This window comes from Thalassophryne amazonica, unplaced genomic scaffold (assembly GCF_902500255.1).
Source record: "Thalassophryne amazonica unplaced genomic scaffold, fThaAma1.1, whole genome shotgun sequence".
In the NCBI taxonomy this organism is placed as follows: domain Eukaryota; kingdom Metazoa; phylum Chordata; class Actinopteri; order Batrachoidiformes; family Batrachoididae; genus Thalassophryne; species Thalassophryne amazonica.
The window spans coordinates 550,835-677,802 of record NW_022986242.1 but is presented as its reverse complement, the minus strand read 5'-3'; the positions used below and the strand labels follow the sequence as shown (position 1 = coordinate 677,802).

Below are 126,968 nucleotides of genomic sequence, written 5' to 3'. Positions count from 1 at the left end.
TCAACTTTGGACAAAATCTTATTATATGGCACTGACAAGAACCAAAAAACAGACCAAGAATTACATTTTGAAAGTTTTAATGGCTTGAAAGAGGATGGAAGTTCATATACAAAATTAGTTCTGTAAATATATTCTGTGGAATTATGACCAAAATTAAATGTGTTGGTAGGTCTTGACAGCACAGTGGCTTAGTGGTTGGCACTGTTGCCTCACAGCAAGATCATGGGATCGATTCCCACCTGTGACCTCCCCGTGTTTGCATGGGTTTCCTCCCATATTTAAAGACATGCATGTTAGGTGAACTGGAAACTTTGTAATTGCAAAACAGGTCTTGATCTCAACTGGACTAACCTGGTTAAATAAAAACGTATTGCAAACGGTCTGTGCTGTCTCTCTCATGTTCATTCTTAATCCTGTGCATCCCCATCACCCCAAAAAACAAGCATCACAGCACCTTCAGCTCCACCTTCCTTTTGTTCGTGCCTCCGTCCCTGCACATCTCACAGCTGTCACACTGTCCTTGTACATATCCTGCACCGCATTCACCTACTCAAAATGTATAGATTTTAAGATTGGCCTTCAAAGATTCAATGGGTGTTGATTTCTTGATATCAACCGACAAACTGCTATGTATATATACATACAGGCCTGGGCGATTTGGCCTAAAAAAAAAAAAAACTCAGATTTTTTCAGAAGAAATTCGACTTTTGATTTTTTTCTGACCCCCCCCCACACACACACACACTTTTTTAAAGAAAACATTTAATACAAATGACAGAGATAACTCAAAACAAGTTTTACTTTTATTTTATCAAAAACTTAAAAGTGTTATGTGCAGACGCGAGTTGAGGAGCGGACCAGCGTCTGACTGAACCCAGTGCTAAAATAACCAGAAAGCGGTTTCAAAAACAAAACAAATTTATTTCCCTTCTGTGCAATAATTTGTGTACAACATAAATGTGCGGTTGTCTGGCGAGGTGAAGGACGGCGCGCTCCAAATAGATCAAAGCCCGACGGTTCTGGACCCAGACTCACCGCCGAACACCCCCCAGGTGGATACGACAAACTGACTCTGTGAAGGATGGAAAAGGTGAGGTAAGTCAACAGCTACAACAAATATCCTTCAAAAGCACACACTATCAGCAACACATTCAGGTCTGAATTTAAACTTTATGTAAATGAGCAGCTTCTCACAACAGGTGGAGGATCATCATTTCGTACGCCACGGCAGTGAGAAGCGAGCTGCACAATTCTCATCAATGTTCAAATATACTGCGTAACAAAATACCAAATTACTGTTAACACTTATTCAGACAATCATCACCTCTGATGTGTGCTGACAGCATGTGTCCCTCACCCGTCCTCCTTCACAGGCACGATGTGTCAAACCCTGGCGCGGTCCTCAGCGTCTCACAAACGAACGTCACAAGGTCAAGTTCCCGGCAATTCTGCTCGAATCACTCATGGCTTAAATGCAGAACGCCATCTCATTATCTGCTTCAGCTGAAAGTCTTTAAGTTTACACGTGAGCATCATCCACAGGTGCTGCAAGTCATTAGGCCTGCACGTGAACATCCTCCACAAGTGCAGCCAATAATGCTGATGAGGGTGAAGGACTCTTCTGCCAGCACCTTCTCCACAGACAAAAACCAGTTTGCATACCACCTGGAGAGCAAAGAAAAGAAAACAACACCAAAACATCCAGCCAAACCCCCCAACACACAACAAAAAGTAACCCCTACTTACCTCCTGGAATTGAAGCTCCAACTTTTCTTTTGATTTAAAAAATGCACTTGGATAATTGATTCCACCAGAGTAAGCTGCTTTTTAGCAGGAGTTTGCGCTCTTGTTGCCCTCATAAAGTGTGGCATTTCTCCCACGCAGCTGGATGCCTCTGTTTCAGATGCTGGAATAAGTTTGTTGTGTGGCTGCGTTTTGTTGCAATGAGCTTTCATGGTTCTCCCCACAAATTTTTAGTATAGCGGTGCTGTTAGTACAGTAAATAAAGATAAAAAAAATCACCTAGGTTCAACAAAATTGATACCAAAGCTTTTTCAACTGATTGTGTTAGATAATTAGCTAATTAGCTATACAAGCCAGGATAAAAAAAAATAAAAAAAAATCTACCAAGATCTGCTGGGTGCTAATACCCTAAATTCAAGAAAAACTCAAGATGGCCACCACACCCACAGCCTCCAGCTAAAATTACAATAATGTCCTTCCTTTTCCAGATAGAAAAACAAGTAAGATGTCTATATCTATGTTTTTGATGCCAAGGAATGCATTTCTGATGGTGTCTGTAGCTAAAACTTGATGCATTTTGAGATAATGTAACTTCACTGTTAAACTTGTGAAAGAAATTTGTATATAAACATGAAATATGAACTAAATGCAGTAGTATTTCAAGGAAATGGTACAACTGTATGCAAATACCTATTTATTATCATAACATATATCACTTATTCTAATCTTGAAATATAGCATCAGCTGATATAATTAATGCACATGATAGTTTCAAATAGTGATAAACATTTTTCAAGAATGAAAATTGTACTCTGTAGATTTCATTATATTCAATAGCCCATAATGACCTTATACATTCTTATTTTACTCTGACATTCCATCCAGATACACTAGGACATTACCAACCCTTTGTCTTAAAATATGACACAAATTAAGTTACTGTACCTTGCATAACAATGAACTGAACTGATTCACAAAAATTATGAAGTTGGTGGAACAGGTACATTGAAAAACATTAGGGGAAATCTCACAAGAATAATAGTCTTATAATCTATACATATGTATCTGTATTCAACAGCAGGGGAAATGTCACTAGTAGCCTTATAATCTATACATACGTATCTACATTCAATGGACTAGTGTTGATGTCCATACATATGTATTCTGCATAGGAACTTGTACTCTAGCATTTACACAAATCTAATCGAAGCAGACTGGAAAAGCCTGTAAAGCAAGATGACAATAACATAAATTACACCATACAAGAAACTTTAATGATTGGTTAAAGTAATGTTCAGAAAATCATTTAATTATGAAACATGCATCTCTCAGTGAAGTCCAATCTAATTTTGCTGAGCATCAGCTTCACTAGTAACTGCAGAATTGGTACAGGTGTTGCCCTTGCAGTGGCCACGAGCCAGAGTGCACAGCAGCCCATTCTTTCTGCAGGTGCATGTGTTCTTGTCACACTTGCCCTGGCAGTTACATTTCACCAACTTCAGCAATGAAGCTGGAGCAGCTTCTTTGTGCATCCTCACTGGCTTCAGCTTCTCTGTGTGGCCTCGGTGCAGCTGCCAGCCCCATTTGGTGGGGTCAAGGTTGTTGCCCAGCCAGGCCTGTAACTGGTGATACACGCTGTATGAGTTATACCTGGCTGCATCACAGGGGGGTGGCAGAGATTCTGGAGGAAGGTACACAAATCTGGATGCAACCTTGCTGCTGAACCTGGCTGCTCTCTCAAAATCCAGACTGTTTCCAGGTTGGCATCCATACAGGACTTCTAGGGCAGCCTGACCATGCTTGTTGATATCATCCTGGGACTGGTCTGCCCGCTGGAACACACTGGCATGCTCCATGAGTCGATGGCACTTGCCCATTGCCATGACCTTTCCTATGCCATACGGTCTTGACACGGTATCACAACCTGTAGCAGAGTGTAGGAACAGCAATGATGCCACCAGGTTAGGGTCTAGTTGTTCCTGCATGGCATGGATGTTGATGGTCTTACTTGAGGTGTGCATGAAGATGTCATGATGCCTGGGAGTGAGGTGGTGTAGCAGAAGTACCAGCAGGTCTGTGTCATCTCCAACAATAGCTAGGGATTGATCCACAGAACAGCCCCACAGAACAGACAATGTGTCTTAAAGTCAAAAACACTTTCATCAGATCTTAGGCTTACTCTGGTTGTAGGTGGTCCTGAAGATAAGTGTTTTTGCGCAGTTTGGATAGCTTTGGGATTTGTGTGCCTTCTTCTGCAGGATTTATACACTAGGAAGTTATGTACCGTCACTAAACACAATGTCAGGTGTGTCTAGTTGTCTCTGGTGACTGGCTCTGTTAATTCCTTCACATCCTTTTACAGTCAGCTTGACAAAGTCACTTGATTTGTGAATGTCTATCGATTCTCCACAGATGACACAAGACATCGTTCTTCACTACCCTCCACCACACTCATGCAACATGCACATGCAACCTGCAAACACATAAACATTCAACATTACAATCTTTCAACACTATAGGAAGGCACCACAGCAGTTATATACATCATGTAGTTCACCTGCAAAGAAATATCATTCATACTGCTCTGTGTTAAAATATGCTAATTGTCACAGACTGAGCTGTGACGCTTACGCAGTCAATAGCGGGAGGGGCAGCAATTAGTTGGTAGCTAGCAACTATGCTGCATGGACGTTGACTGTGTTTCACAGGTCATCTAGCTGTATGTATTGTTTTCATTCTCCTGGTTCATTATTTATTGTCAGTAATCATCATTGCCATAAGTTTTATTTAGTATTGTGACTAAGACTGCAGGGAAAGGCCTACCGGCATCTCTTATGTTGCAAAGTGTTTGTTTTCATCGCGTTTTAAAACGTGTATTTTATACCGTTGCTCATTACCAAAGTTTATTTGCTTTGGTGATTTTTAAAACACTGGTAAAACATTTCTGTAATAGTTTAAGCTTACTCACCAGGGTTGTTGGTGTGCGGGTGCTTCCTTGGTTGGGGTAAACTGAGTGAATGGTCCATTCAGTGTAAATACCGGGGTTGAGTGGAGTGAACTATTTTAGACAGGGGTGTTTTATTTGGTTATGTTCATGTTTCATTTTATTATATTTAGAGGGAGTTTTGGTTAAAGGAAATGGTGTTGGGTGTTTATATATTTTGTGAGTATTCCTTTGGGTTGTTATTTTGTGTTTATGTTATTGTTCTTAGTTGATTGATTTATATTGTGAATGGAATTTACCTGTGGGAGGGGCTGTTACTTTTTAAAGGGCTCAGAGCCTCAGTTGAGGGGAGGAGATCGGAGGGGAAGGTTGTGTTTCAGTGAACGTGTATGTAAGTAGTGGTCCAGAGTCTTTGATAGATATAGTCTGGCACTCTTGCTTATTTGTTTTGATGTACATCTTGGGATGCACTGTAAATATCTGCATTTTTGGAAGAAGAAAAAAAATAAAGAAACGTTTTTAGTTGGGCAAACTGTCTCTTGGCCACTCCGTCGCCGGTCATCCTGTTACATGTGGTGTCAGAAGCGTGGGTAGCGGAGTGAGACGGAGAGAAGACCAATTAAAACAGCCGATAAGATGGCTACCAGGAAGAAGGCTACTGAAGGCAAGGAAGATGGAGCAATAGGGGGTGCTATTGAGACGGGAGTGTCTACTCCACAGCTTGCCACAATAGATATAGCCATCGATCGACTTGCCATGATGTTCCAGTCGTTTATGGAAGTGCAGCGTGCCAGAGATGAGCGAATGGAGAGAGATGCATCTGAGCAAGCCCAGGAGGTCAAGGTTCTGACGCATCAGGTGACGCAGCTACAGCTGGACGTGAGGTCAGGCCAATCCACAACCCCGCCACCATCCCTGGATACTTTAACGCCTGAACCACCACCAGTGACCATCGAGGGGCGTTTTCCAAAAATGGCCAAGCTGGAAGAAGCTGATAATATTGAACACTACTTGACTACTTTTGAAAGGCTAGCCATAGTTTGTGGCTGGAGTAGAGCAACCTGGGCCGTGCATCTCATCCCGTTGTTGACGGGGAAGGCCCGCAGTGCTTTCGTTGCTATGAATCCAAATGACACAACCGACTACGATCGCTTGAAGGAGGCAGTGTTGAAGAAATATGAAATCAATACTGAGACGTATCGACAGCAGTTTAGAGCCCTGGACACCAGTCCGACTGAGACGCCACAGGAGCTGTATGTCCGATTGAAGGACCTGTTTTGTAAGTGGATCGGATATGAGAAGAGTAGTAAAGAGAACCTGATGGAGATGCTGGTACTGGAGCAGTATCTACGTGTGTTATATCCGGATGTGAGGACCTGGGTTAGGGAGCGTAACCCGAAGACTGCAGCAGAAGCCGCAGTACTGGTGGAGAGCTATGTGGCTGCGCACAGAGGTCCCCGAGGCTACCGCTATGCTGGGGTGTTGGAGCAGAGCATTAGGAGTAAGTCTGTTGGGAGGGGAGTTGGTTTTGGTACGACTAATAGTCATAACCTTGGTAGAGTCCCGCTACCACCCCCCACGGACCGTGTTAGATCTCAGAACATTTCCTGTTATAATTGTGGCCAGGAAGGTCATAAGAGCCCTGCTTGCCCCCTGAGGAAGTCAAATTACAGCCATTTATGCTATGTTCCCCATCCCACCACTCTTTTAAATACTTGGGAGAATAGAGATCCTGTTACCACCATTGAGTTAAATGGTAAATGTGTTAAAGCATTGGTGGATACGGGATGTTCACAGACACTTGTGCAAGCTGACCTAATCCCCCTAGAGTTCCGCAATGGTAATGGAAAACTGACCATCTCTTGTGTACATGGAGATAAAAGTGAGCATGATACAGCCGATGTGTATGTCAGAGTGCAGGGACAGACATACTTGTTAAGGGTGGGACTGGTGTCTAAGTTGCCATATCCTGTGTTGTTAGGCCAGGATCTTCCAGTGTTACTTGAGTTGGTGAATAGAACTGGTTTGTGTGGTGTTGTAACAAGAGCACAGGCTCGGGAACAGCAAGTAGTGTTGACAGAGTTGCCATATTATGGCGAGGAGGTTCCTGTTGAGTCCACATTGACTAAGCAGCAGAGGTGCGATAGGCGTAGACAGATTGTTGAAGACACTTTGAGTCAAAAAGACGTGCGGATAGAGAATATTGACCCCCCTGAATTGATGGATGGGGATTTTACTGGTAATCTGGCAGAGGAGCAGCGGGCAGACCCTACACTGACACAGAGTTTTAAGAGAGCAGAGGAAGGCGTAGGTTATGTTCCTATGTTAGGTAAGGAGGGCTATACTGTGCAAAATGAGCTGCTGTATAGACAGAGTGAGGATGGACTGCAATTGTTGATCCCGAAGAAGTACCGTAAGCAGGTACTGGAATTGGGTCACACTATACCTTGGGCTGGACACCTGGCCTTTTTGAAAACATTACAGAGAGTAAGCAAACGTTTTTATTGGCCGGGGTTGTTCTCTGATGTTAAAGAATTTTGCAAGTCTTGTCCTCAGTGTCAGTTATCAGGAGGTAAAAACCTTGCCCGTGCTCCATTGATCCCCTTACCTATTATTGATACGCCATTTGAGAGGATAGCTGTTGATGTGGTAGGCCCTCTTGAAAAGAGCAAGTCAGGGAATAGATTCATCCTGGTGATATGTGATTATGCCACAAGATACCCCGAAGCCTTTCCCCTGAGAGATGTTACAGCTAAGCGAGTGGCGACAGCTATGCTGCAGCTCTTCTCTAGAGTAGGGTTACCCCGTGAGGTGCTTACCGATCAGGGCCCCAACTTTATGAGTACAATCCTCAGGCAGGTTTATGATATCCTGGGCATTAGGCGTATCAGAACCACTCCTTACCATCCACAGACCGACGGACTTGTTGAACGGTTCAACCAGACCCTTCTCAGCATGCTTCGGAAGTTCGTGGAAGATTCTGGTAAGGACTGGGACCAGTGGCTACCATACTTGCTCTTTGCTTATAGAGAAGTACCCCAGGCGTCAACAGGATTTTCCCCCTTCGAGCTCCTGTATGCACACCAGGTTCGAGGTCCCCTTGATGTGCTGAAAGAGACTTGGGAGGGTGAGATGTCCGCTGGCACGAATATCATCTCGTATGTGCTGGAGATGAGGGAGAAACTTGCTGCTGCATCTGTTCTGGTACGGGAGAATTTGCAGAAGGCACAAGAGAGACAAAAGGCATGGTACGATCGTTCGGCCAGAACACGCTGTTTTCAGGCTGGTGACAAGGTCCTTTTGCTGCTGCCTAGTTCCGAGAACAAACTGTTGGCGAAGTGGCAGGGGCCATACACTGTTACCAGGAGGATGGGACCGGTGACGTACGAGATTCACATGCCAGATCATCGTAAGAAGCACCAAGTCTATCATGTGAACATGCTGAAGAAGTGGACTGGGCGTCAAGAGCAGCAGCTGGAGGAGTCTGCTCTGTTCATCCGTGCCATTGAGGAAGAGGAGGAGCATAGTGAGCAGTACTTACCGTGCTGGGGCGAAGGCTCTACATTGGATTTGAGCCATTTGCCCGATGACCGTCAGCGGGAGTTGACCGCCATCTTACCCGATGGTCTCTTCATGGAGAGGCCGGGGCGGACGGAGATGGTGGTGCATCGCATAACCTTGAAAGACCAGCGGTCGGTGAGACAGCCATGCTACCGGGTTCCAGAGAGCCTGTTATCCGTGTTGAAGGATGAGTTGGACATGATGCTGGAGTTGGGGGTGATCGAGCCTTCTTCCAGTGAGTGGAGTAGTCCTATCATCTTTGTTCCCAAGAAGGACGGCACTCTGAGGTTTTGCCTGGACTGTAGGAAGGTCAACTCCCAGTCTGAGTTTGATTCTTACCCTATGCCGAGGGTTGATGAATTGGTCGAGCGTCTTGGCAGAGCCAAGTACTTGACCACGATTGACCTATGCAAGGGGTATTGGCAGGTGCCATTGGCTGAGGACAGCAGGAAGCTGACTGCCTTTAGGACACCTTTTGGCCATTACCAATTTACGGTGCTCCCTTTTGGGTTGCATGGAGCGCCTGCAACGTTCCAGAGGTTGATGGACAGGCTTCTCAGGGGGACTGAGGGCTTTGCCGCCGCCTACCTGGATGATATTTGTGTATACAGCTCCACGTGGGAGGAGCATTTGCAACATTTGCAACTGGTCCTCTCCTTGGTGAAGGAGGCGGGCCTGACCATCCATCCTGGAAAGTGTATGCTGGCCAGGGAAGAGACGGCGTATCTTGGTTACATGTTGGGCCGGGGTGTCATTCGGCCTCAAGTTGGGAAAGTTGAGGCCATTAAGGTTGTTGAGCGCCCTACCACCAAGAAGCAAGTGCGCTCCTTTTTGGGCTTGGTTGGGTGGTATAGACGTTTTATACCCAACTTTTCGGAGAGGGCGGTCCCGCTGACTGAGCTCATACGTACTAGCCAGCCTAACAAGGTGGTATGGACTGAAGAGTGTGAGGCGGTGTTTCAGGGTTTGAAGGACTCCTTGTGTAGGGAGCCGGTGCTGCTCAGCCCGGACTTCAGCAAGACTTTCACTGTTCAAACTGATGCCTCAGAGCGGGGCCTTGGTGCGGTGTTGTTGCAGGAGGAAGATGGACATTGGCGACCTGTGGCTTACATCAGCCGCAAACTGTTGCCGCGGGAGTGTAACTACTCCACGGTTGAGAAAGAATGCCTTGCTATTAAGTGGGCATTGGACTCTCTTAAATACTATTTGTTGGGGAGGAAATTTATTTTAGAGACTGACCATAGGGCATTGTCTTGGTTAGGGCGCATGAAGGATACCAACTCCAGGATCACTAGGTGGTTCCTGGCTGTACAGCCATTCGATTTTGAAGTGCGGTACAGGTCGGGGAGGTTGAATACTACTGCAGATTTCCTTTCTAGGGCGTCGTGGTGGCATCCTTAGAAGGGGGGGGGGAAATGTCACAGACTGAGCTGTGACGCTTACGCAGTCAATAGCGGGAGGGGCAGCAATTAGTTGGTAGCTAGCAACTATGCTGCATGGACGTTGACTGTGTTTCACAGGTCATCTAGCTGTATGTATTGTTTTCATTCTCCTGGTTCATTATTTATTGTCAGTAATCATCATTGCCATAAGTTTTATTTAGTATTGTGACTAAGACTGCAGGGAAAGGCCTACCGGCATCTCTTATGTTGCAAAGTGTTTGTTTTCATCGCGTTTTAAAACGTGTATTTTATACCGTTGCTCATTACCAAAGTTTATTTGCTTTGGTGATTTTTAAAACACTGGTAAAACATTTCTGTAATAGTTTAAGCTTACTCACCAGGGTTGTTGGTGTGCGGGTGCTTCCTTGGTTGGGGTAAACTGAGTGAATGGTCCATTCAGTGTAAATACCGGGGTTGAGTGGAGTGAACTATTTTAGACAGGGGTGTTTTATTTGGTTATGTTCATGTTTCATTTTATTATATTTAGAGGGAGTTTTGGTTAAAGGAAATGGTGTTGGGTGTTTATATATTTTGTGAGTATTCCTTTGGGTTGTTATTTTGTGTTTGTTATTGTTCTTAGTTGATTGATTTATATTGTGAATGGAATTTACCTGTGGGAGGGGCTGTTACTTTTTAAAGGGCTCAGAGCCTCAGTTGAGGGGAGGAGATCGGAGGGGAAGGTTGTGTTTCAGTGAACGTGTATGTAAGTAGTGGTCCAGAGTCTTTGATAGATATAGTCTGGCACTCTTGCTTATTTGTTTTGATGTACATCTTGGGATGCACTGTAAATATCTGCATTTTTGGAAGAAGAAAAAAAATAAACGTTTTTAGTTGGGGAAACTGTCTCTTGGCCACTCCGTCGCCAGTCATCCTGTTACACTAATGTCTTCATAAATATTAATAATGGTAAAATATTTGTATCAGAAATGAATTCCTTGTGGCTGGAAATGTAGGTATAGACACTTTATTTAGCCTTCTAGCTCAAATATTACAAAAAATATGACAATTTATCAATCTTGGTACAAGCACTGGTGGCCATCTTGGATTTTTGCAAATTTAGGGTATTAGCACCATGTAGATCTTGGTAGATTTTTTTTTTTTCCTGGTTAGAAGAGCTAACTTTCTGTCAAAATCAGTTGAAAAATCTTTTGTATCAATTTTGCTGAACCTGAGTCATTTACTTACTGGACTATGTTGGCAATTATCACCCGAGGCGGCATGTTGCAAGTCATTTTGTCTGGTTTTAGATACATTGAAAGCAAGAATAATAGACAAAAAATGGCACTTATGTTGTAATGTCAAAGTCCCTTTTTGGATGTTTCTGTCTAAGTTAATAAAATAAATAGCATTGAAAAGTTTAAAAACACATTAATGTTTGATGGACATAACATTTGCTCTCCTCTTCAAAAATGGCACACTGTACGTTTAATCCAGTAAAACAGAGTTTTTCTGTCATGTTGACAGTTTAGTTTTTTCTTTTTAATATTTCTGAGTGGGATTGAACACTTTTTAAAAACAATATAACACAATTGTCTTGTTTGAACAAGAGCTAAATCTGGACTGATTTGATTGTCAAATCAGAATCAAATTTATTGTTGGGAAAGTGTAGTGACACGGACCCACAACAGGGGGCGTAAATGAACGAACAATGGAAGAAGTCAAATTACAACACTTTACTGGTGTGAATGTCACAACCAAACACAGCAGATTCAGAATGTGCAACAGTCAATTAATAAAGGTGTCGTGTGGGCAGGCTCGACGATAGGAGACGCCCGTCTGGAAACGAACCGGAACCACACGATTTCCACCGCCACCTGAACCCGAGGAATACTGGAGCCGCCAAGTCCCGGAGTCCCCAGGTGGCCACCTCTCCGGCGTGTCGGATCTGGTACTGCTGGCAGAAAGCAAAAGACAGTCAAAGGGTGGGTGTGTGAACACCCAGTAACAATGGTGGGAATGCCACCTCCACCTCTCACTCAACACGTTGCAGCGGTCTCAGAGGAAAAGCACAGCCTCCTCAAAACGACCGGTTCTCCTGCAAACACTCACAATCACAGATTTATAAATCTCAAAAAAAGGCTGAGAGTAGTACCTCCAAATGAAGATGATATCTCGGCAGTTTGGTGGAGGTGTCTTCCTGCTTTTATACCAGATGTATGGAGTAGTGACAGCTGTCACCACGGCTTGTTCCTGAGGCGGCAGCGCCCTCTCGTGCCTGAAGCCCGCACTTCAGGCAGGGCGCCTTCTGGTGGTGGGCCAGCAGTACCTCCTCTTCTGGCGGCCCACACAACATTTATTGCAACGTAAGTTCTCACATACAAGTAATTTGATCTGATGTCATTGGTGCATAAACAACAATAATAAAAAGAAAATGAAAAAATACTTCTGCAAGAAGTAAAGAAGTAAATCTGCTCTTTTAAAGATGAAATCAAGGATGAAAAACTCTGAATCAGTTTTTCACACTTTACTGTTTCACCGAGGCTGTGTGCTGAAGATGATCATTGATTAAAATTGCTTCGCTGTTTTGTTTTGAATTTACAGCGTGGAGTGTCTGTTGTTCACACTTTTCCTCCTCTCTGTTCAACAGCCTAGCTGGATTAAAAAAATATAACAGCAGTGCGACGTTGTTCCATTGTCTGGGGAGAACCCTGGCTTTAGACAAACTTTGCAGCATGCAGTCACTTGTTCCATGTCTGTCACAGCAATCCCAAACCACTAACGAAACTCGCTCTTCCTTGGCGGTAGCCATGTTTGTTATTGTGTGAAGAACACGGAATGGGGAGGGGGAAGCTACAGAAAGTCCAGCGGACAAACAAGTGCACCGCCTCGGTCCCACCGAATAATGAAGGCTGAAGAAGGAGCCACACATGGGTGTGGGGTGATTATTCGAAGAATGACCCACGTTTTGATCTATCACATATCCACTATGAAGGTGCCACTACGTGCCTCTCTGTACCCCGCATGTGCCGCGTAGCAGCCTCTAGTGAGCCACGACCGACCTGTCATTACAGCCTCGAATGGCTCACATCAGCCACACTAAGCCACGTAGTGCCATGATAGCGCCATGATAACACAATGTTGGCGCATGTTTATGAGTTTGGTCCAAACCTCCAGCCCTCCCACACCCGGTCCCTTCAAAGTGTGAATTCACCGATTCACAGCAGCATTTAAATATGTCCCTTCTCTTTTTTTTTTAACGCAGTCCAAAAATAGACACTCCAGCACAGTTCCGCAGTTGTGTGCTGTGCGACAGGCTGCTGTCCAGCTGTAATGCACCAGACCAGCTAGACCCGAACCATGGGTTCCTGGAGAGCCGCGTCTGTGCTCCTCGCTGGCTCCGCAGCTCTCTGGCTTTTCTTCTGCACTTTAAACACACAAAACTTTATGTTGGTCTGTTTATTTCTGCAAAATCGCTCTTTTGCGCGCGCACTGCTGTTGTCCTTTCATGGACAGCCGCCTCTGTGCTCTTTCTAAGTGGCTTCCTTTCCATCCATGGCTTGCTGGCTTTATTTTTTCCTTGGCTTTAAACACAATCATTTTTACAATGTGAATCCACTTTTAACTTTATGTTCGTCCGTTTATTTCTGCAAAAGGACACTTTTGCGTGTGGTGCCGTTCTGCATACAGAATGAGGTGGCCGTTTTATTATATACACCTGTGGATCATTTTCAATATATATATATATATATATATATATATATATATATATTTCTTTATTTCTTCCGCAGCTTACAAGTTATCATGATACAACTTTTAACTTTGTGTTATGTCTTCAAAATCGGTCTTTTGCGTGATCTCCACCTGTGTTGCCGCACAGCTCCTGCTCTTAGCTGCTCCACTGGAGTTATTATCTTCCATGGCTTTAAACACACATCCACTTTCACACAGTCACCCAAATTTTAACTTTGTGTTCGTCCAGTATTGACTGAAATATCACTCGTTTGTGAGCTGGCATTCTGCCTAAATGCTTGTTTGAAGCGTGATGATGAGTCACTGCGTCAGTGCGCACACACAGCGGAGCTCATGTGATCCATTAACAAGATATTAAATCAACATACTTTTACATACAACAGACATCAACATACAGACATACGTTTACAGCAAGGAACTGTTTTATCAAGCTATAAAAAACATTAAAAATAATTACCTTAAGCTGTTCAAAATACATTCCACATGGAGCAGGAAAGAGAGGGAAAAAAGCATCCAGATGAAACAGTCCGCTGATTCTAGAAGAGGTGTTTTCAGCATCCAAGCGCACAGAGCAGGTGGAATTGTGTGCGCAAGAGGGGAGCTGTTCCAAAAATAGCCTCTCAGGTCCTGCGAAGGTGCCAGGCACGTGGATAATGGACTTTTTGCAGACTCGTAAGCACCACCCAAATGCCTCTAAGCCATCGCAGTAACCCGAACACAAACTGCACCACGCTGTTGTTGCTAAATTTTGAACATCTTGAAATTAGCGCCACGCTCAGAGAGGAGCCTTGTTAACTGAAGATAATGCCTCTAAGAGCCACTCTGAGCCACTACAACCCCTGGCAAAAATTATGGAATCACTGGCCTCGGAGGATGTTCATTCAGTTGTTTAATTTTGTAGAAAAAAGCAGATCACAGACATGACACAAAACTAAAGTAATTTCAAATGGCAACTTTCTGGCTTTAAGAAACACTATAAGAAATCAGGAAAAAAAAATTGTGGCAGTAATGGTTACTTTTTTAGACCAAGCAGAGGGAAAAAATATGGACTCACTCAATTCTGAGGAAAAAATTATGGAATCATGAAAAACAAAAGAACGCTCCAACAGATCACTAGTATTTTGTTGCACCACCTCTGGCTTTTATAACAGCTTGCAGTCTCTGAGGCATGGACTTAATGAGTGACAAACAGTACTCTTCATCAATCTGGCTCCAACTTTCTCTGATTGCTGTTGCCAGATCAGCTTTGCAGGTTGGAGCCTTGTCATGGACCAATTTCTTCAACTTCCACCAAAGATTTTCAATTGGATTAAGATCCGGACTATTTGCAGGCCATGACATTGACCCTATGTGTCTTTTTGCAAGGAATGTTTTCACAGTTTTTGCTCTATGGCAAGATGCATTATCATCTTGAAAAATTTCATCATCCCCAAACATCCTTTCAATTGATGGGATAAGAAAAGTGTCCAAAATATCAATGTAAACTTATACATTTATTGATGATGTAATGACAGCCATCTCCCCAGTGCCTTTACCTGACATGCAGCCACATATCATCAATGACTGTGGAAATTTACATGTTCTCTTCAGGCAGTCATCTTTATAAATCTCATTGGAACGGCACCAAACAAAAGTTCCAGCATCATCACTTTGCCCAATGCAGATTCGAGATTCATCACTGAATATAACTTTCATCCAGTCATCCACAGTCCACGATTGCTTTTCCTTAGCCCATTGTAACCTTGTTTTTTTCTGTTTAGGTGTTAATTGTTATGTGCAGACGCAGGTTGAGGAGCGGACCAACGTCTGACCGAAACCAGCGCTAAATAACCAGAAAGCGGTTCCACAAACAAAACGATTTTATTTCCCCTCCAGTGCAATAATTAGTGTACAACATAAATATTTGGTTTGTCTGGCGGAGTGAAGGACGGCGCGCTCTCCAGCGCCGAAAAGGATCGAAGCCTCGGCGCTTCTGGACTCAGATTCACCGCCAAACACCCCCCAGGTGGACACGAGAAACTGACTCTGTGAAGGATGGAAAAGGTGAGGTAAGTCAACAGAGCTACAGCAAATATCCTTCAGAGGCACACACTATCAGCAACACATTCAGGTCTGAATTTAAGCTTTATGTAAATGAGCAGCTTCTCACAACAGGTGGAGGATCATCAGTCCGTACGTCACGGCAGTGAGAAGCAAACTGCACAATTCTCATCAATGTTCAAATATACTGCGTAACAGAATGCCAAATTACTATTAACGATCATTCAGACAATAATCACCTCTGATGCGTGCTGACAGCATGTGTCCCTCACCCGTCCTCCTTCACAGGCACGATGTGTCAAACCCTGGTGCGGTCCTCAGCGTCTCACAAACGAACGTCACAAGGTTGAGTTCCCGGCAATTCTGCTTGAACCACTCATGGCTTAAATGCAGAACGCCATCTCATTATCTGCTTCAGCTGAAAGTCTTTAAGTTTGCACGTGAGCATCATCCACAGGTGCTGCAAGTCAGTAGGCCTGCACGTGAACATCCTCCACAGGTGCAGCCAATAATGCTGATGAGGGTGAAGGACTCTTCTGCCAGCACCTTCTCCACAGACAAAACCAGTTTGCATACCACCTGGAGAGCAAAGAAAAGAAAACAACACAAAAACATCCAGCCAAACTCCCCAACACACAACATTAATGATGGCTTTCGTTTAGCTTTTCTGTATGTAAATCCTATTTCCTTTAGGCGGTTTCTTACAGTTCGGTCACAGACGTTGACTCCAGTTTCCTCCCATTCGTTCCTCATTTGTTTTGTTGTGCATTTTCGATTTTTGAGACATATTGCTTTAAGTTTTCTGTCTTGATGCTTTGATGTCTTCCTTGGTCTACCAGTATGTTTGTCTTTAACAACCTTCCCATGTTGTTTGTATTTGGTCCAGAGTTAGGCACAGCTGACTGTGAACAACCAACATCTTTTGCAACATTGCGTGAAGATTTACCCTCTTTTGAGAGTTTGAAACAAAGGAGAGGACTCCTTTGTTTCAATTGACATCTCTCGTGTTGGAGCCATGATTCATGTCAGTCCACTTGGTGCAACAGCTCTCCAAGGTGTGATCACTCCTTTTTAGATGCAGACTAACGAGCAGATCTGATTTGATGCAGGTGTTAGTTTTGGGGATGAAAATTTACAGGGTGATTCCATAATTTTTTCCTCAGAATTGAGTGAGTCCATATTTTTTCCCTCTGCTTGGTCTAAAAAAGTAACTGTTACTGACTGCCACAATTATTTTTCCTGATTTCTTATAGTGTTTCTTAAAGCCAGAAAGTTGCCATTTGAAATGACTTTAGTTTTGTGTCATGTCTGTGATCTGCTTTTTTTTCTACAAAATTAAACAACTGAATGAACATCCTCCGAGGCCGGTGATTCCATAATTATTGCCAGGGGTTGTATACTGCCACGATAGCTCACAAAACAATCTTATCCTTCATTATTCGGTGGGACCGCGGTTTCGGTACCAATATCGATACTGATACTTTTTCAAATTTAAGCTTCATAGATCCAAAGGATCCAAAAGACCTAGGATAGAATTTCGTCAAACATTGTACATGACAACAAAATGCTTTATTATCACAATCAACATTTTGTTTAAAAAAATCACTCAACACAACTTAAAACAAAATATATATATATACTCAACAAAAATATAAACGCAACACTTTTGGTTTTGCTCCCATTTTGTATGAGATGAACTCAAAGATCTAAAACTTTTTCCACATACACAATATCACCATTTCCCTCAAATATTGTTCACAAACCAGTCTAAATCTGTGATAGTGAGCACTTCTCCTTTGCTGAGATAATCCATCCCACCTCACAGGTGTGCCATATCAAGATGCTGATTAGACACCATGATTAGTGCACAGGTGTGCCTTAGACTGCCCACAATAAAAGGCCACTCTGAAAGGTGCAGTTTTGTTTTATTGGGGGGGGGGGGGATACCAGTCAGTATCTGGTGTGACCACCATTTGCCTCATGCAGTGCAACACATCTCCTTCGCATGGAGTTGATCAGGTTGTCAATTGTGGCCTGTGGAATGTTGGTCCACTCCTCTTCAATGGCTGTGTGAAGTTGCGACGACGAACTGGAGTCAGGTCGAGACCCCGATGAGGACGACGAGCATGCAGATGAGCTTCCCTGAGACGGTTTCTGACAGTTTGTGCAGAAATTCTTTGGTTATGCAAACCGATTGTTTCAGCAGCTGTCCGAGTGGCTGGTCTCAGACGATCTTGGAGGTGAACATGCTGGATGTGGAGGTCCTGGGCTGGTGTGGTTACATGTGGTCTGCGGTTGTGAGGCTGGTTGGATGTACTGCCAAATTCTCTGAAACGCCTTTGGAGACGGCTTATGGTAGAGAAATGAACAATCAATACACGAGCAACAGCTCTGGTTGACATTCCTGCTGTCAGCATGCCAATTGCACGCTCCCTCAAATCTTGCGACATCTGTGGCATTGTGCTGTGTGATAAAACTGCACCTTTCAGAGTGGCCTTTTATTGTGGGTAGTCTAAGGCACACCTGTGCACTAATCATGGTGTCTAATCAGCATCTTGATATGGTACACCTGTGAGGTGGGGTGGATTATCTCAGCAAAGGAGAAGTGCTCACTATCACAGATTTAGACTGGTTTGTGAACAATATTTGAGGGAAATGGTGATATTGTGTATGTGGAAAAAGTTTTAGATCTTTGAGTTCATCTCATACAAAATGGGAGCAAAACCAAAAGTGTTGCGTTTATATATATATATATATATATATACACACAAAGATGCCACCGTAAGTGCTGCGAGAACAATGGCATCTGCCATTTACTATCTGATTTTTACTTATCCTCATTGCTGGAACTTAATGAACGAATTTGAAGATTTTTTTTTAAACTTGTATTTTAATTTTTTCATCTATGATCTGTTAATGTATTTACATGCACACGTCTGACATAAATAATTAAATGAATAAATAAAACAGAAAACACCAGCATCTACAACAGCACATAAAGATGCCACAGGAAGTGCTGCGAGAAATACAAAAAACAGCAGCAGCTGCAGCCACAGTCTACAGATGCCAGCATTTTTAGGGCCTGAGTAGGCAACGTCCTACGAGGACCCTATTGTAATTGCGCTGTTTATTATTATTATTATTATTATTATTATTATTATTCTCACTCTTGAAATCGAATTTCAGCCTCTTCCCATGCTCAAAATCTCATCAAACTTTCCAAAGTCGTCCGGCCAGATCCGAAATTCGATATTTTGGGGGCGTCGCACATGGTCGCAGAAATATCGTGAAATAGTGCCCCCTAGAAATTTTCAAAACCCCCTCCGCATTGGGCTTTTTTCGTCGTAGCCTCACGAAATTCGGTACACATATTTACCATGCCAGGGCGCATGAAAAAGTCTCTTACTGTCATGGTGAAATATCGACAGGAAGTCGGCCATGTTGATTTTAAGTTTCGATTTTGAGCAAATTTTTGCCATTTTTGGCCATTTCCACTACTTACATTTGAACAAACTCGTCCTAGGGATTTCATCCGATCGTCTTCAAATGTGGTCAAAGTCATCACAACACAATGGTGATCAAAAGTTATCAAAAGATTCTAATTAAGTCAAAAGGCGTGGCTGCTAGGGGTCGTCAAACTTTGGCGAGCTTTTCGGAGCACGCCATTTCACTTCGAACGGCTGTCACGCCCACATACTTCATCGTAGATCCTTCAAACTTGCTGGACATGATGAGGGCTCCACCCTGAACGTCTACATATCTTACGTTCCCACCTGCGCCATAGCGCCCCCGGTGGTGGCGGGAAATGTCCTATTTTTACTTTAAGAGGTCCTGATGTCACATGCTTAACCCAATCAACTTCATTCCACTTCTAAAACATGCAGAACAAATTGGTGAACGTAGGCGATGAACGCCGTGAAGTTATGAGTAACGGCGTCTGTGTGGCGGCATGCCGAATATTGCCCATTCGCCATGAAATTACGTTCTTCATTTTGACGGCTTTAATTTTGTCACATCATCATGAAAATTGATACACAGGTCGAGCACGACAACCTCTTACAATTCATAGGGGCGTCGCACATGGGTGGGGCAAAATGCCTCAATAGCGCCCCCTTGAAACTTTCAAAAACACCTCCCCATAGGGGTTTTTTTGGAGTAGGAAGATGAAAATTGGTACACGTGTGACTTGCATAGACGTACAAAAAAGTCTCTTGCACCATGGGTCTACTCCAAACAGGAAGTTGGCCATTTTGAATTTTCTTCTCATTTTGGCGTGATTTCCACATGTTGTATTTGAATGAACTCCTCCTAGGGATTTTGTCTAATGCACTTCAAATTTCTTCCACATCACCCACAGACGATACTGACCAAAACTTATTGAAAGCTTTTCTTTATGTCGAAGGGTGTGGCCACTATGGCGCCGCCATTTTGACCCTTCGCCATGGAACATTATACTTAAACAGGTACTGAAGTCACATACTTAACACCATCAACTTCCTTCCACTTCTAAGACATGCAGAACAAGTTGGTGAACATAGGCGATGATCGCTGTGAACCTACGAGTAACGGCTTCTGTGTGGTGGCGTACCGAATATCGCCCCTTCGCCATGAAATTACGTTCTTCCTTTTGACGGCTTTAATTTTGTCACATCATCATGAAAATTGATACACAGGTCAAGCAAGACAACCTCTTACAATTCATAGGGGCCTCGTCCATGGGCGGGGCAAAGTGCCTCAATAGCGCCCCCTTGAAAATTTCAAAAAACCCTCCCCATAGGGGTTTTTTTTGGAGTAGGGAGATGAAAATTGGTACACATGTGTGACTTGCATAGACGTACAAAAAAGTCTCTTGCACCATGAGTCTACTCCAAACAGGAAGTCGGACATTTTGAATTTTCTTCTCATTTTGCAATGATTTCCACATGTTGTATTTGAACGAACTCCTCTTAGGAATTTTGTCCAATGCACTTCAAATTTCTTTGACTACATCCAAAGATGATCCTGACCCAAAGTTATCGAAAGCTTTTCTCTATGTTGAAGGGTGTGGCTGCTATGGTGCCGCCATTTTGACCCTTTGCCATGGAACATCAAGTCATGATAACTCCTTCATGCTTTGCCTGATTGACTTGAAACGTCACATGTATGATGATGGTTTGCCCCTGAACACACCCAGCCCCTCTGTTTGTACACTGAGCGCCCCCTAGTGGATGAACAATCAACATGTCATAACTCCTTGCTGCATTGTGTGATTTGTTTAAAATTTTAACTGTGTGATGACTGGTTGCCCCTGCCCATGCCCACATGTGGTCACAAGGGCACCCACTGGCCTGGGTAGGTGGTTGCGCGGAACGAGGGCCCGTATATGACTGCTTGCAGTCCTAGTTATTATTATTAGGGCCCGAGTAGGCAACGTCCTACAAGGACCCTATTGTAATTGCGCTGTTTATTATTATTATTATTATTTATTAGGGCACGAGTAGGCAACGTCCTACGAGGACCCTATTGTAATTGCGCTATTTATTATTATTATTTATTATGATTATTATTCTCACTCTTGAAATCGAAATTTCGGCCTCTTCCCATGCTCAAAAACTCACCAAACTTTCCAAAGTCGTCCGGCCGGATCTGAAATTTGATATTTTGGGGGCGTCGCACATGGTCGCAGAAAAATCACGGAAATAGCGCCCCCTAGAATTTTCAAAAACCCCTCCGCTTTGGGCTTTTTTCGTCGTAGCCTCACGAAATTCGGTACACATATTTACCATGCCAGGACGCACAAAAAAGTCTCTTACTGTCATGGTGAAATATCGACAGGAAGTCGGCCATTTTGATTTTAAGTTTCGATTTTGAGCAAATTTTTGCCATTTTTGGCCATTTCCACTACTTACATTTGAACAAACCCGTCCTAGGGATTTCACCCGATTGTCTTCAAATTTGGTCAAAATTATCACAACACAATGGTGATCAAAAGTTATCAAAAGATTCTAATTAAGTCAAAAGGCGTGGCTGCTAGGGGTCGTCAAACTTTGGCGAGCTTTTCGGAGCACGCCATTTCACTTCGAACGGCTGTCATGCCCACATACTTCATCGTAGATCCTTCAAACTTGCTGGACATGATGAGGGCTCCGCCCTGAACGTCTACATATCTTACGTTCCCACCTGCGCCATAGCGCCCCCCGGTGGTGGCGGGAAATGTCCTATTTTTACTTTAACAAGTCCTGATGTCACATGCTTAACCCAATGAACTTCATTCCACTTCTAAAACATGCAGAACAAATTGGTGAACGTAGGCGATGAATGGCGTGAAGTTACGAGTAACAGCGTCCGTGTGGCGGCGTGACGAATATTGCCCATTCGCCATGAAATTACGTTCTTCCTTTTGACGGCTTTAATTTTGTCACATCATCATGAAAATTGATACACAGGTCGAGCACGACAACCTCTTACAATTCATAGGGGCGTCGCCCATGGGCGTGGCAAAATGCCTCAATAGCGCCCCCTTGAAACTTTCAAAAACACCTCCCCATAGGGGTTTTTTTGGAGTAGGGAGATGAAAATTGGTACACGTGTGACTTGCATAGATGTACAAAAAAGTCTCTTGCACTATGGGTCTACTCCAAACAGGATGTCGGCCATTTTGAATTTTCTTCTCATTTTGGCGTGATTTCCACATGTTGTATTTGAACGAACTCCTCCTAGGGATTTTGTCCAGTGCACTTCAAATTTCTTCCACATCACCCACAGACGATACTGACCAAAAGTTATCGAAAGCTTCTGTTTATGTCGAAGGGTGTGGCCGCTATGGTGCCGCCATTTTGACCCTTTGCCATGGAACATCAAGTCATGATAACTCCTTCATGCTTTGTCTGATTGACTTGAAACTTCACATGTATGATGACGGTTGGCCCCTGAACACACCCAGCCCCTCTGTTTGTACACTGAGTGTCCCCTAGTGGATGAACAATCAACATGTCATAACTCCTTGATGCATTGTGTGAATTGTTTAAAATTTTAACTGTGTGATGAGTGGTTGCCCCTGCATGCACATGCCCACATGTGGTCACAAGGGCACCCACTGGCCTGGGTAGGCGGTTGTGCGGAACGAGGGTCCGTATATGACTGCTTGCAGTCCTAGTTTAATACTTGTATTTTTATTTTTCATCTCTGGTCTGCTTATGCTTTTACATGTACACATCTGAAATAAATAAATCAACTGCAAACACCAACATCTGCCTCGGCAAGTAAATAAAACACCAGCATGTGCTCTGGCACATAAAGATGCCACCTGGAAGTGCCACAGGAAGTGCTACGAGAAATACAAAAAACAGCAGCATTTGCCGCGACACATACAGATGCCACAGGAAGTGCTGAGACAAGATCCTGCTGCTGCAAAATGCACCTGCCCTTGGTGGGCTGCTGACCAACTTTATGCACATTTCATTTTCCAATGAAAGTCACGTGACCCATACAGGAACTGTTTGGAACTGACACTGACACGCCAAAGTGGCCAAACTGTGTTCATAAGGAAGCGTATCTGTCAATGGGATGCATCTGCCAAAAGAATCTCTGATCTTTTGCAGTGTATCATCAAATTCACCAAACGTCATGGAGCAGCAGCAAACAAAAAGGACAGTTTCCACCGTGTGGGATCATTTTGATGTCATAAAGTGACTCTTAATTTACTATTCATATTATTTTCTGAGGTTAAATGTTGCATTTGTTCAGTAAAACTTTCCTATTTAAACAAAACCACCTCCTCAATGCTGAGACATTATAGGACCAGACATGAGAATGAAGTCCCAGATACACCCAGGATAAACTCAGGTATGCAGCCATCCCACAACTTACTCACAGTTAATTTATTGATAATTAATTCCTATTAATTTATTCTTTACCTCATTTTAAACCATCAAGCTTCCAGGAAGCAGATGCTGGATGAGGCTCTGCTGAGTTTCATGCTGGAGGACTGCCAGCCCCTCAGCACTGTGGAGAGTGAAGGGTTCAGGGAACTGGTTTAGATCCTTCAGCCCTCATATTCAGCATTATTTGTTTGTTGTTGTTGTTTGGAAATCATGTCCTGAAATGCCACATTGTTGTTTTTAGATGACCTTTGGTAACATCTCGGCATCAAAGTGGGCAGGCAGACCAAAGGTGCCACAGCTGATGCCAGCCAGGAGGTGCAGAGGTACCTGGCAGAGGCCAATATTGCCAGGTCCCAGGATCCTCTGAGTTACTGGGACAACCACAAGACAGTATATCCAAACCTCTTCCAGCTGACATTACAGTTTCTCTGCACTCCAGCCTCATCGGTGCCCTGTGAGCAGGTGTTTTCTAAAACTGGAGAAGTTGCATCAAACAAGCGTAACAGACTCAAATTCAAGACTTTAGGAACAACTTCTTTTTTGAATAAAAATTTGTAAAAAAAAAAAAAAAAAAAAATTTAAATCCCAGTCCACAAGCATCATCACTCACAACACGTTCAATTAGATTTTCACATTATGATACATGTTGACATTATTTATTATTATTTAAGATTTTAAATTTAAATGAAGATATGAAATGATACAAAATGGCTTCGATTGAGAGGGGCGTGGAATTGTGAGTGACAGGAGAGCAATCAGTCCTCACATGATGTTGCTTTCAGGAAACGTGGGTACTTTGATAGATAATGACTTTACACTTTCTCTCCACTGTGTTGTCTTGATACCTGTAAATAAAGTGATGCTAAAGATGTCTATTACAAGTAATTCTAGACCACTCTTGGTCATTTTTGATGTTTAAAAACTGTAAAATATGCAAAACTGTAAAGTTTAACACCTATACCTAAAAAAAACCGATGTGTCCCAAATCCACACAAGACCGCGAACGCAGTGCAGCATCGCCGCATGGAAATGAGGCAGGTCGCTCATTTTACAGACTGCAGTGAAGTGTTACGCGCTTTCTAAGTGACACACAGAGAGACCAGGGTCAGCAGACCTGAAGGAAGCTTTAATATGGCCACAACCAAGCAGACCGCCCGGAAATCCAAATCCAAAGCCGCCCGGAAGAGCGCTCCGGCTACCAACGGTGTGAAGAAGCCTCGCCGTTACAGGCCCAGCACTGTGGCACTGAGAGAGATCCACCGCTACCAGAAATCCACCGAGCTGCTGAGCCACAAGCTGCCCTTCCAGCACCTGGTGAGAGAAATCGCTCAGGACTTCAAGACCGACCTCCGCTGTGATGCTCTGCAGGAGGCCGGCGAGGCTGACCTGGTCGGCAGCTTGTGGATCAGCAGCTCGGTGGATCTCTCTCAGTGCCGGTGATCCACTGAACCAACTGCTACACATCGACCACAGGGTTTAAAGCCTCGAGGGTTTAAAGCCTCGTAATAAGCTTTCATTCTCTGTTTTCTTTCACGCGCCAGCCGCGTGTAAATAAACGATGGAGACGGGAGCAAAGTCATTATCTATCAAAGTACCCACATTTCCTGAAAGCAACATCATGTGAGGACCGTTTGCTCTGTTGTTACAATTCCAGACCCCCCTCAATCGAAGCCACGCCCTCCCACGCCAGAACGGGGCCAAAAGTTTGAAACTGCAAAAATAAGATCTGAAAGTGAAAAAAAGATCTGAAGGTGAAAAAAAGAAATATGAATGAAAATAAATTATTTGATCAAAATAATTAGAGCTGAACCAAAAATTTATTTAAACTGAAAAAATATATATTTCACTTATTTTTATTTTAATACTTTTTAAATGATTATAAAATTCAAGAACAAACATTGAATTTTCAGTTTCAAAATTTATTTTTTCAATCTTTTTTATTTTCAGATTACAAAACTTTAATTTTCAGTGTCAAAATTTATTTTTCCAATCTTTTTTTAATTTTCAGATTACAAAACTTTTGGCCTGGATTTAGCTCCATACTCATCGACCCATCACTAGTTTTTGTCTTTAGCCCAGGCAAGACATCAAGTCAGCAGTCTTCCCCATGATAGACTGAGAGAACAGTTAAAGGCCTTTGCAGGTGTTTTGAGTTAATTAGCTGATTAGAGTCTGACACCAGGAGTTTTTAATATTCAACCTTTTCACAATATTCTAATTTGCTGCCAGACGTTCTCAACTCTAAAAATAAAGTCAGCTCACATCCAGAGTCTTTATAAGTCAACAGTGTCACAGTAATGTAAAAAAACAGAATAATCAAACAGTGGGGTGGAGATTGATTATTAAATGTTTTCCACTGAAGCTATAATAGCTATATTGGAGCTATAAATTTTTTTTTTTGGGGGGGGGGTAACTTCTAAATTGTACAATTTCAATCCGTAAAACACAATTAGAAGACAGAATCTTTGTTAAAATTACTTCTTAAAAATAAATGTTACAAAGAAATATAAATCACAATACAGCAATGCAACTTCACAGAAAAAATGGAAATATTTGAAAATTTGAAATTTTCAGACTTTTTAAAATGTATGAAAAATGTCAATATGTTGAGACTAAAGTCAAAAATATTTTTACATTTTGATATCTATAGAAAAATACTTATGAAAAGCCATAATGTAAGAAATGAGGATGCATTGTGAAAATAAAGTCAGTTTTTATTTGTACAGTTTTCAATTTTTCCTCAAAACTTCAAGGAAAAGTCATAAACAACTCAGAATGTATTCAGTAGTCAAATTCTAAATTAATTATTCCAATAAGTCGCCATCTAACGATATTCGGAATTATTAGTTTTAAATTTTAAGTCACTTTTTTTCAAATCCATCTTCTGAGGCCCAAAGCAGTGCGCGTGCACGACGCCTCAACAGCCGGACTCAGATTTTAAACATGGAGTGATCCGTCTGTCCAACAGACGATCTTTGGGTTTCAGGAAACACAGCACGCCCCCTGTTGACAGTTTCCAGCCACTGCACAACAAACAGAACAGCGAATATTACGTCATTCAGAGCAGCTGAGACGATTAACCAACACATAATAAAATAAAATCAGACATTTATCCCAAAACTTGTTCGTCAGTCTTTGCTTGTTTTTTTTTTTTCAAACTTGCCATTAAAAATAAGGTTTTAATTAAATATGAAAAATGACCCCATGGTGCCACAGAGACCTGCCTTATGTGACCAGAGAACTCCAGTAACTTTTTAAAAGCTTTGTTTGAAACAAACTGATTCAGAATCTCATTCACTTTGTTTAACAGAATTTTATCTTTCATCATTAATATCCAGATCATCCTGATCTTGATCAGCTGGAAATTTCATTTGTCATGATAAGAACATCTGAAAGGTTTTCAACCAAATGTTAGTGGACTTGTTTTAGAAAATCTGATGCAGAAAAAAAAAGTTCTCATGGATGAAGACAGTTTATTCCACTTTTTGTGGAGCTAAGATCTTAAAAAAAACATATAGGTGTTAAATCACAGTAAACATTAAAATACAAATCTCTGCCTTTAGAGAAAATCACTGAGCAAATGTCAACAAAGATCAGGGCCGGTATCCACGAAGCAGCCTGAGGCTAAAAATAGCTCAGAGTGACGTTATTCTAAGAAAAATCTCAGAATTCCTCGACTTCTGAGATATTTTTTAGAACTTTCCCTAAGTAAAATGAAAGTTGTCAGCAAAGCACCTTAGGCCTTAAGAGGGCTCCTGAGGTGCCAAACTGGTAAGAGGAGGTAGGAGGAAGCCTAGAGTGTCTTAAACAGAGAAGCTGGTGGAAAAGACAGCGAGATCTTCTCCGTATGTAGGATGACAGTGAGTTAGTAACACACTACTGGCTTGACCTACATAATTATGTTAATGTACTGTCTTAGTGTATCTATAAATTGTTTAGGTTCTTGTTATCATACATATACTGTTAATATTATTGTTTTAATTATCGGTATTATTAATATTGTTATTTTATTATTACTTCTATTTTGTCATTTGATTTTTAAATGGACCACAATGGAAATAAGTGTTTTCACTTTCTTGTGTCATGCATGTATTTTTAACATTTTTACAATTATGTTATGTACTCACAATGAATGTACAAAAACTCACGCATGCCCACACTCTTAATATACCGATATTCGCCATGTGAATGAGGTTCGTTCAACCATTTTCAAGCTGTGTAACAGTTCATTTAATTTTGCTCATTTTCATAATCATTAAGTTATCCTCACGATTACACGTCTTAATGCAGTTCAGGTTATATGATCGGTTGATTTTAATATCCATTCATGACAAGGTGGGCAGAGCGCATTTGGTTTTTATTTCTCCTCCCCTTTCCATGACAACCAATCACAGCTCTTAGAGGACTGCGTCATAGCTAACAGGGTCAACCCCGCCTCCTCACAAAGATAGAAGTTTCTGACGCCTCCTTGCTCAGACTTGCTCTCAGACACCTGTTGGCTCACTCTTAAGCTAAGAGTCCTTGCCAGGAAATTTTACGCTAAGTTAGGAGCTCTTTGACAGGGCTTTGAGATGCTTTGCAGATACAGGCCCTGATCGGGATCTAATTGTGGACTCTGGATTCTTTTCTCACTTTTTTATACGATGATCTGAGATGTTTTAAAATGTAAACTTCAGTTTTTTTCCTATAATTTTTTTCTTCTCTTTCCCTGACTGGAGAAGCAGCAGACATGAGTCTCAGCCGCTGAAGCTCCTTCAGAGCCCTCACGGACATCTTGATGTCTCCCCTCATCATCTTCACACTTTTCACATTTCTTAATAACTGGTTTATCTTTGAGATATTCGAAATATAGTCCAGAATTTTCATCCACTGATGAAATAATGAGGGACACACACCTGGATAATGAGGGACACACACCTGGATCTAACGTCTGATTTGGACATAATTAACCTCAAACTAAAGCCAAGACAACAAACTTAACAGTATTTAAAAACTGATCGTGTCCAAATACATATGGACCGGACTCTGTTGCCTTGCTCCAGGACTCTGTGGTGCTACAGTTTGATAAAGAGCACGGCGGTCACCAAGGCGAAGCCCACCAGCAGTATGGCGACTTTCAGGAGGCGGTTCCGGGCGGTGCTGAGCTCGTGGGGCAGGATCTCCATGAAGGTGATGTAGAGGAAGGTCCCCGTGGCCAGGCCTTCCAGCGTGCAGCGGGCCAGCTGGTGCTGTGGGGACACTTTGGTCAGGCTGACTCCGAGGCCGACGCCCAGCGGGGACATGACAGCGAACAGCAGCATGCAGCCGACCACCACGGCACGCCTCAGGCGGTCCTGAACCAGCTTGAAGGCCAGGCTGAAGGAGACGATGCTCTTATGGATCACCAGCGCCAGGCAGGTCTCTAGAACCTGCTTCCCCTCCTCCTGCAGGCCCATCGCCAAGCCCTCAAACATGGAATGCAGCGAAAGAGAAAAGACCAGGATGAAGGCGCGCAGAGCCGCCTGGGAGCTGAAGTCCACATGGATGTGACCACTGTATGCCTCCTCACACGCGCTGCGGGGGTGATGGAAGCGAGGCCGGCCGCTCTTGTCCACTGCCTGGATGCTGGAGTCTCCCAGGAGCCCCCGTCGCTCCTCCATGAGGACAGAAGGCTGGTCCTTGAAGGTGAGGACCATCTGCTCAAGGACCAGAACTAAGAAGAAGCCCATTGCCACGATGAACTCAGGGAGTGGGAACTGCAACTGCAATAAGAAGAAGAGTAATATTATGATAACAATATTAATAATAATAATAATAAGAATGTGTGTGTGTGTTTTTTTGAATTTCTTAGATGGTTTGTTTTGGTTTATTTTACTGATGCAAATGTTCCCTTTAATCACCTCACAAATAAATTAAATCACGCACCTGAACATGAAACTGCTTAACAAAACCCGACTCATAAAGGTGCTGAAATTCTCACACAGTTCACCAGCGGCCTCAAGTACAAAGGCTGCGGTACGTCCGTCTCCACACCCACGTTCAGATGTATCAAAAGCAAAATGACTGTGGAAATGTGAATGAACATGCAACTGTTTTACCAAGCTATTACAAAATAAATATTACAAATAATGACTTTTTAAACAATTCCAAATGCATTCTCCACCTCATGAAGCACACGAGAGAGAGAGAGAGAGAGAGAGAGAAAAAAGCTGCAGCTGTAGATTACTCTGTGATTCTGGAAGCGATTAGAGGTGTTTTCAACAGCCAAACTCAGATAAAATAATTCCCTACGAAAAAATTATTTTATATACACAGCGTTCAGCGGCACAAAGCACGGCATCCAGCTGGGAACACAGCAGGTGGCATTGGCACAATGAATTGTGCAGCAGTGCGGGGGTTAAATGTGTGCAAGTGTCAAGGCACCTTTACTGGAGTTGTGCGCAGAACTGCAGTCGGCCCAGAGCGCAATACGGCGAGGAGCCAGGGGTTGTCTGTGACCACACAGGTGCTGACCGCGCTAGGGTTCCTGGCAACAGGGGCATTCCAGCGGGAGCTGGCCAATCGGTCAGGAGTGTGCCAGTCAACACTGAGCCGAGGCATGCCAGCTGTGTGAGATGGAATTATCCGACTGACATGCAGGTACATCACATTCCAACATTAAGGTGCATTTTGCAGCGAGAGCCGGTTTCTTTAATGTAATCAGAGCTATTGACTGCGCACATGTTGCTATAAAGGGGCCATCACATGATGGAATGATTTAAAAAGGAAACATTTTATTCCATCAATGTTTAAATCATATGTGGTGCGCAAATGCATTGGGTTGGGAATAGGCTAAAGGTTGGCATAGTGCACTATGGGTGGCTGAGTAAATAGTTTATTTGTGTAACTGTTTCAAATGAAATCCAGCGGTGGAACATTTGGGCATGTACGCATTCAAATATATTTTCTGTTATTACTTTTATTTGTTTATTCCCGCAAAGCAACCACAATTGTGGGCGACGCAAGCCATCCCGCACACAACCTGTTTAGTACTCTGCCCTCCGGGAAGAGGTACAGGAGCCTCCGGTCCCACACCACCAGACTCAAAGAGCTTCATCCACCAGGCTGTGAGATTACTGAACTCTCTCCCCCCAGCTCCATCCAGGCTTTCAAGAAGCTTATATGAGGTCTGTCCAAAAAGTATCGTACCTTTTTATTTTTTTCAAAAACTATATGGATTTGTGTGATTGCATCAGCCAAGCTTGAACCTTTGTGCGCATGCGTGAGTTTTTCCACGCCTGTCGGTTGCGTCATTCGCCTGTGGGCAGGCTTTGAGTGAGCACTGGTCCACCCCTCCCATCGGATTTCTTTTGTCTGAGAACTTGCTGAGAGACTGCCGCTTTGTTCCATGAAATTTTTTTTCAGAAACTGTTAGAGACAGGCAGTTGGAAACCATTCGATATATTCAGTTGGATATCGGTGAAGATTCTGTCGGCGTCACGCGGATTATGGACTGTTAAAACCTTTTTAAAGACGGCCCACAGTGGCGGAGGGCGCGCGGCACGCCGAGCGGCCATTCGACAGGCTGGATCGACCAGATCATTTCTAAACTGAATGCTGTGTTGATCCGGGACATCATGTGACTACCACAGAAATGGCAACAGAGCTGGACATAGCACTTTTGCGGCACATTCCATATAATATCTGTTGCCCATTACCAATGTCCTGCACTGATTCACTTTATCACCACCACACCACTTGCACAGTGTCTTAACAAAAATCTGCTGCTGCTACAAATACTGAATGGTTTGCACTACTGCACTTTCCACTTTACTCTTACCTCAGACACTACACTGTAAATACTAAATACTTGTCCTTATTGCCGAAATGTGTTGTGATCACCGAGGGAAGGTGAGAAACGAAATTTCGATTCCTTGTATGTCTAGTACATGTGAAGAATTGACAATAAAGCCGACTTTGACTTTTGACTTTGTTTCTTAATGGTGAACTAGAGCTGCAGAGCTTCTTAACAGGCCCCAGATTGCCCCCCGTGTCCAGTATTTATCAATAAACACATGCGTAATGTTGTGATGTCACAGTGCACCTATTTTTTTTTTTTTTACTTCATTGTATGTGTGCTGCTCTGAGCCCACAGTTTAGGGCCTCACACAAACACACTCCTTTTTCATTTAATGTTTATTCTATTTGACAGGGTACCAAATAAAAGTATCCCTGCATGTCCCCACTTCATTTCCATCATCTGTAGCTCACACTCAGTATAATTTCTTTTCTTTGTTCATGTGGAATGACTGGACAGAGAGGAATCCCAGGTCCCAGCGCCTATTTAAATACATTTGCATATTTAAATGAGATGTGGAAAGGGAGGAGTTTGGTACATCTGCATGTGTGCTCAATTACACATTGATTGAGATTTACAAAAGGAATGCGTTTTGATCAATGCGTACGCACTTTGAGTTTTTTTGTGCTTACAACAGTTTCTGGGTGTTAGTGTACGCCACATTTCAGTTTGAAATCTATGCAAGTTTATATACGTGAAGCCCCTGATCTGGAGCTAAAGATCAAATTAAAGCTGTCAGGCTGCACTTTGAGCCGTTTCTCAAGGCTGCTTTCAACTTCAGCATGCTATGATAAAAAGATAGATTAAAATTAAATAAAGTGGTACGGTATGAAATAAAACAGAGTTAACTAAAAGAAAATACAAGGAAATAACAGAATGAAATAGGATAAAATGAAATAGAAATGTAAAATGGAATGAAATAACATGGAAACAATAGGAAAATGGAAAGAAATAAAATAAAAAGATAGATATTACAGCATAACTTTGTTTGTAGCATCACTCCAAATGGCAATATTCAGTAATTAAAAAACATAAGATCATTAAATTGTAGGAATGGTAAATGGACTGCATTTATATAGCTTTTATATAGCTTTATATGATTTTCCAGTCAGGCGGGGATTTTGAACCCATGATCTTCTGGACTCAAGCCCAACACCTTAACCACTAGACCATCACCTCCCCTGAAGGATCAAATAATAACATGTACAAATCACTAAATGGCGCAGCATGATTGTGTGTTGCATTTATCCATCAGGTGTGTATGTAGACGTTTTATGATTTGAGACATGAGTCTGCAGCGCCTGGTTCGCCGCCATCTCAGCACCTCAAAACCAACTCTAGAAATACATTTAAAATAAATCAATAGTCCATATATTTATAGGCTCAGTTTTATTTAAAGGTGCTTTTTTATTTTATTCCTTTTTTTTGCAACAGGATGTGCATGAATTAATCAGTCAACGTGTCTTTGTACAGTCAGTGAAGTAAGAGCGCCACCTATCAACAAACACGTTCTTCCAAAGATTTATTCTGATCCACACTAAATCCGCCACACTCCTGATTTCCCTGTAAAGACTCATGTCCTGACAAGTTACTGAAAAGAGTCTCATCATCTAAAACACGTGAGGATTCAGTAAAGACAGAAATGATGATTTTTAAAGTGCAGCTGCAGGATGAGCTGCTGTCACCGTGACAACCAGAAACCTGCAGAGGAGCAAAAACAAGCGGATGTGAAGATTCATCTCAGAGATAAAAACAATGTCACCTCAACTCACTATTTTATTCCAACAGGTAACTGAAAGTATCGATATTTACACAAACAGGTCAGAGGTCAAAGTGCAAAGCAGCTGCTCTGAAGCACCTCTTGCTCAACGGCACATCAGCAGGCTGTAAATACAATAAAGCTGATGTCACACTTGAATGTCAAACTGATAAGCTACAGATGAACGGCCTCAGCGGGTTGACGTACTGCACGTGACCCGCTACAACATAAACACAAACAGTTTTTTTGAACCATGTTTTCCTTAAACTTTGACCAAACTACTCCAAAATTTAATCACCTTTAGTTATTGATCCAGATAATAATCCCACCAAATGTGAAGGAAATCTGTAAAACTGTTGAGTTAGTGAAAGGTGCCCTGACACTTACACGACTTTGATCCGCATACTTGCATGCACGGCATTGTGATGATCCCACCCGCTGCATTCCACTGGCTGCCGTGCATTGTGCGCTGGACGCTGCGTATATAAAATAATTATTTCATAGCAGATGAATCATTTCCTTTCAGAGCTGGCTGTTGAAAACACCTCTAATCGCTTCTGGAATCACAGAGGACCATTTCATCTGTCTCTCTGTCTCTCTCTCTCTCTCAATGAGGTGGAGAACGCATTTGGAATAGTCTAGAAGGTAATTATTTGTCATGTTAATATTGTAAACTATTGTATTGTAATATTTTACAATTGTATTGTAAAATATTGTTTATACTGTAATAGTTTGGTAAAACAGTTGCATGTTCTTTCCTTCTTATTAGCAGCTGTAAAATTATGTTTATGATAGATTTAACGTTTCATTATAGTCGTTTAGATGAGCTGCGCTTAAGCATCAATCGCACTCACATGCAGTGTTTTGGAATTGTTTGCGTAATGTTCACATGCCGTTCACGTAATTAATGCATGATGGAGATTTTGAACATTTAAAAATTTTCTTTGCGCACATGCACAGTTTACATCGGTTTACAACGAGTTTACTCTCCTGCACGGCAGAGTGTGTGCAAGTGTGCGGATCAAAGTCGTGCAAATGTCAGGGCACCTTTGCATGCATGCACACACACACACATCAGTGAAAACAACAACCTTCTATCACTGCTTGGCCGACACGCAGGCTAATAACACAGGGCAGAGTGCAAATATTAGCACTGCTGCCTTGCAGTGAGAAGGTCACAGGTTCAGCTCCAAACCAGTCCTTTCCATGTGGCATTTACACATGTGAATGTGTTAATCTGTTGTAATCATCACCATCCACATACTTCCACACATCTTTTATATGGCCAGGCACATTAAGAAAAATATCCACTCAAGGGCCCTGCAGACATCCTGAAAATTTAAACATGATGACGATTGAATAAGTTCTAACAATGTTTCAACCATAAATGAAACAAAATTAGAGTCAGAGCTGCAGACGGAGGTCATCTCCACAACCACAAAACACTTCATGACAAGATAACAGAAAGAAAACTCATCAAAATAATCATTGATTAACCATCTTCTTCACGTCGTTTGGCTAAACAGGTTCTTGCTTGTACTTTGGCTACACTGCCCCCATGGCTACCGGTGGTATCTCTTCATTTGAAATGCTCAGACACTGCAGACAGAAGGCTCCGCCCACATTCGTGTTTAACTGAACACAAACAAGTGTTTGGAGGAACAGGCTAAAGAGGCTAAACAGGCTAAATATGTTAAAGAGGCTAAACATGCTAAACAGGCTAAATATGCTAAAGAGGCTAAACATGCTAAACAGGCTAAACATGCTAAATATGCTAAAGAGGCTAAACAGGCTAAATATCCTAAAGAGGCTAAACATGCTAAACAGGCTAAATATCCTAAAGAGGCTAAACATGCTAAACAGGCTAAATATGCTAAAGAGGCTAAATAACCTGCAGCCTTATGCCTCAGCCACTAGGGGGCAATGTTGATTTAATATGCTGGTGAAGATTATTTATTTATTGATAGCCCAAATAAGCTAGTTTTGCTAGTTAGCATGTAGCCTGCTCAATTACACAGCCAGCTGACTTTCAGTCAACTTTTAATGTTGGAGAATCCTCATAATCCTGGACATGGGTCCTGATAAATTTAGGTTAAACCGAGTCCAGAAAGTGTGAATGATGAAGTCATCACATAAGGTGTGGGCGTGGCCAGATGAACCCCGGCCACTCAGTATGTCTGTGATGGGTTTGGTGGATCTTACGGTGATTCCAGCGGCACTGCAGGCCTGGCTGATGCCCTGCAGGTAGTCTGGGAGCAGATCTAGCAGGCAGGTGGCCAAAAACACTCCTCCAGTCAAACAGCTGACCAAACCCAGCAACTCTGCAAAACAAAGATGCAGACTCAGCCTCAGGCTGACCTGAGACCAAAGCACAGGTCCTCAAAACAGTCCTGGAGTCCTTACCCGAGTCCACGCTGCACCGCCCTGTCCCCCGCACCACACACAGGGGGATGAAGCCGAACACCAGCGTGATGGACAGCAGCAGAACCACAGCTCCCCGTGTCACCTCCAGAGCCAGGACGTCCGCCGAGTTGATCCGCACCGACTCCCTCCCAGGAGACTGGAGGACAGAGGAAGGGACTCGAGCCAACAAGGCCATGTTAACGCCGGTGTGTGAGCCAGATGGAAGGGGAGGAGCCTTCAGACACCTCCCATGGATCCAACCAGAATCTGTCAAAAACCAAAAACACTCAAGGACTCAGTTTTCTGCTTCAAAATGTCAAATGTCAAAATGCCTGCAGAGGTGGTTCAGGCGCCCGATGAGGCTCCCCGAACCACCTCTGCAGGCCCCTTTCAATGCAAAGAACCAGAGGCTCTACTGGAGCTTCTCACCCTGTCCAGGAGTGCACACGGAGATACCCAATGGAGGAACCTCATCTCTGCCGCATGTAACTGTGATCTTATTCTTTCAGTCATGACCCAAAGGTCATATGTGAGGACAGGAGTGTAAATCCACTGGAACATCTGGCTCAGCTCCTCCTTCAATTTCAATTTATTTAATTTATATAGCACCAAAACACAACGTTGCCTCAAGGTGCTTCACACAAGTAAGGTCTAACCTTACCAACCCCTAGAGCAAGAACACAGGCAACAGTGATTTGTGCTGATGGGTTTTTTTTTTCCTGCATTGCTGCTGTGTAATGCAGCAGCTATGAAGGTTTTTCTATCCCACATTTTTACCTTGTGTGTGCTTTTATATGTGTTCATGTACCGGGCAGGCTTATGTGTGTTATGTGTGTGTTGTCAGTAAAGAGACGGTCATGGTTTGCTCAGCCCTGCTGTTGACCTAGGCAAGGAAGTACATCTGGAGCTGGTCCCCGGGCGCCTAAAGGCGACTTCTGCTCCTAACTGGCAATTAGGATGGGTTAAATGCAGTAGACACATTTCACTGAGCAGGGAACATGTTCCTATGTGCATATGACAATAAAATTCTTTTGAATCCTTTGAAAAAACTCTGATGATTTGAGGAAGAAACCTCAAGCAGACCAGACTCAATTTACAATACAATTTACAAAACAAACATACAGAAAATTGTGCCAGTGCACAGGACGGGAGGGTTGCAGAAACAGACACCACACCATCTCTGGATAGAGCGGCACCTCAAACAGAGAGAAAAAACAGAATCAGATGACAGAAAGACAACAAATACAGTATAATTTGTTAGCATTAAAAGGTCCCTGCCACGCCATGACATTTTTACATATTCTTGAAGAATAAAAAAGGCTTTTTTCACATGTTGTCTTTGTTTTTTTTTGTTTTTTCCATAAAATTACACTGAACAAGGATTTAGACGTTTCGTTACTTATCTGAGAATTTGTATTTACCGCCTCCGAGTTGACCTACTTTTTCGCTGAGACGGATGTGACATCATTCGAGTAAATGTGTTGCAGCGCGGATCTGTTTACCAATATGACAGACACGGACAGCGAAGGCATAGTGCGCGATTATAGCAAAGATTTAAGTGACATATCAGTCAGGTTTTAGAATTCATCATAGTACAGAAACAGCATTAGTGAAGGTTACAAATGATCTTATGGCCTCGGACAGTGGACTCATCTCTGTGCTTGTTCTGTTAGACCTCAGTGCTGCTTTTGATACTGTTGACCATAAAATTTTATTACAGAGATTAGAGCATGTCATAGGTATTAAAGGCACTGCGCTGCGGTGGTTTGAATCATATTTGTCTAATAGATTACAATTTGTTCATGTAAATGGGGAATCTTCTTCACAGACTAAAGTTAATTATGGAGTTCCACAAGGTTCTGTGCTAGGACCAATTTTATTCACTTTATACATGCTTCCCTTAGGCAGTATTATTAGACGGTATTGCTTAAATTTTCATTGTTACGCAGATGATACCCAGCTTTATCTATCCATGAAGCCAGAGGACACACACCAATTAGCTAAACTGCAGGATTGTCTTACAGACATAAAGACATGGATGACCTCTAATTTCCTGCTTTTAAACTCAGATAAAACTGAAGTTATTGTACTTGGCCCCACAAATCTTAGAAACATGGTGTCTAACCAGATCCTTACTCTGGATGGCATTACCCTGACCTCTAGTAATACTGTGAGAAATCTTGGAGTCATTTTTGATCAGGATATGTCATTCAAAGCGCATATTAAACAAATATGTAGGACTGCTTTTTTGCATTTACGCAGTATCTCTAAAATTAGAAAGGTCTTGTCTCAGAGTGATGCTGAAAAACTAATTCATGCATTTATTTCCTCTAGGCTGGACTATTGTAATTCATTATTTTCAGGTTGTCCTAAAAGTTCCCTAAAAAGCCTTCAGTTAATTCAAAATGCTGCAGCTAGAGTACTAACGGGGACTAGAAGGAGAGAGCATATCTCACCCATATTGGCCTCTCTTCATTGGCTTCCTGTTAATTCTAGAATAGACTTTAAAATTCTTCTTCTTACTTATAAGGTTTTGAATAATCAGGTCCCATCTTATCTTAGGGACCTCGTAGTACCATATCACCCCAATAGAGCGCTTCGCTCTCAGACTGCAGGCTTACTTGTAGTTCCTAGGGTTTGTAAGAATAGAATGGGAGGCAGAGCCTTCAGCTTTCAGGCTCCTCTCCTGTGGAACCAGCTCCCAATTCAGATCAGGGAGACAGACACCCTCTCTACTTTTAAGATTAGGCTTAAAACTTTCCTTTTTGCTAAAGCTTATAGTTAGGGCTGGATCAGGTGACCCTGAACCATCCCTTAGTTATGCTGCTATAGACGTAGACTGCTGGGGGGTTCCCATGATGCACTGTTTCTTTCTCTTTTTGCTCTGTATGCACCACTCTGCATTTAATCAATAGTGATCGATCTCTGCTCCCCTCCACAGCATGTCTTTTTCCTGGTTCTCTCCCTCAGCCCTAACCAGTCCCAGCAGAAGACTGCCCCTCCCTGAGCCTGGTTCTGCTGGAGGTTTCTTCCTGTTAAAAGGGAGTTTTTCCTTCCCACTGTAGCCAAGTGCTTGCTCACAGGGGGTCGTTTTGACCGTTGGGGTTTTACATAATTATTGTATGGCCTTGCCTTACAATATAAGGCGCCTTGGGGCAACTGTTTGTTGTGATTTGGCGCTATATAAAAAAAAATTGATTGATTGATATCGATTGTTTTTGAAGAAAATGAGGAAGTTTCTGATGAAGATATTAACGGTGTAAATAATGAGCGGCTCCAAACCGTGTATGTTCCAGCCGAACGCAACAGAAAGAGGATGAAGTGCAGCTGTCAGCTGACAACAACAGCGCTGAGGAGAATGATATAAGCTGCTGAATGGTTTGTTCACTCACCACTTTTTCTTATAAATGATAATTTATTCCTGGCACAGTGTGATTGTGTATGACAAAATTATTTCAGCAGCACAGCGTGCTTAAATTCAGGAATTTGTTCTAAAATCACTGAAAATAAAGTTTCTGTACATTCTGTATATATTTAATCATATATAAGTCAGTTTCTTGTGATTGCTAATTCTTCATTTTTTATTCAAAGCAAATGATTGCAAATCTTTATCTGAAAAGCTGTAGACCCACATGGGATGGGGGGAAAAGATTTCTAAATAAAAGAAAATTTTACTTCTATATCTGTTGTTAGGCATAATATTGTAGAAAAATGTTTATGCTAAATGGAGACTTTTCTGTATAAAATACACATACAGAACATTTGTAATCATAAATTGTATCACATCTAATCTACTTTGAATGAACAGAAGTCTGAACAAAATCGGGCTGTTCAGTTTACATGCATATGTACAACCCCTGGCAAAAATTAAATGACTTTAGTTTTGTGTCATGTCTGTGATCTGCTTTTTTCTACAAAATTAAACAACTGAATGAACATCCTCCGAGGCCGGTGATTCCATAATTTTTGCCAGGGGTTGTATATTTGGAAAACACAAACATGTTGTGTTTTTTGCAGGTGCTTTGCAGGTAAGTTATCTCAATCAATCAATCAATTTTTTTATATAGCGCCAAATCACAACAAACAGTTGCCCCAAGGCGCTTTATATTGTAAGGCAAGGCCATACAATAATTATGTAAAACCCCAACGGTCAAAACGACCCCCTGTGAGCAAGCACTGGCTACAGTGGGAAGGAAAAACTCCCTTTTAACAGGAAGAAACCTCCAGCAGAACCAGGCTCAGGGAGGGGCAGTCTTCTGCTGGGACTGGTTGGGGCTGAGGGAGAGAACCAAGAAAAAGACATGCTGTGGAGGGGAGCAGAGATCGATCACTAATGATTAAATGCAGAGTGGTGCATACAAAGCAAAAAGAGAAAGAAACAGTGCATCATGGGAACCCCCCAGCAGTCTACGTCTATAGCAGCATAACTAAGGGATGGTTCAGGGTCACCCGATCCAGCCCTAACTATAAGCTTTAGCAAAAAGGAAAGTTTTAAGCCTAATCTTAAAAGTAGAGAGGGTGTCTGTCTCCCTGATCTGAACTGGGAGCTGGTTCCACAGGAGAGGAGCCTGAAAGCTGAAGGCTCTGCCTCCCATTCTACTCTTACAAACCCTAGGAACTACAAGTAAGCCTGCAGTCTGAGAGCGAAGCGCTCTATTGGGGTGATATGGTACTACGAGGTCCCTAAGATAAGATGGGACCTGATTATTCAAAACCTTATAAGTAAGAAGAAGAATTTTAAATTCTATTCTAGAATTAACAGGAAGCCAATGAAGAGAGGCCAATATGGGTGAGATATGCTCTCTCCTTCTAGTCCCCGTCAGTACTCTAGCTGCAGCATTTTGAATTAACTGAAGGCTTTTTAGGGAACTTTTAGGACAACCTGATAATGAATTACAATAGTCCAGCCTAGAGGAAATAAATGCATGAATTAATTTTTCAGCATCACTCTGAGACAAGACCTTTCTGATTTTAGAGATATTGCGTAAATGCAAAAAAGCAGTCCTACATATTTGTTTAATATGCGCTTTGAATGACATATCCTGATCAAAAATGACTCCAAGATTTCTCACAGTATTACTAGAGGTCAGGGTAATGCCATCCAGAGTAAGGATCTGGTTAGACACCATGTTTCTAAGATTTGTGGGGCCAAGTACAATAAGTTCAGTTTTATCTGAGTTTAAAAGCAGGAAATTAGAGGTCATCCATGTCTTTATGTCTGTAAGACAATCCTGCAGTTTAGCTAATTGGTGTGTGTCCTCTGGCTTCATGGATAGATAAAGCTGGGTATCATCTGCATAACAATAAAAATTTAAGCAATACCGTCTAATAATACTGCCTAAGGGAAGCATGTATAAAGTGAATAAAATTGGTCCTAGCACAGAACCTTGTGGAACTCCATAATTAACTTTAGTCTGTGAAGAAGATTCCCCATTTACATCTCAGTAACACCTTAACTTTCAAACAGCATTATTTAATGTATATAAGCAATATTTTTATTAATGTTGTTTTAACTTCTGTTTTAGGACTTTGGTGGCAACCCTTCACTTTAATGAAAATGCAGGGAGACAACAAAAGCAGACAAAGCAAGAGAGACCACGGTTCAGAATATACTTTCCTTAGTGGAAAAGAGGAGGATTCACAGTGAGAAAGTTAGGCACAGATCCAACATGTGATATGTGGAAAATGGAAAAAAAAAAAAAAAAAACAGATTTGTATATTTTTATATAGCATGATAAAATTAATAAAAATACAATTTCACATAAGTTTAACATTGTTTCATTCAAATGAGAAGTGTTTTACAATTTGTTAAAAAACATTTTATTCAGTCTATGTGAGTGACAGCAAAAGAGGTTCTTCAGATCTGCAAAACACCAAACCGAGCAGAAATCCCCACCAATGATCCTCCTCCACTGAGCAGCCAACGTGAACGGACAAAGTTGAGGCTGATGCTGCCAAGCGGACCAGGTACCACCGATGAGCCCGACCCCTCACTCCAGAGGAGGAAACTGGAAGCCAGTGTAGTCGGATGATGGTGATGGAAAAGTGCTCCTTATTTTGAATACAACACAAGCTGGTAGTGGCAACTTTCTGTGCCTTCCCAAGTGTCCCCAGCACAACCAAACAAATTGACGATATGCGACATGATACTTTCTGCAACAAAAAATAGCATGGATTTATGTTCAAAACAACAGTTCATTCTTTTTCTATTTGAATATTTTTTACTTTTTACTATAAACCATGTAAATGAAACTTTCTAACTATTTCATGCGCTGACTTGTACTGTGAGCATCATGTAGGCATAATGTGCCACTCTGAGGACATCTGCATCCAAACACACAATTGAGAAACTTGCCAGCTGTGTGACACATTCAGGATTTTCGCCAACACGTTGCATCTCTGTCAGGACTGCAGAAATTTCCCTGCAACAGCGAGACTCGATCACGAGTGTCATTGGCTGACTGTGTTCACATGAGCACCTGAAAAAAAACAGAACATTGACATTTTTGTGTTTTCCAAATATACATATGCATGTAAACTGAACAGCCTGTTTTTTTGTTCAGACTTATGTTCGTTCAAAGTAGATTAGATGTGATACAATTTATGATTACAGATGTTCTGTATGTGTATTTTAGACAGGAAAGTCTCCATTTAGCATAAACATTTTTCTACAATATTATGCCTGGTAACATTTGACAACAGATATACAAGTCAAATTTTCTTTTATTTAGAAATCTTCCCCCCCATCCCATGTGGGCCAGGAATAAATGATCATTTATAAGAAAGTGGTGAGTGAACAAACCATTCAGCATCTTATACGAGGTCTATTAGAAAAGTATCCGACCTTATTATTTTTTTCAAAAACCATATGGATTTGAATCACGTGTGATTGCGTCAGACAAGCTTGAACCCTCGTGCGCATGCGTGAGTTTTTCCACGCCTGTCGGTTGCGTCATTCGCCTGTGAGCAGGCTTTGAGTGAGGAGTGGTCCACCCCTCTTGTCTATTTTTTATAGCCCATAAAATTTTCACCGAAAGCCAGATAAATTTTTCGAATGGTTTCCAGCTGTCAGTCTCTAACAGTTTCCGAAAAAATTCTGATGGGAAAAAAAAGCCCAAATCATTCCGCCATTTCCTGACAATGAAAATCCGCCGTGGGGGCTGGACCACTCCTCACTCAAAGCCTGCTCACAGGCGAATGACGCAACCGACAGGCATGGAAAAACTCACGCATGTGCACGAGGGTTCAAGCTTGTCTGACGCAATCACACGTGATTCAAATCCATATGGTTTTTGAAAAAAATAATAAGGTCGGATACTTTTCTAATAGACCTCATATCGTCCTCCTCAGCGCTGTTATTGTCAGCTGACAGCTGCACTTTATCCTCTTTCTGTCACGTTCGGCTGGAACATACACGGTTTGGAGCAGCTCATTATTTACACCGTTAATATCTTCATCAGAAACTTCCTCATCTTCTTCAAAAACAATCGCTATGTCACTGAAATCTTCGCTATAATCGCGCACTATGCCTTCGCTGTCCATGTCTGCCGTGTTGGTAAACAGAGCGGCGCTGCGAGACATTTACTCAAATGACGTCACATCCGTCGCAGCGAAAAAGTAGGTCAACTCGGAGGCGGTAAATTCAATTTTTCAGATGAGTAACGAAATGTCTAAATCCTTGTTCAGTGTAATTTTATGGTAAAAAAAACAAAGACAACATGTGGAAAAAGCTTTTTTATTCTTCAAGAATATGTAAAAACGTCATGGCGTGGCAGGGACCCTTTAAGCAACAGGAAAACAGAAGAAATACTAAGGTGATCGCCGGCCACGAGCCCTAAGCTTCACTTAAAAGACCCAGACTTTAGATAAAGTTGAGGCCGCGGCACGCTCTGTTTACTAATAAAATGAATTAAAAGGGTAAAAAGCATAGTAACATACTATGCCAGTATGCTAGCTATAACAAAGGGAAAATAAGGGCATCTTAAGTCTGGACTTGAAAGTCTCTACAGAATCTGACTGTTTTATTGACTCAGGGAGATCTTTCCACAGAACAGGGGCACGATAAGAGAAAGCTCTATGACCCACAGACTTTTTACCAATGTCTCACTGGACCAAGAACCATCATTTCAGTCTTATCAGAGTTTAAAAAGCAATCCTCTAAGGATTTTATGTGAATGAGATTACCCGCAGTTATCGGCATGTTTAATTGAGTATCATCAGCATCGCAGTGAAAGGTAAACCCAAAATGCTGTAATATGTGTCCAAGGGGCGCTATATGAAGGGAGAAAAGCAGGGGGCCTAAGATGGACCCCTGTGGAACCCCAAACTTCATGTCACTAAGGTAGTGTTACTGAGGTAGTGTTACTGTACAAAACGCAGTGAGAACGACTGGTCAAGTATGACATCAACCATGCAAGGGCACTCCCAATAATCCCAAAATGATTCTCCAACCTATCAAGTAGAATATGATGATCCACGGAATCAAATGCAACACTGAGATCTAACAGCACCAGAAACGTAACAGTGTCTGAATCCATTGTAAGCAGAAGATCATTCACCACTTTAGTGAGAGCCGTCTCTGTGGAATGATATTTTCTAAAAGCAGACTGCAGTGAGTGAAAGAGATTATTCTCAGTAAGATAGTCCACAAGCTGCCGTGACACCACTTTTTCCAGAATTTTAGAACAAAATGATAGATTTGATATTGGCCGATAGTTTTTCAATACACTCAGGTCAAGATTAGGTTTCTTAAGCAATGGTTTAATCACTGCAGATTTTAAACATTTAGGAACAGATCCAGAGGTTAATGAGAGATTAATAATTTCCAGCATAGTCGGCTCAAGAGTGGGCCACAGGTCCTTAAACAGTTTTGTTGGTATAGGATCAAATAAACAGGTTGTGCTTTTTGTTGACGTTACGAGTTTCGTCAGCATGCCTAGTGAGACACTATCAATTTCTGTAAATCTAGGTAATACATCAGTAATGGCGCCCACCTAAATAGCAGGGTGTAGTGGCTGGGTTAAGGCATGCTGGGATATGTTTAACCTGATGTCTTCTATTTTCTTCTCGAAGTAATCCAAGAAATCTTGTACTGTAAAAGGAGAGTGAACTACAGGTGGTTGTCCATGAATAAATGTTGCCACCGTGTCAAACAAGAACTTTGATTTAGGCTTGTTTTTGTTGATCAAATCAGAGTAGTAAGTCCGCTTTGTAGCCAATAATGCATGCTTATAGTCTAAGATAGCATCACGCCACGCAAGGTGGAATACTTCTAATTTTTAACGACGCCATTTCCGTTTTTTGAGCCTTATGCTTGAGGTTGCGCAAGTAATCACTGAACCAAGGCAACTGTGTTTTTTCTTTTGGGGGGGGGGGGGGCATGGTTTTAATATAAGCAGTGCAATCATGTCGAGTGTAGTTTTGAGCACTGAGTTTAAACTATCCACAACACTGTCTACTGATTGGGTATTTGCCAAACATGAAGCTAAGACATCAGGCAGTTTAGCTTCGAGTTCAGTCATAGTTGAGGAGTTGATGTGTCGTCTCAGTGATAAATAAGGTTGTTGTTCCACTAACCACGGCAGCGAAACTGTAAACCTGATAACTGAGTGATCAGAGACTACCAATGCAAGAGGCATGATGTCAATATTCGTGACAGCAATACCACGTGCAAGAACCAAATCCAGGGTATTTCCACTAATGTGCGTCAAATCCTGAATGCATTGCTGGAATCCTAATACATCCATAATTTCTATAAATGATTTGTAGAGGGGATCAGAAGGCTTATTTATATGAATGTTGAAATCACCAATAATCAAAATGTTATCTGAACTAGTCAAGAAGTTAGATGAATTTGGCGAGTTCTTTAAGAATTCAGAGTATGGGCCAGGGGGACCATATACAGTGACAAATACGGTTGATTTTTATTCTTGTGACCTTGGCAATATGTAGCATTGTGGGCAGAGCAGAGAATTAGATGTTCAAACTAATTATATTTGTGACCCCCAACAGCTAACTAAACCTAGATTTATAAATAAGAGCAACACCCCCACATTGCTTCACATTATATGGGAAGTGACTAAATGTGTATGCCGGTGGGCAGGGCTCATTTAAGGGGAGGACAGCTGTAGGTTTAAGCCAGGTTTCACATAACCCAATCATATCTACGTGATGATCCATATTTAGATCATTAATCAACAGTGATTTTGAGGACAGTGATCTTATGTCAAGACCCAGACCAAGGACCTCAGTGGGGTTGACAGTTGGACTGTTTGGATTTAGGGGTGGTTCCAGAGTAGCATATGTAAGATGCTTGAAAGTTGGTTTAGGTTTGAGACATTCCACGCAGGTTGTAGGTAGCAGACACTAAATATTTGATATTGCTGGAACAGCCAGCTGGCCATCCACAATTTCAACATCATCCAATGTAGTAATGTTATTGGGTAAGTTTGCAAAGCATATCCCTCTATGATTTTTATGGACACATCTGTGGAAACAGGCCACAGTCTCAACTTGACAAATTTCCCTCCCTGCCACATAAACTGCGCGATCACCATAGTGGATTTTCTGCAGTAATTTCCCCACTAAGCTAATGGATTCCACACCCACATTTGTCATAAGCCCTGCAGAGTCTCTAATCACCTGCAAGGCTCTGATCGCTTCCCCCATTTTTTATATGAAATAATGCTGAATTTATGTGGAAATGATTGTTGTACAAAGCTTCAAATATCTGTCGCTGAGATAGATGATGACTGGAGGCAGTCTGAAGCAGAAATGAGGTGATAATCAGAAGATCATTGGTGACGCTCCGAAATTATGCATGCACAGTGAAGTCAGGGGGACCAATTTTTTAGGAGGGACCGTTCGGTCAGTGACAACAGCTATCGATCTCACGCTCCATCTTAATCATGAAAAAGACCTTGAGGTACTTAAACTCCTCCACTTGGGGCAGTAACTCTCACCTGACCCAGAGGGGACAGTGGTCTCGGTCACTGGAGTCATAAAAAGGATTTTCTACAGAACCACAATAATGCTTTTCCTTAATATCGCTATAAAAAATCTCCCTCACCGAGACGCCACTGACCCCACTCTCTAACCCTGACCATGTCCACAGTCCCTAATCCTGACTGAGTCAAAGGACAAAACACCCGAGAATGGACTGAGGCTGACCTCATCATACGCTCATGGACACCACCACGGCAACCAAGACCAAAAGTGGTCTGTGATTGTCCCGGATCCAGACTAAGATCCAGACTAAGATCCAGGCCTTCTAGGGACGTCCTAGACTTGACCATCAGACATGGCTCTGTATTTGGTGATTGAAAGTGTTGAACTTGTAGAGACGTTCATGTCTCTGGGTGCTCGACCTTTGAGATCCAGAGATGCCTGGGAAGAGCTTATATCATGGGGTCAAAGGTCAGAAGTGTTTGGTGATGTTGACCCCTGTGCAGCAGAAAGAAGGTCCAAGTTGTTTGGGTCCTTGTGCTTCTTGTCAGACTTGATTCTAACCAGTGTCTTCAGGTGAGGACTGGATGTCTTTGGTCCCAGGTCTCTGTGGAGGATCTGGGGTCCTGCTGGAATGACTTTATGTCAAATGAAGGGTTACTTAGTGAGACTCAATGATGAGGACCACTGACACTCTGAGGGGAACATCAGCGTCCACTATTTAGTCCATGTGGCGTCTTTCTCTGGACAGGATCCAGCACACAGGTGACTCAGTGTTGAGGACCCCAGAGACACGCCCATGCTTCACCTGGTCAAGGACACTCCCACATATAAGCCTTTTCACACTCTCTCTCACTTCCCGGATCTTGTGCACGAGGTCAAAGAGCAAGAGGTGTAAACTGCAGTCTGGAGGCATCGTGACTGACTGTGTGGGCAGCGAGAACGACAGAGATGTTGATTATTTTTCCTGTTGGAGTGCTGACTCCTTGAAAGATTTTTGTGAAAACGTGTTGTTGGTGTCCAAGGAAGAAAAACTGAAGCTTATGCTGCACACAAACTGAAAATTCAGGTTTTGTCCGACTCGACCCAGACAGAGTCTATTTGTAAACATAGAATCAGCTGATCACTGTTTCACTTTGCAGACCTCTTGTGCACTACGTACGTGTTTCCAAGTGTGTGAAATAAATTATTTGTATTATTTATTAGGTCTATAGGCACATGTGTCTGTGATTTGGATCAATGAATAATGAACACAGGTGGGATAAAACGCACTGATTTGTATCACAACAGAGCAAGGTGACAGATTACGCTGCACATTTAAAATATGCCAATTCCCCTACCTGATATCTGAACTCGAGTCCGGCTGGCTGGATGATAAGAGGCGGTAGGACTCAATGGCACTGCCGCGCATTTAACCGGCGCACTGCTGCACAATTCACTGGGCCAACGCGACCCGCTGGATGCCACACTGTGTGCTGCTGGACGCTGCGTTATATAAAATAATTATTTCATAGTGGATTAATCATTTGCTTTCAGAGATTGGCTGATAAAATCATCTCTAATCGCTCTGGAAACACAGAGGAATTTTCTCCAGCAGTTTAATTTTCTTGTGCGCTTCAAGGGGTTGAGAAAGCGTTTGGGATAATTCATTCATTCATTCATCTTCTGCCTAGTCCAATTAAGGGTGGCGGGGGGCTGGAGCCTATCCCAGCAGCCATAGAGCGCAAGGCAGGGTAGACCCAGGACAGGACGCCAGCCTGTCGTAGGGCCACAAACAGACAAACAAACACAGACACACCCACACACACACCTACGGACAATTTAAAGATACCAATCCACCTAACCCGCATGTCTTTGGATGTGGGAGGAAACCAGGGCACCCGTAGGAAACCCACGCAAACACAGGGAGAACATGCAAACTCCACACAGAAAAGCCACAGGAATTGAACCCACAACCTTCTTGCTGTGAGGCAACAGTGCTAACCACTAAGCCACCGTGCTGGCGTTTGGGATAATCTCAAAGGTAATTATTTATAATATTTATATTTTAATGTCTTGGTAAAACAGTTGTATTTTCACTGCTTCTTATAAGCATCTGTACAATTATGTTTATTATGGATTTAGACAGTTGTTTGACTGACGCCGTCGCTGACCGACCAAGTGTCTGTTTACGTTTTTACACCTCTCGACTTTTGAACCAACCTGGTCGCGCATGCAAATTCCCAGAGTGTGAAAAGGCTTATTGCCTGGCTGCAGCAGATACAGTGAGGAAAATAAGTATTTGCACAACCTGTGATTTTGCAAGTTCTCCCACTTAGAAATCATGGAGGGGTCTGAAATTTTCATCTTAGGTGCATGTCCACTGTGAGAGACATAATCTAAAAAAAAAAAAATCTGGAAATCACAATGTATGATTTTTTTAATAATTTATTTGCATGTTACTGCTGCAAATAAGTATTTCAACACCTGCCAATCAGCAGAAATTCTGGCCCTCAAAGACCTGTTACTCTGCCTGTAAAAAGTCCTCCACTCCACTTATTATTCCAAATTAGAAGCACCTATTCGAGGTCGTTAGCTGCATAAAGACACCTGTCCACCCCACACAATCAGTAAGACTCCAACTACTAACATGGCTAAGACCAAAGAGCTGTCCAAAGACACCAGAGACAAAATTGTAGACCTCCACAAGGCTGGAAAGGGCTACGGGGCAACTGCCAAGCAGCTTGGTGAAAAAACATCAACTGTTGGAGCAATTATTAGAAAATGGAAGAAGCTAAACATGACTGTCAGTCTCCCTCAGACTGGGGCTCCATGCAAGGTCCCACCTCGTGGCATATCAATGATCCTAAGAAAGGTGAAAAATCAGCCCAGAACTGCCCGGGAGGAGCTGGTCAATGACCTGAAGAGAGCTGGCACCACTGTTTCCAAGGTTACTGTGGGTAATACACTAAGACGTCATCGGTTAAAATCATGCATGGCACGGAAGGTTCCCCTGCTTAAATCAGCACACGTCCAGGCCTGTCTTAAGTTCGCCCATGACCATTTGGATGATCCAGAGGAGTCATGGGAGAAAGTTATGTGGTCAGATGAGACCAAAATATAACTTTTTGGTCTTAATTCCACTCGCCGTGTTTGGAGGAAGAAGAATGCTGAGTACCATCCCAAAAACACCGTCCCTACTGTGAGGCATGGGGGTGGAAGCATCATGCTTTGGGGGTGTTTTTCTGCACATGGGACAGGACGACTGCACTGTATTAAGGAGAGGATGACCGGGGCCATGTATTGTGAGATTTTGACAAACAACCTCCTTCCCTCAGTTAGAGCATTGAAGATGGGTCATGGATGGGTCTTCCAACATGACAATGACCAGAAGCACACAGCCAGGATAACCAAGGAGTGGCTCCGTAACAAGCATATCAAGGTTCTGGAGTGGCCTAACCAGTCTCCAGACCTAAACCCAATAGAAAATCTTTGGAGGGGGTTCAAACTCTGTGTTTCTCAGTGACAGCCCAGTAACCTGGCTGATCTAGAGAAGATCTGTGTGGAGGAGTGGACCAAAATCCCTACTGTACCAAATATTAACATTGATTTTCACAGGTGTTGAAATACTTATTTGCAGCAGTAACACACAGTAAAACATCTAAATAGCAACAAATCAAAAGATTATCATCAACATCAAGGAGATGATGGAAAACAAAAAGTCTTTAAAACGGTGTGAAACATATTTCATTTACATTAACATTAAACAAAGAAAAAAAAAGAAGCAATATTTGATACTTTTACTTGAAAAAATGATCAAAACCGTTATGATACAGAAACAGCACATGATTGGAAACTTAGACAAAACTTTGTCCTTCTTGGGTTCTAAATGTTTCTTCCTACCTGCGTTCACATCCACAGCTCAGTGACCTTCAGCAGAATCGCACTGTGTGGGGAAAAAAGCGATTTTATTCGATCTTCAGATCGACATGTTTGTCCGGGAAGTGAACTGACTTCAGTTCCCATCAGCTGATGCCCATTTTTATTCAAGCGTGACACAAAGCAGCACATCCGGTTTCAGAATAAAAGTTCACTGTTCAGAAGCGTGGTTTTCCGAATAAAGTTCCAAATAAAGTTGAAAAATCTGACATAAAAAACATGACATGTAATTAACATTATCATTGTTTATAAATATGCAGCACGAACGTATTAATATAATTTACGACTAGATTTCTTGCACATTCTGTAACACATTTTTTTATTTATTCTAATTTGGTTTAATGGGCATTATACGAGGGCTGTCCGTAAAGTATAGGTCCTTTTTATTTTTTTCAAAAACTATATGGATTTCATTCATATGTTTTTACGTCAGACATGCTTGCACCCTCGTGCGCATGTGTGAGTTTTTCCACGCCTGTCGGTGACGTCATTCGCCTGTGAGCACTCCTTGTGGGAGGAGTCGTCCAGCCCCTCGTCGGAATTTCTTTGTCTGAGAAGTTGCTGAGAGACTGGCGCTTTGTTTCATCAAAAATTTTTCTAAACCTGTGAGACACATCGAAGTGGACATGGTTCGAAAAATTAAGCTGGTTTTCAGTAAAAATTTTAACAGCTGATGAGAGATTTTGAGGTGATTCTGTCGCTTTAAGGACTTTTCACGGTGCGAGACGTCGCGCTGCGCTCTCAGGCAGCGTCATCAGCCTGTTTCAAGCTTAAAACCTCCACATTTCAGGCTCTGTTGATCCAGGACGTCGTGAGAGAACAGAGAAGTTTCAGAAGAAGTCGGTTTCAGCATTTTATCCGGATATTCCACTGTTAAAGGAGATTTTTTTAATGAAAGACGTGCGGACGGGTCCGCGCGTCGGGACGCAGCCGACGCGGCGCAGCGGCACAGAAAAAACACCTCTGTGTTGATAACCATTTGTAAAATCCAGGCGGCTTTTGATGGCTTTCAGTGGAGTGAGTATATGAGAAATTGTTTATCAGCTGGAGATGTTCCAACTTGTCCTTAAGGCTTCCAACAGAGGTGTTTTTCCTGTGGCGGAGCGTCGCGGCGGCTGCGAGCCGACGCTGCAATCCGCCTGCACGTCTTTCATTAAAAAAATCTCCTTTAACAGTGGAATATCCGGATAAAATGCTGAAACCGACTTCTTCTGAAACTTCTCTGTTCTCTCACGACGTCCTGGATCAATAGAGCCTGAAATGTGGAGGTTTTCAGCTTGAAACAGGCTGACGACGGCGGCTGAGAGCGCTGCACGACGTCTCGCACCGTGGGAAGTCCTTAAAGCGACAGTATCACCTCAAAATCTCTCATCAGCTGTTAAAATTTTCACTGAAAACCAGCTTAATTTTTTGACAGTATCACCTCAAAATCTCTCATCAGCTGTTAAAATTTTCACTGAAAACCAGCTTAATTTTTCGAACCATGTCCACTTCGATGTGTCTCACAGGTTTAGAAAAAATTTTGATCAAACAAAGCGCCAGTCTCTCAGCAACTTCTCAGACAAAGGAATTCCGACGAGGGGCTGGACGACTCCTCCCACAAGGAGTGCTCACAGGCGAATGACGTCACCGACAGGCGTGGAAAAACTCACGCATGCGCACGAGGGTTCATGCATGTCTGACGTAAAAACATATGAATGAAATCCATATGTTTTTGAAAAAAATAAAAAGGACCGTTACTTTACGGACAGCCCTCGTATATATGTATATTTTATAAAACAGGATTACATTTTAAGTGCATAGATAATACACATTCCACACATAAATGTAACCAAGGACAGCACACACACACACACACACACACACACACACACACACACACACACACACACACACACACACACACACACACACACACACACACACACACACACACACACACACACACACACATATTTCCACAACATTAAATACAACAATACAAACGGGAATAACCATGAAACAACAACAACAAAAATATCTAGTACTCCAAAATATTACTAGGTCTATAAAAGGAAAATGTATAGACTAAATTTTAATGACATAAATGGTCAGCATTCATTTTTTTTTCATATTTGTTGACTAACCATCGCTTTGCTCCATTTTAAAATTCAAGCTTGTAAAACCACATCTATTTAAGTACATATATTAATTAATGTGCATATGATCATTCATTGTTTTTTCCAGTGATGTATGTAACTTGACGCAGTCTCCTCGGACCTGATCCAGATTCAGATTCTGTTTACACAGAAAATGAACAAGAAAGGAAGAAAGTCCAAGAGAAAAAAAATCCAGAAGGTTAGGTAGGAATAATTCTGTGAAATTCTGAATATTATGCTTTAAAACAGGAAACCGTCTTACTGTGGCTTTGACCTACAGTCTGAACTTAATATAAAGGGGAAAATATAACCTTTTCCCTAAAAACTACACGCACTGAATAATAAACATTAATTTACCGAAAAGATGATCTTGACGTTTTACGCCACACGAAAAAAAAACGGTAGTTTGAATTAACAACGATGCCTACAGGCGGCAGTAAAACATCATGAAGCGACAAGACTGCCGCAAAAGAAACACACGAAGAAGAAGCTGAGTGACGGTCAGCTGGACGACAGAAAAACTGTGAGTTTGACCTTTTTATGGCTGCTTTATTTCTTTATTACGTGTTTGTGGTGAGAAACTCGACTGGAGTCTTTGATACAGGAGGACCAGAGTATGTTCAGCGCCGTTAAACTTTAATCCGGCTCGACCCGGAGCTATCTGTGGACCCGGAGGACCTCAATCTGGACCCCTGATCCGGATCGGTTCTGCGGGCCTGTAGAAGTAAAGCCAGCCGTTCTGTGGACCCGGAGGTGTTTGTTTGTTTAGTCTTTGTTTATGGAGAAAGACCAAAATCTTGCTGAATTTGAAGTTGCAGCAACACTGATACTGAAGACTCACTTTTTGCTGTTTTTTTTTTTTTGCTAACTAATATTTAAAAAAAAATTCTGATTAAAAAGTACAAAACCTCCATCTTTAGGAACTTCTGTGTACACGTACGTGCAGAGCTCACACTCTAACCAGAAGGACAGCCTCTCAACTCCTCTTCACGTAGGTCTTCTGTACGACTGTTTTGGTGCTCATTAAACTGGCCTGCCACTTCCAGAAGTGTACTTGTGTAATCAGAACACACGTCTCAGCTGCTCAGCATCTCTGTAGATCATTTTCTCTTCAGTGGTTTTGGGTTTAATTTGTTTGAAATGCACAAAAGCCGCATACAGCTTTGCACGTCTGGAAATCCTGCAGAATAAGAACAGATGGTCCAAGTCCACTTCTGGAAGATGGGTCATTATGGTATTGTGGAGACTAGAGGTCGACCCATCGTGATCACATTCTGATGCCCTTCTCTTTTTTCATTCACTGAGTTGGTTTGTACATATATTTATCTCTATAATGTATATTGTGTTTATTCTACTTTTGTGTTTTCTGTATTTTGCTTTGTGTATTTTTAAGGATTTTGCGTCTGAGAAACACAAGAATTCCATTGTGCTGTTACTTAAATGCACTTGTGCAAATGGCAGATAAATTTCATTCTATTGTATGAACTTGTGGCTCGTACTGTTGTGTCACGTCCCGGCAGCCCAGCCTTGGGACGTGACACTCGTGATGAGGTCGTGTCTCATTCTGATGTGACTCTCAGCGTGTTTCATGTGGAACGTTGGGAGGAAAAATTCAGCAGACAAACAGAAAAACTGAAAAACACAAACAGCTGGAAGAATATCTTTTTTTAAGCAAATTTTAGATTTTTTTTTTTTTTTTTTGTGAAGAGGTGGTTTGAAACATGGGGCACATCTTGATCTCAAATGGTAGTTGGAGTTTTTCTGGTTTATGGTGTGAGCCGAGTCGATTTGAGCAGCTGCTCCGGTTTGTGCTCAGACTGGTTGCGTTGGTTTGCAGGTGCGGCACCAGGATGTCCTCATCCGAAATCTGACTCTGTTTGCTCTGTGTGTGTGTGTGTGTGTGTGTGTGTGTGTGTGTGTGTGTCAGTCAGTCAGTAATATGACAAATGTGTTTTGTGGCTGAGTGAATTTTTGGTTCACATCACCTTCTGAAGCGTTTTCAGCTATGACAGAAATTTGACCTTTTTGACAAGAGTTATGAATTTTTGAATATTCCTTCAGTGTTAAAGGAGAGGTATTTTAACAATTTTCCAAGATTTTTCCTGACTTTGACCTTGAAAATTGAATCAGTTCTTGCTTATCAGGATATGAATCCTCTGTAAAAACTTCATAATGATATATGAAAAATTGTGAGTTTCAGGCTGTTTGAAAACAAACAAACAAACAAACAAACAGGGGCAAAAACATCAACTTCATTGTCGGAGGTAATGAAGATGACAAAATTTTGGAACTGCTCAGAATCCAGAGATTCAAAATTAAATTTGAAAAATAATTCAGATGGAGAAATTCTTCCAATTGTGTGTGTGTGTGTGTGTGTGTGTGTGTGTGTGTGTGTTGTATATATATATATATATATATATATATATATATATATATATATATATATATATATATATATATATATATATATATATATATATATATATATATATATATATATATATTGGAGTTGATTTCACTTAGCATTTTTCTTGCCCTAAATCACGTCTTCTTCACGATTCACTGTTGTTTGTGTTTTCACAGCTCTGACCTTTGACCCTGACTGTCAGGTCATGGATGCACAGAGCGGGGAGCCGTTTCTTGGCAGCGTGGCGGCGTTGGACAGCTGGACGCTGGATGCTCCGTTCTCCTGCTCTGAGGTGGATTTCAGCTGCTCACAGAAACCGCTACAGGATTGGAGTGTAACAGCGGGCGAGTGTGTGAGTTCTGAGTAAAACCTGCTGTATCTACAGTCACATGAGACTTCCTGCTGTCGTTGGTTACTGTTATCCCAACATCAAATGTAATATATATATATATATATTATATATATATATATGTACAGTATATGTGTGTGTATATTAGGGTGGTCCATAAAAATGGTCAATTTTTTTTTTCTCAAAAAACTTCAAGTCTCACCCTCTAAATTTGTTGTACTTAACATAAAAACACATCATGTACAATTTCATAAAACTCTAATTTTTACTGGTAGCACACAGCCCTTAAAGATTTTGCTCGCAATAACTTTGTCATATAGTATGGTCATTTCCAGATATTTCAAAATTATTTCTGTCAGTTTAATATTGATATGTCAGGACAGAAATTATAGCAATACATTGGAAAATCAAATCTTTTCATATCCCATAAAATAGTTAACACTAAAACATGAATTGTGAGATGCAGTTCTTCTCGTACATGTATCATGCTCCTACAAAACCTACATACTGGGGTAGCGAAGATTTTGTAACAATCAAACATTGTATTTTCATTTTATTGATGAAATAATGTTTAATTATTGATAAATTTAAATAAGTCTATGCTTTATATATTTCCACATATTTTGATCTAGCTCCAAACAGTAATATTCTTTATGCCTTGCAGTACTTAATATTCAAAAATAAATGTATGAATCAGCACAAGAACCACTGATACAGCTGTGTAACATAAAAGAATATCCTTTACATGATAATGATACTTAAGTTGCTTGCATCATGACCAAGACTTGCTGCCATTTCAGTCACAATATAGGTGGCACTTCTGTCTGTCATTTTGGTCCTATCCAATGCTGCTGCAAGTCCTGGTGTTACAACAGCTTTAATTTTACTGGCTTTACATCTTTTAGTTTCACATGGCACTGGCATAACAAATTCTTCATCAGGACTTTCTGCGTTCTCTTCACTCTGGCTGGAGACAGTGTCAGGTAGTGAGACATTAGATCAGTATTTTTCAACCTTTTTTGAGCCGCGGCACCCTTTTTATATTTACAAAATCCTGCGGCACACCACTGTCGTGTCACGTGTCACACACTATTAACTTGACTGTCTCTACACGGTGCGTTAGCACGTTAGCAACACGTGCGGTACAGATATGACGTAACATACTATAGTCATGGAGCTGTATATGAGAACTAGAGAGCGCAGTTCCAGTGCTGCACACTAAACGAAAACGTCCCTTCATGGACAGCGACATGATGCCTCCTAACCGGGCAAAATATTGACGAAGTACCCGGATGTTAATGCATTTTCAATGTGTTAAAATGCCATTTTGTCCTGGATATCGAGCCAGTAAAATTAAATTACATTAAATTATGTCAGGAAAGTATTAAACTTACTCTGACACCCACACATTCACAAATATTAGTGTTGAAAGTTACACAGGTCTGCGCTGTTAAGCTACGCTGCTCGGCTGAGCTGCTGCTGTGTTCAACGCAGCGTGGCTCCTAAAACCATTACAATACATTTATATATATTTACACAATTATCCTTTATTGACCGAGTTTCATTCATGAAGTCAGCGGTGTGTGTGTGCACATCTCTGTGTGTGTGGCAGCGCAGCGCGGGTCATTAATCTCATTATTTTAAGGTGCAAAAAAAAACAAAAAAACTCCCCAGTCTTGTCCAACAATTTTTAGTCACTAACGACAAGAATTTTAACTAGACATTGGTCTAGCAGTGGAAAATATCAACTAGACATAAGTGAAATTAATGATCCGTATCATCGGGTGACACAGGTACGGCAGGAGACATACAGCTGTTTATCATCCAAATAGCACGGACAAAGTGACAAGAAGAACCAAAACCACTTACTTATGGAAGGAAATATTGTCTCCCTTGTTCCTCCGTTTGTGACTTTGCCAACATGCGCAGCTTTCCGGCATATTCCACCTGTTTCTTGATGAGACTAAGTGAACTTCTATGCACACAAATCACTAACTTGCCCGGAATTAAAATGGCGATCACGCCTCCTTGTCGGCACACGGCTCAGCGCTACTGCGCGCTTTGCTGCCATCTACTGGAATAAAAGAGCATTACACCATCTGCCACACTATTATAGCACATACACCCGATAATGGTGATATTTGATAATTGCCCACGGCATCCCTGACGATCGATCACGGCACCCCGGTTGAGAATCACTGCATTAGATGGTCCGGGCTCCTCCAGTTTCTCTTTGTATTTTGCTTCTGCAGCTTTCCTTTTTTCTGCTCTTTGTTCTTTGGCAGTTTGTATTTTATCTATGCCTGCCGTGCATCCTCTTCTACCTTTCTCTCACTGAGCAAGTAGGAACTGTCTGTCATCTTCAAAACGTTTCCTGTAGTTTTTCACCAGGTTTTCACACACTGCAGCAGGGATTTTGGTCCACTCCTCCATACAGATCTTCTCCAAATCTTTCAGGTTTGGAGTTTCAGCTCCCTCCAAAGATTTTTTTATTGAGTTCAGGTCTGGAGACTGGCCAGGCCTCTCCAGGACCTTGAAATGCTTCTTCCGGAGCCCCACCTTAGTTGCCCTGGCTGTGTGTTTGGGGTCATTGTCATGCTGGAAGACCCAGCCATGACCCATCTTCAATGCTCTTACTGAAGGAAGGAGGTTGTTTGCCAAAATCTCGCAATACATGACCCCATCCATCCTCCGTTCAATACGGTGCAGTCATCCTGTCCCCTTTGCAGAAGAGCACCCCCAGAGTATGATGTTTCCACCCCATGCTTCACGGTTGGGATGGTTTTCTTGGGGTTGTTCTCATCCTCTAAACATGGTAAGTGGAGTTGATTCCAAAAAGCTCTATTGTGGTCTCATCTGACCACATGACCTTCTCACATGCCTCCTCTGGATCATCCAGATGGTCACTGATAAACTTCAAACAGGCCTGGACATGTGCTGGCTTGAACAGGGGGACCTTGCTGCCCTGCAGGATTTTAAACCATGACAGCATCATGTGTTACTAATGTAATCTTTGTGACTGTGGTCCCAGCTCTCTTCAGGTCATTGACCAGGTCCTCCTGTGTAGTTCTGAGCTTTCTCAGAATCATCCTTACCCCACAAACTGAGATCTTGCATGGAATCCCAGACCGAGGGAGATTGACAGTCATCTTGTGTTTCTTCCACTTTCTAATAAATTATCATAACAGTTGTTGTCTTCTACCAAGCTGCTTGCCTGTTGTCCTGTAGTCCATCCCAGCCTTGTGCAGATCTACAGTTTTGTCCCTGGTGTCCTTAGACAGCTCTTTGGTTTTGGCTATGGTGGACAGGTTGGAGTGTGACTGACTGTGTGCGAAAAGGTGTCTTTTATACAGGTAACAGGTGCAATTAATACAGGTAAAGAGTGCAGAATAAGAGAGCTTCTTAAAGAAAAATTAACAGGTCTGTGTGAGCCAGAATTCTTGCTGGTTGGTAGGTGTTCAAATACTTAATTGCAGCAGTAACATACAAATAAATTATTTAAAAAAATCATACATTGTGATTTCTGGATTTTTTTTTTTTTAGATTATGTCTCTCACAGTGGACATGCACCTAAGATGAAAATTTCAGACCCCTCCATGATTTCTAAGTGGAAGAACTTGCAAAAACGCAGGGTGTTCAAATACTTATTTTCCTCACTGTATTATCCGGCTTCGCCTCGTTGAATGGTATCTTCCAGCTTTCACATCATGAAATATTCGTACCATTGAACTCATAAACATTCATTATTTGTATATTATGTGCTAAAAACAAAGTACTTGATTGTTTTTAAGTAATTTAAGTCAGTTTTTTTATGCCCCAATTCAGGGGTGTCACACTAACATTTCTCAAAAAAATTCAATCTCTTTCCATCTTTACGTTTCATGAGGCCAAATCTACCAGGCAGGTTTTCATAAACTATGGTGACTTGTCTGGAAAGAAATGTCATGGTGGAGTCTGAGCACTATGTACATCCTGCTGAACTCTAATTTCACTCACTTTGTCTCAGACGCTGAATGACAGCGAATCAGAGGACGTCCTACACGGCGTCAACCCAAACGATGTGTTTCCCAGCGGACTGCCTGCTGACCCCTCATCTGAGAGCGACAGTGGCATCTCTGAGGATCCTGTTGTGGAGAGTCCCATCACTATGGTGACAGCGGTGGGCACGGAGACGGCTCAGCTGACCCCAGCAACTGTCTACCAGGTGGTGTATGACATCAGTGAGTCCGGGCAGCAGCAGAACATGGACGTCATCTCCATTGAGCTAGGTGAGCGTTCACGACACAAAGAAATATTTTTTAAAAAGTAACAGTGAGGCACACTACCAGCCTGATGTGTGGGGGCAGTGTGGAGGCGGCAGTAACAAGATAAAGAAATGACATTTGACCGACTAAAGTTTTGATGATGATTATGCGATAATCACTCACTCATCTTCAACCGCTTACTCCAGCTAAGGGTCACTTGGGGGGGGGGGGGGGGGGGCGGGGGAGTTGGAGCCTATCCCAGCAGTCATAGTGTGTGAGGCGGGGTTCACCCTGGACAGGATGCCAGTCTGTCGCAGTGTCACAGAGTGTAACATTCGGAATTTACAGCAGATCACGGAGCAGGTGATTAGAGACCCTCCAAGGCTTATGACAAATGTGGGTGTGGAATCCGTTAGCTTAGCGGGGAAATTAGTGCAGAAAATCCACTATGGTGATAGTGCAGTTTATCTGCCAGGGAGGGAAATTCAACAAGTTGAGACTGTGCCTGCTTCCGTAGACGTGCCCATAAAAGTCATAGAGGGATATGCTTTGCAAACTTAATACCCATTATTACATTGGATGATATTGAAATTAAGGATGGCTCAGTGATTGTTGTTCCAGTAATATCAAAGATTTCGTGTCTGCTACCTACAATACGTGTGGAATGTCTCAAACCTAAACCTACTTCTAGACATCTTATATATGCTACTCTGGAGCCAGCCCTAAACCCAAACAGTTGAACTATCAACCCCACTGAGGTCCTTAGTCTGAGTCTCATTAACATAAAGATCACTGTCCTCAAAATCATTGTTGATTAATGATCTAATTATTGCTCATCACTTAGATATGATTGGGTTATGTGAAACCTGGCTTAAACCTACAGCTGTCCTCCCCTTAAATGAGATATGCCCACCAGCATATACATTTAGTCACATCCCTCATGATACGAAGTAAGGCGGGGGTGTTGCTCTTATTTATAAATCTAGGTTTAGTTTATTAGCTGTTGGGGGTCACAAATATAACTCGTTTGAGCATCTGATTCTCCGCTCTGCTCAGGATATTACGCATTGCCAGGGTCAGAAGAATAAAAATCAGCCGTATTACTTTGTCACTGTATATAGGCCTCCTGGCCCATATTCTGAATTCTTAGATGAATTTGGTGCATTCATCTCTAATTTGTCAACTCGTGCACATAACATTCTGATCACTGGTGACTTTAACGTTCATATAAATGATCCCCTCTGATCATTTATTTGATCATTTATCCCCTCTGATCTCCTCTGTAATTCATTTATGGAAATTGTGGATGCATTAGGATTTCAGCAATGCATTCATGACTCGACGCACATTAGTGGAAATACCCTGGATTTGGTTCTCGCACGTGGTATTGCTGTCACAAATATTAACATCATGGCTCTTACATCAGTAGTCTCTGATCACTCACTTGTTAAGTTTACAGTTTTGCTGCCGTGTTTTGTGGAACAACAACCTTATATATATCACTACGGTGATGCATCAACTCCTCAATTAAGACTGAACTCGAAGCTAGACTGCCTGATGTCTTAGTTTCACATTTGGCAAATACCCAATCAGGAGACAGTCTTGTGGATAGTTTAAACTCAGTGCTCAAAACTACACTTGTCATGATTGCGCCACCTTTGTTAAAGCTGCACTCCCCCAAAACACAGTCACCTTGGTTCAGTGATTAGCTGCGTGACCTCAAGCATAAGGCCAGAGGTCTAGAACAGAAATGACGTTGTTCAAAATTAGACGTATTCCACCTTGCATGGCGTGATGCTCTCTTAGACTATAAGCATGCATTACTGGCTACAAAGTGGACCTATTACTCTGATTTGAGCAACAAAAAACATGCAGAACTCAAAGTTCTTGTTCAACACGGTGGCAACGCTTATTCAATTTGACAGTATCTCACTAGGCATGCTGACGAAACTTGTAACGTCAACAAAAAGCACAACCTGTTTATTTGATCCTATACCAACAAAACTGTTTAAGGACCTGTGGCCCACTCTTGGGTTGACTGTGCTGGAAATTATTAATCTTTTTTTAACTTCTGGATCTGTTCCTAAATGTTTCAGATCTGCAGTGATTAAACCGCTACTTAAGAAACCTAATCTTGACCCTCGTGTATTGAAAAACTATTGGCCAATATCAAAATGTATCATTTTGCTCTAAAATTCTGGAAAAAGTGGTGTCACGGCAGCTCATAGACTATCTTACTGAGAATAATCCCTTTGAACCACTGCAGTCTGCTTTTAGATAATATCATTCCACAGAGACGGCTCTCACTAAAGTGGTGAATGATCTTCTGGTCACAGTGGATTCGGACACCACTAAGGTTCTGGTGCTGTTAGATCTCAGTGCTGCATTTGATACCGTGGATAACCATATTATCCTCAATAGGCTGGAAAATCATTTTAGGATTACTGGGATTCCCCTTGCATGGTTGACGTCATACTTGACACTTGGAAACATCGCGAGAGGCAGCGAGACGTGATTTTTTTTTTTTTTTTTTTTTGTTCTCTCTCTCTGGGGGTGGGGGGGTGAAGACGGGTGTGTGTGAAGGTGAACGTAATGGCAGAATAAAGGAATTTTCTATGGTACCAGAGACGTTGTGTTTTTGGCATTTACATGGTAGCAGAGGATGGTTACCAATTATAAAATACCGCCAAAGTTTGACGAAGCTCGGCCATACAAGTGCTGGAAAAATGAAGTTAGTATTTGGAGACTTGTCACAGACTTAGACAAGAAGAAGCAGGCACTCACAGTGGCGCTGGGGCTCGAAGGGAGAGCTAGAGAGACTGCCTTGGAAATATCCGCAGCCGACCTGAACAAGGATGATGGTATGGAAATCTTGCTTGCTAAATTGGACGCAGTATTCCTTCGAGAGGAAAAAGACCGTGCTTATGAAGCATACTCTCATTTTGACTCGATAGCCAAAGACGGTGCTTTGTCCATGGCGGACTACATCATAGACTTTGAACAACGTTACAACTGCATGAAAAAGTACAACATGACGCTGCCTGACACTGTGTTGGTGTTTAAACTTCTGGACACAGCTGGTTTCGAGGAAAAGAGCAGGCAGCTGGCACTCACAGCGTGCACCGATCTATCATTTGCATCAGTTAAGTCTGCACTGAAGCGGATTTTCGGAGGCAAAAACAACGGAGTGAGCAGTGGCGGTGAGACTCAAGATGGAGTTTTTTTTCACGGATCAACGACCACCGGGTAAATTCAGACGGAGCAACGGCTCTTCTCAGAGCAGTCAGCGGCACCTGCAGCAGGGCACAAATCCGCTCGACAAATATGGTAAGTGAACAAAATGCGCCATTTGTCAGAGCACATACCATTGGACCAAAGATTGTCCTCACCGACGAAATGAAGTAAAGTTAACAGAAGATGAAAAAGTGGAGGAATGCAATATTACTCTGTTTACCAAAGTTATGACTGACTGAGATCTTCCTAACTGAATCACTGGGATCAGCCATTATTGACACTGCATGCACTCGTACTGTGTGTGGTGAAAAGTGGCTGGATAGTTACGTTAAAGACTTGAGTGAAAATCAAATCAACAAAATGCTGAAAACAGAATCGCCAACCTGTAGACCATTCAGATTTGGAGATGGACAAGTGGTAAACTCCAACAGAAAAGTGAAACTTCCTGCTAAGATTGGTCAAACAAAGTGCCACATTGAAACTGAAGTTGTTTCTGCTGACATTCCCTTGCTGTTGAGCAAAATGTCTCTAAAAAGAGCAGGAACTATTTTAGATATGATATATCTAGATATATATTTTAGATAGAGTTATCATGTTCAAGCAACTAGTGCCTTTGGAGCTCACTAGTTCGGGACACTATTGTGTGGACATTAGAGATGAAGGTCCTCAATTGAGTGGCAATGAAAGTGAAGTTCTTGTTGTCACAACAGAGATGTCAACAGAAGAGAAGCGTAAAGTTCTGCTGAAGCTTCACAAGCAGTTTGGCCACGCCTCTGCAGACCGGCTGCAGCGGCTCATTCACAGCTCTGGAAATACTGACAAAGACTGTCCAGTCATTTTACAGGAGATCATTCATGACTGTGAGATATGTCAGAGGTACAGCAGGACCAAGCCAGCTGTCGGTTTGCCATTGGCCTTGGAGTATAATGAAACGGTGGCAATGGATCTACATGAGTTGGAACCTGGTGTGTGGTACCTGCACATCATCGACCATTTCACACGCTTCAGAGCAGGAAACATTGTCAGGACCAAGAAACCTTCAGAGATTGTCGATTCCTTCATCCATTCATGGATAAGTGTCCACGGTTCACCCAAGCGGTTGTTTACTGACAACGGTGGAGAGTTTAACAATGAGGAAATGCGCGACATGGCAGAAAACTTTAACATTGAGACCAAGACTACAGCAGGATACAGTCCCTGGAGCAATGGGCTGCTGGAGAGACACAACATGACACTAACTGAAATCCTCCTGAAGGTAAAAAAGGAAAATGGGTGCAGTTGGTAAACTGCCCTAGACTGGGCTCTGATGGCCAAAAACAGTATGATCAACGTGCGTGGTTACAGTCCATACCAGCTTGTGTTTGGACACAGTCCTAATCTTCCTTCTGTTTTGGTTGATAAACTACCTGCTTTAGAGGAAACCTCTATGAGTACTAAAGTAGGGCAACATCTAGCAGCTTTACATGCTTCAAGGAGGGCTTTCACAGAGGTGGAACGCTCAGAAAGGATAAGAAGAGCATTGCGTAAACAGCTCAGACCTACAGATGAAAAGTATGAGACAGGAGACAGAGTGTACTCCAAGCGAGCAGACACTACAGAGTGGAAGGATCCAGGTGTAGTTATTGGTCAGGACGGAGCTGTTGTGTTTATAAGACATGGTGAGATTCTGGTGAGAGTACATCAGTCCAGGCTCAGTAAAGTGAATGGACAGGATGAGGATAAGACAATACTGCCCAGTCTTCCAGAAAATGAGAAAGAATATGAAAACATTGTTCATACTGATGTAACAGAGAGTTCAGATGATGAGATGAGTCTTAATGGAGAAGAACTAGCCACTGAAAACACAGAGACAGATGAGAGAGAAAATGTTCGTAGAACTAATGAGTCACAAAGTGACACAGAGAGTAGTGTAACCAATACTCATGGTTTTAGTAATGTCAAACTAAGAACAGGCAAGATCGTCACATTTACAAACAGAGGTGATGGTACTCAGCACACTGCCAGAGTTTTAGGCAGAGCAGGAAAAGCCAAGGGGCAATACAAAAACTGGTACAACATGGAACATCTTGGACTTGATGGCAGTGAAGGACAAAAACAAGCGTTAGACATGTCACAGGTTGATAATCTTCACACTGAATGTGATAACACAAATGCTGATGTACTCATTACAAAAGACATCTCTTTTGACGCTACTAAACAGCAAGAGATTAAAAACTGGAAAAATAACAATGTCTATGAAGAGGTTACCAACAAAGGTCAAAAATGTGTTTCAGCCAGATGGGTTTGTACTTTGAAAGAAACCTCTAAAGGTATTGTTCCAAAAGCCCGCCTTGTGGCGAGAGGTTTTGAAGAACTCAATGTCCATGAGTTACAGAAAGATTCCCCCACATGTGCATCAGAGTCGCTCAGGCTGCTGTTAGCTGTGATCTGTCAAAACAAATGGAAAGTTCATTCTATTGATGTTAAATCTGCCTTTTTACAAGGTATGGAACTCACAAGAGATGTCTACATTTGCCCCCCACATGAAGCAGGTGTGGACAATGTTTTGTGGAAACTGAAGAAATGTGTCTATGGACTTGCAGATGCCTCCCTCTACTGGTACAATAAGGTCAAAGAACTCATGCTGGACACTGGTGGTAAAATGTCAAAAGTTGATCCGGCAGTGTTTTATTGGCAGAACGAGCATGCTGAGGTAACAGGAGTACTGGCATGCCATGTGGATGATTTTCTCTGGGCAGAATCAGAGCACTTCAGTACTAAAGTAATCCCAGTCCTTAAGTCTGCTTTTCATGTGGGCCGGGAAGAACATGACCATTTTTCTTACGTGGGCATGGACATAGTGACTGTGGCTGGAGGAGTGGAGGTGCATCAGCACAATTATATGGACAACTTACAACCAGTTCATTTACAAGCAGCACGGGCTGTACAGAGAGATGCACCGCTAAATGAGACAGAAAGAGAACAACTAAGGTCAAAAATAGGACAGATTTTGTGGGTTGCCAAACGAACTAGACCAGATGTTATGTTTGACACAAGTAGTCTGGCATCCAACATTAGAAATGCCACTGTTCAGTCCATTCATGAAGTGAACAAAGCGATTCGCAAACTAAAATCAGAAAAGGTCACACTTAAATTTCAATACTTGGGAGACAGTAATGATTTGAGTTTTGTGGTCTTCAGTGATGCCTCTCTTGACAATCTTCCAAATGGAGGTACACAGGGAGGAGCTTTAATTGTCCTCATGGGAAAAACAGGAAAGTTCTCACTACTGTTTTGGCAATCTAAAAAAATCAGACGTGTGGTAAGAAGCTCGCTGGCTGGAGAAACCCTTGCCATGTCAGATGGTATTGACAATGCGATGTTCTTGGCTACGCTCTACTCTGAACTTACCTCTGGTAGAGCAGATCTCAACTCTCTTCCCCGTTACCTGTGTTACGGACAGTCATTCCCTCTTTGATGCACTTAAGGGTACAAAACAGGTGTCGGAAAAGAGACTCGCGTTAGAGATAAGTAGCATTAAAGAGCTCATACAAGCAAACAAAATCAAAGAGGTTTTCTGGTCAGAAGCCAAGTCACAACTCGCCGATTGTTTGACTAAAAAAGGTGCTTCCTCTCTTATGCTTTTTAAGTCGCTAGATGAGGGCATATGAATACTGTGATGCCATTTGCACTGTGTTTGCTGAAGAGCTGAATGAGGGCATGTGGATACTGAAATGCTGTTTGCACTGTTAATGTTGTTAGCACTAATAAGCAATTAATTACCTGGGTGCTGTTTTTGTTATTTGAGCAACCTGTTTTTGTTTTGTTTTTTCCTTATAATGGCTGTGTGTTCCATCAGGCAAGGTAACCTTTTGATAACTGTTAATTGCCACTTAAAGAGAGAGTGAGATTGTTAACTTCCTACACTTGGAAACGTGTTATTGCGAGAGGCAGCGAGACGTGATTTTTTTTTTTTTTTTTTTTTGCTCTCTCTGGGGGTGGGGGGGGTGAAGACGGGGGTGTTTGAAGGTGAATGTAATTGCAGAATAAAGGAATTTTCTATGGTACCAGAGATGTCGTGTTTTTGGCATTTACAGTTCTCACTGTGTTTTGTACAGTGACACTACCTCTAACCTTAGTGACATGAAATTTGGGGTTCCACATTGGTCCGTCTTAGGCCCCCTGCTTTTCTCCCTTTATATAGCACCCCTTGGGCACATATTGCGGTGCTTTGAGATTACCTTTCACTGCTATACTGATGATACTCAGTTATACATGCCGATAACTGCTGGTAATCTCATTCACATAAAATCCTTAGAAGATTGCCTATGGAGCTAAATCCAGGCCAAACGTTTTGTAATCTGAACATAAAAAAGATTGAAAAAATTAAATTTTGAAACTGAAAATTCAATGTTTGTTCTTGAATTTTATAATCATTTAAAAAGTATTATCAAAATAGTGTAAGATGTATATTTTTCAGTTTAAATAAATTTTTGATTCAGCTCTGTAATTTTTTGATCAAAAAAATGTATTTTCATTCATATTTCTTTTTTTCACCTTCAGATAATTTTTCACTTTCAGATCTTATTTTTTCAGTTCTAACTTTTGGCCCTGTTCTGGCGTGGGAGGGCGTGGCTTCGATTGAGGGGGGTGTGGAATTGTGAGTGACAGGAGAGCAATCAGTCCTCACATGATGTTGCTTTCAAGAAACCTGGGTACTTTGATAGATAATGACTTTACACTTTCTCTCCACTGTATTGTATTGTCTTGATACCTGTAAATAAAGTGATGCTAAAGATGTCTATTACAAGTAAGGCCGGGTTCACACGGCAGGATAATTAGGCCGATATTGGACCCGATCTTCCCCTTTCGACAGTCTTAAGGATGCCCCGACAATCATGATGACACTAAAGATAATCTTATCAGATATTCCTGCTGTGTGTGGTGTGTTAAGAATGCTCTGATCTGCTCGGAAGGGCGTCAGGAGCACTCCGATCACAAATCGGGGATATTCAACATGTTGGATTTTTTTGGCCCAATATCGCAGCGTGTGTTGTGTCCTCTGACCACAAACGAGCACGCAGCCTGCTGAATGTGATGTGCAGCCAATCAGAAAGCGAGGTGACGAACGTACGGAGCAGAAAATAAAATCAAAACAGCTGTTCTGACTTACCAGAAAATCCGGTGGTGGCGCTGTCTCCACTCCTTTAAAGAGCACCTTTTCTTTTTCTTTTTGTATCATTTTTTTTCCCCCCTCTGTTGTAAATAGTCCTCAAAGTACCTCCGTTTGTTTACTCTGAAGTCACGTTTAATCTCGAGAGATTTTGCGAGATTGCCTGTCTGAACTGTAAATGTTTGTGTGTGTTGTTGTTGTCCTTACCGCGTGGCTGAACACCACACACTGTACGACCAAACCTGTTAGATCCATGATTTTTTATTTTCACGTGTGTGGTCTCTCAGGTTTTGGAAACCTAAAGATAATTTTAAAATCCTGTCGTCTGAACCAGGCTTAATTCTAGACCACTCTTGGTCATTTTTGATGTTTAAAACTGGAAAATATGCAAGATTGTAAAGTTTAACACCTATACCTAAAAAACCGATGTGTCCCAAATCTACACAAGACCGTGAACGCAGCACAGCATCACCGCATGAAAATGAGGCAGGTCGCTCATTTTACAGACTGCCAGCAGTTATTGTGGATTAAGCAGTGACACAGAGAGACCTGGCTCAGCAGACCTGAAGGAAGCTTTAATATGGACAGAACCAAGCAGACCGCCCGTAAATCCAAATCCAAAGCTGCCCAGAAGAGTGCTCCGGCTACAGGCAGTGTAAAGAAGCCTCACTGTTACAGGCCCAGCACCATGGCACTCCGCTGCCCTTCCAGCACCTGGTGAGAGAAATCGCTCAGGACTTCAAGACCGACCTCCGCTTTCAGAGCTCCGCTGTGATGCGCTGCAGGAGGCCGGCGAGGCTGACCTGGTCGGCAGCTTGTGGATCAGCAGCTCGGTGGATTCTGGTAGCGGTGGATCTCTCTCAAGCGCCTCAGCTTTGGATTTATGGGCGGTCTGCTTGGTTCTGGTCATATTAAGGTTACGCTGTGAAACTGCCGCCACTTTGTTACATTGTCATTAAATTCATTATCCGGACAACATACGGATCCACTGATCCAACTGCTACACTCAATCACAATAAAACAGCTTTATCTCGAGGGTTTAAAGCCTCGTAATAAGCTTTCATTCCTCTCCTCTGTTTTCTTTCACGCGCCAGCCGCGTAGTAATCCACAATGGAGACGGGAGCAAAGTCATTATCTATCAAAGCTGCGCCCTCCCATGCCATGAACGGGGCCAAAAGTTGAAACTGAAAAAATTACATCTGAAAGTGAAAAAAATATCTGAAGGTGGAAAAAAAGAAATATGAATGAAAATAAATTTTGATCAAAATAATTACAGAGCGAATCAAAAATTTATTTAAATTGAAAAATATATCTTACACTTATTTTTTAAATGCTTTTTAAATGATTATAAAATTCAAGAACAACAAACACTGAATTTTCAGGTTTCAAAATTTATTTTTTCAATCTTTTTTTAAATTTTCAGATTACAAAAATTTTGGCCTGGATTTAGCTCCATAATTGCCTTGCATCAGTGAGAAGTTGGATGATTTAAGACTGAAATGATGGTTCTTGGTCCAGTGAGACATCAGTATCAATTTGACCAGTTTACGCTTAGCCTGGGCTCGTGTGTCATACATCACACTGACAAAGTGAGGAACCTTGTTGTAATTTGTGATCCTACATTGTCCTTTGACCTCCACATTAGAAATGTTACTAGGACTGCTTTCTTCCACCTGCAAAATATAGCGAAGATTCATCCCATCCTGTCTATGGCTGATGCTGAGACCCTGATTCATTTGTTTATCTCTTCTAGATTGGACTACTGCAATGTTCTATTTTCTGGTTTACCCGCAGTCCAGCATTAGGGCTCTCCAACTGGTTCAAAAATGCTGCTGCCAGACCTTTGACACGAAGCAGTGCGTTCGACCACATTATGCCCATTTGGCGTCTCTTCACTGGCTTCCTGTCCCAGTGAGATCAGATTTAAGGTTCTGCTACTTGTCTATAAAATTGTTCACGGACTGGCACCCTCTCTACTTAGCTGACCTAATTAAACCTTACGTATGGGACCAGGCTCTGCGTTCTCTGGGTGCAGGACTACTTTGTGTCCCTAAGGTGAATAAAAAGTCTGTGGGTCACAGAGCTTTCTCTTATCGTGCACCTGTTTCTGTGGAATGATCTCCCTGCATCAATAAACAATCAGATTCTGTAGAGACTTTCAAGTCCAGACTTAAGACGCAGTTATTTCCCTTTCGTATGGCTAGCATACTGGCATAGTATAGTTGTACAATTTTTACTCTTTTTAATTCATTTTATTAGTAAACGGAGTGTGCCGTGACCTCAACTTCACCTAATTCTGGGTCTTTTAGTGAAGCTTAGGCTAGTGGCCGGCGATCACCTTAGTATTTCTTATGTTTTCTTGTTGTTTAATGCTGACAAATTATATTGTATTTCTTGTCTTTCTGATGCCTGATTCTGTCTTTTCTCTCTGTTTAAGGTGCAGCTCCATCCAGAGATGGGTGTGGTGTTTGTGCTGGAGACCCTCCTGTCTTGTGCACCAACAGCATTTCCTGTATGTTCGTTTTGTGAATTGTTCTGTAATTTGTGCCTGTATCATGGCCCAAGCAGAGGGTCACCCCTTTGAGTCTGGTCTGCTTGAGGTTTCTTCCTCAGAGGGCGTTTTTCCTTACCACTGCTGCGCTGGGCGTTAGTAAGGTTAGACCTTACTTGTGTGAAATGCCTTGAGGCAACTCTGTTGTGATTTGGTGCTATATAAATGAAAATAAATTGAAAAAATTGAATTAAAGTGCCACAAGAAGACAGACGAACACATTCACAGCTCCGGACAATTAAAGTTTTCAGTCCACCTAACCTGCATGTTTTTGGATGTGGGAGGAAGCCGGAGCATCCGGAGGGAACCCACGCAAACACGGGGAGAACACGCAAACTCCACACAGAAAGGCCACAGGTGGGAATTGATCCCATGACCTTCTCACTGTGAGTCAACAGTGCTAAACACTAATCCACCATGCTACGATAATACTGAAGTTAATTCAAAAAATGTCGTTTGACACCTTCTGCATGAGGAGGACGGCTGATGTCATTAAAGAACATGTCTCATGTTTTTAACGTCCCAGTTAGCAAGACAACATAAAAGTACTCATGAGTGCAAGTCTCTCAGCACATGTGCTAATAATTAGTGATCACTAATGTATTTTATTCTTCTCACTCTGAGCGTTAGCAGGTGCATTCCTGGAAAATGTCTCACTTGGCAATTCTCTGGATTTGACGCAGTTATTAGCAAAACGGAAACATCCTGATTACTGACAGACAGAGAGAAAAGAACCTGCTCCATCCAAAATGAAGCTTCTGAGCTGATGTTCGAAAGTGAAGGCTTGGATTTACAGAGAGGAGACAACACATTTCACCCCAAAACTCTTAACTTTTTCAGAGTGTCGGATATTGGAACCTAAAATGTGGTGATGCGCTGTTTGTGTGGATGCTGATTTCCTGACGGTGTGTGCATGGATGTGGGGACATCTGCATGACGCTGTTTTAATAGACTGCCTTGACACGGAGATGGATTTGTTACATTGTAAAAAGACAGAAAACATTATTTCCAGGAGTTAATGGACTTTATGTGCCACAATTGTGAGAGAGCCAGAGCTGCAGCCAGCAGTATTGTGCGTGCGCATGCGCCTTTGCTTGTGGGGAGTTTATATTTGGAAATAAATCCACTGCGGTAAGCCTGGCATGTTCAGGATGTGGCCCCTTTTGTGTTTTGTAGCAAGTGTGTGCGCTGTGAAGTTTGCTGTGTGTGTGTGTGCACTGTGCAGCTGATGAGACGCTCGTTTTTTCCCCTGCAGCAGATGTATTTTTCTCGTTTTTTTTTTTTTTTTAACTGTTTATTTGTGCTTTTCATTTTAATCAACAATTCAAAGGAACCAAACAACAACCAAAGAAGAACAAAAACCCACAACAATTGTGTGGGGTGCTAATCCATTACAGTTCTACAATAAATTATATTATTTTACAGGTCATCTTCAAGCTTTGCTTTGCTTATATTTATGCCATTTTGACCAACGTTTTACAAAGATATGACCTCTAAGTTGAAGACTAAAAGTTAATCGCTCCATCAAATAAATGTCCTCTATTATGTTTAGCCATTGTTCGATCTGGGGGGCTCCTTTTTTAGCCAGTTCCTTGTTATTGCTTTCTTTGATGCAATTATGAGGATTTTAAGGATGTACTTGTCTTCTTTAAGAACTGTCTCTGTGGGTATCAGACCGAATAAGAAGATCTCTGGGACGTTAGGGGATAACATAGGCCATAATACAGTCTGTCATTTCAAACACACTTTCCCAGAATAGTTTTAGTTCTGTACATGTCCAAAAGATATGAGAGTGATTGGCGTTCGAGTGACCACACTGTCTCCAACATTGGTGAGGCCCTTGGAATTTGTTTATTATGAGGAGTAATAAAGAACCTTATTAGACTTTTCCACCCACATTCCCTCCATCTTTTAGAGCTAGTTGATGTTTGTTGTGTGTTGCACATTATAAGCCAATCACTCTCTGACAATGCAATCTTCAGCTCCTTTTCCCATTTAAATTTTACATATGATGTGTTGTTTCCATTTCGTGCTTGTAACCCTCTATAAAGCTTAGACACCGTTTTGGTGGGTAGACATTTATAAGCTTCTGAAAAAATTCTGACAAAATCAGGAGTGGGATGGGATGCACCTTTACTCATTTCTTTGTCCTAAAAATTATGCACTTTTTAATTTCTAAACAAGTGCTTGTTTTCCAAATTAGATTAAATTTTCAATTTTTCAAATGACTTGAAGGTGCCGCCCTCCACAAACAAACACAAGGCCGTTAAACCCTTTTCAATCCAGCCCAAAAAGTGTGGGTCCAACCTACCAGGTGGGAACTGTTGCGAGAAAGGAGGCCATGTCACAATTTTTATTTCCTTTGCCAAATTGTATTTTTGGACAACGTCATGCCAAATAACAAATGTGTTTTTTTACAATACAATTTCCTTGATTTCAAATCTTTATTTTTTCTCCTAGCTGTGATTGGGGTGGGGACTTTCCCATCCCTGACTCAATTTGTTTCCACTGAACATCAACTTCTGGAGAGTACCAACCAACTATGTATCTCAAATGGGCTGCGAAATAGTACTCCTTCAGGTTGGGGACATCAAGGCCCCCATGATTCTTATTGATTTGGAGCGTTTTAAATTTAATCCTTGGTCTAGCTCCTGCCAAAATAAATCGTGATATTAATTTATCCAAAAAATTAAACTGTGAATCAGGAATTCTAAGTGGTAGTGAGCCGCCTCCACCTCCTGAGGAGACTGAGATCCTTTGGAGTGAGCAGGCCTCTGCTTAAGACCTTCTATGACTGTTGTAGCCTCTGCTCTCCTCTATGCTGTCGTCTGTTGGGCTCCGGGCAGCACAGAGCGGGAGAGAAAGAGACTGAACAAGCTGGTCAGGAAGTCCAGCTCTGTCCTGGGCTGTCCTCTGGACTCTCTGGAGGAGGTGGCTGAGAGAAGGGTGTTAACCAAGCTCAAATCCATCATGGACAACTCCTCTCACCCTCTGCAGCGGACTGTAGTGGAGCTGACCAGCTCGTTCAGTGACAGAGTGAGGCACCCTCAGTGCAAGAAGGAACGATACCGCAGGTCGTTCCTCCCTGCTGCTGTCAGGCTGTACAATAACTGTGAAATAACCACATGAAATATGTCCACAAATCACGTGCAATAACAACTTGTTTACAAATCCCTGCACTAATGTCACCTTACCACACCTAAACTCCATTTCACATATTGTAAAGAAGATGCTCCAATCTCTTTTTCAATCCCAATCATGTTTATATATACACTCAACAAAAATATAAACGCAACACTTTTGGTTTTGCTCCCATTTTGTATGAGATGAACTCAAAGATCTAAAACTTTTTCCACATACACAATATCACCATTTCCCTCAAATATTGTTCACAAACCAGTCTAAATCTGTGATAGTGAGCACTTCTCCTTTGCTGAGATAATCCATCCCACCTCACAGGTGTGCCATATCAAGATGCTGATTAGACACCATGATTAGTGCACAGGTGTGCCTTAGACTGCCCACAATAAAAGACCACTCTGAAAGGTGTAGTTTTGTTTTGTATATATGCATATGTACGAGGTCTGTTAGAAAAGTAAAGGACGTTTTTATTTTTTCCACTTGACTGTCTCTCACACTTTGTGAAAATATTTTGATGAAGCAAAGCGGCAGTCGATCAGCCACTTTCCTGACAATGAAAATCCGACGAGGGGGCTGGACCACTCCTCCCACAAGGCGTGCTCACAGGCGAATGACGCAGCCGACAGGCATGAAAAAACTCACGCATGCGAACGAAGGTTCAAGCTTGGCTGATGCAATCACACATGATTCAAATCCATATAGTTTTTGCAAAAAATAAAAAGGTCTGTTACTTTTCTAACAGACCTCGTATATGTGTATAGGTACGTGTGTGCATATGGGTATGCGTGTGTGTATATATATATATATATATGTATATATACACACACACACGCATACCCATATACCCTCCGATCCACACACACCTCCCCCAGCTCCTCCAGGGGAACCCCAAGGCGTTCCCAAGCCAGGTGAGAGACGTAGTCCCTCCAGCGTGTCCTGGGTCTTCCCCGGGGCCTCCTCCCGATGGGACATGCCCGGAACACCTCTCCAGCGAGGCGTCCAGGGGGCATCCGAAAAAGATGCCCGAGCCACCTCAACTGGCTCCTTTAGACGTGGAGGAGCAGCAGCTTGACTCCGAGCTCCTCCCGAGTGACCAAGCTCCTCACCCTATCTCTAAGGGAGCGCCCAGCCACCCTGCGGAGGAGACTCATCTCGGCGGCTTGTACTCGCGATCTCGTTCTTTCGGTCATGAGCCAAATCTCATGACCATAGGTGAGGATCGGAACGTAGATCGATCCAGAAATCGGGAGCTTTGCCCCCCTGCTCAGCTCTCTCTTCACCACGACGGTCCGATACAGCGACCGCATCACTGCAGATGCTGCACCGATCCGTCTCTCGATCTCACGCTCCATCCGTCCCTCACTCGTGAACAAGATCCCGAGATACTTAAACTCCTCCACTTAAGGCAAGGACACTCCACCGACCTGAAGAGGGCAAAGCACCTTTTTCCAGTCGAGAACCATGGCCTCGGATTTGGAGGTGCCGATTTTCATCCCGGACGCTTCACACTCGGCTGCAAACCGCCCCAGTGCACGCTGAAGGTCCTGATTTGACAAAGCCAACAGAACCACATCGTCCGCAAACAGCAGAGACGAGATTCTGTGGTTCCCAAACCAGACCCCATCTACACCCTGGCTGCGCCTAGAAATTCTGTCCATAAAGATAATGAACAGAACCGGTGACAAAGGGCAGCCCTGTCGGAGGCCAACGTGCACTGGAAACAGGTTTGACTTACTAACGGCAATGCGAACCAAGCTCCTGCTGCGGTCGTACAGGGACCGGATAGCCCTTAGCAAAGGACCCCGGACCCCGTACTCCCGGAGCACCCCCCACAGGGTGCCCCAAGGAACACGGTCAAACACCTTCTCCAGATCCACAAAGCACATGTGGACTGGTTGGGCAAACTCCCATGATCCCTCGAGCACCTGATGGAGCATGTAGAGGTGATCCAGTTTGCCGCGACCAGGATGAAAACCACACTGCTCCTCCTGAATCCGAGGTTCGGCTATCGGTCGAATTCTCCTCTCCAGTACTCTGGAATAGACCTTACTGGGGAGGCTGAGGAGTGTGATTCCCCTGTAGTTGGAACACACCCTCTGGTCCCCCTTCTTAAACAGAGGGACCACCACCCCGGTCTGCCAATCCAGAGGCACTGTCCCCAACCGCCACGCGATGTTGCAGAGGCGTGTCAGCCAAGACAGTCCCACAACGTCCAGAGATCCAAGGTACTCAGGACAGACTTCATCCACCCCAGGAGCCTTGCCACCGAGGAGCCCTCCAATCACCCCGGCGACCTCGGCCCGGGCAATGGATGAGTCTCCCTCCGAGTCTCCAGTCTCCGCTTCCTCCTTGGAAGACGTGACGATGGGATTGAGGAGATCCTCGAAGTATTCCTCCCGACAACATCCCCAGTCAGGGTCAACATCTCCCCACCCACATCGTAGACAGTGCTGGTGAAGAGCTGCTTCCGCCTCCTGAGGCGTCGGACAGTTTGCCAGAATTTCTTCGAGGCCGACTGATAGTCCTCCTCCATGGCCTCCCCAAACTCCTCCCAGACCCGAGTTTTGCCTCTGCGACCGCACGGGCTGCGGCATGCTTGGCCTGCCGGTACCTGTCAGCTGCCTCCGGGGTCCCACCTACCAACAAAGACAAGTAGGACTCCTTCTTCAGCTTGACAGCATCCCTTACTTCCGCCGTCCACCACCAGGTTTGGGGATTGCCGCCGCGACAGGCACCAGAGACCTTGCGACCACAGCTACGAGCAGCCGCTTCGACAGTGGAGGTGGAGAATATGGTCCACTCGGACTCCTTGTCTCCAACCTCCCCGGGATCTGGGAGAAGCTCTCCCGGAGGTGGGAGTTGAAGACCTCACTGACAGAGGGTTCCGCCAGTTGTTCCCAGCACGATATTTGGGCCTGCCAGGTCTGACTGGCTTCCCCCCCTCCCAGCGGATCCAACTCACCACCAGGTGGTGATCGGTCCACAGCTCAGCCCCTCTCTTCACTCGAGTGTCCGAGACACGTGGCCGAAGGTCAGATGATATGACTACAAAGTTGATCATCGACCTCCGGCTCATGGTGTCCTGGTGCCACGTGCACTTATGGACACCCTTGTGCTCGAACATGGTGTTTGTGATGGACAAACTGTGACTAGCACAGAAGTCCAACAACTGAACACCACTCGGGTTCAGATCGGGGAGGCCGTTGTTCCCGATCACCCCCCTCCAGGTCTCACTGTCGCTGCCCACGTGGGCGTTGAAATCCCCCAGGAGAACAGTGGAGTCCCCAGTCTGAGCATTATCTAATACCCCTCCCAGGGACTCCAAGAAGGTCGGGTACTCTGCACTGCTGCTCGGCCCGTAGGCCGAGACAACAGTGAGAGACCTGTCCCTGACCCGAAGGCGTACGGACGCGACCCTCTCGTTCACCGGAGTGAACGCCAACACATGGCGACTGAGCTGGGGAGCAATAAGCAATGCGACCCCAACTCTCCACCTCTACCCGTGAGCAACACCAGAAAAGTGAAACGTCCAGCCCCTCTCTGGTAGTTGGGTACCAGAGCTAAAGCTGTGTGTGGAGGTGAGCCCAACTATCTCTAGTCGGTATGTCTCAACCTCCCGCACAAGCTCAGGCTCCTTCCCCCCAGTGAGGTGACATTCCACGTCCCAACAGCCAGGGGCTGTGAGCGCGGACCGGACCGCCGGGCCACCCGCCCTTGACTGCCACCCAGTCCTCTCTGCACCCGATCCCCATGGCCCCCTCTGCAGGTGGTGAACCCACAGGAGGGCGGGCCCACGTCGCTCTTTCGGGCTGATCCCGGCTGGGCCACATGGGCTAATGCCCAACCACCAGGCGCTCGCACGCGAGCCCCAACCCCAGGCCTGGCGACGTCTTGGTCCTTGATTTTTTACTGGTCATGGAGGTTCTGAACTGCCCTTAGTCTGACCTGTCACCTAGGACCTGTTTGTCTTGGGAGACCCTACAGGGAGCACAAAGCCCCCGACAACATAGCTCCTAGGATCATCCGGGTACGCAAACTCCCCCACCACGATAAGCTGGCAGCTAGAGGGGGAGGGAAAAGATTGTAGTAAAGGTAATTAGTATGTAGACTAGTAGTGAAATCAAATAAGGTGGCAGCTAGAGGGGGAGATATATACAGTGTATATATATATATATATATATATATATATATATATATATATATATATATATATACAATTTCTACCTTATTTCTTATGTCCTGTACTGTTACAAGTATTATTATTATCATTGCTTATCCTCGCACACACTGTTTGATGAACATTTTCCTCTACTTGCACCCACCTTGTGTGTTTTCTTAAGAGCTGATGTAACATGTGAATTTCTCCTCTGTGAGATCAATAAAATTTATAAAGTAAAGTAAAAAGGTATAGAAATTTGGGCAGCAAATTCCTCTTCACAATTTCTATCCTTGAACTAAAATCAAGAGTCAGTGAGGTCCAGCGAGTTATGTCCTGTTGAACTGAGTGTAAAAGTTAATCAAAATTAAAGGTGAAGAGGCTATTGAAGTCCTGAGAGATGTACAGTGAGGAAAATAAGTATTTGAACACCCTGCGGTTTTGCAAGTTCTCCCACTTAGAAATCATGGAGGGGCCTGAAATTTTTATCTTAGGTGCATGTCCACTGCGAGAGACATAATCTTAAAAAAAAAAAAAAAGAAAAAAAATACGGAAATCACAATGTATGATTTTTTTTTAATAATTTATTTGTATGTCCTGCAAATAAGTATTTGAACACCTACCAACCAGCAAGAATTCTGGCTCACACAGACCTGCTAATTTTTCTTTAAGAAGCCCTCTTATTCTGCACTCTTTACCTGTATTAATTGTACCTGTTCGAACTTGTTACCTGTATAAAAGACACCTGTTCACACACTCAATCAATCACACTCCAACCTGTCCACCATAGCCAAGACCAAAGAGCTGTCTAAGGACACCAGGGACAAAACTGTAGACCTGCACAAAGCTGGGATGGACTACAGGACAACAGGCAAGCAGCTTGGTAGAAGACAACAACTGTTATGATTATTTATTAGAAAGTGGAAGAAACACAAGATGACTGTCAGTTTCCCTCGGTCTGGGATTCCATGCAAGATCTCACTTTGTGGGGTAAGGATGATTCTGAGAAAGCTCAGAACTACAACCCCTGGCAAAAATTATGGAATCACCGGCCTCGGAGGATGTTCATTCAGTTGTTTAATTTTGTAGAAAAAAAGCAGATCACAGACATGACACAAAACTAAAGTCATTTCAAATGGCAACTTTCTGGCTTTAAGAAACACTATAAGAAATCAGGAAAAAAAATTGTGGCAGTCAGTAACGGTTACTTTTTTAGACCAAGCAGAGGGAAAAAAATTTGGAATCACTCAATTCTGAGGAAAAAATTATGGAATCACCCTGTAAATTTTCATCCCCAAAACTAACACCTGCATCAAATCAGATCTGCTCGTTAGTCTGCATCTAAAAAGGAGTGATCACACCTTGGAGAGCTGTTGCACCAAGTGGACTGACATGAATCATGGCTCCAACACGAGAGATGTCAATTGAAACAAAGGAGAGGATTATCAAACTCTTAAAAGAGGGTAAATTATCACGCAATGTTGCAAAAGATGTTGGTTGTTCACAGTCAGCTACGTCTAAACTCTGGACCAAATACAAACAACATGGTAAGGTTGTTAAAGGCAAACATACTGGTAGACCAAGGAAGACATCAAAGCGTCAAGACAGAAAACTTAAAGCAATATGTCTCAAAAATCGAAAATGCGCAACAAAACAAATGAACGAATGGGAGGAAACTGGAGTCAACGTCTGTGACCGAACTGTAAGAAAGCGCCTAAAGGAAATGGGATTTACATACAGAAAAGCTAAACGAAAGCCATCATTAACACCTAAACAGAAAAAAACAAGGTTACAATGGGCTAAGGAAAAGCAATCGTGGACTGTGGATGACTGGATGAAAGTCATATTCAGTGATGAATCTCGAATCTGCATTGGGCAAGGTGATGATGCTGGAACTTTTGTTTGGTGCCGTTCCAATGAGATTTATAAAGATGACTGCCTGAAGAGAACATGTAAATTTCCACAGTCATTGATGATATGGGGCTGCATGTCAGGTAAAGGCACTGGGGAGATGGCTGTCATTATATCATCAATAAATGCACAAGTTTACGTTGATATTTTGGACACTTTTCTTATTCCATCAATTGAAAGGATGTTTGGGGATGATGAAATAATTTTTCAAGATGATAATGCATCTTGCCATAGAGCAAAAACTATGAAAACATTCCTTGCAAAAAGACACACAGGGTCAATTTCATGGCCTGCAAATAGTCCGGATCTTAATCCAATTGAAAATCTTTAGTGGAAGTTGAAGAAAATGGTCCATGACAAGGCTCCAACCTGCAAAGCTGATCTGGCAACAGCAATCAGAGAAAGTTGGAGCCAGATTGATGAAGAGTACTGTTTGTCACTCATTAAGTCCATGCCTCAGAGACTGCAAGCTGTTATAAAAGCCAGAGGTGGTGCAACAAAATACTAGTGATGTGTTGGAGCGTTCTTTTGTTTTTCATGATTCCATAATTTTTTCCTCAGAATTGAGTGATTCCATATTTTTTTCCCTCTGCTTGGTCTAAAAAAGTAACCGTTACTGACTGCCACAATTTTTTTTCCTGATTTCTTATAGTGTTTCTTAAAGCCAGAACGTTGCCATTTGAAATGACTTTAGTTTTGTGTCATGTCTGTGATCTGCTTTTTTTCTACAAAATTAAACAACTGAATGAACATCCTCCGAGGCAGGTGATTCCATAATTTTTGCCAGGGGTTGTACACAGGAGGACCTGGTCAATGACCTGAAGAGAGCTGGGCCCACAGTCAAAGAAACAAAGATTCCATTAGTAATACATGATGCTGTCATGGTTTAAAATCCTGCAGGGCAGCAAGGTCCCCCTGCTCAAGCCAGCACATGTCCAGGCCCGTTTGAAGTTTATCAGTGACCATCTGGATGATCCAGTGGAGTCATGGGAGAAGGTCATGTGGTGAGGTAAGACCAAAATAGAGCTTTTTGGAATCAACTCCACTTACCATGTTTAGAGGATGAGAACAACCCCAAGAAAACCATCCCAATCGTGAAGCATCGGGGTGGAAACATCATAATCTGGGAGTGCTCTTCTGCAGTGGGGACAGGACGACTGCACCGTATTGAAGGGAGGGTGGATGAGGTCATGCATTATGAGATTTTGGCAAACAACCTCCTTCCCTCAGTAAGAGCATTGAAGATGGGTCATGGCTGGGTCTTCCAGCATGATAATGACCCCAAACACACAGCCAGCGCAATTAAGGAGGGGCTTTTTTTTAGATTATGTCTGTCACAGTGGTCATGCACCTAAGATGAAAATTTCAGACCCCTCCATGATTTCTAAGTGGGAGAACTTGCAAAACCGCAGGGTGTTCAAATACTTATTTTCCTCACTGTAGATGCCTAAATACTTCATCTTTTTTGCATCCCATTTGAGTTTATAGTTTTGTTTTATAAAGTGTCTTGGGGAGTAGTTAAGTGTTAGAATTTGTGTTTTTGTTATATTTATCTGATAGCCAGACAGTTGCCCGAATTCTTTCAGCATTGTCATGAGTTTAGGGAATGATTCTTCTGGGTTCTGAAGATAAGCAATAATATCTGCAAAAAGGGCAGATATGTTCAGTGTTCGATATGGTGATTCCCTTTAGTTCTGCATTTTGCCTTAGTGCCTGAGCCAGGGGTTCTATGAACAAAGCAAAAAGGGTAGGGCTAAGTCCACATCCCTGAGGCGTACCTCTGTACAGTTAAAAAAAACTTAGTAGTTAGATGTCCATTTATATTTATCTTGGCCACTGGGTTACTATATAATAATTGTATACAAGCAATACATTTTCTATTAAATCCCAAACGTTCTAATACTTTAAATTAAAAAGGACCAACTAACATGGTCAAAAGCTTTTTCTGCATCAAAGCTTGTGAGTACTGCGCTACGTTTCTGATTGTTTGCTTCCTCTATAATATGTAGTGTTCATCGTATACTGTCATGAGTTTGCCGGCCCCAGGAAAACAGATAAACCTGAGGAAGATATAGAGGAGATAAAGACTTCATTAAACCGTATATCAAAAGACATGTCTAATTTAGACAAGCTGATGGTGGAGATTAAAGAACTCCAAAATCTGGTTAAAGAGAAGGACAAGATCATTTAGAAACTTGAGCAACGTGTAGATGAACTTGAACAATTCACTAGAAAAGATGATGTTATAATATCTGGACTAGAAACAAAACAACGGACATATGCAAGGGTGGTGGATTCTGGTGGAGCTAGTGGGGAGGAAGAACGACAATCACTGGAACAAGTTACAAACTTTTTATATCAAAAAGGTGTTGTCATCCATCAAGACACGATATCAGACTGTTATACTATTCCAACTAAAGATAGAAAAAATAAACTAACACTGTTATACGATTTACAAGCAGAAAATATAGAAATGAGTTATTAAGACAGGCAAAGAATTTGAAAGGAATGAGTGTCTATATAAATGAGCATCTAACGAAAAAATGCAGCTATTGCTAGGGAAGCAAGACTACTAAGAAAACAGAAACATATTGTTGCTACATGGGCCTGGAATTGTAGGGTGTGGATTAGAGTAAAAGAAGGAACAAACGGTATACAAATCAAAAACATGGAGGACCTTACGAAATACAGACCTGAATAGACAATCAGTTATGACGTCTGTTGGTAATTGGACCAACAAAAAATCAGATCAAACATGGAAACAGATGATAAAATATATGACATAGACACTAATATTGATGAAAGTATATTTGACTTAAAAACGATTGGTTGTGAGTATTATACGGTAGAACAGCTGAATAGTGAAAAAATTGCAGAAGATACCCTGTCACTCATACATATAAACAGCCGAAGCTTGTATTGTAAAATGTCACAAATAAAAGATTATTTAAATCAGTTTAAAAATAGATTTAGTATTGTTGCAATCACTGAATCTTGGCTTAAAGATGATCTCATGGATGAAGTTCAAATGGATGGATATGAGCTGTATTTTGTAAACAGAAGATATAAAAAAGGCAGAGGTATTGCTGTGTACATAAAAACAGATCTGATGTGTACAGTTGTTGAAGAAATGACAATTATGAATGATGTCATAGAAATTGTAACAGTGGAACATGAAACATCTAAGAATATTCTAATCAGTTGTGTATACAGAGCACCACATTCTTGTGTTGTGAAATTTACAGATAAAATAATAGAATTATTCCATCAAATTAAAAACAAAACACTTTTTATGTGTGGGGACTTTAACATTAACATAGAAAGCTCCATTTGCCAAAGATTAAGTGATTTTGTGAACTCAGTGTATAGTTTGGGGTTATTCCCCTTGATAACAAAACCAACCAGAATTACATTGCAAAGTGCTATGGTAATCGACAATATATTTACAAACAGAACAGATTAAATTATCAAGAATGGGATCTTCATGACAGATATTAGCGATCATTTACCAATTTTTTCAATATTTAAATATATAAATAGGTACAAGAAAAAAACTGTTATAAACTTTAAAATAGATAAGTCAGTAAAAGCCTTAGAGGCATTAAAATATGACCTTAAAAATCAAAATTGGGAAGAAGTTTATGTCAGTGATGTTAATGTAGCATATAACTCATTTATGAAAATATTGATGAAATCATACAATTGTAAATCAATAGAAATTAGTAAGAAAAGAGTAAATAAACCATGGCTGACAAAGGGAATAAAAAATGCTTGTGCAAAGAAAAACTATTTATACAGGTGCTTTTTAAAATTGCAAACAAAGGAATCAGAACATAAATACAAAAAAATATAAAAAATAAACTATTAACAATAATTAGGAAACAAAAAAAAAGATTATTACAGTGAACAACTAAATAAGAGTAAAGATAATATGAGGGTAACATGGGGAATTATAAAAAGTGTGATTGATAGTGATGGAGCGAAAAGCAACTATTCCAAATTACTTTAGGGAAAGTATATATGACATAAAAGAAGTTGCAAATGGGTTTAATGATTATTTTTCAAGTGTAGGATCAAGTCTGGTGGGAAATAAACCAATAATAGAAGATAAATTACATACATTGGTAAATATGGTCAATAGTATTTTCCTGGACAATGTGGAAAAAGATGAAATAAGAAATATTGTAAAAAACTGTGTAAGCAAAAGATCAACTGACCATGAAGATTTAGATATGATGACTGTAAAAAGTATAATAGAAATTGTTATTGAACCATTTACTTATATTTGTAATCTGTCTCTGTCAACTGGGATTTTTCCAAATGAAATGAAAATTGCTAAGGTAGTCCCATTATATAAAAATGGAGACAAACATAATTTTTCTAATTACAGGCCAGTATCATTGCTTCCACAGATTTCTAAAATTATGGAAAAAGTTTTTGTGACAAGAATGGATAAATTTATTGAGAAACATCATATTTTAAATAATGCTCAGTATGGATTTAGAACAAAACATTCGACAGCTATGGCAATTATGGAACTAATAGAGAAAATATCAACAACAATAGATAATAAGGATTATTTTGTAAGTATTTTTATCGACCTGAAAAAGGCTTTTGATGTTATAGACCACTCAAGATTGCTTCACAAGTTACAACAATAACTCAAGTTACAATAATAACAACAATAAGAGGTGTTGCACATCAGTGGGTAAAAAGCTACTTAGAAAATAGAAAACAGTTTGTTCAGATAAATAATATCAAATCAGAATCGTGTAACATGGAGTACCACAAGGATCGGTACTTGGACCCAAACTGTTTATTTTGTATATCAATGATTTTGTGAATGTATCCAATGTGCTTGGCAGCATTTTATTTGCTGATGATACAACGCTGTTTTACTCTGCATCAGATATACATTAAGTAGCACAAGTGATAAATACAGAGTTGGAAAAAGTTAAACATTGGTTTGATATAAACAGATTGTCACTAAATATTAATAAGACAAATTTTATATTGTTTAATGATAGAGCGAAAAAATAATGTGTCACTACAAATAGATGGAATGGATATACAAAGGGTAAAAGAAACGAAATTTTTAGGAGTCATGATTGATGAAGATCTTACATGGAAGTCACACATAAATTGCATAAAAGGAAAAATAGCAAAAGCCATTGCTGTTTTGCATAAAGTAAAATATTCATTAAATAGTTATGGTTTATTAACATTGTACAATTCATTGATTGTCCCATATTTAACTTATTGTGTAGAAATCTGGGGATCAACATATACAACCTATATACAACCTTTATTTATTTTGCAGAAAAGAGCTTTAAAAGTGATTAGTAACCTTGGTTTTAGAGATCCATCTAATCCATTGTTTATTAAGTACAGGGTACTTAAATTTCATGATTTAGTCGATTTGAAAATATTACAAACAATGTACCAAGTAGTTATAAATTGAAAGGAATAGAAGTCTTTAAAAAAACAAGATTTAGAACCAAAGTAAAGGAAAGGAGTATTGCAGTAAATGGTGTCAAATTATGGAACAATCTTAATAAAGAAATTAAAGAATTAAGGTCACTTAAATTATTTAAAAAAACATATTCAATTAGATGTATTAAGTAAGTATGAAACTATGAAATAAGTCAGTGGGCTGCAAGAAAGTCAAAAAAAAAAGAAAAAGTAATCTGTTAATAATGTTTGGAGTGTCTTAAGTTTAAAATGTAACCTGTCAGAGATGTAATCTATTAATTAATGGTCATAATTATGAAATGGGTCAGTGGTATGTGACAAGTTAAAGAAATGCAATCTATTAAATAATGTTGACTATGATGGTGGATATTGAAAGATTGTATTGTTAAAAGGGGCAGAAATCATAAGACTTGTTCTTCTTTCTGCTCCTTTTCATTCTGGTGTTGTGGTGCTTGTTTCTGCTTTTCTGTTTTTCTTTTAAATGTGAATGAAATAAATATTAAAAAGAAAAGAAAGAAAAAAAAAATCCGGTCTCATATTCATGTATTAATTTTACCAAGTGATTTTGTAGTCTTTTTTAGATTATTGAGTAAATAGCTTGTAGTCTACATTTAGGATAGAGATCGGGTGATAAGATTAGCAAAACTCTTTATTTTTACCCTCTTTAGGTATGACTGATATGGTCACCTCTTGTCAAGATGTGTTTCAGAGTCCAATTGAATGATTTAAGCAGAGGTGGGGCAAGTTCCTCTTTAAACAATTTGTACCACTCGCTTGTGAATCCATCACTACCAGGGCACTTATTATTTTTTAAATTAGTAATTGCACTGTTCAATTCTTTTCTCGTTATGGGTGTGGTTAAAGCTTTGTTCTGTATTAGCCCTATGGATGGTAGGTCTAAAGATGAAAGGTATTGATTAATTCTGCTCCCTTGTATTTGTGTTGGGCTCGAATACAGTGATTTATAGTATTCTCTGAAGATTGTGTGAATTTGTACTGGATCATAGGTCAGTTTACCTGTTGAGGGGTCTCTAATTTTGAGGATGGCATGGTTTTAGCTCCTGCTTCCGGAGACGTCTCGCTAGCATTTTAGTTGCTTTTGGGCCTGATTTGTAGAAGGTTTGCTTGCAAAATCTTAATTTCCTTTCCAGTTGCTCCTCCATATAAATTTTAATTTTGTTCTTAGTTGTCTTTATTTCATTGATTAAGTGTTGGTCCCCGTTGTTTTGTTGAAAATGCAATTCTAGGTTTCTAAGCTCTTTTTCTAAGTGATCATATGTTGACCTTTTAGTCTTCTTTAAGTATGCAGTTCTTGAGATCAGTTTACTCCTCATTACTGCTTTGACAGTATCCCAAACCATGGGAGGTCTAATCTGCCCATTATCATTGACTCCTATGCAATCTGTAATTTTCTTTTTTATCTCCTCTGTAGTGGACTCTTTATTTAGTATACTTATATTCAATCTCCATAATGTCGATTTCGGGAGGTTTGACAACTGTAGCACCAAGTAAATTGTATTATGGTCCGATATGTAAGTTGTTCCTATTGAGCAGTCCCTTACTTTATGACGATCCACAATGTTCATCAGAAAGAAGTCAAGACTGGAGTGAACATTGTGTGAAAAAGAATAATGAGTGTAGTCATGATTTTTGGGATGGTGATCTCTCCATACATCAAACAAACTAATTTCTTTTAATATATTGTTAAGATCCTTGGATCTGTAGGACCTTTGTCTCTTGCAACTCGTAGTGTCCATAGAAAAATTTAGAATTGTATTCCATTCTCCACCACAAATTAGAATCATTGTTATTATAGTATCAAAAAGAGACTTCAGGAAATTCCTGTCAGATTCTGGAGGAACATACACATTTACTAATGTAATCAGAGTGTTATCTATCTTTCCTTTAACTATTGTATATCTACCCTCCTTATCTCCGAGCACAGCGAGCAGCTCAAAATTTACTGAGTTAGAAATTAGAGTGGCTACGCCTCTGCCTGCTATTGCTGCAGGAAGTATAATACAAGTTTGAGTAACCAAAACATTTTAATTTAGCATGTTCTTGTTTTGACAAATGTGTTTCCTGCAAAAAAGCCACATGTGCCCCATCTTTTTTTCAATTTTTCCAATAATGTCTTCCTTTTAGTTGGACATCCCAGACCATTTATATTTATAGAAAGTATTTTCAAGGTATTTAACATTTAGTCATTGTTAGGAAAGTAGTTGTAAAGGACACCCCACAAACACAAGTGTACAGTAACATTTTAACTTCCAAAACAGTAGAAGACTCTCGCTGCTCTTTAAAGGCCCAGTTGGTGGGCCGAAGGGAAGGCCCCTCAGGAAGAGGGGGCCCCGTAAGGATGGCTATTGTGTCTATAAACATAAACACTTCCGTCGTATGTCCAGTGCATTTCAGATACAGTGGTCCCTCTCTATAATGCGGTTCACCTTTTGCAGCCTCGCAGTTTCGTGGATTTTTTTAGTGCAATTTTGCATGCTTTTTTTTTTTTTTTAACAGCGCATTGTGTTCTGCGTCCTTATCAGGTGGGCCGGTCGCGACACCAGTCGGCATCATCGTGATTGCTCTCACCGCCTCTGATGTACTTACTGAGTCTGTGGGCTCGGTAAACGCAGCAGCGGGCTACTCACACCGCCCCCCTGTCTGCTGTGTGGAGCGGCGCCAAATCTGGCAACAGGTCCAGAGACTACGCTCGCTGTTTTGACGCGGATGTTGACCGCAGCCACAGAGCTCCGTGGCCACCAAGAGAGGACTTGGATTCATTGCAGGTCCCACATGAGGCAGTGAGCGAAGGGAAAGCACGCGCATTGTGTTCTGCGTGTGTCTGTTTATAATCTCGCCCAGAAGAAAAAAGAGAGTGTTTACACAGGAGAGAAAAGTGAGAAAATGTTAATGCCTGTTTGAGAAAAGTGTGTAGTGAGGGGTTTTACAGCCTTAAAACATCTCTAATAATTACAAAAAATAACGCTGACTACTTCGCGGATTTTGCTTATCGCGGGTTATTTTTAGAACGTAACTCCCGCAATAAAGGAGGGACCACTGTACACTGAAAAAAGCCAGTTCTCCCACCTGATTGCTGACTGAAAACAGGCCAGAACGGTGCTGAATAAAGGTAAAGGTGGCTCACTGTTAATTCACCGGATCTCTCTGGAAGCCCTGTAGTTTAACCTTCGCTCTCCGTGAAACTGCGAGACTGTTGTTTCCCATTGACTGCCAGCCCAGAAGCTCTTGGAGACGCGACGCTGCAGTCGTCCCTTCTTCAGCGGGGGCTGGTTCCTCCGCCGGGAATCCGCGCCTCCTTAACTCGCTGTAAACATCCTGGGCGTTCTTGTATATGCGAGTGCCAGATTCCAAGTGGATCCTCATGTTAGTAAATGGAGTTTGGAAACATACTGTATGTTCTTCTCCTTCAGTATTTTCTTTATAACATTGTACTCTTTCCATTTCTTAACGATCTCTGCTGGGTAGTCGTGGTTGAAATAAATTAATCTGTGGCCCACTTTAATTTTCTTTTTCCATGCTTCCCTCAAGGCCATTTCTTTAGTTGAATATTCCTGAAAGTAAATGATGACAGGTCTCGGTGATGCCTCCGGTGGGAGTTTGTTTGCCAGGGAACGGTGCACATGCTGGATTTTCAGATTAAAATCCTTGGGTATTTGCAGCTCGGTCTTCAAGAATGTGTCGATAAACTGTGGCATTGGACTTGTCTCTTCGCCCTCTGGCAATTCAAAAATGCGAATGTTATTTCTTCATACCTGAGATTCCAAGTCAGTAATTTTTTTTCTGGAGGCTTTTCTGCTCCTGCAGACATGTACTCAGCACCACTGTTGCCTCCTCTACCCAGATCTTCAGCTGATTTACGCTGGACTCTGCCTTGTCCATCTGCTCTGACAGGCCTTGCATTTCATTAGCAATGCTGTCCAGTTTGCCATTGATTTCTTGGCTAACAGTGTCCAGCTTGCTGTTGATTTCCTTTGTCAGTTTGTCCATATTATGTTTGCTGTCCTCCTGAATCACTGCTTTCAGATCCATTATGTCGCTGAGTATCTCCGAATCAGATGCGCTGTTAGCATTAGCTTGATTCACCTGGGAATTAGTTTTGGTGGTCGATGCGCTTTTCTCCTGGGATTTTAGCATCCTCATATGTCTGATTTAAATATTAGTGGATTTTTTTCTTTTTAGTAATTACAGATTTCAAACCTGATTGTTTTTTTGGTGAGGGGGGAATCCCCAAACATTGCATGTTTATCTAAATTGTTGGTGTCTAAAATGTTTGCACAGTGTTTTTCCCAGTAACGTGCTGTAGGTGGCGACAGAGTTGCAGTGATGTCATTTCCTGTCTCGTGCAGATGAATGGAGCTCTCAGATGTTGATGCCGGACTGCGTTGTGAACGAATTGCCGATGTTTTCTGCGGCTCGACTCGGCGACGGTGTGCCAGGCAGCAATGCTTCCAGCACCGACGATGACCTGGTGAGACGTCAGTGGCTGGTTCAGTGTTCACTTCGGGGCTGATGGACTGACTCTTCTTCTGCTGTTGCAGATGTACCCGGACCTCCAGCTGACTGAGGAGGAACAGAAGCTCCTGACGCAGGAAGGAGTTTCTCTTCCGAGCAACCTTCCCCTCACCAAGGTCCGAAATCCAAATCACCAACTACACTTTGCAGTAACGACACATCAAAAAATAAAATGTGCCTCCAGATGATCTGAATTCAAAGACAGAAATTAAAACCGAAGAACTGAAGTCACAAATAATTAAAATGCAACATTCAGGTTCCTCCTTCAGCTAATAAGCATTTGAGCAGCCAAACTGTGACGTCTAACAGAAGCTGGTTCATCTTTTGGAAGAATCTCAAAGGACGCTATTTCTCTTTACAAGCAGAAATGAGCTCAGGAGGAAGCTTACGAGATGGTTAAACTTCACTTTGTTAATCAACTCATCCGTCGTTCACAGAAGATTGATGCTGATTGTGAAGTCATCTTTATTCACAGGCTGAAGAACGAATTCTGAAGAAAGTTCGCAGGAAGATCCGTAACAAGCAGTCGGCTCAGGATAGCAGGCGGAGGAGGAAGGAGTACATCGACGGGCTGGAGAGCAGGTGCGCTCGCAGACTGGAGCAAAGAGAAATATTTAAAGTCGAAATTGTGAAGTTAAATTATTTCATTAAATCAGTAACTAAGCCTCCAGATAAAATGGGCTTTTTTTTTCAGACAACTCGTACATTCTCTCACAGTTTTTAGAACATCAGAACATCTAAAAACAGTAAAATTGAACTGGAAAAAAAACTCCAAAAACAGGAACGCCATTAAGATCACACAGTGCACTTTGCACCAATTGAACACTTTCTTAAAATCGTTGAATAGAACTTTGTGAAATTTGGTGGCGACATTCCTCAAGGGCCTGTAACTCAGCCACATGGGGTGTGCAGCCAGTACATTCTGAGTGCTGGGCCCAAGCCCAGATAAATGAGGAAGGTTGCGTCAGAAAGGGCATCTGGTGTAAAACAAGCCACAGTTAAAGATGCAGATAACAAATCAAATTTCCATACCAGATTGGTCGAGGCCTGGGCTAACAACAACTGCTGCCGGTGCCATTGCCCAACAGGGTGCTGGCAGAAATTAAGCTACTGCTGGGTAAAGAAGAAGAAAAGGAGAATAATGTGCTCAGAGACAGTGGGGGAAGAGGAAAACTAGAAGGATGGAAGTGAGACTTTGAATGTTGGAAGTCTGACTGGTAAAGGGAGAGAGCTGGCTGATATGATGGACAGGAGAAAGGTCGGCATATTGTGTGTGAAAGAGACCAAGTGGAAGGGAAGTAAGAGCAAGAGCATAGGAGGTGGATTCAAGTTGTTGTACCATGGTGAGGACAGGAAGAGAAATGGTGTTGGGGTCATTTTAAAGGAAGAGTATGTTAAAAGTGTGTTGGAGGTTAAGCGAGTGTCTGACAGTGTCGTCTGATGAGTGTGAAGTTGGAAATTGAAGGGGTGATCATGAATATCATCAGTGCATATTCCCCACAGGTAGGTTGAGAGATGAAGGAGAAAGAGGATTTCTGAAGTAGGCAGGGATGAAAAATCTCTGTGTTTTGGAAGATTTCCACTTTTTTATGACTTAATTAGTAAGGGGTGGTGGCCAAGTGGTTAATGCGCTTGGTTTCATTGCAGAAGGTTCCGGGTTCAAATCCCACCCCTGCCACATTTCTCCATGTAATGTGGAGTTGCTTCAGGAAGGGCATCCGGTGTAAAACTTGTGCCAGTTCAACATGCAGATCCACCTTGGATTTGCTGTGGCGACCCCGAGTGCAAACAGCACGTTTGAATATGCAGACGATGCAGGATGTCCCCAAGCTATCCCAGTGTGCACTGCACCAAATCCAAAGTGGATGTATCTGTGAAACGGTCTGTATCAGTCCCTGCTTCCTTAAAAATACTACGATCATGATAATAATAATAATAATTCATAATAATAATAACAGCAACAACAACAACAATAATAATAATGCTACAATACAATTTTAGAAAAAGACTAAAATTAGCAATGAGCATAAATAAATAAATATAGAAATAAATAAAAATGGTTTCCTGTGAACATGTAGTGACTGTCACACCCCCACTTCATCCATGTAGCCTATGAAAACACATTCTTTATTTTTGTTTTAAACTGCTGATTTTTTGCTTTAACTCCTAACCCGCACTGTTCCACAGTCTGACCCCACACAAGGAAATGTAGAATGTTTTCTTGTTTGTATGGATTTTATTCATTTTAAAGTTCTTCTTCCCTCTTAATTGATATCTCTCCTTTTTTTCTGTATTTTTTTTGTAAAAGGTTATTTTTTTGCTTTGTACAAATCTGTGCTGTTTGGAGTTTTACTGTCTGTTAATTTTAATATTTTTGACTTTAATGAAGTTGGGATGTTGTGTAAAATGTAAATAAAAACAGAATCCAGTGATTTTCAAATCCTCTTCAACCTATATTCAAATGAATACACCACAAAGACAAGATATTTAATGTTCAAACTGATAAACTTTATTGTTTTTGTGCAAATATTTGCTCATTTTGAAATGGATGCCTGCAACATGTTTCAAAAAAGCTGGGACAATGGTATGTTTACCACTGTGTTACATCACCTTTCCTTCTAACAACACTCAATAAGTGTTTGGGAACTGAGGACACTAATTGTTGAAGCTTTGTAGGTGGAATTCTTTCCCATTCTTGCTTGATGTATGACTTCAGTTGTTCAACAGTCCGGGGTCTCTGTTGTTGTATTTTGCGCTTCATAATGCGCCACACATTTTCAATGAGCGACAGGTCTGGACTGCAGGCAGGCCAGTCTAGTACCCGCACTCTTTTACTACGAAGTCACACTGTTGTAACATGTGCAGGATGTGGCTTGGCATTGTCTTGCTGAAATAAGCAGGGACGTCCCTGAAAAAGACGTTGCTTGGATGGCAGCATGTGTTGCTCCAAAACCTGGATGTACCTTTCAGCATTGATGGTGCCATCACAGATGTGTAAGTTGCCCATGCCATGGGCACTAACACGCCCCCATACCATCACAGATGCTGGCTTTTGAACTTTGCGCTGGTAACAAACTGGATGGTCTTTTTCCTCTTTTGTCCAGAGGACACGACATCCATGATTTCCAAAAACAGTTTGAAATGTGGACTCATCAGACCACAGCACACTTTTCCACTTTGTGTCTGTCCATTTCAAATGAGCTCGGGCCCAGAGAAGGCGGCGGTGTTTCTGGATGTTGTTGATGTTTGGCTTTCACTTTGTATGGTAGAGTTTTAACTTGCACTTGTAGATGTAGTGACGAACTGTGTTAACTGACAGTGGTTTTCTGAAGTGTTCCTGAGCCCACGCGGTAAGATCCTTTACACAATGATGTCAGTTTTTAATGCAGTGCCACGTGAAGGATCGAAGGTCACGGGCGGGTTGGTTTTCGGCCTTGCCGCTTATGTGTAGAAAGTTCTCCAGATTCTCTGAATCTTCTGATTATATTATGGACTGTAGATGATGGAATCCCTAAATTCCTTGGAATTGAACGTTGAGAAACATTGTTCTTAAACTGTTGGACTATTTTTTTTTATGCAGTTGTTCACAAATGGTGATCCTCGCCCCATCTTTGCTTGTGAATGACTGAGCCTTTTGGGGATGCTCCTTTTATACCCAATTATGACACTCATCTGTTTCCAATTAGGTGTTCTTTGAGCATTCATCAACTTTCCCAGTCTTTTGTTGCCCCATTCCAACTTTTTTGAAATGTGTTATGGGTATCCATTTCAAAATGAGCAAATATTTGCACAAAAACAAAAATGTTTATCAGTTTGAACATTAAATATTAATATTAAATATTTAAACATTTAATATTGGTGTATTCAATTGAATACATGTTGAGTAAGATTTTCAAATCACTGTTTTCTGTTCACGTTCTGGAACAGTCCTCTGTGAGTGTCCTCTGAGTTGTAATTGGTTTGTCAGTCGTCATGGCGATGCTCTCATCCACATGTTTGTGTTCAGGGCAGCGGCGTGCTCAGCTCAGAACAAAGAGCTGCAGAGGACGGTGGAGCAGCTGGAGAAACACAACATGTAAGAGCAGATCGATTATTACTTATTGACCATTGATCAGTGAGTTTCCTGTGTGCCCCTCCACATTCACACAGGAAGTTGTGTTACTGTGAGCAGGTAAAAGTCTTACATGGAGCAGCTCTGCATTCAGTTTTTGTTGCAGCGTGTGACTGAGCCATAGAGTTATATTATAGAAAGACTAATGAGTGCGGTGATCATTTTGGAAATGAGCAGAAAGATAGATAGGAATCTAGCAAACAATTATTTATTGTACCTTTTGCAAATACCTGTTATTGGAAAATGTGTGGGGTTTTTTTGTTTGTTTTTTTGTAAATACCTAAGCAAGGAAGACATGTTTCTTTGTAAATACAAGGTGTCCCCCCAAAAGTGCCACAAAAATAAAGCCATAGAAAATCTAAATACTTTTAGATACTGATATCTGTCATATGTCATCTTGAAGCATATCTCAGGAATTTTATCTCTCGTGTTCATTTCTAATTTCACCTCAGTTTGTAAGAGTTTTAGCATTCACAAGATGTGCTCAGTATGTGCACGGTTCCTCTGATTCAGCCAGATCTCCCGTTGTTAACATTATGAACAGTTTTATCAGTTTGAAACATCCAGATTGTCTTTGTGTCTGGAGCTTTTCTAACTGCAAAATGACTTTGATATTGCTGTTGTGTTTGCACCATCAACTTTGTCTGAAAGTAGAATTCCACCAGTTTTGTTGTGTGAAAGTGTAATGACACGGACCCACAACAGGGGGCGTAAATGAACGGTCAATGGAAATAAAAAGTAACACTTTTAATGTTGTGAAATGTGCACAACGGATACAGATACAATTCAATACTACAGTCAATTTATACAGTTGGTGTTGTGTGGGCAGGCTCGAGGATAGGAGACGCCTGTCCAAATAGGAGTCGGGACCCACACGATTTCCACCGCCAACGGATCTGGAACACACCGGAGCCGCCAAGTCCCGAGACACCAGGTGGCCACCATCTCCATCTGTCAGATCGGGTACTGCTGGCAGGAAGCAGAAACAGTCAAGTGTGGGTGTGTGAGCACACACCCAGCAAACAGTCAGCAGAGTTCTGATGATAAAGGGGAGAAAACACCACCTCCCACTCTCACAATATCCACAGTTCGTGCAGATCCCAATTTACACTTAACCGCTGAGGAGCGGGAACGCCAACTCCTCCCGACTTCTACTACCTCAGCTGCAGCTGCAAGTGTAATGGGTTACGTCTGCAAACTCAGAACAGATAATTAAACAGCTCTCCAAGCCTAGAAGCAAAGGACGTTACAACTACGCTTAGCTGCAAGCTTAACATGTGCAAATTGCACAAGACGGCTGAGTCGTTTACCTGAATACTTCAGATGATTTCTCGGCAGGGGTGTGGTGTCTTCTCCAGGCTTTTATGGAAGGCAAGATGAGATGATGAGTGACAGCTGTCAGGGTCCCTGTAGCTCCTGGCGGCGAACTGCGCCCTCTGGTGCCTGAAGCCCGTCTACAGGCAGGGCGCCCTCTGGTGTTGGCCAGCAGTACCTCCTCTTCGGGCGGCCCACACAACAAGTTTCCCTTTTTGCTCGATTGTAAGCGGCATTCTCATTGGATCAGTCTCAAACTACATCAAATTTGTCACATACATCTTGATGTCTGAAAAACCAGACTTCAGAGTGCCACAAAATCAAATGATTTTGTGGCACTTTTTTGGGACATCATGTACCTCTACAGGACAAAGGACGCACTTTTTGTAAATCATTTCAGTAAATAATTGTGTAGGAAGGATATCCCTGTGTAAATATCTCTACTTACTTTTTAATAAATAATTTAGTTGTAAAGATGCCCCCGCTGTAAATATCTCTACGTGCCTTTATTAAATAATTCAATAAGAAAGATGTCCCTGTTGTAAATATCTCTGCGTGCCTTTAATAAATAATTTAGTAGGGAAGATGCCCCTGTTGTAAATATCTCTACGTGTCTTTAATAAATAATTTAGTAGGAACGCTGTCCCTGTTGTAAATATCTCTGTGTCATTAATAAGTAATTTAGTAGGAATGATGTCCCTGTTGTAAATATCTCTACATGTCTTTAATAAGTGATTTAGTCGGAACGATGTCTTTGTTGTAAATATCTCTACGTGCCTTTAATAAGTAATTTAGTAGGAACGATGTCCCTGTTGTAAATATCTCTACATGCCTTTAATAAATAATTTAGTTGGAACGATGTCCTTGTTGTAAATATCTCAACGTGTCTTTAATAAGTAATTTAGTAAGAAGGATGTCCTTGTAAATATTTCTACATGTCTTTAATAAATAAAACAGGAATGGTGTGTCTTTTGATCCTGAACAGCAAAGGAGGTGTCCTGTGGTAAATGCTGGAACATATAAATGTGCATGTATTTTATGAAAGGTCCTGGGTCAATCTGGAGTTGTCTGAGTGTTTTATTTTTATGTTAAGTGCATACATCCTGACATTTTACTGATGTTTGCCCACTTTCAAAATGGTGGAAGGGGTTCCAAGGCAGCATGTCCTTGTTGTGCGTGCAATATAGTGAGTGCACTCTCTACTCTTTCTATAATATACAACCCCTGGCAAAAATGATGGAATCACCGGCCTTGGAGGATGTTCATTCAGTTTAATTTTGTAGAAAAAAGCAGATCACAGACATGACACAAAACTAAAGTCATTTCAAATGGCAACTCTCTGGCTTTAAGAAACACTATAAGAAATCAAGAAAAAAAATTGTGGCAGTCAGTAACGGTTACTTTTTAGACCAAGCAGAGGGAAAAAAATATGGAATCACTCAGTTCTGAGGAATAAATTATGTAAATTTTCATCCCCAAAACTAACACCTGCATCAAATCAGATCTGCTCGTTAGTCTGCATCTAAAAAGGAGTGATCACACCTTGGAGAGCTGTTGCACCAAGTGGACTGACATGAATCATGGCTCCAACACGAGAGATGTCAATTGAAACAAAGGAGAGGATTATCAAACTCTTAAAAGAGAGTAAATCATCACGCAATGTTGCAAAAGATGTTGGTTGTTCACAGTCAGCTGTGCCTAACTCTGGACCAAATACAAACAACATGGGAAGGTTGTTAAAGACAAACATATTGGTAGACCAAGGAAGACATCAAAGCGTCAAGACAGAAAACTTAAAGCAATATGTCTCAAAAATCGAAAATGCACAACAAAACAAATGAGGAACGAATGGGAGGAAACTGGAGTCAACGTCTGTGACCGAACTGTAAGAAACCATCTAAAGGAAACGGGATTTACAGACAGAAAAACTAAATGAAAGCCATCATTAACACCTAAACAGAAAAAAACAAGGTTACAATGGGCTAAGGAAAAGCAATCGTGGACTGTGGATGACTGGATGAAAGTCATATTCAGTGATGAATCTCGAATCTGCATTGGGTAAGGTGATGATGCTGGAACTTTTGTTTGTGTTATGTGCTGGGGTGTTTGGCTGGCTTGGTTTTTGTTTTCTGTTTCTCCCACCAGGTGGTATGCATTCAGGACTGAGTGGCTGAGTATTAGGACCTCACCCTGAACACCTGAGGCTTGTTTTCACATGCAGGTCATCAGGGCTCACAGCTGTGGTGTATTCTGTCTTGATCAGAGATTGCTGCACTTAAACCTTGAATGCACAGTGTGTGATTGCCAGAGACTCGACCTTGTGAGCAGACGTGTGAGATCGGCGTCAGGAGAACAATCTCACCATTACGGACGCAGAGACCACTCCAGGTTTGACGCCACAGTCTGTGAAGGAGGATTGGGTGAGGTCTCACGCTCTTCAGCACACTTCCTGAGGTAATTTGGTTTTGGTGACTTTTATGAAGTAATGACAGTGGATTTGGTGTCCCTCACACCTTGTGTTATTGAGCTGTCACATTATGCTAATTGTCTAATCAGCTTCTGCTGCAGTGGAGATTTGAACTGAGTTGTTCCGTGCCTGCAGGGTGAGAAGCTGATATATATTTAAGCCAGGAAGTGTTTGCTGATTGTGTGCACCTTTGAGCTGTGTCTCTCTGGGTGGAGAGTGTTGGACTCGCCTCATGTTTTCTTTCTTCACAGACTCGGTTTGTCGCGGCCACCTGGGGGGTGTCGGCAGGGTCCCTGGGTCCGAACTGCTGTGGCTCCGGACCATTTGCGCTGCTGAGAGCGCGCCGTGTTTTCACCTCACTAGACCGCTGACATTTTTGGTTGTTTATCACTAAACTCACTATGATTATTAAATTCTGTTATCTTTTGAACCGTGTTCTGCTTATTTTATGCTGGGTCCTGTCAAACGCTGGGTCGGTGCTCCGACCGCGTCCAACACATAACAGTTTGGTGCCGTTCCAATGAGATTTATAAAGATGACTGCCTGAAGAGAACATGTAAATTTCCACAGTCATTGATGATATGGGGCTGCATGTCAGGTAAAGGCACTGGGGAGATGGCTGTCATTACATCATCAATAAATGCACAAGTTTACGTTGACATTTTGGACACTTTTCTTATCCCATCAATTGAAAGGATGTTTGGGGATGATGAAATCATTTTTCAAGATGATAATGCATCTTGCCATAGAGCAAAAACTGTGAAAACATTCCTTGCAAAAAGACACACAGGGTCAATGTCATGGCCTGCAAATAGTCCGGATCTTAATCCAATTGAAAATCTTTGGTGGAAGTTGAAGAAAATGGTCCATGACAAGGCCCAACCTGCAAAGCTCATCTGGCAACAGCAATCAGAGAAAGTTGGAGCCAGATTGATGAAGAGTACTGTTTGTCACTCATTAAGTCCATGCCTCAGAGACTGCAAGCTGTTATAAAAGCCAGAGGTGGTGCAACAAAATACTAGTGATGTGTTGGTGCATTCTTTTGTTTTCATGATTCCATAATTTTTTCCTCAGAATTGAGTGATTCCATATTTTTTTCCCTCTGCTTGGTCTAAAAAAGTAACTGTTACTGACTGCCACAATTTTTTTTTCCTGATTTCTTATAGTGTTTCTTAAAGCCAGAAAGTTGCCATTTGAAATGACTTTAGTTTTATGTCATGTCTGTGATCTGCTTTTTTCTACAAAATTAAGCAACTGAATGAACATCCTCCGAGGCCGGTGATTCCATAATTTTTTCCAGGGATTGTAACTCTATGGACTGAGCTGAACACACCACTTTCTGTATGTTTTCCAAAATAAAAGCCTTTCATTCATGACACTGACTTTTATCCTGAAGCCACTAATGTTCACAACAAATAATGCACATGAACTCAATTCCAGCTTCACGTAGTGCTTATTTATAGAACTTGTTTCTATGTGGGGAACAAAAGTAATTGGACAGTTTGTCATTAGTAGGCGGAGCCAGTTGTGGCATCACTACATCTGTTGGTGATGCTGAATGCTTGGGTTGCTGGAAACAAGTTGTTGACACTGTGAAGTCAGGTGACCGTGTGTGTGTGTGTGTGTGTGTGTGTGTGTTTTCAGGTCTTTGTTGGCTCAGCTACGGCAGCTTCAGTCGCTCATCAAGCAGACGGTCAGCAAAGGAGCTCAGACCAGCACCTGTTTACTGGTAGGAAGATGAACCAATTCAATCTTCAGGCTCAACAAACAAACTAGAGCAACGCACTTGTAGAGTGCAAACCACTGCCAGTGCTAGTTTGCAATTCCACAAATTTTTACCTTGGAAAAAAATTCCAAGGTTTCAAGAAGAGGCTTTTTATAAACTAAAATATCATAAAATATAGATCCAAAGGGCTTTTCAATGTTAAAATCAAATATCCACTAAATCCACAATACAGATTAGATTTAGTCTTAAGTCTGTTCATTGAGAGTGTCAGTTCGCACCTCACTGTCACAAATGAGTGATTGAGGCACTGTTGATTGAGATATAATGCAAAATGTGCACCAAATGGGCTTTTCAATGTTAAATTCAAATGTCCATAAAATCCACAATCTAGACCAGATCCGGATCAAACTGTGTCAGGTGATAGTGAGTGTCAGTCTGCACCTCACTTTAAAATACGAGAGTGATTGGGGCACATTTGTTTAAGAAATAATGTAAAATATACATTAAATGGGGTTTTCAATGTGAAATTTTAATGGGCGCAAAATCTGTAATCTTACAAATATGAATAAATGAATACATTTATTCAGCACACAGTCCAAAACAACAACAAAAAACTTACAACAAAGAAAGAAAATGGATTAACAATGCATCCGTGTGCCTGAAAGGGTACAGGCAGAAGCAAAGCTTATTCACGCCTACCCCTTAATCCAAAAACACAATTATCTAGTCCGAAAGGAGTGGGGGGAAGTAATCTGGATCAGATGAAATTTGAAAGAAATTTGATGTTTTTTTTTTGACAGTTATGAATTTTTGAAAATTTGTTCAATGTTAAAGGATAGGGATTTTTCCTGACTTTGACGTTTGAGCTATGACCTTAAAAATTGAATCAGTTCTCTGCTATTCAGGATATGAATCCTCTGTAAAAATTCTTTGACGATGTATGAAAAATTGTGGGTTGCAGGCAAACAAACAAACAGGGGTGAAACTTCACTAAATACAGACACTGTTTGTGCTGGTGACATGAACAGTTTTCTGGTGACTGATAATGAAAACATTAATTTACTGCATCACATAAATCAAACATGCACACACCAGAATAATCAGTTTGAAGTGTTCCAAGGTGGAAATTATTCTACCTGACAAACAGCTTGTTGTTGTTTTGTGGGTCCAACAGTCAAAAATTAAAAGATTCTGTCAGCCTGGACCTGGTTCCAAATCAACCATCTACAAAGGTTGATTTTGTTTTCTCCTGGGCATCCAAACTGTTTGTTTGTGTGTGTTGTTTTCTAGATCTTATTTTTTGTGCCTTTGTGTCCTCAGATCATCATGATCTCATTGAGTTTGATCATCATCCCAAATTTCAGCCTGTTTAGCCGCAGCTTATCCATTGATGAAGCCAAAACACCCAGAGGAGGTCAGTTGCTCTCATTGCTACTTTCATTTTATTCACTACTTCATTTTAACTTTCATTCATTTCCTGGACTATAAGTCACAAGTACAAGAGTACAAGTTATATTTTTGTAGGTATTTGTTTTGGAGACGTGGTGCTGCCACTTCATGCAGCAAAAAGCAAAATGAATAGATTTGGCACAGTATTAATTTATAAAGCAGACTTCACATTAGTGATCAGAAGCTAACGAGGTAGCTAATGTTACTGTGCCAGGTGCAAAACACGAGTGAAGTCCTTATTTTGTCCACTGAGCAGGCGATCATAAGTTAACAACTAAAAACCATTTTGTGAAACATTTAGCCTCATTTATCTGACTTGCCTTTCTTTGCTGTTCCTGTTTTCTCACACAGTCCAAAGAAGTTTTCTTTCGAGTAATATAAATGTTCTGTTCCCTCTTTTTATTCCAGAGTGTGGTATTCCAGGTGGAGAGCGGTGTTTCTTAAAATTACTCGTTCTCTAAAGCAAAGAATGCTTTCCTTATTCAGTTCTTCTTTTTCTTCTGCTCCTCCTCCTGCAGAGTGTGAATCACTATACCTCATACAGTATACAGGAGCAGCGTGGCAGGCTTGTAGATGTTGCCATCTTGTGGCCATAGATGATAATGTAGTATTTCTTTCATGTATAAGTCACAGGACCTCCCAAGCTAGATTAAAAAAATAAAAAATGGTAGTCACCACAGCAGATCTGCCTGATGATTTGATGCAGGTTTTATGCCAGATGTCCTTCCTGACCCACCTCCTCATTACATGGAGAATGGGCAGGGGTAGTCTTGAACCGGGAACCTTCTACAGTAAAACTCACATATAATGGATTCAGGTAGACCAGTGAATTTTGTCTGTTATAATCAAAATCTGTTTTATGTATGTAGCAGATTAGTTACAGCCAGGAGGTGCTGAACGATCTACGGGGAATCCTGAATTTGGACCTGCCTCATTTAATGACCGGGTCAAAACTTTGTCTGAACAAAATAAACATCTGCCTTCAGTAAGCGCTGAGCATTATATGCATTAAAAAGATGACATTTGGTCGAGTCACTCTTTTTTTTTCTAAGTCCGCTATGGAGTGGTACCTTAAAATCCTAAAGCCTGATTTATGTTTCTGCAACTTTGTTCCTCTGTGGTCATGCAGTGATGTCGACGTTAATCTGTTATGCCGTGTTCACACCGGACACCATGCAATGCCACAAATTCGCATCTCTCGCCTGGCGCTGGCGAAGGGCGCGCCACCATCGACCGGTGTGTCACTCTGCTTGGGCGGAAACTTTCGCTGCGAAAATTCGCCCCAATACGTCATCAAATAGAAGGAGCTTCCATTCCGCTGACTTCCATTCCGCTCACCGTCAAGTCAACATGGCGGACCTTGCTCACACGGAGCAAGTTTCTGTGCTGTATTTGTTGTGGAAAGCTGACAAACGTCACCAGTGGTGCCATCCCTGGGTTCACAACATCCTCATGAGACATTCCCAATTCGGGGAGTTTCATAATTTCCTGCAGGTACTGCATCTGTATGACGGCCGCTTTCAGGTTATTTCCACCTCTTCAGGACCTAGTTTGAGGACCTCCTGTCCTGTTCTCGCACGCACATGTGAACAATAAAAAAAAAAAAACAAACAAAAAAAAAACTGGCTGCTGCTGCAGTTCCTCGCGCTCTCGTCCAACTCTGTCATAACTGTGTTATAAACCAGTCACCATTTGTTTTATTATCCATCTGTGTAGTTAATAAAATTATCTTCGTGGACGATTCGTTCGCCTGCACACGTGAACAAAGAAAAAAAACTGGCTGCTGCTGCAGTTCTTGCTCTCCCCTCAAACTCTGTCATAATTGTGTTAAATAAAGGACAAAAGGGACATAAGTCCTGCTCACAGGCTGATTGCCTGGACAGGACATGTCCACATCAACTATAAACTCCAGGCATCTCCACATCACTACATATCCAATCCCTGATTGGTCATTGCGGCGCGACAAGATGAAAAAGTTCAGATTTTTCAACTTGGGTAAGAAGGCGACGCAATGCAATGCGATATCGCGCCACAAAAGCACCAATCGCTCAAAATCACTTTATTCACGTCCATCGCGTCGCATTGCATGGCTTGGACTTTTGTGGTGCCACAACACGTCCTTCCATTGGGATTACATGGCAGCCTCTCGCCACCGTTGCTCGCGTGGCGTCCGGTGTGAACGCGGCATTAAAGTTCTCTGTCGCCTCTATGCAAGTTACAGCAGAAACAGCCTTTTTTCTGGATTAATTTGTGCCTCAATGAGCTTATTTAGACAATCATCACCTTCCAAACCAAAGGTATGGTGTACATTTTCCTCCATGAATTACGGATCATTTGAGCATCTTTTTCTGACTCTGTTTTGTAAAGTTGGGCATATTTGCGGACTTGATCCATGATCAAAATGTAATCAGCGTGTGCACTGCAAAAACTTTCAAAATATGATGGGAGAGGAAGGAGTGAAACCAGAATCACTGGCCACAGAGCAGGTGGTGAGAGACCCTGCAAGGCTTATGACAAATGTGGATGTGGAATACGTTAGCATAGTGGGGAAATTAGTGCAGAAAATCCACTATGGTGATAGTGCAGTTTATCTGCTAGGGAGGGAAATTCAACAAGTTGAGACTATGGCCTGCTTCCATAGACGTGTCCATAAAAATCATAGAGGGATATGCTTTGCAAACTTAATACACAACTACATTGGATGATGTTGAAATTGAGGATGGCCTGTTGGCTGTTCCAGCAATAGCACAGATTTCATGTCTGCTACCTACAACGCGCGTGGAATGTCTCAAACCTAAACCTACTTCTAGGCATCTTATATATGCTACTCTGGAACTACCCCTAAATCCAAACAGTTCAACTGTCAACCCCACTGAGGTCCTTTGTCTGAGTCTCATTAACATATCCTATCCTCACAATTATTGTTGATTAATGATCTAATTATTGATCATCACTTAGATATGATTGGGTTATGTGAAACCTGGCTTAAACCTACAGCTGTCCTCCCCTTAAATGAGACCTGACCACCAGCATATACATTTAGTCACATCCCTCATGATGCGAAGCAAGGCGGGGGTGTTGCTCTTATTTATAAACCTGGGTTTAGCTTATTAGCTGTTGGGGGTCACAAATATAACTTGTTTGAGCATCTGATTCTCCGCTCTGCTCAGGATATTACGCATTGCCATGGTCAGAAGAATAAAGATCAGCTGTATTACTTTGTCACTGTATATAGGCCTCCTGGCCCATATTCTGAATTCTTAGATAAATTTGGTGCTTTCATCTCTAACTTGTCAACTAGTGCAGCTAACATTCTGATCACTGGTGACTTTAACATTCATATAAATAAGCCTTCTGATCTCCTCTGCAAATCATTTATGGGAATTGTGGATGTATTAGGATTTCGGCAATGCATTTGGGACTCGATGCACATTAGTGGAAATGCCCTGGATCTGGTTCTCGCACGTGGTATTGCTGTCGCGAATATTGACATCATGCCTCTTACATCAGTGGTCTCTGATCACTGCTGCTGTGGAACAACCTTATATATAACTACGGTGATGCATCAACTCCTCAACTAAGACTGAACTCGAAGCTAGACTGCCTGATGTCTTAGCTTCACGTTTGGCAAATACCCACTCAGTAGACAGTCTTGTGGATAGTTTAAACTCAGTGCTCAAAACTACACTCAACATGTTTCTGCCACCTGTGTTAAAACCGCGATCCCCCCTTGGTTCATTGATTACCTGCATGACCTCAAGCATAAGGCAAGAGGTCTAGAACGGAAATGGCGTCATTCAGAATTAGAAGTATTCCACCTTGCGTGGCGTGATGCCATCTTAGACTATGAGCACGCATTATTGGCTACACAGCAGACCTGTTACTCTGATTTGATCAAATCAAATCAATTTCATTTATATAGCGCCAAATCACAACAAACAGTTGCCCCAAGGCGCTTCATATTGCAAGGCAAAGCCATACAATAATTACAGAAAAACCCCAACTGTCAAAACGACCCCCTGTGAGCAAGCACTTGGTGACAGTGGGAAGGAAAAACTCCCTTTTAACAGGAAGAAACCTCCAGCAGAACCAGGCTCAGGGAGGGGCAGTCTTCTGCTGGGACTGGTTGGGGCTGAGGGAGAGAACCAGGAAAAAGACATGCTGTGGAGGGGAGCAGAGATCAATCACTAATGATTAAATGCAGAGTGGTGCATACAGAGCAAAAAGAGAAAGAAACGCTCAGTGCATCATGGGAACCCCCCAGAAGTCTATAGCAGCATAACTAAGGGATGGTTCAGGGTCACCTGATCCAGCCCTAACTATAAGCTTTAGCAAAAAGGAAAGTTTTAAGCCTAATCTTAAAAGTAGAGAGGGTGTCTGTCTCCTGATCCTGATCCGAATTGGGAGCTGGTTCCAGAGGAGAGGAGCCTCAAAGCTGAAAGCTCTGCCTCCCATTCTACTCTTACAAACCCTAGGAACTACAAGTAAGCCTGCAGTCTGAGAGCGAAGCGCTCTATTGGGGTGATATGGTACTATGAGGTCCCTAAGATAAGATGGGACCTGATTATTCAAAACCTTATAAGTAAGAAGAAGAATTTTAAATTCTATTCTAGAATTAACAGGAAGCCAATGAAGAGAGGCCAGTATGGGTGAGATATGCTCTCTCCTTCTAGTCCCTGTCAGTACTCTAGCTGCAGCATTTTGAATTAACTGAAGGCTTTTCAGGGAACTTTTAGGACAACCTGATAATAATGAATTACAATAGTCCAGCCTAGAGGAAATAAATGCATGAATTAGTTTTTCAGCATCACTCTGAGACAAGACCTTTCTAATTTTAGAGATATTGCGCGAATGCAAAAAAGCAGTCCTACATATTTGTTTAATATGCGCATTGAATGACATATCCTGATCAAAAATGACTCCAAGATTTCTCACAGTATTACTAGAGGTCAGGGTAATGCCATCCAGAGTAAGGATCTGGTTAGACACCATGTTTCTAAGATTTGTGAGGCCAAGTACAATAACTTCAGTTTTATCTGAGTTTAAAAGCAGGAAATTAGAGGTCATCCATGTCTTTATGTCTGTAAGACAATCCTGCAGTTTAGCTAATTGGTGTGTGTCCTCTGGCTTCATGGATAGATAAAGCTGAGTATCATCTGCGTAACAATGAAAATTTAAGCAATGCTGTCTAATAATACTGCCTAAGGGAAGCATGTATAAAGTGAATAAAATTGGTCCTAGCACAGAACCTTGTGGAACTCCATAATTAACCTTAGTCTGTGAAGAAGATTCCCCATTTACATGAACAAATTGTAATCTATTAGATAAATATGATTCAAACCACCGCAGCGCAGTGCCTTTAATACCTATGGCATGCTCTAATCTCTGTAATAAAATTTTATGGTCAACAGTATCAAAAGCAGCACTGAGGTCTAACAGAACAAGCACAGAGATGAGTCCACTGTCTGAGGCCATAAGAAGATCATTTGTAACCTTCACTAATGCTGTTTCTGTACTATGATGATTTCTAAACCCTGACTGAAACTCTTCAAATAGACCATTCCTCTGCAGATGTGTTGGGAAAGTGTAGTGACACGGACCCACAACAGGGGGCGCAAATGAACGGACAATAGAGGAAGTCAAATAACAACACTTTACTGTTGTGAATAAGCACAACAAACACAGCAGATTACAATAATAGTCAATGAAGTCAATTCACAAAAATGTGTCGCGTGGGCAGGCTCGAAGATAAGAGACGTCTGTCCAAAGCAGAACCGGAACCACACGATTTCCTCCGCCACCGAACCCCGGGAATACTGGAGCCGCCAAGTCCCGAACTCCCAGGTGGCCACTGCCTCCGCTTGTCGGATCTGGTACTGCTGGCGAGGAACAAAAACAGTTAGATGTGGGTGCGTCTGCACCCAGCAACACGTATGGTGGAAAACCACCTCCACCTCTCGTCGGAAAAAAGGAAACAAAATATCTGCTATCCAATACACAAAGTAACAGGTATTCCTGTCAGGAAGACAACAAAGTCGGCTGAGTACGTTACCTCCTCGGTAGAGCGATATCTCGGCAAAGAGGTGGAGATGTCGTCCTGCTGATATACCACTGCTGATCAGATGATTGGTGACAGCTGTTGTAGGCGATAAGTGACAGCTGTCACCCCGGCTGCTCCTGTGAGGCGGCAGCGCCCTCTGGTGCCTGGAGCCCGCACTCCAGACAGGGCGCCCTCTGGTGGTGGTGGGCCAGCAGTACCTCCTCTTCAGCGGCCCACACAACACAGATGATCAGTTAGCTGTTTTACAACTACCCTTTCAAGAATTTTTGAGAGAAAAGGAAGGTTGGAGATTGGCCTATAATTAGCTAAAATAGCTGGGTTAAGTGATGGCTTTTTAAGTAATGGTTTAATTACTGCCACCTTAAAAGCCTGTGGTACATAGCCAACTAATAAAGAGAGATTGATCATATTTAAGATCGAAGCATTAATTAATGGTAGGGCTTCCTTGAGCAGCCTGGTAGGAATGGGGTCTAATAGACATGTTGATGGTTTGGAGGAAGTAACTAATGAAAATAACTCAGACAGAACAATCGGAGAGAAAGAGTCTAACCAAATACCGGCATCACTGAAAGCAGCCAAAGAGAACGATATGTCTTTGGGATGGTTATGAGTAATTTTTTCTCTAATAGTTAAAATTTTATTAGCAAAGAACGTCATGAAGTCATTACTAGTTAAAGGAATACTCGGCTCAATAGAGCTCTGACACTCTGTCAGCCTGGCTACAGTGCTGAAAAGAAACCTTGGGTTGTTCTTATTTTCTTCAATTAGTGATGAGTAGTAAGATGTCCTAGCTTTACGGGGGGCTTTTTTATAGAGCAACAGACTCTTTTTCCAGGCTAAGTGAAGATCTTCTAAATTAGTGAGACGCCATTTCCTCTCCAACTTACGGGTTATCTGCTTTAAGCTGCGAGTTTGTGAGTTATACCACAGAGTCAGGCACTTCTGATTTAAGGCTCTCTTTTTCGGAGGAGCTACAGCATCCAAAGTTGTCCTCAATGAGGATATAAAACTATTGACGAGATAATCTATCTCACTCACAGAGTTTAGGTAGCTACTCTGCCCTGTGTTGGTATATGGCATTGGAGAACATAAAGAAGGAATCATATCCTTAAACCTAGTTACAGCGCTTTCTGAAAGACTTCTACTGTAATGAAACTTATTCCCCACTACTGGGTAGTCCATCAGAGTAAATGTAAATGTTATTAAGAAATGATCAGACAGAAGGGGGTTTTCAGGGAATACTGTTAAGTCTTCAATTTCCATACCATAAGTCAGAACAAGATCTAAGGTATGATTAAAGTGGTGGGTGGACTCATTTACATTTTGAGCAAAGCCAATCGAGTCTAACAATAGATTAAATGCAGTGTTGAGGCTGTCATTCTCAGCATCTGTGTGGATGTTAAAATCACCCACTATAATTATCTTATCTGAGCTAAGCACTAAGTCAGACAAAAGGTCCGAAAATTCACAGAGAAACTCACAGTAACGACCAGGAGGACGATAGATAACAACAAATAAAACTGTTTTTTGGGACTTCCAATTTGGATGGACAAGACTAAGAGTCAAGCTTTCAAATGAATTAAAGCTCTGTCTGGGTTTTTGATTAATTAATAAGCTGGAGTGGAAGATTGCTGCTAATCCTCCGCCTCGGCCCGTGCTACGAGCATTCTGGCAGTTAGTGTGACTTGGGGGTGTTGACTCATTTAAACTAACATATTCATCCTGCTGTATCCAGGTTTCTGTAAGGCAGAATAAATCAATATGTTGATCCATTATTATATCATTTACTAACAGGGACTTAGAAGAGAGAGATCTAATGTTTAATAGACCACATTTAACTGTTTTAGTCTGTGGTGCAGTTGAAGGTGCTATATTATTTTTTCTTTTTGAATTTTTATGCTTAAATAGATTTTTACTGGTTGTTGGTGGTCTGGGAGCAGGCACCGTCTCTACGGGGATGGGGTAATGAGGGGATGGCAGGGGGAGAGAAGCTGCAGAGGGGTGTGTAAGACTACAACTCTGCTTCCTGGTCCCAACCCTGGATAGTCACGGTTTGGAGGATTTAAGAAAATTGGCCAGATTTCTAGAAATGAGAGCTGCTCCATCCAAAGTGGGATGGATGCCGTCTCTCCTAACAAGACCAGGTTTTCCCCAGAAGCTTTGCCAATTATCTATGAAGCCCACCTCATTTTTTGGACACCACTCAGACAGCCAGCAATTCAAGGAGAACATGCGGCTAAACATGTCACTCCCGGTCCGATTGGGGAGGGGCCCAGAGAAAACTACAGAGTCCGACATTGTTTTTGCAAAGTTACACACCGATTCAATATTAATTTTAGTGACCTCCGATTGGCGTAACCGGGTGTCATTACTGCCGACGTGAATTACAATCTTACCAAATTTATGCTTAGCCTTAGCCAGCAGTTTCAAATTTCCTTCAATGTCGCCTGCTCTGGCCCCCGGAAGACAATTGACTATGGTTGCTGGTGTCGCTAACTTCACATTTCTCAAAACAGAGTCGCCAATAACCAGAGTTTGATCCTCGGTGGGTGTGTCGCCGAGTGGGGAAAAACGGTTAGAGATGTGAACGGGTTGGCGGTGTACACGGGGCTTCTGTTTAGGACTACGCTTCCTCCTCACAGTCACCCAGTCGGCCTGCTTTCCCGGCTGCTCGGGATCTGCCGGGAGGGAACTAACGGCGGCTAAGCTACCTTGGTCCGCACCGACTACAGGGGCCTGGCTAGCTGTAGGATTTTCCAAGGTGCGAAGCCAAGTCTCCAATTCGCACAGCCTGGCCTCCAAAGCTACAAATAAGCTACACTTATTACAAGTACCATTACTGCTAAAGGAGGCCGAGGAATAACTAAACATTTCACACCCAGAGTAGAAAAGTGTGGGAGAGACAGGAGAAGCCGCCATGCTAAACCGGCTAAGAGCTAGTAGCTGCGCTAAGCTAGCGGATTCCTAAAAACACGCAAAGTGAATAATGTGTAAATAATTTAGAGGTGATTCAGCAGAGGGAGTGCTTTAGTTAAGGCACGTGAAGATTACACTTTGAAACAAATCGTTATCTAGTTAACTAGATCAATCTAACTGCGCAGATTAAACAGCTAACAGATACAGCAAAACACCGCTGTGCTCCGGAACAGGAAGTGATACAATACCGCAGTGAGAGCCAACCACCAGTAGAGGTTGATCAGCAAAAACAAGCATAACTCAAAGTTTTTGTTCGACACAGTAACAACACCTATTCATAGACAACCACCTGTAGTTCGCTTTCCTTTTACAGTACAAGATTTCCTGGATTACTTTGAGAAGAAAATAGAAGACATTAGGTTAAACATAATTGTTAATACCATTACTGTAGGTTTAACTACGCTATTATACTTTATACACTAATTACCGTTTTTGTTTATCGTGTTAGCTTGCTGGGTACGTTTGGCTTATTCACGGCTAATTTAGCTCTTCTACTATAACTAGCTTATTTTTACCATTTACAATTCTATTTTACATGGTGTAGATTTTTAATGATTCATCAGTTTATGTGTTCCTCTAAAGACATCAACATATAGTACCTAAGTTCTTAGGTTTCCATTTGATAGCATAATGATTATACTTTTGTTTTCCTATAGTATGCTAACAGAGTTACTTTAGATAGATACCAGTACACTCACAGCTTCTGCTTCTACAGCTTAGCCTACTAACTATTTGATTTCACTACTAGTCTACATACTAATTACCTTTACTACAATCTTCTCCCTCCCCCTCTAGCTGCCAGCTTATCGTGGTGGGGGAGTTTGCGTACCCAGATGATCCTAGGAGCTATGTTGTCAGGGGCTTTGTGCTCCCTGTAGGGTCTCCCAAGACACACAGGTCCTAGGTGACGGGTCAGACTAAGGGCAGTTCAGAACCTCCATGACCAGTAAAAAATCAAGGACCGAGACGTCGCCCGATATGGCGGAGCCGGGGCCCCACCCTGGAGCCAGGCCTGGGGTTGGGGCTCACGTGCGAGCGCCTGGTGGTCGGGTCTTAGCCCATGGGGCCCCGCCGGGCTCAGTCCGAAAGAGCGACGTGGGCCCGCCCTCCTGTGGGTTCACCACCTGCAGAGGGGGCCATGGCGGTCAGGTGCAGAGAGGACTGGGTGGCAGTCGAGGGCGGGTGGCCCAGCGGTCCGGTCCGCGCTCACAGCCCCTGGCTGTTGGGACGTGGGATGTCACCTCACTGGGGGGGAAGGAGCCTGAGCTTGTGCGGGAGGTTGAGAGATACCGACTAGAGATAGTCGGGCTCACCTCCACGCACAGCTTGGGCTCTGGTACCCAACTCCTGGAGAGGGGCTGGGCGCTTCATTTTTCTGACGTTGCCCACGGGGAGAGGCGGAGAGCTGGGGTCGCATTGCTTATTGCTCCCCAGCTCAGTCACCATGTGTTGGAGTTCACTCCGGTGAACGAGAGGGTCGCGTCCATACGCCATTGGGTCGGGGACAGGTTTCTCACCGTTGTCTCGGCCTACGGGCCGAGCGGCAGTGCAGAGTACCCGACCTTCCTGGAGTCCCTGGGAGGGGTACTAGATAGCGCTCCGACTGGGGAGTCCATTGTTCTCCTGGGGGATTTCAACGCCCACGTGGGCGGCAACAGTGAGATCTGGAGGGGTGTGATCGGGCAGCACGGCCTCCCCGATCTGAACCTGAGTGGTGTTCAGTTGTTGGACTTCTGTGCTAGTCACAGTTTGTCCATCACGAACACCATGTTCGAGCACAAGGGTGTTCATAAGTGCATGTGGCACCAGGACACCCCGAGCCGGAGGTCGATGATCGACTTTGTAGTTGTATCATGTGACCTTCGGCCACGTGTCTCGGACACTCGAGTGAAGAGAGGGGCAGAGCTGTCGACCGATCACCACCTGGCGGTGAGTTGGATCCGCTGGGAGTGGAGGAAGCCGGTCAGACCTGGCAGGCCCAAACGTATCATGAGGGTCTGCTGGGAACGACTGGCGAAACCCTCTGTCAGCAAGGTCTTCAACTCCCCCGGGATCCGGGAGAGCTTCTCCCAGATCCCGGGGGAGGTTGAAGACATGGAGTCCGAGTGGACCATGTTCTCCACCTCCATTGTTGATGCGGCCACTCGTAGCTGTGGTCACAAGGTCACTGGTGCCTGTCGCGGCGGCAATCCCCAGGACCCGGTGGTAAGTAAGGGATGCCATCAAGCTGAAGAAGGAGTCCTACTTATCTTTGTTGATAGGTGGGACCCCAGAGGCAGCTGACAGGTACCGGCAGGCCAAGCGTGCCGCAGCCCGTGCGGTCGCAGAGGCAAAACTCGTGTCTGGGAGGAGTTCGGGGAGGCCATGGAGGAGGACTATCGGTCGGCCTCGAAGAGATTCTGGCAAACTGTCCGACGCCTCCTGAGGTGGAAGCAGCTCTCCACCAGCACTGTTTATGGTGCGGGTGGGGACCTGTTGACCCTGACTGGGGATGTTGTCAGGCGGTGGAAGGAGTACTTCGAGGATCTCTTCAATCCCATCGTCACGTCTTCCGAAGAGGAAGCAGAGATTGGGGACTCAGAGGCGGACTCATTCATTACCCAGGCCGAAGTCACCGAGGTGGTTAGAAAGCTCCTCGGTGGCAAGGCTCCTGGGGTGGATGAAATCCGTCCTGAGTACCTTAAGACTCTGGATGTTGTGGGACTGGCTTGGCTGACACGCATCTGCAACATCGCGTGGCGATCGGGGACAGTGCCTCTGGATTGGCAGACCGGGGTGGTGGTCCCTCTGTTTAAGAAGGGGAACCGGAGGGTGTGTTCCAACTATAGGGGGATCACACTCCTCAGCCTCCCCGGTAAGGTCTATTCCAGAGTACTGGAGAGGAGAATTCGACCGATAGCCGAACCTCGGATTCAGGAGGAGCAGTGTGGTTTTCATCCTGGTCGCGGCAAACTGGACCACCTCTACATGCTCCATCAGGTGCTCTTTGGTTCATGGGAGTTTGCCCAACCAGTCCACATGTGTTTTGTGGATCTGGAGAAGGCGTTCAACCGTGTCCCTCGGGGCACCCTGTGGGGAGTGCTCCGGGAGTACGGAGTTCTCCTGTGTTCTCCTGTGATGTCTTATCCTTCTTATGTCTTATTATTTATTATATTATATATACCTTTTTCTTGAGCTGCTTGGGTGGGTAGGGAGAGTTCCCATGGGATTAAAAAGCTTTTTTTTAACCTACCATCCGTGGTTCTCAAGACCAGGCACCTAAGTTGCTCTACTCTACTCTTTTCTACTCTCCTGTTTTACTCTTCCTTTTTAGATATTTAGATATACCTTTGTATACTGGCATAGTTCACCTTAGAATTGGAATATAGTATATAACATATACCTTACTGAATTTTCATATCCCAGCATGCCTTAATCCAGCCACTACATGCTGCTATTGAGGTGGGCGCCATTACTGAGGTATTATCTAGATTTACAGAATTTGATAGTATCTCACTAGGCGTGCTGACGAAACTCATAACGTCTACAAAAAGCACAACCTGTTTATTTGATCCTATACCAACAGATCTGTTTAAGGACCTGTGGTCCACTCTTGGGCCGACTGTGCTGGAAATGATTAATCTTTCTTTAACTTCTGGATCTGTTCCTAAATTTTTCAAATCTGCAGTGATTAAACCATTACTTAAGAAACCTAATCTTGACCCTAGTGTATTGAAAAACTATTGGCCGATATCAGATCTATCTTTTTGGTCTAAAATTCTAGAAAAAGTGGTGTCACGGCAGCTCGTAGACTATCTTACTGAGAATAATCTCTTTGAGCCACTGCAGTCTGCTTTTAGAAAATATCATTCCACAGAGACGGCTCTCACTAAAGTGGTGAATTATCTTCTGCTTACAATGGATTCGGACACCACAACAGTTATGGTGCTGTTAGATCTCAGTGTTGTATTTGATACCGTGGATCATCATATTCTACTCGATAGGCTGGAAAATCATTTTGGGATTACTGGGAGGGCCCTTGCATGGTTGATGTCATACTTGACCAGTTGTTCTCACTGTGTTTTGTACAGTAACACTACCTCTAACCTTAGTGACATGAAATTTGGGGTTCCACAGGGGTCCATCTTAGGCCCCCTGCTTTTCTCCCTTTATATTACACCCCTTGGGCACATATTGCGGCGTTTTGGGATTACCTTTCACTGCGATGCAGAGGATACTCAGTAATGCATGCTGATAACTGCTGGTAATCTCGTTCACATAAAATCCTTAGAAGATTGTCTTGCATCAGTTGGATGTCTAGAAACTTCCTACTTGATAAGACTGAAATGATGGTTCTTGGTCCAGTGAGATATCGGCATCAATTTGACCAGTTAATGCTCAGCCTAGGCTTGTGTGTCATACATCACACTGACAAAGTGAGGAACCTTGGGGTAATTTTTGATCCTACATTGTCCTTTGACCTCCACATTAGAAATATTAGGACGACTGCTTTCTTCCACCTGTGAAATATAGCGAAGATTCGTCCCATCCTGTGTGTGGCTGATGCTGAGATGCTGATCCATGCGTTTATCTCTTCTAGATTGGACTACTGCAATGTTCTATTTTCTGGTTTACCGCAGGCCAGTATTGGGGCTCTCCAATTGTTTCAAAATGCTGCAGCCAGAGTTTTCACACGAAGCAGACAGTTCAACTATATTCCACCCATTTTGGCATCTCTTCACTGGCTTCCTGTCCCAGTGACATCAGATTTTAAGGTTCTGCTACTAGTCTATAAAATTGTTCATGGACTGGCACCTCCCTACCTAGCTGACCGAATTAAACCTTACGTACCTGCCCGTTCTCTGTGTTCTCAGGGTGCAGGACTACTTTGTATCTCTAGAGTGAATAAGAAGTCTGTGGGTCACAGAACTTTCTCTTATTGTGCCCCTGTTTTGTGGAATGATCTCCCTGCGTCAATAAAACAGTCAGATTCTGTGGAGACTTTCAAGTCCAGACTTAAGACGCACTTTTTTTCCCTTTCATATGTCTAGCATACTGGTACAGTTTTGTTTTACGCTTTTTACTCTTTTAATTCATTTTAATAGTAAATGGAGCGTGCAGCGGCCTCAACTTTACCTAAATTCTGGGTCTTTTAGTGAAGTTTAGGGCTAGTGGCCAGCGATCACCTTAGTATTTCTTCTGTTTTTCTTGTTTACTGCTGACAAATTATACAGTATTTCTTGTCTTTCTGATGCCTGATTCTGTTTTTTTCTCTCTGTTTAAGGTGCAGCTCCATCCAGAGATGGGAGTTGTATTTGTGCTGGAGACCCTCCTGTCCTGTACACCAACAGCATTTCCTGTATATTCGTTTTGTGAATTGTTCTGTAATTTATGTCTTTATCATGGCCCAAGCAGAGAGTCACCCCTTTGAATCTGGTCTGCTTGAGGTTTCTTCCTTAGAGGGAGTTTTTCTTTACCACTGTTGCTCTGGGCGTTAGTAAGGTTAGACCTTACTTGTGTGAAGCCCCTTGAAGCAACTCTTGTGATTTGGCGCTATATAAATGAAAATAAATTGAAATGAAATTGAAATTGAGAATCAGTCCTTTGCAGTCTCCGTCATTTAGCAGGTGTGCGTCAGGCTGCAGGGAGGGTTTGCAGCCCTACAGAGGGCTCTGATCTAAAGCCGTTCGGTTCGTCATACCCAAGGATATGTGTGAAACTTAACACCATATGCAGGCAGCAAGCAGCATTTTGTTAATAATCACCGGCCTTGAATTAAGCACTTTCTCGTTTAGGCGCCGGGTCTGAGTTCGATTTGGAAAAAATATACGCCCAGGCTTTTAATATTGGAAATGCGGTTTCCACTTTCCTAAAATCGACTAGTGTCAGTGCTGAACATCATTTTGTACCTCTGTTCCTGGGTATGTCCAGACTGCTTTGTTGGGTACGTGCGATTGGTTTTTAATAGAAATGTATTGCGATCCGATGGGACGTTTTCTCTAATATGAGTGAAAATCCGTTATTTAAAATCCAGTATATACGGTATTGATTACATGGAAAACCAGACAAAAGCATTGGGACTTTTGCTTTTGTGAGTGCAAGTATCCGATTTAGACAATGACGGTTTAGGCGAGTTTTACTTTGTTTTGACAGCAAGTGTACCAACTACTTGGCTTCCAACCTGGCCCAGAAACCAGTCCAACATCTTTCTTTCCCAGTTCATGTACTGAACAGAGTTCGCTGAATAAATGTCACCACACCTTATTGTCATCATGACTTTTGTTTTATTTTCAGTAACATTTATTTCTTTATTTTATCTAGTTATTTCCAGAAACATCCTGACCAATACCGACTCCTCGCTGCAAACAAAAGATGATTCTGACATTCCCGCTGTCCAGTCAGACTCATCTGGTCTCATCCAGTCAGGAGCTTCAGACAGCGTCGATGTTCTCAAACAGCCAATAGAAACCCCAGAAATCACGGGTTTGGACAGCACAGCTCAGCAGGACAGCCAATCAGGGAACGACTCAACACTGGCTGCCGGGCAGACAGACCCGCTGGTGCTGGATCTGAAGACGTCGGGTAGTAAACGAAGCCACGACACTGGCCAACTGCCGCACGCTGAAGAGATGTAAACTCTTAGCCGCTTAGCTTACGGTGCGGCTTTCTTTGACTGTGGACAAACTCCTGTTTCACAGAAACTCTCATCCTGAAAACAAACTGTTGTGGGCTTTGGGAGTTGCTCAAGGACACTGTGTCAGGACACACTGACTGAAGTCAAACCCATGATGTGTCATGCTGGGGACTCACTGTAAATACGGGATGCTCTTTCGAAACAAGTTTATCTGTGGTCTGAAAACTGAGACCAGCAGTCTGTCTTTACTGCAGGTCCACACCTATCCCTGTTTCTCTTAACAGAGTCTCGAGTCATGACCCCACTTAGAATAGTCTGCTGGGATCCTGTTCTGTAGAAGTTCAGATCTCACCTCGCCCCGGGCAGCACCTCTGTGCCAGCAGAAAAAAATGACAAAAGCTGACATTGATTTCACTGAGTAGCTTTAATTTTAAAGACCTTCACCAGAGTTTCTTCAGGAAGAACATCGGGCTTAAAATGTGCCAAGTTAACACGTGGATCCATACGGGGTCTGCTGTGATGAACCCCATTAAAAATAGAGACGCCAGAAAAAAACAAAACAAAAAACAAAAAAAAACTACTGACTTAAATATCACAAAATCTCCACCCTGGATCCTTTTCTGAGACGAGGATCCAAACATCTGCTCTCTTTGCTCTACTGGGATTTTTGAAGTCTGGCACAAACACAGGCTGGAGAAACTGGACCTTTTCCAGGATCTGTGAATTCGTTGTGTGCTTTGGGAGATGACGTTTATTATGGAACAGTAATTTCTCTTTTTTTTTTTTCTTTTTTTTTATTTGTCAATACAAACTTTGTCCCAAATGAATAATTCTGTGCCTCGCATAGAAATGTGATGTTGGAACTAAACACAGAATCTCTGGAATCTGCTTCAGTAAATTGTTTTCATGTAAAAATGTTCTAATGTGGTTATTATTGGATGGTTTGGGGATCAAAACCCTTTTGCGTTGTAGATTTTTTTTTTTTTTTGTGGTCAACAGCAAACTAATCTCATTTGGAACTACGACAGTACTACAGCAAATTTTTCTACAGCTTTGTCTACCTCTGCTATAATTACTTCTGCTTCTTCTATTTATTGCACTCTTACTACAATCATCTCTCCTATGTCTGCTGTGACTGTGGTGAAGCGATTGCATTTATACACTTTTCTATCTCAATCAGAAGCTCTTTACAGTGATGCCTCAGTCACACGTTCTCTCTCTCTCACACACACACACACACCAATGTCAGGGTGCTGCCCTGCAAGGCGCTCACTAGGAGCAACTCTGGGATTAAGGACTTTAAGGATGTTGCCTGAGGCTCTCCGTGATTGTCTGGTCGGGTGGAGGTTTGAACTGAGGATCCTCTGGTCTCCACTGGATCATCACCTCCTCACTACTTCTGCTACTTCTACCTCTACTATAACTCCTTCTACCACTTCTGTGATTAATACTTCTACAACTTTTACTACTTCTAAGATGACTGCATCTACTACAGTACTTTGTCTACTTGTCCTTCTGCCTCTATGACTATTTCTACTTGTTCTTAGTTTGACTGCTTTGATTTAGTTTCTGGGACACAGTACAGAGGTTGTGACCTTTGACACTTGGTGTCTGTAAAGTGTCGGGCGTGAGTCAGAGGTCTTCCTGAGACCTTGCACAGGTTTTGGACTTGGCTTTGTGGGTTTTGGGTATTAGCCTTGTTATGTGATAATCTTTATATTTCTGATTTAATTTTTGTGATTAAATATTTAAAATCAAAATGTGAGATATTTTTCTGATATAACCTTGAATGAAAACATTTTGGCATTAGATTCTTTTTGTTTTGTTTTTTTAATAATAGGGTTTGAAGTGTGATGCTCAGCTGCATTGCACAGAGCCGTGAAATCGAGTCTGGGAGGAAAACCTAGTGTGTAAAGACCAGAAATATGTAGATCAGCTCTTGTTGGATAGAAAATATGGAATTCTGCAATTAAAGATGATAATGAATTTGCCACAAAAAAAAGTTTTTTTTTAAATTGAATTGGACCTGGAGTAAATGTGGTTTGATTTATTTTGCACTTTGTGTAATATGTTTTAATAGAATAAATGGTTGTTTTTACAGTGCTGATGTTAATCCTCATCGTCTTTTTCCACTAAAATAAACATTCCACTAAAAACCTGCAGGATTCAGTGACTGTGCGGCCGTGTTTGGCCCCTGCTCCAGCAGTTGCACCTCCCACTCTGAAGTTTTAGATCTCTGTGGGGGTTTTGTTGGACGTGGAGGAAAATAATAAAATCATCTTTATATCACGTTATGGAGGAGACAGTTATTTACCGTATTTTCTGCACCATAAGCGCACCGGATTATAAGGCGCGCCCTCAATTAGTGGGTACTTAACACTGACAAAAGGCGCACGCTAAAACATATAGTCTACAAAAAAAAAAAAAGGTCATGGAAGCAAAACGGTGAGTGTATTTTAACTTTTTAACAACTTTGAACTATTCAACAATATGGTACTCACATTATTTTTTTTATTATGGTTCTGTCACACATCCATCGAAGTCCTCATCTTCTGTGTCTGAATTGAACAGCTGCGAAATTTCGCCATCAAACACGCCAGGTTCCCCCTCATCTTCCCTCTCATCATCGCTGTCGTTTTTGCCTTCAGGCGAATGGTGACTGTAGAGACGCTTCTCCCGGCTGTTCTTTGTTCAATGACCCAATTGCTCGAGTTGGTCTTCTAGCTGTGGCCAACTTTGTTTCCGCGGAAACTCCGTTTGGTCCTTTTAACTTGGCGCAGTTCATTTTCTTGTTTCCTCTCGCAGCTGCTCTATTCCCATGAACAACCGCGTAACTGATAGCCTGCAGTTTGAATTGTGCCTCGTAAGCATGTCTCTTCGCTGACGCCATTTTCGGGGGTCCTTAGACAGACAAATGTTGTTTTGCAGGATACCTGTAGTATATGGTAACTACCGGAGGAGTGGCGGAGGTAAGTGTACGTACCACGGACTCACGGACTCTTCTCTGATTGGTTTATCGCTGGCAGCGTACGTACTTTACGTATTACGTCCCTGTGTCAGCGGGAAACGGTCCGATATTCCGACGGTCAAAGACAACGTCGGTCGTTTTTACAGATTTTGGAATTCAGTGCGCACATAAGGCGCACCGGATTATAGGGCGCACGGCCGATTTTTGTGAAAATTTAAGGCTTTTAGGTGCGCCTTATGGTGCGGAAAATACGGTAATAGTTCCTTGTTTTATCCAGAAGTGGGCAGTATTGTGTTGTGCAGGAGTAACAGCTGTTTTGCACAAGTTTTATTTTAAGTTTTATTTATTTTGCATGAATAAGGTGTGTCAGAGTCGCTGTCGTTTGTTCACGTCTGTCGACTCTCAGATCCTCTGGTGATGTTTCATGAGGCTGGCGTTGCCACAGCAGCCCAGGATGTCAGCATCCCTCAGCATCCTCCTGACGATGCGCCTGGTTTCAACTGGTTTCTCTGAGCGCTCTGCACAGGATCAGTGAGGGTCGTCTGTGACACACACACACACACACACACACACACACACACAGAACTAAACAGAGCACTGCGCTCATAGAGCACAAACCTCCACCAACACTAGTTTCCAATTCCACAAATGTTTTACCTTTAAAAAAATTTTAAAGGTCAAAGTCCTGTTAGAAGTGACTTTTCATAAACTAAATTAGATGTGATCAAATGTCAGGAAGATGTATTTAGTTCATGCACTTGAAGTTTTTTGTTTGTTTGTTTGTGGTGTCAGTTTTTTTTTGTTTTTCAATTGTTCGGTTTCTGAATTCTTTTTCAGTTAATTTTCACAGAACGGTTATCTCTGCTATGTACATGTTGTTGGTTGTTGACTGACTGATAACTGGAAGACAAACAGGCATAAAATTCGAACCTCCATCCAGTTTTGGTGGTCCAGAACAGAAAAATGACAGTGACTGAGGCACTTTCGATTGAGTTACAGTTGTATGTAAAAGTTTGGGCACCCATGATAATTTTCATGATTTTCCTTTATAAATCATTGGTTGTCTGGATCAGAAATATCAGTTAAATAAATATATAGCAGACAAACACACTGATATTTGAGAAGTGAAATGAAGTTTCTGGTATTTAGAGAAAGTGTGCAATAATTATTTAAACAAAATTAGGCAGGTGTATAAATTTGGGCACTCTTGGCATTTTATTGATTTTAATACATTTAGCACTAATTATTGGAACACAAAATTGGTTTGGTAAGCTCATTGACCCTTGACCTCCTTACACAGGTGAATCCAATCATGAGAAAGGGTATTTAAAGTGGATATGACACTTAAAGACAACATAGTCTTATTACATGTAAAAAAGGTTATATAATTCGGTCAACCTAAGCGTTTAGGGCAAATGGACACAGTTCTCCCGTTATATATAACATTTGAACGTCCCGCCACTGAAAAATGTGCACGCCCCCTGAACAGCTTCCCGCTGAGCACCAAGCCGAAAATACGTCACAGGCTGTAGACCGTATCGGCTCGCGCACCTGGCGGCCGTTGTTTACACTTTTTTTTTTTAGCGGCAGAAACTTTGATTAAACACAGCTCTCAGGGACTTGTTTGTCAATATGCCTGACCAGTGTGTAGCAGCATATTGCACAAACACAAGGGCGAAAGGTTTTAGCCTTTTCAAGTCCAAGCAGATTGATTGAAAACTGCGGTGGTGTGTGATGCGTGAAATGTCCGTCTGCCGCTCGCTCCGCTCGCACACACGCATTTGCTCCAGAGAGCAGACACTTTCCTCTACCGTCTCCATGTTCTCACTGCTCACAGGAACACATAAAATATCAACCCCAAATAAGTTCACAATAATCTTGCAGCATGTAAACACGACGGCGGCATGAAAACACGACAGCGACATGAAAACACGGTGGCGTAAACACAGCTGCGGCATGAAAACAGCAGCGACATGAAAACACGGCAGCGGCATGTAAACACAGCAGCAACATGAAAACACGGCGGCGTAAACACGGCAGCGACATGAAAACACGGCAGCGTAAACACGGCAGCGGCATGTAAACACAGCAGCGACGTGAAAACACGGCAGCGTAAACACGGCAGCGGCATGTAAACACAGCAGCGACATGAAAACACGGCAGTGGCATGTAAACACAGCAGCGACATGAAAACACGGCAGCGGCATGTAAACACGGCAGCGGCATGAAAACACGGCAGCGTAAACACGGCAGCGGCACGTAAACACAGCAGCGTAAACACGGCAGTGGCATGTAAACACGGCAGCGACATGAAAACACGGTGGTGTAAACACGGTAGCGGCATGAAAACACGGCAGCGGCATATAAACACAGCAGCGACATGAAAACACGGCAGCGGCATGTAAACACAGCAGCGACATGAAAACACGGCGACGTAAACACGGCAGCGACATGAAAACACGGCGGCGTAAGCATGGCAGCGTAAACACGGCGGCGTAAACACGGCAGCGACATGTAAACACGGCAGCGGCATGAAAACACGGCAGCGGCATGTAAACACGGCAGCGGCATGAAAACACGGCAGCGGCATGTAAACACAGCAGCGACATGAAAACACGGCAGCGGCATGTAAACACAGCAGCGACATGAAAACACGGCAGCGGCATGTAAACACAGCAGCGACATGAAAACACGGCAGCGGCATGTAAACACAGCAGCGACATAAAAACACGGCGGCGTAAACACGGCAGCGGCATGTAAACACAGCAGCGACATGAAAACACGGCGGCGTAAACACGGCTGTGGCATGTAAACACAGCAGCGACATGAAAACACGGCGGCGTAAACACGGCAGCAGCATGTAAACACAGCAGCAACCTGAAAACACGGCGGTGTAAACACGGCAGCGGCATGAAAACACGGTGGCGTAAACACGGCAGCGGCATGGAAACACGGCAGCGGCATGGAAACACGGCAGCGTAAACACAGCAGCGACATGAAAACACGGCGGCGTAAACACGGCGGCGTAAACACGGCGGCGACATGAAAACACGGCGGCGTAAACACAGCAGCGGCATGAAAACACGGCGGCGTAAACACTACAGCGGCATGAAAACACGGCGGCGTAAACACTGCAGCGGCATGAAAACACGGCGGCATAAACACGGCAGCAGCATGTAAACACGGCGGTGTAAACACAGCAGCGACATGAAAACACGGCGGCGTAAACACGGCAGCGACATGAAAACAAGGCAGCGACATGAAAACACGGCGGCGTAAACACGGCAGCGACATGAAAACACGGCGGCGTAAACACGGCAGCGACATGAAAACACGGCGGCGTAAACACGGCAGCGACATGAAAACACGGCGGCGTAAACACGGCAGCGGCATGTAAACACAGCAGCGACATGAAAACACGGCAGCGTAAACACGGCAGCGGCATGTAAACAGCAGCGGCATGAAAACACGGCAGCGTAAACACGGCAGTGGCGTGTAAACACAGCGGTGACATGAAAACACGGCAGGGGCATGTAAACACAGCAGCGACATGAAAACACGGCAGCGGCATGTAAACACGGCAGCGGCATGAAACACGGCAGCGTAAACACGGCAGCGGCATGAAAACACGGCAGCGGCACGTAAACACAGCAGCGTAAACACGGCAGTGGCATGTAAACACAGCAGCGACATGAAAACAAGGCAGCGACATGAAAACATGGTGGTGTAAACACGGTAGCGGCATGAAAACACGGCAGCGGCATATAAACACAGCAGCGACATGAAAACACGGCAGCGGCATGTAAACACAGCAGCAACATGAAAACACGGCGACGTAAACACGGCAGCGACATGAAAACACGGCGGCGTAAGCATGGCGGCGTAAGCATGGCAGCGTAAACACGGCGGCGTAAACACGGCAGCGACATGTAAACACAGCAGCGACATGTAAACACAGCAGCGACATGAAAACACGGCAGCGGCATGAAAACACGGCAGCGACATGTAAACACAGCAGCGACATGAAAACACGGCAGTGGCATGAAAACACGGCAGCGGCATGTAAACACAGCAGCGACATGAAAACACGGCAGCGGCATGTAAACACGGTGGCGTAAACACGGCTGTGGCATGTAAATACAGCAGGGACATGAAAACACGGCGGCGTAAACACAGCAGCGGCATGAAAACACGGCAGCGTAAACACGGCAGCGGCATGTAAACACAGCAGCGACATGTAAACACGGCAGCAGCATGTAAACACGGCAGCGACATGAAAACACGGCAGCGGCATGTAAACACGGCAGCGACATGAAAACACGGCAGCGACATGAAAACAAGGCAGCGACATGAAAACACGGCGGCGTAAACACAGCAGCGGCATGTAAACACGGCAGCGTAAACACGGCAGCGGCATGTAAACACAGCAGCAACATGTAAACACAGCAGCGTAAACATGGCAGCGACATGAAAACACGGCATCGTAAACATGGCAGCGGCATGTAAACACAGCAGCGACATGAAAACACGGCAGCGTAAACACGGCAGCAGCATGTAAACACAACAGCGACATGTAAACACGGCGGCATAAACACGGCAGCGACATGAAAACACAGCGGCGAAAACACGGCAGTGACATGTAAACACGGCAGCGACATGAAAACACGGCGGCGAAAACACGGCAGTGACTTGTAAACACGGCAGCGGCATGTAAACACGGCAGCGTAAACACGGCTGTGGCATGTAAACACAGCAGCGACATGAAAACACGGCGGCGTAAACACAGCAGCGGCATGTAAACACAGCAGCAACATGAAAACACGGCAGCGTAAACACGGCAGCGGCATGTAAACAGCAGCGGCATGAAAACACGGCAGCGTAAACACGGCAGCAGCATGTAAACACAACAGCGACATGTAAACACGGCGGCATAAACACGGCAGCGGCATGAAAACACGGCAGCGTAAACACAGCAGCGGCACGTAAACACAGCAGCGTAAACACGGCAGTGGCATGTAAACACAGCAGCGACATGAAAACAAGGCAGCGACATGAAAACATGGTGGTGTAAACACGGTAGCGGCATGAAAACACGGCAGCGGCATGAAAACACGGCAGCGGCATGTAAACACAGCAGCGACATGAAAACACGGCGACGTAAACACGGCAGCGACATGAAAACACGGCGGCGTAAGCATGGCAGCGTAAACACGGCGGCGTAAACACGGCAGCGACATGTAAACACAGCAGCGACATGAAAACACGGCAGCGGCATGAAAACACGGCAGCGACATGTAAACACGGCAGCGACATGTAAACACAGCAGCGACATGAAAACACGGCAGCGGCATGAAAACACGGCAGCGACATGTAAACACAGCAGCGACATGAAAACACGGCAGCGGCATGAAAACACGGCAGCGGCATGTAAACACAGCAGCGACATGAAAACACGGCAGCGGCATGTAAACACGGTGGCGTAAACACGGCTGTGGCATGTAAATACAGCAGGGACATGAAAACACGGCGGCGTAAACACAGCAGTGGCATGAAAACACGGCAGCGTAAACACGGCAGCGGCATGTAAACACAGCAGCGACATGTAAACACGGCAGCAGCATGTAAACACAACAGCGACATGAAAACACGGCAGCAGCATGTTAACACGGCATCGACATGAAAACAAGGCAGCGACATGAAAACAAGGCAGCGTAAACACAGCAGCGGCATGTAAACACGGCAGCGTAAACACGGCAGCGGCATGTAAACACAGCAGCAACATGTAAACACAGCAGCGTAAACATGGCAGCGACATGAAAACACGGCATCGTAAACATGGCAGCGGCATGTAAACACAGCAGCGACATGAAAACACGGCAGCGTAAACACGGCAGCAGCATGTAAACACAACAGCGACATGTAAACACGGCGGCATAAACACGGCAGCGACATGAAAACACAGCGGCGAAAACACGGCAGTGACATGTAAACACGGCAGCGACATGAAAACACGGCGGCGAAAACACGGCAGTGACTTGTAAACACGGCAGCGGCATGTAAACACGGCAGCGTAAACACGGCTGTGGCATGTAAACACAGCAGCGACATGAAAACACGGCGGCGTAAACACAGCAGCGGCATGTAAACACAGCAGCAACATGTAAACACAGCAGCGTAAACATGGCAGCGACATGAAAACACGGCAGCGGCATGTAAACACTGCAGCGACATGAAAACACGGCGGCGTAAACACGGCAGCGGCATGTAAACACAGCCGTGACATGAAAACACGGCAGCGTAAACACGGCAGCGGCATGTAAACACAGCAGCGACATGAAAACACGGGGGCGTAAACATGGCTGTGGTATGAAAACACAGCAGTGACATGAAAACACGGCAGCGACATGAAAACACGGCAGCGGCATGTAAACACGGCAGCGGCATGTAAACACGGCAGCGGCATGTAAACACGGCAGCGGCATGTAAACACGGCAGTGGCATGTAAACACGGCAGCGTAAACACGGCAGCGGCATGTAAACACAGCAGTGACATGAAAACACAGTGGCGTAAACACGGCAGTGGCATGTAAACACAGCAGCGACATGAAAACACGGCAGCGGCATGTAAACACTGCAGCGACATGAAAACACGGCAGCGTAAACACGGCAGCGGCATGTAAACACAGCAGCGACATGACAACACGGCAGCGGCATGTAAACACAGCAGCGACATGACAACACGGCAGCGGCATGTAAACACGGCAGCGGCATGTAAACACGGCAGCGGCATGTAAACACGGTGGCGTAAACACGGCTGTGGCATGTAAATACAGCAGGGACATGAAAACACGGCGGCGTAAACACAGCAGCGGCATGAAAACACGGCAGTGTAAACACGGCAGCAGCATGTAAACACAACAGCGACATGAAAACACGGCAGCGGCATGTAAACACGGCAGCGACATGAAAACATGGCAGCGGCATGTAAACACGGCAGCGACATGAAAACACGGCGGCGTAAACACGGCAGCGGCATGTAAACACAGCAGCGACATGAAAACACGGCGGCGTAAACACGGCGGCGGCATGTAAACACGGCAGCGACATGGAAACACTGCGGCGTAAACACAGCAGCGACATGGAAACACAGCAGCGACATGGAAACACAGCAGCGACATGGAAACACGGCGGCGTAAACACGGCAGCGGCATGTAAACACAGCAGCGACATGAAAACACGGCGGCGTAAACATGGGTGTGGTATGAAAACACAGCAGCGACATGAAAACACAGCAGCGACATGAAAACACGGCAGCGGCATGTAAACACAGCAAACATGGCTGTGGTATGAAAACACAGCAGTGACATGAAAACACGGCAGCGGCATGTAAACACAGCAGCGACATGAAAACACGGCAGCGTAAACACGGCAGTGGCATGTAAACACGGCAGCGTAAACACGGCAGCGGCATGTAAACACAGCAGTGACATGAAAACACAGTGGCGTAAACACGGCAGTGGCATGTAAACACAGCAGCGACATGAAAACACGGCAGCGGCATGTAAACACAGCAGCGACATGAGAACACGGCAGCGGCATGTAAACACTGCAGCGACATGAAAACACGGCATGTAAACACAGCAGCGACATGAAAACATGGCGGCATAAACACGGCAGCGGCATGTAAACACAGCAGCGACATGAAAACACGGCAGCGTAAACACGGCAGCGACATGTAAACACAGCAGCGACATGAAAACACGGCAGCGACATGTAAACACAGCAGCGACGTAATCACGGCAGCGGCATGTAAACACAGCAGCGACATGAAAACACGGCAGCGTAAACACAGCAGCGGCATGAAAACACGGC

General features: G+C 42.7%; 2 protein-coding genes across 3 annotated transcripts; one reads left to right on the top strand and one right to left on the bottom strand.

Annotated features, from left to right (window-relative positions):
* Window positions 1-26,140: 26,140 nt before the first annotated feature.
* LOC117505760 (zinc transporter ZIP1-like) lies at window positions 26,141-50,217 on the bottom strand. Of its 2 annotated transcripts, XM_034165302.1 has the most exons (5): window positions 50,087-50,211; window positions 41,616-41,739; window positions 35,261-35,527; window positions 35,060-35,178; window positions 26,141-29,023 (listed from the first exon to the last, which is right to left on the bottom strand). In XM_034165302.1, exons 2-5 carry the CDS (start codon window positions 41,629-41,631, stop codon window positions 28,337-28,339), a joined length of 1,089 nt encoding a protein of 362 aa, XP_034021193.1. In that variant the 5' UTR covers window positions 41,632-41,739; window positions 50,087-50,211; the 3' UTR covers window positions 26,141-28,336. The 2 variants fall into 2 exon arrangements, with proteins under 2 accessions (XP_034021193.1, XP_034021194.1); XM_034165303.1 differs by lacking the exon at window positions 41,616-41,739 and having other exon boundaries at window positions 50,087-50,217.
* A 2,501-nt stretch (window positions 50,218-52,718) lies between these two features.
* creb3l4 (cAMP responsive element binding protein 3-like 4) lies at window positions 52,719-118,231 on the top strand. The gene is made up of 10 exons (XM_034165301.1): window positions 52,719-52,783; window positions 54,844-55,019; window positions 59,023-59,284; window positions 89,246-89,367; window positions 89,438-89,527; window positions 89,887-89,993; window positions 93,418-93,486; window positions 98,948-99,032; window positions 100,350-100,443; window positions 115,816-118,231. Exons 2-10 carry the CDS (start codon window positions 54,873-54,875, stop codon window positions 116,127-116,129), a joined length of 1,290 nt encoding a protein of 429 aa, XP_034021192.1. The 5' UTR covers window positions 52,719-52,783; window positions 54,844-54,872; the 3' UTR covers window positions 116,130-118,231.
* The last annotated feature ends 8,737 nt before the right edge of the window (window positions 118,232-126,968 follow it).

What these genes read in the sequence shown, in the direction of transcription:
- LOC117505760 (XM_034165302.1), bottom strand. An exon ending in GCGGTGCAGCGTGGACTCGG is followed by an intron (nt 35,179 to 35,260) that starts GTAAGGACTCCA and finishes TTTGTTTTGCAG; the next exon opens with AGTTGCTGGGTTTGGTCAGC. An exon ending in GCAGTGCCGCTGGAATCACC is followed by an intron (nt 29,024 to 35,059) that starts GTAAGATCCACC and finishes TTCTTATTGCAG; the next exon opens with TTGCAGTTCCCACTCCCTGA.
- creb3l4 (XM_034165301.1), top strand. Translation starts at nt 54,873, where the DNA reads ATGGATGCACAGAGCGGGGAGCCGTTTCTTGGCAGCGTGGCGGCGTTG. An exon ending in ATCGACGGGCTGGAGAGCAG is followed by an intron (nt 89,994 to 93,417) that starts GTGCGCTCGCAG and finishes GTTTGTGTTCAG; the next exon opens with GGCAGCGGCGTGCTCAGCTC. An exon ending in AGACCAGCACCTGTTTACTG is followed by an intron (nt 99,033 to 100,349) that starts GTAGGAAGATGA and finishes TTGTGTCCTCAG; the next exon opens with ATCATCATGATCTCATTGAG.